This window comes from Hippopotamus amphibius, chromosome 12 (assembly GCF_030028045.1).
Source record: "Hippopotamus amphibius kiboko isolate mHipAmp2 chromosome 12, mHipAmp2.hap2, whole genome shotgun sequence".
Taxonomy (NCBI): domain Eukaryota; kingdom Metazoa; phylum Chordata; class Mammalia; order Artiodactyla; family Hippopotamidae; genus Hippopotamus; species Hippopotamus amphibius.
This window is the reverse complement of record NC_080197.1, coordinates 49,445,965-49,567,860: the sequence shown is the minus strand read 5'-3', so window position 1 is coordinate 49,567,860 and position 121,896 is coordinate 49,445,965. Positions and strand designations below refer to the sequence as shown.

The following is a 121,896-nucleotide window of genomic DNA, read 5'->3' as shown; positions in this document are numbered from 1 at the left end:
AACTAAGGCCGTGCACCACAGCTACTGAGCCCACGTGCTGCAATGACTGCAGCCTGCACTCCTAGAGCCTATGCTCCGCAACAAGAGAAGCCACCACACCGGGAAGCCTGCACACCACAACGAAGAGTAGCCCCTGCTCACCACAACTAGAGAAAGCTCGCACTCAGCAATGAAGACCCAACACACCCAAAAAAAAATTGATTAAAAAAAAAAGAGCAAGTAAGTAAGTACAGTCTGGAGATAAAACAAAGGTTAAAGCTGTGACCAATAAGACACATGGAAGATCTAATTGTATCAAGATAGACTTGGGAATTTCCTGGAGGTCCAGTGGTCAAGACCCCGTGCTTTCACTGCTGTGGTCCATGTTCAATCCCTGGTCGGGGAACTAAGATCCTGTAAGCTGCATGATGCAGCCAAAAATAAAAACAAAAACAAACCAAGATAGACCTGTTTTCAAAGCTCTACTTTTCTGGTTAATGCTTGAGTTGTTTTATTTTTTTTTTTATTAATTTATTTATTATTAATTTATTGGCTGCATTGGGTCTTTAAAAAATCTTTATATTTTATTTGTTTATCTATTTATTGGCTGCATTAGGTCTTTGTTACTGCACACGGGCTTTCTCTAGTTGTGGTGAGCAGGGGCTACTCTTCATTGTGGTGCATGGGCTCCTCAGAGTGGTGGCTTCTCTTGTTGCGAAGCACGGGCCTTAGGCGTGCAGGCTTCAGTAGTTGTGGCACATGGGCTCAGTACTTGTGGCTCATGGGCTCATGTTCAGAATGAGCAGGAGTCCTTGATCTGGGGCCAGCATCCTTCCATAGCTCTGTTGGTTTCCCTCTGGTTTCACTCTCCATTAAATGCGGAAAATACTTGGCATCTTCTGACATCCCCAAGAAGTGGAAATTTAGAGCTCTCAGCAAGTCTCCTGTCAGTAGCTCTTAAGTTAAAATGTTCAGATCACAGTCTAGGGGCAGAAGCTGGGAGTTATGTACAGAGACTGGACTCACCCCCAGCTCTGCAAGGTCATTCCTCCCATCCGGGATGAGTCATCTTCTCAACTCCGTCAGCCCACAAACTCTCCTAGGCTGTGCTGGTGATTCTGCTGCTGCCATCTTTTCAGTTGTAGGGGGGACAGAGGTCCTGTGGGTGGTGGTCTCAGAGCAAACTCAGTGGGCATCAGTCTGAGAGAAAATCCTTTCGAAGGATTAGCATCATGGCCAAGAACCTTTATCTCCCAGACTGGAGCATTTTCTAGTTGGCTCTTTCCAAGTCAGTGAGAGGAATCAAAGACTAGAAGCATCGGAGACCCACAGAGACAGGGTGGAAAGCCAACACCTCAGTGTTCAGGGTAAATTCCTGAGACACCAGGTCTGCCTCCCCCAGAAACCAAGACAAAACATCCTTCTCCTGGGGTCATAAGTCCACTGTCCCTTTCCCTGCCTGCAGGGCATCACAGTGTGCTTCCACTCCTGCCACAGACCTTCCCCATCTGTGGGACTTGCTCTGTTTTGGTTTCTCACTGCTCACAAAAACGGATCTTCACAAAGCTTTCTCAAGACGCTGGGGGTTACTGTTTTAGCTGGAGAATAATGGTGGATGGAGGAGGACTAACCTTCTGGAAGTCCCTTGCCCCTAGCCATTGGCGCCACCAAATGAGGTCCAGTCCTAAAGGGGGGAAATGGACTGAGGCCCAGGACACATCACATCAGTGCCTCTCAGACACTGACAGCAATGGTCCCGCAGAGGTCTTGCTGGAGTGCAGGTTCCGGCTCAGCAGCCTGGGTCAGGCCAGGATTCTGCGCACCCCACAAGCCCGCAATGCTGCTGATGCTGCTGGTCTGCAGACCACTCTTTGAAGAGCAAGCGGCAAGACTGGGAAGGGGACGTGCAGGAAGAGAAGTGGTGCAAACAGGGCTCATGGGAGAAAGCTGGGGGAGAACAGGCTCCAGGGAGAGGTGGTCTGACAGCGCTCTGGCCACATCACCGCGTCTGCACAGCCTTCCCTGCAGGCCCTCTGGTGGCCCACGGGTTGGCTACAGTGGGGTGCTTTGGTCCTCCCCTTCCCCTCTTGTTCAACCAGAGAAGGACCGGAGCAGCTGCACGCTGGAGCAGGGCGGGGCTGGAGCACCCCCCACCCCAGGCAGCTGTCAGGGAAGGAAGCCCTGCCTTGGCAGGGCCGGCTGCAGGGTGGCTCCGCTTGGAACAGCAGGTTCTTCAGGCTGGCCTCAGGGGGTCACAGATGGGCTCACTCCTCTCTTCAGCTGTACCCCAGGCACTACTCCCTGAAGCCGAAGGAGTGACCTTCTTCACTCTCTCGAACAGCAGCTTCTATTTGCTGCGAGCTAGGCTCTGGGTGAAGCACCCTACCACACTATTTTATTTAATCCTCACAATTACCCTATGCGGTAGGAACTGGTTTATCCCCATGTTACAAGCTAACTGAGGCTCCACAGGTAATTTGTGTGATACCTTGTAGCAAATAAGATGCAGTCTGTGCCCTTCCCACCCTGGCACAAAACCATAACTGAACTACACTGTGAGGCCAGGAGCCTGTGGGACTGAACCCAGGAGAAAAGCCTCAGGTGGGAACTTAAGATGCCAAAGCAAGGCAAGTAAGGCGAGTTGATTTGGTTTATGGCCCTTGGAAGGTCAGCAGAAAGTCAAAGCTATCCTTGTCCCTTGACCAGCTTCCCTCACTGCACGAGTAACGGAGGCTCTCTGTGCCGGCCAGCAGGGACACTGCATGACCCTGGAGGAAGGGACTGGCAAGTGGTTGCGAACTGGGCTCACTGGCCTGAGCAGAAGGTGCCACACAGAGACGTGACTCACCAGGTAGCACCAAATCTGTCTACAGAGTAGCTGGCCTCCCAGGAAGCTGACAGAGGGTCATTATGAAAGTCTGAATCAAATGGTACTAGCCCATCTATCTGTACCTCAAAGGAACACTGTGTCCCGGGGCAGAAATACACTCTTGACTTTGGTTCTTCATTCAATAAACCTAAATGCCCACAAGCACTGTGCTAGACTTTGTGGGACTGTAAGATAATCTTTGCCCTCAATGAAGAAAACTAGCAGGTTTGGTACGAAAGTAACCAAGCATTAGTGGGGACTGCAGTGAACTGGAGAATTCTGCTCAAAGCTGCTTCACTACTACTTTGCTCCAGCTGGTTGCCTCTCAGCAAGAAAAATCTATTTTTTCAAGGAAAGCCCCAAGTCAAGATCAGGTGAACTTTTCCATTTTTAAAACAATTTTGGCCAACACCTGTGTCCACTAGTTTGCAATCTCTGCTCCTCACTGACCCAGCCTTATCTTTTCCTATTGTACCCTCAGCACCTAAAATTCTTCAGGAAGGAAGTAATCAATGTTTCTGGCACACTGACCAGGTGAAGCTTATCCAGAGAGCATGGTTCTGAAACTGCTATCACATGTATCACAGCTGATGCAATCGGGGAGGATTTTTAGCCTTGGAAATGACTACTGAGAGGCATAATTGTTGCTGCAAATAAGAAAATCCTTATAATGCTAGGGCACATGGTTTGAACAACATTTTAGAAGCAGGGGGGAGGCTGCTTTTAGGCAAACTATACATTTGACAATTGATCTTGGTTCCCATTAATCCTATCCATCCCTCTGCCCTCCATTCCTTTACTTGCCCAGTCCCTAAAGGCATTTGGCTTTCATACTTGGCAAGGGAAATTTGGGCTTTGCTTAAATGTGAGTCCCAAATATCAACTTATTATCTAGAATCTTACCAGCTCAGGGTTCTTTCGTGTATTAAAATGAAATAGGGGGACCTCCCTGGTAGTCCAGTGGGTAAGACTCTGCTCCCAATGCAGGGGGCCTGGGTTCAATCCCTGGTCGGGAAACTAGATCCTGCATGCACGCCACAACAAAGAGTCGGTGTGCTGCAAGGAAGAGCCCTTGTGCTGCAACTAAGATCTGGAGCAGCCAAAATAAATAAATAAATAAATAAATATTAAACAATACTTCTGTAACAACCCCAACTAGAAGGAGATTATGAACCTAAATGTTCAAATAGAACAGCAGGGGCCATTCCTCAGGATACACCAAAGAGGCGATTCCTGCTCCAGAAATCTGACTTTCATGGCCTCTGTTCGTAGGATCCTGTGACTACATGACAACTTGGAAAACTACACATATGATGTGCATTTAAGAGAACGTGGCTGGGAGTGCCCAGTGGGCCAATGGTTAGGACTCCGTGCTTTCACTGCCCAGGGCCCAGGTTCAATCCCTGGTCAGGGAACTAAGATACTACAAGCAGCATGATGCAGCCCTCTCCTCTCCCACCCCTCATCCCCTCCACCCCCCCAAAAGAATGTGGCTGATTTCTGTGGATATGGCAAGATACACAAAACAGGGTAAGCAGGAAAAGAATTACAGAACTATACAATGGGAGTCCGAGTTTGTGTTTTTTGAGAAAAGGATATAGATACGTGCTTAGAACATTTCTAGAAGAGTATATAAGAAACTGAGACAACCTCGGGACGGGCTGTTCACTCACCCCACCACTCCATTTTGATTCCTTCCCCCTTACTAGCAGCATTGTTACCCCCATAAAAAGGACCAAATAATTCAGTTTGGCCAAAACCTTCTGGTCTTAGCTTTGCTTTGCAAACACTGCCCAGGATAAAGCTTTATATATTTCCTCACATTGTGACTGTCAAGGCCCAAAGAACTTTAACAAGGCTACTGGACTCTCCAGCCTACCCTCCCATTACCACAGGCACCTAACCTTGGAGGTTGCTTCAGGTAATCCTCTCTTTGTCCCTCACTTCCTGAGTCCTAGCCTAGTTTTTTTTCCCAATTGTACTCACTCCGTGGGTGATCTCATCCAGCCCCATGGCTCTTAGATATGGCCCAAACATTGACTCCCAAATTTCTAACTATAGCTTAGACTCCCTTCCTGAACTCCAAACCGCACACTGCAATTGCCTACTCAATGTCTCCACTTGGATGTCAAGGAGACATCTAAATTTAACACATCCAAAGTTGAACTCATCTTCCCCAATAACCCTGCTCTCCAAATCTTAGCTAATGGCACTTCCAGCCTTGTAATCATCCAAGTCCATAACTTCAGAGTAAAAGAATGACTGGAAAGTAGTCTAATACACAATGCCAGCTACCTAAAAATGAAAGTGGTCCTGGGTATTGGGATCAAAGATATCACATAATCACTAAAATGTTTTCTAAAATAGGTTTAAAGTTAACTTTTAAGTCTAGGATTTAATTTTGACATTTTAATTTCTTCTGAATACAAGTCACTTTTTGCAAGCTAGGAAACAGAATCAAATTAAGGCAGTCTTGTCCTCTAGAGATCTAGGCCAATTCTTACAATCTTCAGCAGAATGACATCATAATACTAGGTGCTCACAACAAGGTTATAAATTCTAAATAATAACCACTTATCTACATTTTTTCCTTAGGAAACAGCCAGAAGTCCAGTCCTTAATGGCATGATATACAGAATACCTAGATCTACAAAGGACAGAATGATCCAAATTATATGCTGGCCAACCTGTAAGTGAACCACATCAGAGCTGGCCAAGGACTGGTAAACAGAGAAAGTGTTTACATTTTGAAAATTTCCTCTGAGGTTTAAGAAATTCCTAGTTGCTGTTAGCAAGTAAAAAATATTATAGATGCACCACACTGATATTTGATTTTGCCAAGGACTTCTACTAGAACACAAAGTTAGAGTATGGATATAAGACAGATATTTTCAAAATAAATTACTTAGTAATAAGAAATCTGACATACTGCATTCTTCCATTTGCCACAAGAACATATTGACAATGAGGACTATTTAAGAGAATGCTCAACTCTAAAAAGGGTGGTGGCGGCAACACTTCACACTAGATTAACCTCCCATTTTCCTGTACAATGAACATTGCTACTCTTCCGTGATACATATTCATGTGGAAAAGCTTGTCAGGCGCTTTTGCCAGGGCTAGGAGATGAGAAATACAGAATGTCCTAATGACACGGTGAGCTGTAAGCTCAGTTAACATCTTTAGGATGGACTCATAAAATCTGGCCACTGTTTTGTTAAACATCTGCAAACTACAGACCTCCTTAGCCCCTAGCCATAATTTCTGCTCCAAGTCTTAAAGCTGGGCTCAGTCCCATCTGTGACTCTTTTCTTCAGGGCTGAGGTGGGTGCTAGTCATCAAAGTCTGGAATGTCATCGTAGGAGTATCCCCGGTAGCCTTTGGATGCATAGTAGGCGATGCGCAGGTGGTAAAATCCTGGCAGGAACACCAGGATGCCAATGATCAGGACAGGAACCGCCCGGTCTGCCCCCTGGTGGCAGAAGGAGGCAAACACATTAGTACCAAGCAAGTTATAAATTTTAAAATAAAATAAAGCCATGGGTCCTATCCACAGATCAGTTATTGCACACTTTTCAGAGCACTTTCTTTGCATAGTACACTATCAGGGAAAAAGGTTTACATCTCTTTGCCTGCTTATCAAATGCAGAAAAACTGCAAAGTACTAAAAGTTATAAAGAAATTATTCATGTTCATCCATAGATATCTACTTCCCATAAGGAAATCAGAGCTCCTTAGAGAAATGGCTGTTTACAGGTGGGGGTGGGGGGGTGGGAATGCACAGATGGACCTGGGATAACCTGCTGGGCCAGAAAGTGAGAAAGCTATCAAAGCATACCTGGGTCAGCTTTAAAAGACAGGAATAACCTGAAGAGGCTCCTACTGACCAAACATGGGGCAATTTATACGTTAAAAAGAATACTGACTACAGCTGACTGAAGCACAAATATGTAAAAAGATGATAAGCTTATAGTGATACTAATAATCCTTTGCTCACCTTCTGAGGTTACCAGGTGTATTTTTTTTTTTTTTTTGGCACACGGGCTTAGCTGCTCCGTGGCATGTGGGATCTTCCTGGAGCAGGGATCGAACCCATGTCCTCTGCATTGGCAGGCGGATTCTTAACCACTGCGCCACCTAGGAAGCCCACCAGGTGTATTTTTATAAAAGTTAATAATTAAAGAGAAACAAACATTTTTCCTACCTTCACTATACACACTGTATTTCAGAGTAACCAAATAGTGGATTTGAGAAAGTTCTAGAGGAATTTTCACTAATAAATGCAGAAAATGGTAGAACTGGATTCATTAGTGAAAAGGGCAATTCATTTTTATAATAAATAAAATTGGGCTGAAGATACTTGAACCCAGTAATCAATCTTAATATCAATTAAAAATTAGGACAACCGTCTTGCATCTCCTAATGTAATACTACAGCAATGGTTCTCAAAATGTGGTCCACAGAACACCAGCATCACCTGGGAACTTGTTAGAAATGCAAATTCTCACACCCCACCCTAGACCTACGAAATTGGAATCTATGGGAGTAGGGTCAAGGAACCTGTGTGTTAACAAGTCTGACAAGTGATTCTGATAGACACTGAAGTTTGAGAACCCAAACCCTTATTTTCAAAGTAGTCTTTCTTACACCACACAAGATGAAGTGATATTTGTTGCCTGTGGATCTCACCTCCACTCTCAATTTTTACGTCATTAATAGACTCCTGACTATACCCCTAGGATTAACAGCGCATGCTGCAATGGAAGTTAACTGAAAGCATAGTCCTTAAGTTCGATGTTCAAATTTAGATAGCATCAAGTATGACTCTTGTGGCTACATAACAGTTTTAAGTAGCAAGGACCTAAGGCAAGTCGGATACACGTCTCAAAAGCCATAGGCAGCCATTTTATTGTGACAGTGCTCCTATTTTCAATTCCAAGGATAATACCCACAGTTTTAGCTCTTGGCTGTGTTCCTTCTGCAAAGCAATGTGACCATCATCCCTTGGCCTGGTGTGTGTTGAACAACAGATGTGAACTATGGTCAGTATTAGTTCACAACAACTTAGATGCTGTGTATAAGCATCTGTATACAATCCAAGAGGAAGAACCACCAAAAACCACTTTAGTTTTCTAAGGTACCATACTGAAGCTCAATAGGAACACCAACAAAATCCAATCTAAGAAAGATCTGATCAGAGAAGATCAAGGTGGCAGAGTAGGAGGACGTGTGCTCACTCCCTCTTGCAAAAGCAACGGAATTACAACTAACTGCTGAACAATCATCGACAGAAAGACACTGGAACTCACCAAAAGACACCTCACATCCAGAGACAAAGGAGAAGCCAAAATGAGACGGTAGGAGGGGCGCAATCGCGTTAATATCAAATCCCATAAATGCTGGGTGGGTGACTCACAAGCTGGAGAATGGTTATACCGCAGAAGTCCACTCACTAAAGGGAGGGTTCTGGGCCCCCCATCAGGCTTCCTAACTTGGGGGTCCAGCAACAGGAGGAGGAATCCCTAGAGATTCAGACTTTGAAAGCCAGCAGGATTTGATTGCAGGACCTCCACAGGACTGGGGGAAAGAGACTCCACTCCTGGAGGGCACACAAAAAAGTATGCTCACCAGGACCCAGGGGGAAGGAGCAGTGACCCCATAGGAGACTCAACCAGACCTACCTGCTGGTGTTGGAGGGTGGCCTGCAGAGGTGCGGGGCAGCTGTGGCTCACCGAGGAGACAGGGGCACTGGCGGCAGGGGTTGTGAGAAGTGCTCATTGGCGTGAGCCCTCCCAGAGTCCACCATTAGCCCCACCAAAGAGCCTGTAAGCTCCAGTGCTGGGTCACCGCAGGCCAAACGACCACCAGGGTGGGAACACAGCCCCACCCATTGGCAGACAAGCAGATTAAAGTGTCACTGAGCCCCACCCACCAAACTGGATTAAAGTTTTACTGAGCTCCGCCCACCCAGACCAACCCACCATCAGTCCCTCCCATCAGGAAGCACCCAAGAGCATCCTAGATAGCTTCCTCCACAAGAGGGCAGACAGCAGTATCAAATAGTATCAGCAGTATTTCATCTTCTGGAACTGAAAACCACAGCCACAGAAAGATAGAGAAAATGAAAAGGCAAAAGACTTTGTACCACATGAAGGGACAGGATAAAACCCCAGAAAAAAATTAAAAGAAGAGGAGATAGGCACCCTTCCAGAAAAAGAATTCAGAATAATGATGGTGAAGATGATCCAGGACTTTGAAAAAAGACTGATGCAAAGATCGAAAAGTTTACCAAAGACCTAGAAGAATTAAAGAACAAACAAACAGAGATATGCAACACAATAACTGAAATGAAAAATACACTAGAAGGAAACAATAGCAGATTAACTGAGGCAGAAGGGCAAATAAGTGACCTGGAAGACAGAATGGTGATAATCACTAATACAGAAAAGAATAAAGAAAAAAGAATGAAAAGAACTGAAGACAGCCTAAGACACCTCTGGGACAATGTTAAACACACCAACATTCACATTATAGGGGTCCCAGAAGGAGAAGAGAGACAGAAAGGACCCAAAAAAATATTGGAAGAGATTACAGTTGAAAACTTCCCTAACATGGAAATGGAAATAGCTACCCAAGTCCAAGAAGCGCAGAGTCCCAGGCAGGATAAATCCAAGCAGAAACATGCCAAGACATATAGTAGTAAAGCTGACAAAAATGAAAGACAGAGAAATATTATTAAAAGCAACAACGGAAAAACGACAAATAACATACAAGGGAACTCCCATCAGGTTAACAGCTGATTTCTCAGCAGAAACTCTGCAAGCCAGAAGGGAGTGGCATGATATATTTCAAGTGATGAAAGGGAAGAACCTACAACCAAGAATACTCTACCCAGCAAGGATCTCATTCAGATTCGATGGAGAAATCAAAAGCTTTACAGACAAGCAACAGCTAAGAGAATTCAGCACCACCAAACCAGCCCTACAACATATGTTAAAGGAACTTCTCTAAGCGGGAAACATAAGAGAAGAAAAGGACCTACAGAAACAAAAACAAAACAATTAAGAAAATGGTAACAGGAACATACATATCAATAATTACCTTGAATGTAAATGGACTAAATGCACCAACCAAAAGACACAGACGGGCTGAATGGATACAAAAACAATATCCACATATATGCTGTCTACTAGAGACCCACTTCAGACCTAGGGACACATACAGATGGAAAGTGAGGGGATGGAAAAAGATATTCCATGCAAATGGAAATCAAAAGAAAGCTGGAGTAGCGATACTCATGTCAGATAAAATAGACTTTAAAATAAAAAATGTTACAAGAGACAAGAAAGGACACTACATGAAGATCGACGGATCCATCCAAGAAGAGGAGATAACAATTATAAATATATATGCACCCAATATAGGAGCACCTCAATACATAAGGCAAATGCTAACAACTATGAAAGAGGAAATCGACAGTAACACAATCATAGTGGGGGACTTTAAAACCTCACTTACACCAATGGACAGATCATCCACACAGAAAATTAATAAGGAAACACAAGCTTTAAATGAAACAATAAATCAGCTGGATTTAATAGATATCTATAGGACATTACATCCAAAAACAGCAGATTACACATTCTTCTCAAGTGCACATGGAACATTCTCCAGGATAGATCACATTTTGAGTCATAAATCAAGCCTTGGTAAATTCAAGAAAATTGAAATCATATCAAGCATCTTTTCTGACCACAATGCTATGAGATTAGAAATCAATTACAGGAAAAAAACTGTAAAAAACACAAACACATGGAGCCTAAACAATACGCTACTAAATAACCAAGAGATCACTGAAGAAATCAAAGAGGAAATCAAAAAATACCTAGAGAAAAATGACAATGAAAACACAACGATCGAAAACTATGGGATGCAGCAAAGGCAGTTTTAAGAGGGAAGTTTACAGCAATACAATCCTACCTCAAGAAACAAGAAAAATCCCAAATAAACAATCTAACTTTACACCTAAAGAAACCAGAGAAAGAGCAAACAAAACGCAAAGTCAGTAGATGGAGAGAAATCATAAAGATCAGAGCAGAAATAAATGAAATAGAAATAGAAACAAAGAAAACAATAGTAAAAGTCAATAAAACTAAAAGCTGGTTCTTTGAGAAGATAAATAAAATTGATAAACCTCTAACAAGACTCATCAAGAAAAAGAGGGAGAGGACTCAAATCAATAAAATTAGAAATGAAACAGGAGAAGTTACAACAGACACCACAGAAATAAAAAGCACCATAAGAGACTACTACAAGCAACTAGATGCCAATAAAATGGACAACCTGGATGAAATGGACAAATTCTTAGAAAGGTATATCCTTCCAAGACTGAATCAGGAAGACACAGAACATATGAACAGACCAATCACAAGTAATGAAATTGAAACTGTGATTAAAAATCTCCCAACAAACAAAAGTCCAGGACCAGATGGATTCACAGGTGAATTTTATCAAGCATTTAGAGAAGAGCTAACACCCATCCTTCTCAAACCCTTCCAAAACATTGCAGAGGAAGGAACATTCCCAAACTCATTTTATGAGGCCACCATCACCCTGATACCAAAACCAGACAAAGATACTACAAAAAAAGAAAATTACAGACCAATATCACTGATGAATTTAGATGCAAAAATCCTCAACAAAATACTAGCCAAAAGAATCCAGCAACACATTAAAAGGATCATACACCATGATCAAGTGGGGTTTATCCCTGGAATGCAAGGATTCTTCAATATATGCAAATCAATCAATGTGATACACCATATTAACAAACTGAAGGATAAAAAGCACATGATCATCTTGATAGATGCAGAAAAAGCTTCTGACAAAGTTCAACACCGATTTATGATAAAAACTCTCCAGAAGGTGGGCATAGAGGGAAACTACCTCAACATAATAAAGGCCATATATGAGAAACCCACAGCAAACATCATTCTCAATGGTGACAAATTGGAAGCATTCCCTCTGAGATCAGGAACAAGACAAGGATGTCCACTCTCGCCACTATTATTCAACATAGTTTTGGATTCCTTGCCACAGCAATCAGAGAAGAAAAAGAAATAAAAGGAATCCAAATTGGAAAAGAAGTAAAACTGTCACTGTTCACAGATAACATGATACCATACATAGAAAATCCTAAGGATGCCACCAGAAAATAACTTGAGCTAATCAATGAATTTGGTAAAGTTGCAGGATACAAAATTAACACACAGAAATCTCTTGCATTTCTATACACTGCCCATGAAAGATCAGAAAGAGACATTAAGGAAACAATCCCCTTCACCATTGCAACAAAAAAAAATAAAATACCCAGGAATAAAACTAACCAAGGAGGTAAAAGACCTATACTCAGAAAACTATAAGACACTGATGAAAGAAATCAAAGACGACACAGAGAGATGGAGGGACATATCATGTTCTTGGATTGGAAGAATCAACATTGTGAAAATGAGTATACTAGCCAAGGCAATTTACAGATTCAATGCAATCCCAATCAAATTACCAATGGCATTTTTCACAGAACTAGAACAAGAAATCTTACAATTTGTATGGAAACGCAAAAGACCCTGAATAGCCAAAGCAATCTTAAGAAGGAAAGACGGAGTTGGTGGAATCAGGCTTCCTGACTTCAGGCTATACTACGAAGCTACAGTGATCAAGACAGTATGGTACTGGCACAAAAACAGAAATATAGATCAATGGAACAGGATAGAAAGCCCAGAGATAAACTATGGTCAACTAATCTATGAGAAAGGAGGCAAGGATATACAATGGAGAAAAGGCAGCCTCTTCAATAAGTGGTGCTGGGAAAATTGGTCAGCTACATGTAAAAGAATGAAATTAGAACACTCTTTAACACCATACACAAAAATAAACTCAAAATGGATTAAACACCTAAATGTAAGGCCAGACACTATAAAACTCCTAGAGGAAAACATAGGAAGAACACTCTTCAATGTAAATAACAGCAAGAGCTTTTTTGATCCACCCCCTAGATTGAAATAAAAACAAAAATAAATAAGTGGGACCTAATGAAACTTCAAAGCTTCTGCACAGCAGAGGAAACTATAAGCAAGACAAAAAGACAACCCTCAGAATGGGAGAGAATATTTGCTAACGAGCCCACAGACAAAGGATTAATCTCCAAAATATATAAAGTGTGTCCAGCTCAAAATCAAAAAAACAAGCAACCCAATCAAAAAATGGGCAGAAGACCTAAATAGGCATTTCTACAACGAAGACATACGCATGGCCTACAGGCACATGAAAAGCTGCTCAACATCACTAATTATTAGAGAAATGCAAATCAAACCTACAAAGAGGTATCACCACACACTGGTTAGAATGGGCATCATCAGAAAATCTACAAACAGTAAATGCTGGAGAGGGTGTGGAGAAAAGGGAACGCTCTTGCACTGTTGGTGGGAATGTAAACTGATACAGCCACTATGGAGAACAGTATGGAGGTTCCTTGCAAAACTAAAACTAGAACTACCATATGATCCAGCAATCCCACCGCGGGGCAAATACTCAGAGAACACCATAACTCAAAAAGACACATGCACTCCAACGTTCACTGCAGCACTATTTACAATTGCCAGGACATGGAAACCACCTAAATGTCCATCAACAGATGAATGGATAAAAAAGATATGGTACGTATATACAATGGAATATTACTCAGCTGTAAAAGGCAATGAAACTGGGACATTTGTGGAGACATGGATGGCCCTAGAGACTGTCATACAGAGTGAAGTGAGTCAGAAAGAGAAAAACAAATATTGTATATTAACACATATATGTGGACTATGGAAAAATGGTACATATCAACCGGTTTGCAAGGCAGAAGTAGAGACACAGATGTAGAGAACAAACATATGGACACCAAATGGGGAAAGCAGGGAGGGTTGGGGGGGAATGAACTGGGAGACTGGGATACCAAATTGTACACTTTAAATATATGCAGTTTATTGCATGTTAAAAAAAAAAAATCTATGGTGATAGATTGGGCAATTGCAAAAAAGTGAAATGTTAAGAATTTAAAACTTCAGATAACTGTACCCAGAACTTCTACCTTATAGATTCAACCCTTTGTTGTTAAGCTTTATGTTTTTATAAGCTTCATAAGTTTGTGTTAAGTGAGTTTCAAGTTACAGATACATGAATATAGGATTTGATATTGAAGTAACTCCATTTTACTTAAGTATTCAGTGAATAAACTCCTTTCTCAAAAAAAAAAAAAAAAGATCTGATCCATGAGCCAAAAGTCCTGACTTGGTCAGTGGCCCCAGACCTAGACAAGCCTCGCTGTTCTCCCCAAACCCTAACTACAGCATACAGCAGTACGGCTACGGCACTGCAAAGTTACAGTAACAGCATTCCACCCCAGCTACAGCCTTTATCAGTCAGGGATTCTCAATGCTGGGCTCAACTCTGCTGTTCCAAACTATGATGGTGGGAAAACTGCCCAACACCACAGAGGGAAAATCTGCTTTCCTGCCATGCCCACCTCATAGGAACTGTGGGAGAAGCTTGTTGAAGCCCAAAGGAAGAAACGTCTTGTTATCTGAGAACAAAATCTAAAAAAAACCCAAAAAACAAAAAACATCTTTCTTCTTTTTGCTGGAATATGCTGTCCTAGATATGAACATAAAACAACAGAGTCCCTGGCTCACATTTTAAACATCTCACGGCAATCCCACAAGTCCCTCAGCTTACCCCTTTGCTGATGTAGCCTGCCAGCAGGAGGGAGCCTATGATAATGAGAAAGGCGCCAATCAAAAACAGCACTGTAGCAAGCGCAATGGCCTTATATGGAATCTTAGGAGGGCTTTTCTTAAACTGGAAGAGAAACAAACAAAAAAAGACACAGAAGAGCATTATGAATATACCAGGGCTCAGACACTTTAAAGCAGGGAGGATAAGAAGAACCAATCTTGGTGTGTCTTGAAGTAAGTCCTACTACCCAGTGCAGCTCTGGGAGAGAAAGGAAAAGGACTGGCAGGAGATGAAGCTCTAGTCATTGCTCTAACAACAACTCGAGGGAGGGAGTTCCAGCAGAATGTTATTCTTTCTAGTTCTAGTCTCCTTCCACAGACTATTCATCGTACTGTAAAAAATTATTTTCTTACAAAAAAAAAAAGACTTTATGGTCATTCATTGATTAGACATGTTTTTAATAAACATGTCTTGGCACGTGGAAGGCTGTACTAATCTACAGGGTTTAAGAGTGGACATCATGGTCTGGAAAATAAGAAAGAAAATAAGTGATTTTTGGCATTCAAAGTTAAGTTGGCATATAGTCAAAGGTTTTAAAAACAACTTTTTCTAAAGCATTAGTTGCCTGCTCCACAGGACAAATAACCTGCCTTATTAACAAGTTTAATAATTCAAGGTTAAGATTCAGAGACAAATCTCTAAGGTTTGGCTCATGGTTGTGTCTGACCTAACTGATGGGAAGCTTCCCCAAAAAGTACAAAGACTAATTGATTTGTTTATATTTAATAGGATAGGTTCCTGATACTTCCTCTTTGGTCCTAGTTCCACCTAAAATATTCTAAAGGGAAGTGGGCAAAAGGAGATGCTACATCACTAACTATTTTATAAACAATGATCAGGGTAGGACACAAACTTAATAAATATTCTCTGTTTTACTTACTGTTTGCCACAAAGAATACCTTTAATAAACTGGATCTCATGATATCAGGAAAGAAAGAAGATTCCCACAATCTGCTGGCTTTAGCAGTTAGTTTCTCCCTTAAAAGATGAACTAGTTTTGACTGAAGTGTAAACAAACTGATGACACTGTCTTTAAAAAATTCTACGTAACAAAAGACAATTTGATTATTTCCAGATAAAGTAAACAAAATTTGCAACTACTGGACTCTGATATTACAACTAAAATTTCTTAGAAATGGACAATATTTATATTGGTTCAAAACTGCTCTGCCAAGGTCCCTTCTTCTGCAGGCTGTGGCTAAAGTCTCAGGGCAGAGTTTCTTTCCTGCTGCTTCCTCTAATCCCTAGGGATAGTTAGCAAAACTTCCACTTGGAAGGTCTCTCTGCTAACTCAGCAGAAACAGAGCCAGCCAATCTCATCAGGTCCCTTCTGTATTTACCTGAAGGTCGATGTAGCCATCATCTGTACTGGAGAGCCTTGAATATTTCACTTTACTACTGGGGATTCCAGTAGCCAGGTTCGTTCGAGATGGCATCATAACACGCTGACACGGCTACAGTCTAAAAACAAAGAAAAGTCTTACTGTCTGCAAGCTACAACAATGTGTTTGTTACATGTATTGGAGTTCTGGGCTGCAATGTCATACTAGCAACTGGCAATTTAGGGTCAACTGCTCTTAGAACCAGATACTCCTTTGACAAAGTGAAAACATTCTCATTATGCATCTACTCTGGTTTGTCCTGGTAGAAGGAGAATCAAGACATTTGCCAAGAACCAGACCTCATGTTTATTTTGCCACCAATGTTTCTCTGACTCCTAATTTTTCCAAAGTCACACGGAGAGTAGGTGAAAGAGTGCTGACTTAAATCTAAGTCCATATGAAATTTCAACCATCCTGCTATAGTATAGTACTGCCTGTCCCCCGTCCCTGCCTCCAGAAGAAGCAAGAGGAGCATGTACTCAAGTGATTCTCTTACTCATCAGGTAGAGAGGAGAGGGGTGGGAAATGGAGTACATTAACATCAACTTGTCAAGGAGAGAGGAGAGGGGTGGGAAATAGAGTACATTCACATCAGCATTTCACCCATTTCCTTCTGATGAATGTCATCCTTTTTACGCAAAAGATCTGTAAACCTTCTGCTGTGACTGTGATAAGCTACTGGCTACCAGTATTGTACCAGTGTCCTCTGATCTGCCTGCCTCTCTGCTCCACCCCAAGCACTGAAAGTAGTGATTTCACCTTCCAGGTTACTTCCACAGCTACATTAAAAACAAACAGAAAAACAGAAAGCCTGTATAAATATCTGGTTTTTGTTCAAAACAGTCAAACCTGACTCCACTAATGAAATCATGGTTATTATGTCACCAGTTTAAACAACAGTAGTTTAAAATACAATGACATTTAAATTGAAAAACATTTGTAATTTGTGTACTTTTCTTCCAACAAATTACAAAGTTATGTGAATGAAACAAGTAAATCTATTTTGATCATGAAGCTACTTGATTCCTAAAAGTGAAACATATCTTTAAAAAAAGAAAAGTATTTCAGTAAGGGCAACATAAAAAAACATAAAGACTGGCCTTCCTCTGGTATGACATTTCGCAAATAATCATTATCATTATAACGGCAGTTAACTATTACCTAGTATTAAGCGATAGGTACTGTTTTAAGTGCTTTATATATACTTAATACTGAATATTGATGAGCTGTTTTAAGTGGCCTGCAGTCGACCTAAACTAACTAGCATTATAAAGCAATTGGTGCTAAATGCTCATGTCCCTTTTTAGTAATTGTATACTGGCGTCGAAACCAAGTACTGAGGGCTTCCTAGGTGGCGCAGTGGTTGAGAATCCGCCTACCAATGCAGGGTACACGGGTTGAAGCCCTGCTCCTGGAAGATCCCACATGCCGCGGAGGAACTAAGCCCACGCGCCACAAATATTGAGCCTGTGCTTTAGAGCCTGTGAGCCACAACTATTGAGCCCATGTGCTGCAACTACTGAAGCCCACGCACCTAGAGCCCACGCTCCACAACAAGAAAAGCCACGGCAAGGAAGAGCCCGCGCACCACAATGAAGAGTAGCCCCCACTCACCGCAACTAAAGAAAGCCCGCGCACAGCAAAAAAGACCCAACACAGCCAATAAAATAAATAAATAAATTTATTAAAAAAAAAAAAGAAATCAAGTCCTGAAAAAATAAGAGTATGCTTACATGCTTTTCTAAAAGGGTTAGGTCAAATTGCGTCAAATGCTATGTATTTAAGTGTTGCGATCCTGACTAAAAGGTAATCTAAATTTAATTCCATAAAACTTAAAAAGTCCAAACTACCGATAAGTGGGGGTTTTGAGAGCATTTAATCACCTCTGATTTGCATTAATCTTAAAAAAAAAAAAAAAGGTTTACATACTCTGACATTACTTATACACCGCAACAAAACATGAAAAAGCGCAGGGCGTGAGGTAGACGGGAGACGGAATGCTTATCTGTAGCAAAGAGTAAGAATTCTAAAAGAGAGAAAAGGAAAAAACGTAAATTAATGTTTTCTAAGTAGCAGCCCAAGTTCCCAAAAGGCTTTTTTTACTAGCCTCACTGCAACCCCCCAATTTCCTCAGCATTTGAATGTTGTAAGAATTTTAAAAGCACAGTGGCTCGCACTACGCGCCTCGACACGCTACTTCCCTGTCTGCCTCCAGACCCAGCCAGCAAAAGGAATAAGAACCGACGTGAATTCAGAAGGAAAAGAAAATCCGGTCTCCGGAAAGAGGCCAGCCATGTCCCGGGAGCGCGAACGCTCCACCCCGAGGCCTCGGGGCTTGTTTTCGGCGGGGAGCACCGTCAAGGCCGTGCCGCGAGACTGAGGCCAGCGCCCCCGCTCCCGCCCCGCCGCACGTACGCCTCACCGGAGCCCCAGCCCAACCGTCCGCGCGCCGACAGCTCGCTCCCGGTGGACAGCAGACGCGCAGGAGGCCTCATTAGCACGCCGCCCCCAACTGCCTCCCCGCCCCCGGCCAGCGGGGAGCCGGAAGTGGCGTAGTGGAAGGCGGCGCGCCGGACTTGGCGTCACCGGGAGCGACGCGTTCTCATGCCACGCTCTGGCCTGCTTCCGGCCTGCGGCCCGCGAAGGGGCTGGGGTTCTAGGACTCCGCAGACGGAGCGCCCGTGGGGTTGCAGGAAGTGCCCTGGCCTGGGCTGCCTGCCCCCCAACCTCCGCCGGGCGGGCGGATGCCTAGGCAGCCGGGCCGCCTGGGTCACGGTCAGGTCCGGGGCTAGCCGGCTACGTGTTTCTCTCCGGCCCGCCGGGCAGTGCAGCTCAGTGGCGCCGCGAGCGGCGGAGGCCAAGCCGGAGAAGCCCTGAAGGCCGGAGCTGTCGGGTCAGCCTTTTCCTCCGCCCCACCCCCCTCCCCGCTACTCTGAGTAGCCCCACATAACTGCGCTTGTTTCCCGCTCCTCGTCTTCAGGCCTTGCCCGGTAAGAGGCCTGCCCACAAGCGACATTTTGCATCACGTAAAACTTTTTAAAATGTCAAGCTTTATTAAAGTATAACTTACATATAGTAAAGTACAATTGGGTTAGTTTTGACAAATGCATTGTCTTGGAGCTATCACAAATGTAGATAAAATACTGTCATTACGCCAAAAACTTACGTCAGGCCCCACTGCAGTCAATCTCCTCCCCCAGCCCCAGGCACGCTTAAGGTAATGAACAGTTACCTGCCCAATACAGCGAGTTCTAGGTCCGATAACTAGAACTATGATAAAGGAATTCTCAATATGCACCATGCCAATTTGTGACCTTCTAGCACAATTACCACTGGGCCTTTTTCACTTTCTTGGTTGAATCCAACATTCATGGAATTTAAGCCATCTTCATCCTTTAAGGGAACGAGTCCCCCAAAAAGGCTACTTATGCTAGAGAAATTATTTTTGCACAAACACACACCTTGGGACCTATTACAGTTCTACTAAAACTTCCAAAACTCCTGTACAAGGCTCTATAGAAAAGAGCCCTATAACACTGCTAGTCTTATAATGATGACAGAACTTTGGGTACATTAAGCTTCTGGAAAGTGTTAGTTTCTGCTAACAAAAATGACAAAATATTCTATAAAAATAATCTACATTTGTTTTACTCTCCTCTTTTCATTTCTTGAGCTCAAGTCAAAATAAGATCCCCCAAAATACTGTCACTTGCTGTATTTGGAATACTTTTTATCACTGTCTATAATGTCATATCAACCTGCTCTAGACTGAAAAAACAAGTTCATTTACATGAAAGAGTTGCTTGAATTGTGAATTCTCTAGGATACTCGTAGTCCAAATGAAGGCACGGTCCTGTGATGCTTGAAATTCAAATGACTTTTATTCAAATTGAAAACAATACTTAAAACTGCACTTAGAGTCAAAACCCTTTTGTTTATAAAAATTATAAGGTAAGGCAGAAGTATTATTAGGTTAACAAGACCAGATTTGACTTTGGACTTTATCCTTTAAACAAATTGTAGAGAATAGAGAAAAAAAATTATTTACAGAAAACAATATCTACATATGTACTCAGAGGTACAAAGACAAAAGAGACTTAAGTATGTGCTGGCATCTCAGAAGCAGTTCTCAAAGAGCTTAGTTTTATTTCCTTGAATTTTAAGAATGTCTAAGATCCTTCTTCATCCTCGATCTTGGGAGCCAAATAGTACTTTAAATGTCCCATATCAGCAATTTTATACTCTACAACTGAAAGGAAACAGGAACATAGTTAATTACTGAGAAGTATCAAATACACTACCTACAAAACAAGATTCAACAAATTTATTATCTTACCAAGGGGTACATCTGCAGACATACTGAGTGTTACTGTAGGAGACAGTGGAGTGGCTTTTGTAAAGAAGTTCAGGTACCTCAGTGCAAAAGTTAGCTGAACTGGTTCATTCATCTCTATGGCAACCTTAAGAGGAAAACAAAAGATTCATCATATTGAAAAACATCAAGAAAGCTGCAACCCATTTGTTTATAATATACATTAAAAAAAAAAAAAAACCCAAAACCTTTATTGGTTACTCTGGAGGGTGCTATGAAGCTAATTTTGAAGACTGGTAAATAAGGCAAAAAAATAAAGTATTTAGCTTGCCTTTCCTATTTACACTGTATCTCAGGTAGCCAGGTTATGTGATAAGAGAAAGCTTCTTTTTACGGAAATATTTCTAATAAATAAATCAGCTAATAAAGGAATGAAATACATTAATATATTACAATTCTGCAAATCCTACTGACTTATTAGACAAAAAAAAAAATCACAAAAAGATATCAGATACCTCATGCCTCCTACTAGAGGTACACACCACTATCTATAAATATTCTTGTTCTCCAAACCCCAACACAAAAACACCATAAATATCTTCAAACCTCTAGAGCTGTATCTACCAGAAAATACGGGGTTGAGGAACATATTAATTGACATAAGGGACTCAATAGGCAAAATCCAGGCTCTGAGAAACTGGATGACAAATGACTTAGTTTCTTCAACAAATAAAACTGTAATAGAGAGAGGGAAAATGAAATTGAGGAGAGAACCAATGCATTGAAAGAAATTTAAGGAGCATATATCAATGAACTGTAATGTTAAGGACATTATTAAAATCTTGATTCAAAATCTTGATTCAAACAAACTGAAATAACCAAGGAAAACAGGAATGCTGAAAAAGTCCTTAATGTAATTTTCTTAGATGTCATAAAATGTTTATACTGTGTATAAAATATTAAAATATTTATATAAGTGAACTTTTTTCTTTTTTTAAAAATTTCTGGCCACACCACCCAGCTTTCGGGATCTTAGTTCCCTGACTAGGGATTGATCCCTCGCCCTTGTAAGTTAAAGTCTGGCATCCGAACCACTGGACAGCCAGGGACTTCCCTATGGGTGAAGTAACATTTGGGAGAAGAACAAAAATAGAGATTGGCAGGGGAGTGAAATGTAATTTAGGAGAAAAGAATAGCCCCTGGAGTTTTGTTACTTATATTTGCTACTAATATATATATATTTTAAACTCTTTATTTAAAAGTTAATATAAGGATTATATAAGAGATCATAACAGCTAGATTTTCCCCCCAACTAGATCCTCCTATTGAGTTGCTCAATTATTTGGTAAAAACACAGTAAATATCTCTAGAAAGCTAAAGCTAGCCTCCCAATCCTACGTGTGTGTTTGATACACAAACCCATTGTTCTGTAATTTATAAAGGTTGTACTGAATTTACATTCCCTTCTCACAAATTTTAGACGGCATCTATAAGATCACTTGCAGATTTCAAGTGTCTTTCAGTTCTCACAAATTAGTTACCTGGAAATGCAAATTTTGTCTGTTTTTCTTTACAGCTTTCTTTTAATGTTTGTGTCCGCCCCCACCCCCCAATTCATGTTAAAACCAAATTCCCAATATGATGGTACTGGAGGTGGGGCCTTTGGGAGGTGCTTAGGGTTAGGAAGGGAGAGCCCTCATGAATGGAATGTGTCCTTATAAAAGAGACCCCAGAGAACTCCCTTGCCCCTTCCACCAGGTAAGAAGGCTGCTGTCTGTGAACCAAGAAGCAGGAGCTCATCAGACACCCAATCTGCCAGCTTCCACAAATAATAAGCTGTGAATAATACACTTTCGTTGTTTATAAGCCACTCAGTCTATGGTATTTTGTCATAGCAGCCTTAGCAGACTAAGACATAACCTAATATTATTCTTCAAAGTATTTTGTTAACATAAAAACTACTTACAGCTTCCTCCTCTTTATCAACATTACTCGTTTGTGACAACTTAATATTTCCATTTCCAAGTTCTCCACTTGCAGAAAATTTCACTCCATCTTTTGCACAGGAAATTACAACAGCATCTCCAATATGACTGAGATCTCGGCATATACGTGCAAATTCACCAGAAGGCATCTTTACTACACAGCTATACTCTTGTTCCTATCAAACAAAGAAATTTAAAGGTCATGGAAATGAAAGATTTGGCATCCTCACTTTCTGAAGACTCAGCATTTAAACAAGAACTCAGAATTCAAGATTATCAGATTATTTTGAAATATGACTCATTTGTAATTTCTTAACACTTTAGTCCCTCAAAAAATAAATGCAGATATAAATAAGTATGTTACAAGAATAACCATACTGAGAAAACAAATTAGAACTTAAACCTTTAACAGTAAATGCACTATCCAGGGAACAAGAGCCTCCACCTAATCACCCTATAGTAAGGCTGAATCAAGAGCACATTAGGGTACTGCATACAAATGATGTGGCCCAAACAGGTTTGCTTTCCAAAACAAGAGAATATGATGTTAGGCATTTTAAACATCCGAACACCTCTGTTTTGATGTCGAGAAACCTAACCGTAATGAATTTCTGCTGAAATAGCTTTAAAATCGTCTCTCAATAAAAATCATGCACTCTAGGAATAGTAATTTAAAAAGAGATGCAGAGGTTAATGCAAATATTCACTTGGCAGCAATGAATTCAAACCAATGAGTCGTAGAATATCGTAATTTAATAAAATGGCAAATATGTCAGTCTAAATACCCCAGTCTGGAGCATGCATGAGCAAATACATAGAAAAAGTTCTGTTAGGAAGTAGGCTTTAAGTTATTATATTAATATATCTTATGTAACTATCATGACTGTGTACAGTATACTCAATCAGAAACTTTGATACTCACTGGAATTCCAAGTTGTTCAACATCTAAATCCATTAACTTCATTTCATAGTCTGAAACCTTTTCTTGATCTACCAAAAGAAAGCAAATGTTGAAGAAAAACATGTAAGTTTACAACTATGAGGTATATTTTACAATCATCACAAACATCTTAAATTTCTCAGCCTTGGGAAATACTGACACTGTATTTTAATTTCCTTTAGCATAACTCAGTAGAAGGGTGCGACTTACTTGGAGCTTCAAATACTAGTGCCAAGGTGTCGGCGTTATCTTCAGCCCTTAGTGTAATGATGTCTTCATTGCCAGCACATTTTAGTATTTTGGACATGCTAGAACACAGGAGGCAAAGGGTTCAAAATCGACACCATCTTCTCAAGATGGTTAGCTTTCTAACGCAATTAAAACCAGGAGTTACCACTTTTAACCATTAGACCATCTGCCAAATTGGTGAGTGAGGGAAACGCGCTGCAGGGGGATGTGTCAGCCGGCCCAGCCATTTTGGAAAGCAATCTGGCAGTATTTATACTTAAACTAACAAAGCCCACACCCCACCAAGAGCAATTTCACTTCTGGATATAAATAAAAGAACAGTATTTTATAAACTGCAAATCCCTTTGGCGGGTAAATTATTGGGCCGACGATCTTTACAAAACGACCTAATAAACCCATTAAAACACACTACACTTAGTACGGGTAAATATTTCTCACAAGTTTTAAGGTTTAAATGTGTATATGCTAGACAGGTAGTGGTCAAAAGTTGAAAGCTACTGCCCTGGAGAGAACTTTCCTCAATCTAGGATCCTGGGGTGCTCACCGCAACTTTGCGGTTATAAAAGAAATACTCTTGTCCCTAGATAGGGCGACAGAACTAGGACACATTGTAAAGCAGTTGAAGTCAGCCAGGACCAAGGTTTCTCATCCAAAGCCGCCTGCACTTAATGACCAAAGAGCTCTGCAACAGTCTTTCCTGGCACCGCAGAGAAGCCCATCATTTTCCCGCCACCACCCGCTTTGTGACTTTGGCGCGGAAAGAGCCTGTTCGCGCTGCACCCAGCGCGGGCTTTCCAACCGCGCACTCCGCCGGGTCCCGCCCCCGGCACCGCAAGCCAATGGAAAGGCGCAGATGACTCACGCCAGCCAATGAGGGCCCGACTCGGAGGCGCTCCCGCCAAGAGCCAGAGGCAGGGGTGGACTAGGGCCCTGCAGTCCGCCGCTTCGGGGCTCACCTGGTGAGGTTCACGCCCATGGCCAAGTTGCGGTCGCAGCGGTACGTGTCGAAGCCCTCGGAGCGCAGGGTGAGCTGCACCAAGGAGACATGGGACGAGTCCATGCTCTGCAGGTTGACGCCGCTCGAGCTGATGTCCCAGCAGGCCTCGTTGATGAGGTCCTTCAGCGCCTCCAGCACCTTCTTCAAGATGGAGCCCTGGACCAGGCGCGCCTCGAACATGGTGGCGGAGTCGCAACGACACGGCTACAGGCGGAGGGAAGGAGAAACGTGCGGCCGGCTTAGGCTTCAGAGGATGAAAGCGAGCGGAGTAACGCACCCACGAAAGCCTGAGACGCAGGAAGCCCACAACCAGTTCGCTGCGTCTGCAGCCGTTTAATAGTGCCGCGTCTGCGAGCGCGCGCTACGCCCTCGCGCCCCTCGTGCGGACGTCAGCACGCTGCCCCGCCCACTGTCTGGGCGGAGACACTGCACTGCCAATCGTGTCCCGGCTTCGCACGAAGCCCGCTCCACCCCGAGCACCCATTGGAGGATACGGGCGTGGGGGCGGGGCGGGGGCGCTGCGCCTTCTGAGGGCCGGCTGAGAGGCGTCTGGCAGGAGTCCCCGCCATTTTGTCACGTTCCGGAACCGGACGTTAGATAAGCCGGGGCAAGTGTGAAGGTTAGACCTAGCGTGGGGGTTGTTGAGCTGCGACAACCTCCCCCTTGAGGGGTAGGAGATTATAAGCAGTGAAAGTGAGACGCAAATCCAGCCTACTAGGAAGAAGAGCCGCCTGGTAGCCTAGAGTGGAGCTGCTTTAAGAGGTGTACAGTTATAATTTTAAAAAAAGTTGTCTTGGCTGCCACCACCAACTCTTAAACCTGCTCGGCCACATACACTCGTATCATTTACTCTATGCAACTTTATAAGCTTTCTTTTCCTACAAATATACTTTTAAAAAATGAGTTTATACCCTAAACACTTCTGCAAAGTACGTAATGAAGTATGTTTAATTTTATGTCAGGTACATGTTTTCTGTATCAGCGCCTCTTAAAAAGATGGCATAATATCTTACGTATGTAACCTACTTACCAAGGTCTTGTAATTTGGGCAACTCCTTGAAATAGTATTGCTGTATTGAAGAGTATACACATTAAAATTTTGATACATGTTACAAAATTGACTTCTAAAAAAATTGCAATTTACGTTTCAGCCAAGACTATGAGCATGCTCATTTTGCCTAATTTTTCTAACTATAGATAGTAGCAATCTTGTTTTTAAATCTGTACTCCTTTGTGTGGAAATTTCAATTTGCATATTAAAAGATTGGTACAAATTGGACATCTTTCATATGGCTCTTTTTTTTAAAAATTTTATTTATTTTTTTGGGGGGTACACCAAGTTCAATCATCTGTTTTTATATTTCATATAGTTCTTGACTATTGCATGTTTATATTTTTTCTGTTAAACTTCTTATTGATTAAAAGGAGCACTTCATATATTAATCATCTTATTATAAATATCCCCCCTTTGTTTCTTTTTTGCTTTGTTTACAGCATTTCTCTTTAGTTGTTTCTAATATTTTACCTCGGTCTGTAGAATTCTTTAGTTTTTCTACCATATATCTCGGTGTGGATTTAGTTTTATTTATTCTGTTCAGGGAATTTTGTATTCCTCAATTAGAAAATTCATGTATTTCATCAAGTTTAGAATATTGTCAACCATTATGGCTTCAAAAATTGCCTTTCCCTACTCTATTCTTTCCTTCTAGCATTTCTATTAAATTATCTATTTCATTGAATTTAAGATGGCTTCAATTGTAGGATGCCCTATTATTTTATGTAGCACAAGAAAATAAAGTATCAAACTATCATATGATTTATCATTTAGAATTTCTATTTTGTAATTATCAAAAGAACTTTTAGACTTTTAAAAATATTTGTAATACATTTAAACATAATATGCACACACACTATATATATTGGTTAAAGCGCTTGTAGTATTTCTTCACATTGTTTCTTACTCAGTTGCTGATACTGCTGTTTTACCATATATCATACTCTATTGTCAAGGGTGTGGATGATGCAGTATTCTTTTATTTGTTTGGTTGCACCGTATCTTAGTTGCATCAGGCAGGCTCCTTAGTTGTGGTATGCATACTCTTAGTTGCAGCATGCATGTGGGATCTAGTTCCCTGACTAGGTATCAAACCCAGGCCCCTTCCATTGGGAGTCTGGAGTCTTAACCACTGCACCACCAAGGAAGCTTCTTAGGCAGCTTTTTTTTTTTTTTTCCTTCAGCATCCTTAAGAGTGCTACTCTGTCATCTCTGAAATTTCTTCCAAGTCTCTGCTGCCCATTTGTAAATTTTGATACTAGCACTAACTTCCTTTATGTATGATCAACTATTCTTTTGCGTACATCTTTATATCAAAACACAACGGTGTTATTTATTTGTGGGTGTTTTCCTTTCTAGGTCCTTGAGTGTCTCAGTTCCTTTGCAAAATGTGGAATGTATTCATTCCTCCAGTGAGAAACATTTACTTCACTAAAAGCAGTGTATACTCTGCTGCTCCGTTTCTGTGCTTTCTGCTTACATGATAACATTTTGGTTTAATGCCAAATCAAAGGGTTAGTGATGTGAAGGTATTTTAAATGGCAGTTAAACTCCACCAATGGCTTAAGAATGGCTATGACCTGTGGTCAGAGAAGGCCTTTCTGAGGAGGTAGCATTTTACCAGAGAAACTAGCTGTTTGGAGAGTGGGAGAAAGAGTATTCTAGGCTGAAAGAATAACATGTTTTAAAAGGACAGCATACTTAGAAAGTGTTCAGATAGTAATTTGTTTTAAAATTCAAAGCTTTTTTAATAAGTATTTTCCCCCAGTTTTATTGAGATGTAATTGGCATGTAAGAGAGTTCAAAGATGGATGTGTCTGGAACACACTGAACAATGGGGAAAGTGGTGCAAGGTGAGGTTGCAAAGAGAGGCAGGGCTGAGATCTTGTAGCACTTTACAAGCCCTCTATAGGTGAAAAGGTAAGTTATCAAAAGAAGGTCTTTGAGGTACTTCCCTGGTGGTGCAGTGGTTAAGAATCTGCCTGCCAACGTAGGGATGTGGGTTTGATCCCTGGTGGGGGAACTGAGATCACACATGCCGTGGGCAACTAAGCCCGAGGGCTGCAACTTGAGCACCTGTGTACCACAACTACTGAGCCTGTGTGCTCTAAGAGCCCATGTGTCACAACTAGAGAGAAGCCAGCATGCCGCAACTAGAGAAGCCTGCACCACAATGGAAGATCCTATGTGCTGCAACTAAGACCCAATGCAGCCTAATAAATAATTTTTTTTAAAAGGTCTTTGACGTGAGACAATTTCTGTTTAAAAGAGGATTACTTTAACATCTAGTAATGGTGTTATTCCACTCAGTGAGAGAAAGAATGAATTTATGATCAAACAATTCATTAAACTTCTAGGAAAGAATAAAGCTATAGACTCTTCCTAATAACTGTTTACTGAAATAAATTCCAGGCAGATTAAATAATTAAAATTCAAATAAATGTAAACCCAATAAGAAATGGAAAAAATATTTTGGTAAATATTTAAGAGATCTTGCTGTGAGCTTCTAAACATGTAAGGAAAAAAACCCATAAAATATAAGTAATGACTACATAAGTTTTAAAACTTCAGTATGCCTAAAAACTTGTGTTGGTTATCATACTTTGTTTCCGCAACAGAGAACCCAATTCGAACTGAATAAAAGGGCACTTTATGTATCTAAACAAAAGCCAGAAGTCTCTGGCTTCGAGTGCCTAAGGGCCAGTCTTAGTAAATGTATGAAAAAAAAAAAGGTTAGCATATTAATAAGCAAAGAAACATAAAGGGAGATAGAATTTTAAGCTACCAAATTAATAAAAATTGTGTTAACACCCATTTCTTAGGAAGGATATAAGGAAGTGGGCACTTTCATGTCTTGAAGGTGGGAGTAGAAATTGGTATAATTCTTCCAGGGGGAATTTGGAAATGTGTATGAAAAGCCTTGAAATTTTATTTATTCTTAGACACAGAAACTCAATCTATAGGATTTTTTTTTTCCCAAAGAAGTAATCGGAGATACTTACCAAGATGAGGCATGCCTAAGAATGTTTCTTATAGAATTATTAACAATTCCCCTGAAATTGTAAATAATCTTGAGGTCTAACAATATGGTCTTTGTTAGGTAAATTATGGTAAATCTGTAAGATGGAATACTATACAGCTTTTCAAGAGCTGTTCTCAAAGGGCATTTAATATTAAAGAGAAAAGTCAGGTTATGAAACAGTATAAGCAATAGTATCCCAATTTTCTAAAATTATTATATCTGAATGTAAGTGCACAGAAAATAGAATAAAAAGGCAGTAATATGGATATTAACAGTAATTATCTGTGGCTGATGCTACCACAAATGATCTTAACATTTTTCATTATGCTTTTCTGCATTTCCCACAATTTCTTCATCAAACATGTATTGTTGGTCAGAAAATGTCAGTGCACACTGGGACAGAAAAATTATATTTAATATAATTTCTGGCAAATGTCTTTATAAATTTATTTTATTTTATTTATTTATTGGCTGTGTTTGGTCTTCGTTGCTGCACAAGGGCTTTCTCTAATTGCTGAGAGCGGGGGCTGCTCTTCATTGTGGTGTGCAGGCTCCTCATTGTAGTGGCTTCTCTTGTTGTGGAGCACAGGCTCTAGGTGCGTGGGCTTCAGTAGTTGCGGCACACGGGCTCAACAGTTATGGCTCATGGGCTCTAGAGCACAGGCTCGATAGTTGTGGCACATGGGCTTGGTTGCTCTGCGGCATGTGGGATCTTCCCAGAGCAGGGCTTGAACCCGTGTCTTCTGCATTGGCAGGCGGATTCTTAACCACTGTGCCACCTAGGAAGTCCCTAGCAAATGTCTTTACAATGTGATATCATGTATTTTTTTTTTTCCTTAAGAGCATAGGCTCAGTAGTTGTGGCGCACAGGCTTAGTTGCTCTGTGGCATGTGGGATCTTCCTGGAGCAGGGATCGAACCCATGTTCCCTGCAATGGCAGGCGGATTCTCAACCACTGCGCCACCTAGGAAGCCCTGATATCATGTATTAAACTGAGTCTCATTCCTGGCTGCACATTAGACTCACCTGGGGCTGAACAAATCAAAAGAAACAAGCCCTCCACTGGCATTTTTAGAAGCTCCCAGGTAATTCTAATAAATAATTTGGACTGAAAGGTACTGTTCCAGCATGTGTGACCCACTGATGAATATTTATGCATAAAGCCACCTGCACCTCCATAGAGACTATTGGTTTGAAAAAGTAAGACCTATGCTTTGTCAGAGAGAACACTGAAATTATAGTCTAGATGGACTGTCTAATAATCTAATAGGTCTACAAGTTTGTGGGAATGCAGGATTTGCATTTTTGAAACTTTAAGAAGTTAGACAACTTTGTATAGCCCATTCTCAATTCCATTTTGCATGTCATCTCATTAAACTGAATAAGAAGTTTTAGCTATCTGAGAACACTTGTCAAACTAAGAACTAGAAAGGCAACATGAAGGACAAGAAAGAGCAGATCAAATCTGTTTTTGTTTATGGATGACTTTTTTAAAAAATGTATTGTTTAAAGAATTCATTTATTGACAATTCTTCCCCTCTAAGAGAGGAAAAACACTATTAGGGGAACTGAAGAATTTTCTGGTCACTTGTACCAATGCAGTTTTCAAATTATAAAGAAGGTGGGAGATGTTTTTATTATAGAATGATAGTAATTATGGCAATAGCTGCCTACTTATGCTGAGCTTGCAGTCAGCCTGCACATTCCAGAGAACTAAAAGTCTCATGCTAGTTACCTATACTAATCTAAAAATAAGGGAAGGAGTGCAATGAAAATCACTGTATACAGAATGTGTCACAAGCCTGGGAGAAATGACCCTAGAGGAAAGAACTATTATGAGGTATTCTATTAGTATGAGGTATTTCTATTGAAGAGAAAAATCAGGGGTAAAGGAGGAGATATAAGACAATGTAAAAGAACAAAATTCTTCTTTGGGCTGGACGTGGGGGAAGTTTTTTACTTTTAATTTTTTACTACAATTGAGGGAGAGGCTCTAAAGCTGGCTTAAAGACCTGTTAGCATGACTTCTAGAGATCTGAATATCTGACCGCTGTTTGCCATAGTACTGACTTCAGAATTGTACCTGGTCTGAGCCCCATTAGCTTGGGAGGGCTGAGTATGATGGATAAAAGTTTGTTCAGGCCAAACTGTAGGGAGTTATCTACTCTAGTAACTATACTGTGCATTGTAAAACTGATCTGTGTGCAGTGGTTCTCCAGGTAGGCTGGGTTTCAAAGCGAACAGCTGAGCTTCCAGGAGGACTGACGTGACGCTTACTCAGATGTGACCTTTCACAATTATGGTTACTAACACTTCCACCTGTCTTAAAGGATGAACTTGTGGCTCTCTTTGTGTTGACATCCTTCTAGCTCCTTTAGATAATAAACCTTGTTTAATTTACCCAAGAAGTGTTTGGTCTTTAGTTCAGGAGGTGATCACTGACATTAGTCAAAATGGTGGTCACACAGTCTCCAACAGATTAAAAGTTTTAAAATTGCCATCAGCATGTTATTAAAAAAAATAACATTTATTTTTTAAATTGAAAAACAGTTATTTATTTTGGCTTTGCCGGATCTTAGTTACTGCATGTGGTATTTTTGTTGCAGTAGGTGGGATCTTTTAGTTGCAGCATGTGGGCATGCCTGGGAGATCTAGTTCCCCCACCAGGGTTCAAACCCGGGCCCCCTACATTGGAAGCTTGGAGTCTTACCCATCAGGGAAGTCCAATGTTATTTACTTTTACAAAGAAGATTAAAACTAAAGACAAAATAAAGCACAAGAGCAAAGCATTCTCTAAATAAATTATGGCCTGAAGGGAGTGGTCTGCTTCTCCAAAAAAACCAAGTATTTGTGCAATGTTGTTAATAGGGAACAAAGCATACCCTGAATACAATGTTCCTGCACACCTATTTTACTGTTACTTTGAGGCAGTGTTATAGGCACTTGAGAATTCTACTTTTATAGAAATCAAGAAAATATAACACCCTTTCCCCAAACCTCACAGCTCAGGTCAAAATTGCTAACAGATTTGCAACTCCTATGTGTGCAAATTTCTCTCCTTGTTAAATTACAATATGCTTAAGGGAAGGGGCCCCATTTTATATTTGTTTTACATCACTTACGAGGCGGTGAGCCACTGCCAAGCTTGTACAGATTAAATGAGATACATTAAAGAGATTACATAGTTCAGTGCCGAGCACATAATTAACGCTCAATAAATAGTAGAAGATAACTTGGCAAAGCACCGCAGACTGAAGATTGGCTTTCACTTCCTTTTCACGTAATCTCCTTTTATAACAAGCGTCTACTTAACCTGTGTGAGGGAAGAGCCCTGGCTGTTGAGGACAAGAAGCCGAGCGCAGCATTCCCCTAGGCCAGCGGGAGCCTCTGGGCTGTAGCCTATCACCCCCAGCAACCTGTTACCTCTAAGACGCGGGGCTCAGTGCCCGAGCTCCCATTGGCTAGGCTCCCCCAGAAAAGCACACTTTTCCCCGCCCCCTCATGCTGCTATCCAATGCACGCCTCTCCACTCCGCTCGCCTGTCCCGCCCCCGCCCCGCCTCCCTGACGGGTTCGCGCCATTGGTGGATCTCCGGGGCCGTGTTGGCGGCGGTGCGCGTGCGCGCTGGCTCCGGGGTCCTGTCGAGAGAAGGAGCTAGCGGGCCTGGGTTGGAGGAGGCTGGCCGCGCTCCGCCCGGGTGAAAGGGCGGCGGCTGCACCGGGAGGGGCCAAGCTGCAGGGCTGGCGGCCGGGTTGCGGTGGGGCCAGCGAGCCGCTGAGACGCTGCGCGCTGCTGAGGCGACGCGGGGCTGGCCGAGCAGAGTCCGCGTGCGTCCGCTCTGAGCTGCCGACCCCGGCGGCTCTGCACCTCGGCCGCGGCGGCGAAGCGCCGGTGTCCCCGGCATGACGGAGCTCAGGCAGAGGGTGGCCCGCGAGCCGGACGCACCGCCCGAGGAAAAGGTAGCGGGGCGCCGGGTGGGCGCGGCCGGCCGCGGCTTTTCCCGGAGGTTCGGGGAGCGGGGGGCGCGCGCAGGGGGCTCGTCTCGCCCTCTGACTCCCGCCTGGTTGCCGCGGAGGGTCTTCGGTGCGGGGCCCCGCGGCACTCGCGGCAGGGCTCAGCAGGTCGGGTCCCGGGACGCGGCTCTGGGCCCAGGTGGGGTGGGGCCCCGGGGCGCGGGAAGGAACGCGGGGGGCTGCGCATGTCCGCCTGCCTTGCAGGGCTGGTAGGGGGTCCCACGCCAGTCTCCCTCCCGAGGCCTTCCTGGGTGTGGAGCCGTCGCGGTCCCGCAAAGACTCCTCTGAACATGACGCTCATTAGCCTCTCGCGGCTCCTTTAAAATGTTATTTGGGGGGTGAAGGTGTATCAAGACAAGGCAATGGGATTTGCCTATTAGGAGAGTTCAATCTGATGGCTTTAAGCAGAGAGTCTCTCAGCTCATGCAGTCAGCAGGTGTTGGAAGGTATATTCCCCAAAGATGGGCTTGTTTCCTGCTTCATATGTGGGCGTTGATGGGGGAGAGGAGGAGGGTAGAGCAGAGGCCATCTTGGCGGGGACGTAGCTGGGTGGGGGGTGAGGAATGAGGGGAGTAGACTTACTAGGCTGAAGTGAAAGGTTTGTGTAGGGGAGCTGAGGAAGGTGAGGAGTGGTGATGTTCCTGTGGACGTTGAATGACAGCATAAACTTGGTAGTAAGTCGAGCCTGGGGGTAGCGGTGGTCAGGAGCAGTGTATTTGGTAAATTGATCCGACAGTGATGTATAGCCTGGACTGAGGGAGCCTGGACCAGAATGAAAGAGACTGGTTAACTCGCGGGTTGCCAGCCTGTGACCTGCAGCTGTTTTCTTCGGTCCCTATATTGCTTTAAAAACCAGACTATTTCTCCCAACAATCTGACTGTGTGGCCTGTTTTGGATCATTGGTAGATCTGCCACCACATTCCCACCTAATTAACGTTTGGCTGGAACTGAGGAACAGCTGTTCCCACCAATCCCTGTTGCCCTACACCAGGCCCACAGCACCCATCTATGTAGCTTTCCGTTTTTGATAACTGGAGGAAAGGAACATTAGGGAGATATCAGGAAGGAAGAAAGCACGAGATTTGGTGTCAGGGTGTCAACAGCAGTCATACTAGAAGGAATGTTTTGGCTGAAAGATAATGGGAGTTTTAAACAATTTTGTTGGTTATGACAGTGGATCATCCAAGGAGAACTCGCCATAGTGATTTTTAGAATATGTTTTGGAGAAAATTTAGGGCTTGGGTGCAAGTTTAGGAGTCGCTTACAGAAACAAGGTACTTTGAAGTTTCTAATCTTCCCATTAAATACCCTAGCTGGGCCTGGAAGAGCTCTGTTGCCACCCTGCATATGCCTGTTCGAGAGTTTCCAGATGTTTGGAGGCTGTGTAGCCCTGTTTAAGGGTGAGAGATCAGACTTGATGCTAATGGGACTTTGTGGTTTTAGAAGGTGTGAGAAGACGTAGGAAGAAAGAAGACATGATACCTAGTGGGCTGTATTTTTGAAAAGCTATTTGTAATAATTAGACTGACTTAGTGGCAAATCCATATACCCCAAAACGATGATGTTATGAGATGAAACAAAGTTTCTACCCTCCCCACCCAACCAGTTGGATCCATCTCCCAGACAAAAAGGCCAGTTGATTCTTAAGTACTTTCCCATCCCCTGTTGTAGGTAGGGGGGATATGAGGAACTATCCAGCTAAAGGTACCTTAATTTTTTACAACTGCATTTAAATTGCTTCTGTGATGACAGAATGCCTGGGGCTTTGAGGTTCACTAAGTGCTTGTTGCTCCACAAACACATCACCTACTTGCATTATGTTAAAAGCCTGATGTAGTCCATTAGCTTAGAACAAGGCTCCATTGCTCAATATTTCTAAATTATCATTCATGGGATTTTTAATAATAATGATACATTTTAAGAACTGTGAAATGCTTTATATGTCTTTGATGAATGTACATAAAGTTTTCAAATTAGATTTATTTCATAGTTTGAGAAACTTCCATGATTCTGTCTTTGCTGATATTCTTGGGTTAAAATTTAAGAAAATTAGAAATAATAAAACAAGCATATCTTTTTAGGGAAATGGTGAAATGGGAACTTTCTTATTTCATAGTAGAAGAATTCAGAAAACAGTATCAGGTCAATTCATGAAAAGAACTGGAACAAACTTGAAAGATTAAAAAATGTTACAGTTGCTTAACTTGTGGCAGAATGTCTTGTAAATAGGCAGACAATCTTTCAGAATAATCTGGGGAATGTGTTTATTATAAAAGTCGGAAGGTATTTTGTTATATTTAGCATCCTAGAATGGAATTGTCAAAGCCAATTGCTAATAAAGGAAATGTTTTCCTCTGGGAGCTGTGCTTATAATTTTAAAGTCCCAAAGCACAGTATTGTTGCCAAACTAAGAAACTTGGAATTTAAGCTTGGGAAATGGTCTTTCTCCCTCCAATCCATGTTTTTCAAGCAGAGCTTAGGAAAGAAAAGAATGAAATGTGGGCCAAAAGATTAGCATCTTAAAATTTATGATTCGGTTGGCAGTTCAGGAGACTTTGTTTTGGAGGTTAGAATGAAGGTTCTGGGGTTTTCTGCTGTACTTAGATGCTGGAGTGCTATTTAAACTAGAGCTTTACTCATTTCAAGTCTTTCTTTCCAGATCAATGAAACCAGTATAGAGAGGAAATGAAGACATCATTTAGAAAAGGGAGCTTAAATTTTAACTGAAGATTGATGGTCTTAAGAGCAGGGACTTAAGAGTCAGCTAGATATATCTTGAGCCTGGACTCCGCCACTTACCAGCTGTGTAGCTTTGATCAAATCACTTAACTTGTATAAAAGCCTCAGCTTGTCCATCTCTAAAACCAGGGTGATAAAAAGGGGCATGTGCTTCAGAGGATATTCATGTAGATTAAATGAGTATGCATGATACATATGCAGAACAGGAATTGTCACATTGTAAATAATATGTTAGCTATTGTAGTTTCTGGTTGAAATATAGTTTTATAGGAGAAAACCCTATGATATTCAACTTTCACTCTTGGAAGATGATTAAATCTTCAAGTTATAAGTGTTTAGTCTTTTCCTATTTATCACCTTTTAAAATGTTATAGACAGAGCTTGGCCTTCTGTGACCATCTTTTTAGTTCATTTTCTTACTGAATTTTTCAGTGTTTAGAATCACAGTCAGACTTTAGCTGTAGAAGGAACATTGCTGCATCCAGTTGTCTTCCCTTCATAGCATATTTTAGAACAGTGGTGAATAATTAAACATGGTTTTCTGATATACTTTAAGAGTGAATTACTGAAATAATAAAATCTTATTTTCAGAGCTATGATCACTTCAGATGTAGGAGAAATGCTTTATTCTTCAAAGCTTTTTTTTACATTGAGAAAAAATGTGGGTATTGAAAAACCAGCAAACCTTAACTATGGCTCCCAGACTTAAATAGGAAGAGAAGATGACAGATTGATTTGTCATATAATCCAGTATTTTCAGTTGCTTCTTTATGTTGATCAAATTTTTATTTTAAAAACTCACTTTCCAATGTATGACTACTTAAAATTAGCTTTTTGAATTATTTTGTGTTTCAGTAAATTTATATATTTCATTAGCATTTAACATTTTTTTAAAATATTAAATTGCTCTCATCAGATGTTAGAACTAGAAGGGATTTTAGGGTGTTGTTATTTTATAGCAGAGGATGCCAGTAGCCCAGAGAGTTTGTTACTTGCTCAAGGTCACACAGCTGGTAAGATGCAGAGTGGTTAATAATATGAAGGTTTTCTGATTCCTTTTTACTCATTATGTTGCATAATGTTGCCTTCTAGGATACGGAGTTGATTTACAGATTTAAAAGCTTCTGCATTGATTGACTTTGATTTAAAAAAAAAATGCCCACATATCACCTATTTTTCTTTATGTGGCTACAAAATCAGAAAAGCAGCAAAATCTTTCAAAATGTCAAATATACACACGTGCACACGTGTGTGTGCACGTGTGTATATATGAGTGAATGTTGAGAATCTTAGAAAACTTTTTTTTGGTAGGAAAAATTGATTAGGTCCGGTTTTCCTGGTTATTGGAAAAGTTGTGATTTATGTATTTTAAGCCCTGCCCTGGGAGCAGCCACTCAGGAATCCTTGAAAGGAACTCCCAGCATGGTGTCGGTTCCTCACCCTGAGCTGCACGTGAGGCTCCTGGGAATAAATGCTTTCCGGTTGATGGCTCTTGGTACTAGAACTGTTTGTTCTAGCAATGATCAGTCATTCAGTATTTAACACATTTTCTCTTTAGAACATTCGGTGAATCCAAGGTCTGCTTTATACAGTCTCAGTAGCTCTGAGGGAGGGCTGGTGTCTGTGCTCATCAGAAAAATGTCCAGGATTTTATATCAATTTTGGCTCCAAATAATCTATTCTTTCTCCACTGATTTCAAGAAATCATATAATTTTGAATGCATCTGGGAAACTCTTGAAATAACTCTTCTAACTAATTTCACAGTGCAAATAATCACCCTTTAAACTGTTTGAAAAAAATGTGCGTCACTTTCTGCTTTGTGCCTCTGCTGGCTATTCTAGGATCCGCACAGGTGGAGTGTACCGAGCTGGGCAGCGCTGCGCAGGGCCCGCGGAGTAACTGCCGCACGCAGCTTCTCAGCCTGCTCCCTGTGCTGGCGGTGATACAGCACAGCCTTTCACTTGCACACTGCCTCTGGTTTGGAAAGGAGACTACTGACGACTCATTTTCCCAGGCTCTCCTTGGACGAATACTGATTTGTCCCGGGGTTGGGCTGAGTTCCTGCCTTCCCAGCCTCGCGCGCAGTGGTTGCGGGTGGGGGCAGCGGTGTGGCGCCAGCTCGGCCTGCCAGCCCCCGATCTTTGTTCTTGTGCTGTTTGCCTCAGCAGCGGGGATGGCATAGGGCCCACTCAGTTGAGTGACCTTTTATTTTTTATTTTATTTTTTTGAGTGACCTTTTAAAAAAAGTTAAATTCTATTTCGACTAGGCAGTGTGTGCGGTTCCGAATGTGAAAGGTGCAGAGTGCGCACTGTGGACGTCGCCTTCCTGCCTGCCCCTCAGCAGCCCACCCCCTCGGGGAGCTCCTGAGCACCTGCTGCTGCTGCGCCAGGCCCTGAAGTGTCCTTTGGATTTGTTGTCTTTAGCTGCAGCTCTTTTGTATTAGAGTCACCACAGGGCCAGCCTGGGGCTTCTCTGTGAAGACTTTGCTGCGTTTTTCAAAGAGCCCTTGAGACCTGAGATGTAATGGCAACATTCTCTGCTCTTGGGTCTCTGACGGTGAGAGGATAGCTGTCACTGACCTGGATCCCTCAGTGGTGACTCTCAGAGCCTTGTCCCCACAGTTTGTGTCCTGCTAGTCCTGTGGTTTCAGTTATCTGCAGGAAATTCCTAGGTGTACCTGTCCCTCAGTCAACACAAACTTACTTTGTCTCAAATCTGACTTTTCTCGTTTTACATGTTGACCTTCCTCCTCCTGTCGGCTCTGCTCCAGCTTGAAATCATTAATCTCTGTGTCTCTGCTCCCTTATCCAGTCCAGGTCCCAGGTTCTCATCAGATAATACCTGGATTCCTTATCTGTTGCTTTTGTGTATTTCAGATAGTTCAGGATTGATGCCTGAACTGTTGTAAACCCTTCTGATTGAGCTCCCTCCCTTCAGGTTTGCTCTCAGCCCCTTCTAGTCCACCTGACCTTTCTTCGAACAGCTCTGAAACTACGCCATGAGTTACAGAAGGGAAAAAAAAAAATTCTGGCCCCTTTTTCAGATCTCTCGTATTTGGGCCTTTATGGCCTGTCTCTTAACCAGCCCTTCTTCCTGCTTGGAGCCTCTGTGACATGGATCTTGGCTCTTGCTATTTCCCTAGGAAATGTGCTCATTTTCTGTCACCCCTCTTTCCATCTCTTATCTGTTTAAGTCCTATATTCTCAAAATCCATCTTAGACAATCCCATCATTCGGAGAAACAACCATTGTTCAAATGCATATCCCTCCTGTGCGTATTGCTACATGTGGCTGCTATGCTTCCATGCATGGTCTGATAGCTTGCCTTTTTTTTTTTTTTTTTTAATTGAAGTATACTTGATTTACAATGTTGTGTTAGTTCCAGGTATACAACAGAGTGATTCATATATGTATATATATGTTTTTAGATTATTTTCCATTATAGGTTATTATAAGATATGGAATATAGCTCCTTGTGCTATACAGTAGGTCCTTGTTGTTTATTTTATATATGGTAGTGTGTATCTGTTAATTCCCAAATCCTAATTTATCCCTCCTCTCCCCTCTTCCCCTTTGGTAACAATAAGTTAGTTTTCTGTGTCTGTGAGTCTGTTTCTGTTTTGTAAATGTGTTCATTTATATAATTTTTTTAAGATTCCACATATAAGTGATATTATATATTTGTCTTTCTCTTTCTGATTTACTTCACTTAGCAGATAATCTCTAGCTCCATCCATGTTGTTGCAAATGCCATTATTTCTTTTATATGGCTGAGTAATATTCCATTGTGTGTGTGTGTGTGTGTGTGTGTTTGTGTGTGTGTACACACATACCACATCTTCTTTATCCATTCATCTGTTGATGGACATTTAGGTTGCTTGCACGCCTTTGCTATTATAAATGGTGCTGCTATGAACATTGGGGTGCATGTATCTTTTCAAGTTAGAAATTTTGTCTTTTCTGGATATATGCCCAGGAGTGGGATTGCTGAGTCATATGGTAACTCGGTTTTTAGTTTTTTAAGGAACTTCCATACTGTTCTCCATAGTGGCTGCACCAGTTTACATTCCCACCAACAGTGTAGGAGGGTTCACTTTTCTCCATACCCCTCCAGCATTTATTATTTTTAGACTTTTTAATGACAGCCATTCTGACTGGTATGAAGTGATGCCTCATTGTAGTTTTGATTTGCATTTCTCTAATAATTAGCGATGTTGAGCATCTTTTAATGTGTCTGTTGGCCATCTCCATGTGTTCTTTGGAGAAATGTCTATTTAGGTCTTCTGCCCATTTTTTGATTCAGTTTTTTTTTTTTTTTTGGTATTGAGCATTATGAGCTGTTTGTATATTTTGGAAATTAAGCCCTTGTCAGTTGCATCATTTGCAAATATTTGCAAATATTTTCTCCCATTCTGTAGATTGTCTTCATTTTGTTTGTGGTTCTTTTTGCTGTGCAAAAGCTTATAAGTTTGACTAGGTCCCATTTTTATTTTTGCTTTTATTTCTTTTGCCTTGAAAGACTGACCTAAGAAAGTTTTGCTATGATATTTACGTCAGAGAATTTTTACCTGTGTTCTCTATCAAATTACCGATGACATTTTTCACAGAACCAGAACAAAATAACCCTAAAATTTGTATGGAACCATAAAAGACCCAGAATTGCCAAAGCAATCCTGGAGAAAAAGAACGAAGTTGGAGGTATAACCCTCCTTGACTTCAGGCAATACTACAAAGCTACCGTAACCAAAACAGTGTGGTATTGGCACAAAAACAGACATTTAGGTCAGTGGAATGGAATAGAAAGCCCAGAAATAAACCCAAACACCTGCAGTCAATTAATCTTGGACAGAGGAGGCAAGAATATAAAATGGAGAAAAGACAGTCTCTTCAAGTGGTGTTGGGAAAGCTGGACAGCTACATGTAAATCAGTGAAATTAGAACACTCCCTCATACCATACACAGAAATAGACTCAAATGTCTTAAAGACTTAAATATAAGACATGACACCATAAAACTCCTAGATGATAGCTTGCCTTTTTATGCCGTCAGGAGCATTTTCCTACGTCGTTAAGGTTCATAAAGATTCTTTGCAAACAGTATTTCAAACTTTTTTTTAAATTATGAAAGACAGGTGAAAATAGAAGATATTCATTGTAAAAGCACCAAAAAGAAATCACCTTAATTGTGCCACTCAGAGATAACTGCTGTTAATGTGTACTACTGTAACTGACTTTAAAAAAATATATTTATTTTATTTTTTTAAATTTTATTTATTTATTTATTGGCTGCATGGGGTCTTCGTTGCTGCATGTGGGCTTTCTCTAGTTGTGGTGAGTGGGGGCCACTCTGTTGCAGTGTGCAGGCTTCTCACTGTGGCGTCTTCTCTTGTTGCAGAGCACGGGCTTTAGGCATGCTGCCTTCAGTAGTTGTGGCATGTGGCCTCAATAGTTGTGGCTAGCAGGCTCTAGAACGTAGGCTCACTAGTTGTGGCACACAGGCTTAGTTGCTCCATGCCATGTGGGATCTTCCTGGACGAGGGATTGAACCCTTGTCCCCTGCATTGGCAGGGAGATTCTTAACCGCTGCTCTACCAGGGAAGTCCCTGTAACTCACTTTTAACATAAGAATATGCCATAAACATAGTTCACATCTTTAAACATTTTAACCCATTATGATTTTTAGTGGCTGTGTGTCATTTTATTGAGGCTGTACCTTAACTTATTGAACCAGTCAGGCATTTAAGTTGTTTTTAAGTTTTCTGCTGTTGTAAGCAAGCTGTAGGAAAAACCCTCGATTTAAAACACACACACACACGCACACACAGACACCTTTCTGCACATGCATATCCTTAGATAAGTTCTATGTTTAGAACTGCCAACTCAGAAAGGATGTACATTGTTTAAGCTTTTGATACAAATAATATATTTTCTAAGGCAGTAAATTTGTAGTCACCATGACTGCTTGAGAGTATTTGACCTTGTGTCTCTCCCCAGAGAGGAATACGGAATATTTACTTATTTTTTGATTTTAGGAGAGGCATTTTGGCCTAGTGGTTACAAGCACAGATTCTCGAGTTGGACTCGAGATTCTGGTTTTATGACTTGGCTGTACCACTGATGTGCTGAAGCTTTCTCATCTGAACCGTAGGGTTTAGGATGGGGTTATTCTGAGGCATTGTCATGCCTTTCTTGCATGAACTGGACCTTAGAGTAACCAAATCGTTGATTAGAACTTTCTCTTTATAGACTAAGTGGAAAAGGAGTGATAGACTATTAAAATTTTCACACCCCATTGGATTAATTAGAATGAGACAATAACCATCAATGCTACTACCATCATAGGCAACCAGATATTGTGTGTTTCTTAATGGAAATATATGTACAATACTACTGATGGAGGAATCTTGTCAAAAAAATCATACCCAAGACTCGTTCTAACTGCTAGTTTACAGGAAATTAAAGGAACAAAGAGAAACAGCACTGGACAAGTGACCTGGTTGCTTTAGAAAATAAATGGCAAGGAGACCCACCTCCCCCAGTTAAAAAAAAAAAGAAAGAGGAGGGGGGGAAGCAATAGAGACAGATATGTGGAGCATAAAACCTACAAATTAAAAGACATGAGACATATTAATGATGTCTGGAACTTATGTGGATCCTGATTCAATCAAACTGCTATAAGTAGAAAAAATGAAATTATTGGGTAAATTTGAATATTGGATATTTAATATAAAGGAATTGTTAATTTTTCAGGTGTGATATAATGGTATAGTGATGTTTAGTCCCTATGAAAAAGCACTAACTATGAGGGAAACAATTGACAATTGGAGCTACATTAAAATTAAGAAATTCTGTTTATTGCGCTATTAAGAGAGTAAAAAGGAACGCCACAGACAATGAGAAGATATTTATTAAAAAAATATATCTGACACAGGACTCATATCCAGAATCTATAAATAATTCCTACAAAATGAATATAAGAAAGGCAACTCAGTAGAAAAATGGGTACTTCATATGGTCAGTAAATATATCCAATGTCATTAGTCATCAGGAAAATCAAAGCAAAACTCACAATAAGATACACCGACAGGGCTTCCCTGGTGGCACAATGGTTAAGAATCCACCTGCCAATGCAGGAGACACAGGTTCAAGCCCTGGTCTGGGACGATCCCACATGCCATGGAGCAACTAAGCCCGTGTGCCACAACCACTGAGCCTGTGTACCACAACTACTGAAGCCCGTGCACCTAGAACCCGTGCTCCACAAGAGAAGCCACCGCAATGAGAAGCTCACACACTGCAATGAAGAGTAGCCCCTGCTCTCTGCAACTAGAGAAAGCCTGCGTGCAGCAATGAAGATCCAACATAGCCAAAAATAAATAAATAAATAGTAAAATAAATCTTAAAAAAAAAAAATCTAAAAAATTTCTGGAAAAAGAAAAGATACGACTACATGTCCATCAGAATGGCTAAAATTAAAAAGAGTGAAAATATTAGGGGTTGGCAAGTGTGTGGGGCAAATGGAACTTTCCTATACTGTTTGTGGGCGTATAAATTGGTACAATCACCCTGGAAGATTGGCAATATTTTCTAAAGCTAACTATATACAAACCTTGCAATCCACTGCCAGGTGATTACCCAATAGAAATCTGAACATATGTTCACTAAAAGATGAATTCTAGAATATTAAAAACAGTGTTCTTTGTAGCAGCCCCAAACTGCAAACAACCCAAATTGTGAATATGCTGCTATAAACATGGATCTACAAATATCTGTTGGAGTCCCTGCTTTTAATTCTTGGCCAATATATCCTGAAGTGGAATTGCTGGGTCATAGGTACTTCTATGTTTAACTCTTTGAGGAACTGCCATATTTATGTATTCTTGTATTTTAGAAGTCTCAGTTTTCATTTCTAATAATGGCAAGTATTGATAGATATAAACTGCATAAACAACTATTGAAGTCCTCAATAACTGAGTGTAAAGTGGTCCTAAGATCAAAAAATTCAAGAACTGCTGCTTTAATGAACTGTATTACTCACCAAGGAAGGAAAGGGTTGAAACAGTCATTGTTGGTGGTGTATTTTTCTTTGTATGGTGCTATATGGTATATGTCAGGCCTTTTTTTTTTTTTTTTTTTTTAAGGAAGCTTCTCAGGAATTCCCTGGCAGTCCATGGGTTAGGACTCCACATTCTCACTGCTGAGGGCCCAGGTTCAATCCCTGGTCAGGGAATCCCACAAGCTGTGCAGCATGGCCAAAAAAAAATAAAATAAAAGGAAGCTTCTCATCGTATCTTCACAAGGCACATGTTGCCAGTATGACTCTCAAAATATCAGTACCTTTGGAGACCACACATCTCTTTTGAAATTTAATATACTATTCAAAATGTGTAATGATTCTGATCTTCTCCGAGTGTTGTTTGAAATGTAACTCAAAATTTTCCTAATGCGTTGTTTTTTTCCCATAAATTTAATTTTTATTTATTTTTTTATTGGCTTTGTTGGGTCTTCGTTGCTGTGCGTGGGCTTTCTCTAGTTTTGGCGAGCACAGGCTATTCTCTTTGCTGTGGTGCGCGGGCTTCTCATTGCAGTGGCTTCTCTTGTTGCAGAGCACGGGCTCTAGGCGCACAGGCCTCAGTATTGTGGCACACGGGTTCAGTAGTTGTGGTGCATGGGCTTAGTTGCTCTGTGGCATGTGGGATCTTCCCAGACCAGGACTCGAATCCGTGTCCCCTGCATTGGCAGGTGGATTCTTAACCCCTTTGCCACTAGGGAAGCCCCTGCATTGTTCTGTTAAAAATGCTGAATGGATCTTTGGGACATAAATACACATTTTTTTCCTTCTATAAACTTTGACTGAAAACATACTGAGGATCATGCGCAGTCTGTGTAGTGTGTATTAATCCATGTGTGTCTCCCCAGGAAAGCATTAGCTGGGGAGGACTGCAGGCGTGCTTGCTTGATCCAGTCTTCCCTTCCAGCTTGCAGGACTCATCACTTCCTCCCAAGGCAGGCAGCATAGAGCTCCATCCAGTCACTAGTCATTGTGTGTGGCTCACAGTTTGTCCAGCAGTCTCCTCGTTGGGTCTGACGACTGTATGTGAAAGGGTTATTATATATCTGCCATCTCTTGCCCCTTCAAGTACAGCTGTGGAAGAGGGGCAGGGTGAAGGTGGGCAGGACAACCCCATTCAGACAGGGAAAGAATGGGGGGACACACAGCAGTGTCTTGGCTCACCTCTGTCCTGAGTGGGAATTGGCCTGACCTCTGTGTGCTTAGATGGAGTCTGTTGCCTGATAGGCTTCATTTTAGGTTGAGTGGGCGGGGAACAGAGCCCCCTAAATCTCATCCACAATCTCATATGTCAGACCTCAGTCCAAAGCTCCTCCTGGGAGCTCCTCAGGGTTTCAGAGGGCTCCTGCTTTGCCTGGAGCCTTTCTTCTGTATGTACTCTTGGCGGCATTTTTTTTTTTTACCTGTTTTATTCCATCCATCTTAGCTCTTCAGTCTACTTTGTCATCCAGTAATTTGCTGAACTCTCATCCTTTGATGATCTCTCTCCCCTAGTGTTTCTGTCTAAGGCCATGTTTTTGTTACCTGCTGTACCTGTTGGCATTCATTTCAGTGGGATATTGAGGTCAAAGGGCATGGGCTCTGTCTATCCTCTTCAACAGGAAGTTTTGAGTTTTGAGAGAGACCAAGTTCATCTTACAACATTAGAAGCAGGTAGTTGCAACACTGTTTTTGTTGTTGTTTTGTTTTATGTGTGTGGCAAAAAGAAAAATAGTTCCTCTTCATTGGTGAAAACTGAATTCTGGCCTTCTGCTTTTGACAAGCAAGAAAGGCAAAGAGCTGATGACTGACCCTGGGAAGTGCTTGCGTTTGGTTGGAGTTGTCTGATGGAGGAGAGGAGACAGGGTAGCAGGCCAGTGAAGGAGAGTGTGGTGTGCTACCAAAGTCTGGGAGAACAAGTGCCACGGAGATGTCAAGTAGAATTAAGAGTAAACGTGGTTTATCTTCTGCTTCTGTATTTTCTCACAATGACCCAAAAATCATTTAATGGAAGATGGTATCTTAGAAGGTGATGAGACCTAAAAGTTTTTTTGAACAGCAAATCTTTATACACGTTTGCCATTTTATGGATTTTGCTAAGCTCTTTTTTATGATATTTTTTAGCCTCTATATAGCTTTTTGAAATAATTAGCACTGTGTGTTTATAACTTGTTTCTTTAAACATTATAGCAAAATCTCAGGCTTCCATGCCAAAAAGTAGCCCTTGCCCTGTTCAACTCCAAGTGACTGAAAACCCTAAATGACAGAAGATTAAGCAAGATGGAAGTATATTTCCCTCACATAAAAGAAGTCTAGATTCATGGTGGCAAGGATTCAGGTCCTTCTTGTGCTGTTCCACCATCCTGAGTATGACTTCTTCCTCTAGCACAGGATGGCTGCTGCAGTTCTAGCCATCACATCCATATTTTAGAAAGCAGAAGAGGCCTGCTCCTTTCCTGTAAGGGCATTTCCTAGAAAATGCACTCACTGTTTTTGCTTACAGCTCATTGGCCAGACTCTGTCACATATCTTGGCCTGGTTGCAAGGGAAGCTGGAAAATGGTCATGTACTTGGCTAAGCATTGGGGGTTCTATTACAATGGGAAAAAAAGGAGAATGGATGTTGGGGCAACCAGTGATCTCTGAGCACTTCCAAAGGCATGAAGATGCCTATTAAAAATTGGCAGGAATGGGGCTTCCCTGGTGGTGCAGTGGTTTAGAATCTGCGTGCTGTTGCAGGGGACACGGGTTCGAGCCCTGGGCCGGGAAGATCCCACATGCCGTGGAGCAACTAAGCCCGTGTGCCACAACTACTGAGCCTGTGCTCTAGAGCCCACGAGCCGCAACTACTGAAACCTGCGTGCCTAGAGCCCATGCTCTGCAACAAGAGAAGCCACCACCATGAGAAGCCTGCGCACCACAACGAAGAGTAGCCCCCACTCTCCACAACTAGAGAAAGCCTGCATGCAGCAACGAAGACCCAGTGTAGCCAATAAATAAATTTATAAAATAAAATGAGTAGGACTATTTAAAAAAAAATTGACAGGAATAGCATAGGGAGATCATCTCGATGCTTGGTGATGACCTAGAGGAGTGGGATAGGGAGGAGGAGAGGGAGGCTCAAGAGGGAGGGGATATGGGGATATATGTATATATGTGTAAATACAGCCGATTCACTTTGTTGTACAGTGGAAACTGCACATTGTAAAACAATTATACTCCAATAAAGATCTGAGGGAAAAAAATTGGCTGGAGATCTGCTAAGCAATGAAAAAGAAAAACTGGGGGAAGATGAGGGCAGAGAGTAAAGGAGACCAGTGGTAGCTGAGGGTCTCCTCCAAAGAAAAGGGGGAGTGTTTTGCAGGTTTGGCGATGGGAAGGAAGGGGCTGAGGGTCAAGCGCAGGCTGCTGCCTGCTCCTCAGTGGGAGAACCGTGCGCAGGCCTTGAGCATCTTTTGGATGGTGTAGTACTTAACTGTTTGGCAAACAAAGGAGTAATTAATATGTAGAAAAGTCACTGCATCCTAGTACCTCCCAAGATGGATTTCCAGCACCACTTTCCTGAAACTGGAGGAAGAACCAGGCCCTTGGTTCCCTATCATCATCTAATTTATACCTTTTGATCCCTGTATAGGATGGAGCAGTAATTGTTTAAAATAATGAATTCTTGAATTCTTACAAAATTGTGTGGAAATAGCCAGAAATGGTGCAGCTTTAAAAGATGCCTTTGGATAAAAGTTATCATTGCACATGCACCCCCTTCCTGCTGCTGCAGCAGAAATGTATATTTCCTAGGTGTTGGAGCAGTAACTTGTTGGAGGTGGCAGGGCCACTGGCAGGGCTGCTGCCTGAAGAGCCTAGCGGGATGTGGAATGCAGCAGTTACCTTTGGAGAAACAAATCAGATATTAACAAATGCAGTCTTCAAAATAATAATAGACAGTCTTTAAAGTAAGAGGTCCTTGGTGGAAAAATAACTAAAGGATAAGGTTGAGAAATAGTTACATGTGGAGACTGGCTAGCTGGAGTTCTCATTGCCTCTGGCCATTTTTTTTTTTTTTTTTTTTTTTGCTGTGGGCTTAACTCCAAAGTTATAAATCTCTGTTCCCTTCCATTGTAGGTTTATAGTGTCTCCTCCTGCTTTGATTGTGAAGGTGTTTGTAGAAGCCCCTTCATTGCTAATCTTTGGCTAGTTGGAATAGAATCTCCCACCATGGTCCTGTCTGTGCTGTGTTAGGGCTGATGTCTGTCCCCTCCTGTAGTTGTGGGAGAGCAAGGTCCACATGAGCTTTGTTTTCTCACCGGGATGTCAGCCAGACACCCAGTTTTCTCTTGACCAGTTGCCATTTCTGTCGCCTGTCTGTTCCACAGAGTTCTCTGTACAGAGACTTGTCAGTTTACACATAATGGTCTATTGAAAAGGTGCCCCTGGGGAGTAGCTTTTTTGAGAACTGACAAGACAGAACCATTTCTTCCACAACTATAGCCTCTCCTAGGGACTTTTTATCAGACAAGTGACATCTCATCATTCTGTAGGGTCCTGCATGAGTCCTGGGAGCTTTGGTTAGACATCTTGTTTCCTGATCTCAGGGAAGAGTTATCCTGTTTATTCAGTTTGGTGATCTAATGTGATTCTTACATTCCTCATTGGTCTTAAGATACCCAAAGCACTAGAATGAACCACCACTTGAAATTGAAGAAAGAAAAGATTTTTAGTGTCTTGAGGATCAAAAAGGGGATAGAAAACCAGAATGGTTTGAGATTTTTCAGGGTCCTCCCTTTTCAGGGAAATTGGCCGAGGATTTTCAGCCTTTGTTGTCCACTAATCTCTCTTGGTTTTGATGAGTTCAGCACAGGTAATGTGGTTGTGGAAGCTGATCTTAGGGCTGGTTCTTATGGTTGCTTTGAAGGATCTCAAATTGCCTCACGTGTTCATCTGTGTGTGACTCCAGGGCTCACTCACTCACCATTCTGAGGTGTTTAGCACCACCTGGGCAGGGACAGAGGAAAGGGCTTGGTGCAGAGGTGGTGACACTTGAGCTGCAGGAGCAGGAATATGCCGGGAAGGATGGACAGAAAATGAGTCAGGGGCCCCAAAGCACCATGGGGAGGCCTTGAGTGCCGTGCCAGAGAGTTTAGGGGAAGCCAGTAAAGCTGTCAGCACAGAGGAGTGAGAGGCTTAGATATATCCATTTTGTACTTTTTAAATTATGGAAGCAATGCTTGTTTTTTTGGAAAATGTGGAGGTGACAGGAAGGTATAAATGAATATAAGCTACCTTAATTTCACTACCCAGGCTGTAACTGCTGTTAAAACTTTCATCCTGTCCTGCTAATCTTTTTCCTTTGGTTTTAAAATGGCTGCTTGGCATTCCTCCCTGTCTGTTAAATAGATCGTGGCAGAATCTCCTGTTGTTTAACATATAGCTTGTTTCTTCCTATAAATAATGCCATGATGAACATCCTCATAAATCGTATTTCTCTAGAAATTCACTTAGGGAGTGTCTCAGTATGGAACAACTAGGTCCCAGGAGATGTGAACCATTTAAAGGCTCTTTGTACATATTTCCAAATTGCCTTTCAGAAAGGTGGTACATTTCATGGTAATTTACATTTCCATGAGTACTGTATGACTGCACTGGTTTTTGCCACCTCTGGTCCACAGTTAGTATTTTTTTTAATCTATTCATTCAATCTGATGTGAGAAAAATGGCTTCTTGTGGCCATTTTATTTTTACATCATTTACAGATACGGGTTATTTGTATTTGGCAAATTGTTTTCCTCTTTTGCTTATTTTTCTTTTGGTATATTCACATTTTTCTTACTGATTGTAAGGGTTTTTTTTAGTAAAGAAGTTGAAATATCTAAGCTGTGGTATTGTTCTTAAAGAATTTTTGGAAATGATTATTCATTTTCACAGACATGCCACTGTGTTAGCCTAGTGAGAATTGGGCAGCTGGGTGCTCAGTAGGGCTCTGATATTATTATAAGGCCTGACCATGCAGTGACCAGCTGGCCACTTGTATACATTTCTAGAAGTGGGCTTGCTGGATTTTCAGAAGCTTTGGCTCCTATTTTATAGGGATGAGCAAAAAGGCCTGAAATTCAAATTATAATCTGAACCCAGGTGGGTTGAAGCTGAATTCCACGCTCTTTACCTTAGGCTTCTGCCTTCTGGTTTCCCAGTCATTTTTCTTCCACCGTGTGCCAGAGAGTCTCTAACACAGGAGGACCTATGAGTGTCTCAGGGTTAGCCAACAGGGCCGTTGGGGGTGGGGGGGGGTGGGGAGGTGGGCAGTGGGGAAGCCTTTGCCTCACTCTGCACCAGTCTGTGAGAAAGGAGCTGGTGACAGTGGCCTTTGAGTTCTTTGGGGCCTGCAAACTGGAAGCAGGGACATCTCAGCCAGTGCAGGCCCTGCAGGATGCAAGCAGGCTAGAGGCTACACTGGTAGGAGATCTGTGTAGCATGGAGGCCTGGCTCAGCCCCAGCCTCCTCTGTGGAACCCTCTTGACTCCTGCACCCCATTTCTTCATCCTCCTCCCTTCTCCACTCTTCTGTGAAAATTGTCCAAATCCTGGGTAGGTACTATCTCCTCAGCAGATGAAGTCTCTGGAGTTGGGCTCCTGATCTTGGATTTCTGTAGTTCCCAGGAGCTGCAGTAAAGGCAGGTCGATCCGTCATGGGGGTTCCTGGCAGTCTGGCAAAAGGGGTAACAGAGTAAGCAGAGCCCGAAGGCCCAGCTTTCCTTTATGACTGCTTGGTCATAAACTCCCAGTTGCTGTCAGACTTGGCTGTTCCTAGGCATAAAGTGGTCGGGAGGTTGAGTGGTGTAAAGTCAGCTGTGAAGATAGCAGCTGGCTGGGCAGTCTGAACCAGGCCTCTGGTTTCAGGAGGAATTTGTTACTTAGTGATGCTTAGTGTTGCTTTTGAGCTTAGTGACTAGAATTGTGGTGCAAAAAGAGAACATGGGCAGGTCAATGTTCATTTTCAGTATTGAAGTACTGTGCTGCATTAACATATGATGTGCTTAGCATCAATCCCAACATTGGTTGAAAAGTATGTGGAATTTATGAAATTAAAAAGACAGTAAAACTAAATGGTTCAGATGCACAAAATTTGGACACGCTACAGAATATCGAGTAAAAACTTAAATGCATAAAAAAGCTAAACTTAAAAATTACTGTTGTCAGGGAGGAGGAAATTTTCCCCTCTACCCCTCTTAAGTTCTGGTGGCTGTACCAATAGTAAAATTGACACAAGGCAGATTAACAGGAGAAAAACAGATTTTAATTCATGCGCATGGAGGTCGCATAAGAATGGTACCTAAGAAGTGGCCACAGCAGGCAGCTTTTCAGACAGTTTGTGAAGAATTGACAGGACGAAGAAACTTAGGTTTTGGGTGCCCAATTAGTGAAGAGTGTAAATGGAGTTTGGGCTTGAGGTAGTAAATTAAAGAAGTAACAAGGTTTGTTTATAAAGGCTTCTTGGCTGAATTCCCTATCTCTTGGCTGTAAGGGTGTCCTTCGAAAGCTCCAGATGCAGGGAGTGCACTTTTCACATGAGAGATTTAGTTCCTGCTTTCAGGGAGACAGCAAGGAGGGTCTTGCATTGGCCATTTCTTAAATAACTAATTCAAAATAATCAATATACCATTGTGGTATATTGGGGTGGCCTGCCCTGTGTCTCAATAATGGCATGCAGGTGTGGCAGATGACTTGGACCGCATGAACACAGCTTCCACTCTAACCGTGCAGCAGAGCACTGTGGTGACTTGGATTTCCCTCCCTGCCTGTGGAAGCCTGTGGATAGATTTCTTCCCGCCCCATGTCTTTCTCAGGTTCCAGAATACCTACCTGTAAGGCCTAAGTACTGAGCTGTCTTGTCATTCTCAAGCCTTTCTGGTTAAGACATTGTTGCTACCAGCCAGGACCGCTTGGAGTAAATGCTCTGAGAACAGCTGGGGCTGATGTCCACAGTCTATGCCCAGAAGTCCTTGATTGGGCACTAAGCCTGAGGACTCTCTTAGGTTGTGAACAGTTCACTGGCTCTGTCCATTCTTAGCTCAGGCCTAGTTCTCAGAGCCTTGGATAGAAGCTCCACCCCTGACAGAGTTCTCTGGGAGAGTGGCAGCTTGGAAATGCTCTCAAGGCAAGCATGTCAGTAGCCTGATAGGGAGGATAGACTCTAGGATTCAAACCTGAGCACTAAAGCACAGGGTCTGTGTTACTGGGGAAGACAGCCTCTTCATGCATTAGCTTCTGAGGTCCACACAGGTGGAAGAACAGTGGGGATTCAAGGTGTTAAAAACAAAGACAACAGGCCCAAAATGGAGTCACTTATGCTAAGCTCCACGTCACCAAACCTAGACTTAGTTACTGTTTTGGCTCTCCCAGAAATGAAACCTTAGACCAGTCACTCAGGAGTTACCTAATCAGCACTATTTTGGGTAATCTGCCTAATAGACCCCTGCCATTCCCTGAAGGAAAGTAATATTGCAATAACCAATCTACTTTAAAAAATTTTTTAATTTTATTTTTATTTTGGCTGCACTGTGCACAGCATGCTTGATCTTAGTTCCCTGACCGGGAATTCAACCCATCCCTCTGCAGTAGAAGCACAGGGTCCTAACCACTGGACCATCAGGGAATTCCCCCAGTCTACTTGTGTGCTAGTATAATTTCCTTGTTCCCACTCCCTTCTGCCTGTAAAAGCCTTTCATTTTGTGTGGCTACTGGGAGCTTATTTCTTTCTGCTAGGTTGGGTGCTGCCTGATCATGATTGAATAAAGCCGAAGGTCTTTAAAATATACTTCGTTGAATTTTATTTTTTAACAAAGGAAAAGTAGAATAATAACAGGTTAAGCATCCTTGTTGCAGAGGTGCATAATCATTTTTGGGTAGAAGATTTGCTTTTAAATGGCTTTAAAAGAACACCATTTTTTATTGATGAAGCAGATATGTTTTGGTTATCTAGAAATTTTGCTACAGATTAGCAGGTTTTTCCTTAATACCAGGGAGCAGAGATGTTAGAGTTTATTCTCTTCATCAAACCTCAACCCTTAACTGAGATGGAGTTCGGTAGAGGTGAAAGCCTGCCTGTTCAATGTGAAGACTGAGTGGCCATCAGTCACTGTTGCCTCTATTATCAAGGTGGTGAGTACTTTCCTTTTTGGTTGGTGCATCTGTCTGTGCTTGGAGCAGAAACTAGCTTGGTGGAGAGCTCAGCTTCTGAAGCCCAAGCTGCAGGAGGCAGGTATTTCCTTTTTGCAAGAATGCATGGAGGGGAAAGCCTCAGCAGCTGCTTTAGATTGTCTTTTCAGTTCTGCTACCCACATCTGTTCTCCCGCTTGATGGAGAACGTCATCCTTATGACATTCTTAAGAATTTCACATTCCTTCCACATAGAATCTGCAAATCTGTGTAAACATGATGAGATGGGGACATTTTGTGCAAAGTGGTTGGCTATTGTGGTGTGATATTTATGCCTGCCATTTTAACCTATAGAGTCAGAAGTGGATAACTCCTTAGTCATTCCTTAAGCTGTCTTCTTTCTTCCCTTCCTTCCTTTGTACAGAGATATTTATTGAGGACCTTCTGTGTACCAGGCAGTGTTGTAGGCCATAGGGATACAGCAGTAAATACTCAAAGTCCTTTCTACATGGGGTTTATGTTCTAGTGGAGGAGACAGACAAATATATGATAATTTCAGGTGGTAATGATCTTACAAAGAAGAATAAAGCATGTGTTTCTTAGTATGAAGGTAGCATTTCAAAGTGTGAACATTGGAAGGGACCTTCCAGCATGCAGTCCAGTTGGCTTAAAGAACAGATATGTTGATTCTGCCTGGAGTATTTCCCATTATTTAAGGGAAATAAATAGACCTATACATTCTTTAGGGCAGCAATGAACCATTTTGGGCTTAAAAGTTTTCACTCTGCCAACTTATTCTTTATTCATGGCAACACGTTAGCTGCTGTCCAGAAATACAGCTCTTTGCCACCTGGGTTTTATGGGTTTCCCTTCCCAAGTAATTTTAATCTTTGGGAAGGGCTGAAAATGTAGTCCTTGTAGTCATTAGTTGCAGTTGTGTGACTGTAGCTCTAGAGTTGTCTTTCCTACCTAAATGGTTGCAGCCATTATTCTAGGTTTGGTAGATAAAAGATTGATTAATTTGACAAAAATTCAGTGAGTTTAAAAAAAACACTCATTGAGCTTTTACCAGCTTCTAGGCAAGGGGCACTCAAGGTAAAGAAAGAGGAATAGGGCAGTCCTTATTTTGATGAGCTTGAAATCTAAGTTAGATTATGGAAAGTGCCCTCTTAACGTAACTACAAAGTGCAAAAATGGTAGGACGAGGGATGCATAACGTGCTGTGGGAACTTTATTGGAAAAGAAAACTGGTGAGAAGGGTGGGGTATTAGTTTCCTGGAGCTGTTCTAACAAATTGCCACAAACCTGGTGGCTTAAAACAACAGGAAATTATTCTGTCACAATTTTTGGAGGCTGGAAGGCTGAAATCAAGGTATTGGCAGGACCATACTCCTTTCAGAGGCTCTAGGGGAGAATCCATGCCAGGTCCCTTTCCAGCTTCTGGTGACATCTTGGTGTGCCCTGACTTGTGGGATTCTCTCTCTCTCTGGTCTGCATGTTGTCTTCTCTGTTTCTGCATCAGACTTCCCTCTGCCTCGCTCTTATAAGGATACATGTGATTCCATTTAGGCCCCAACTGGATAATCAGTATAAACACCTCCTTTCAAGATCCTTAATGTAATCAACACACCTTTTGCCATATAAGGTAATATTTACTCTTTTGCCATGTAATGTAATATTCACAGATTTATAGGAAGTTAATTTACTTTGGGGAAGGGTGTTATTTTTTTTTTTTTTTTCCCTGTTTACTGTAGATGGAAATCAGGGAAGATGTTCTTTGAGGAGTCTTAATGCTCCTAAGGTGGGACTTGAAGGATGAGCAGGGAGGCAAAAAGCCTGGGAGCAAAGCTGGAGAAGAGAGCCGGGTGGGAGGTAATCGGGGCCAGTGAGAGCTGTGCTTGGTTGGAGCCTGTGGTTTGTGCAGGGTGTAGAGGATGGATGTCAGAGGACCTGAAGTGGGAGGCCATTTGTCATTAATTCACTAGACAAAAATGAGTGGAGGAGGGGTATGATCAGAGCTGTGCATTATGAAGAGTAATTTGGGAGTGTGTGGGGAATACGTTAGAGAAGGGAGGAATTAGTGGAGAAGTCAGTTGGGAGGCCAGTGTAGTAGAGCAGTGCTGAAATGTAGACTTTAGAGCAGGCGTACTAGGGGTGAGAATGGGAATAGAGAGAGGCCCTGGAGTGTTAGGATCACACCGTTTGAGGACTGATGAGGTGTAGGGAGGAGGATTTGGAGATGGTGATGAGGTCAGTGTTCCCTGTGGAGCACATCTCAGGTAGATTAGGTTCTTGATGAGAAACAGGAGAAAGCGCTAGTGTGGGTGGTAAAGGAGATGGTTCATTTTGGACCTGTTGAGTTTTGAGGTGCTGGTTGGACATGGAGGTGTCTTGTTGGCAGGTTGAAATATAGTGCTGTAGCTTGGGAGAGAGGATATAACTAGTGTTATGGAAGGTAGGTCCACTGAAGAGAGACTTATGGTACTAGGGGTGCAGTGTAGAAATACAAGCTTGGGGAAGACTGGCATTTAGGAAATACAGGGAGGAAGAACAGAGAAGATGTGAGGAGAGGAAGAAAATAAGACTGTTTCAGTTGTAAATGCAAGAAGATTCTCAAACTTGATTAAAAGGGAAGAAGGGCTCTATTATTAGCTCATGTAATTTAAAGACCAAGGAGGTTCTAGCTTCAGGCCTAGTTTAATCTAATTCCTCAAATGTCATCAAGCCCCAGTCTGCTTCCATTTCTTGGCTCTCCTTCATATTGGCTTCATTTATGGGTTTCACATAGTTACAGGATTTTCCAGCAGGTGGAAGGTCCCATTGACCAGGTCATGCCTTCCTCCTGGGGGCTCCAGAAGAAGCAGAAGGAATTGCTATGACTGGGTCATGTGTTCACCTCTGGCCTAGTGGTGGTGGTCTAGGCAGCACAGTGCTCTAATTAGGTGTAAATTTCCTGCTTACACCTGATTGGGGAGGAGAGAGGATTAACCCAAAACAAAATGAAAGAGTTATTACAAAAGGGAGAACCACAGATTAAAACACTAAATGTGCAGTATACCAGGGTTAATCCAAGCCCAGCAGTATCACCAAAGATCCAGTCCGAGAGGCAGTAGATTGATAACTGATACATATGTCAGCTATTCTCAAGCTTTATGTAGTTAAAACCCCATATAGATGTAATTTTGTATTCTGCCTTTTCCATATTGCTACATGGTGTTTATCGTTGTCTTGTTAATAGCTGCGTAGAAAGTTGATTTACCATAATTTACCTAATGATTTTCCCTCATTAAGGACATAGCACCTGTTTCTGCTTTTTTAGCAATGCAGTGATGCATGTTCATTTTGCAGTTGTCCCCAGGCTCAGGCTCTCTGGTTTGTTCATCTATTTCTATTATGGTCTTTTTCCTTTTGTATCTCCTTACTGTTTTAACCTCTGTACTGAGCATATTTACCCCTAGGTAAGGTCTGATCAACGCTGAGTAGAGCAGGACCATATCTCTGTTAATACAATGTAAGATTTGTTTTAAAAAAATTCAACTGAGTAAAGTTTAAATATCTTACTGGCTTTATTCAATGATCATGAATCAGGTAGCACCCAGTGTAGCAGACAGAAATGAGCCCCAGAGCAGTACAGGGTGAGAGACTTTCGTAGGCAGGAGAGCATGGGAACAAGGGACTTACACCCGGCAAACAGGTAGATTAGCTGTTGCAAAATTACTTTCCTTTAGGGCGTGGCAGGGGTCCATCAGCAGATTACCCTAAATAGTACTGGTTAGGTAGCTCCTGACTGACTGGTTTAAGATTCCATTTATAGAAGAGCCAGTGCTATCAGTTAAGTCTCAGTTTGGTGATGTGGAGCTTAGCATAAGTGACTCCATTTTGGGTCTGTTGTTTTGTTTTGAACCGATTGTGTTATTTCTATTTTTGTTTTTGTTTATTCGCTTTTATTATTCAAAGTGATACGTGATTCCCAACCAAGCCCTTAAGTTTTTGTGTGTATATGTCACTGTGTTACTGTTAAGCTATATCTCCCTCAATTCGTGCTTCTGAACTGGTGGTTGAAGGCTTGTGTTAATTGCTGTCTAATTTTATATTTGTGTAATTGGCCCATCTTTGTAGCACGTTGATATTTTTAAGTGTTTGTCTGTCCGAACTTTGTGTCACCTGCATGTTTTATCCGTCTGCCATCAGTGGTTTCATTTAAGTCACTGATGACAGAGGTGACTAGGACGCGAAACAGGAATTGGGTATGCAGTGTGATTAGCTGTATCCCCCACAAAACACGTATACATAGGAAAAGACTAGCATGAAATCCATCACAACAGTCATTATTTGAGGTAATTTGGAGGTTCTAAAGATGCATATCCCAGTTATCTTTAAGGAATATGTATTATTTTAAGAAAAATGTATATCAAGACCAGATGAAAGCTGAAGCGGTATGCTTTCCCTTGTGCCTTCAAAGTTGATATTGATAATAAATTTCACGTACTGGTAAGTGCTAAAAAAAAAAAAAAGAAAGAAAGCATTCTAAGGAGATAGAGAATAATGGAGGTGGAGTTGGGCCATTCTTCTAAGTAGAGTGATCAGCAAAGCCCTCTTTGAGGAGGAACTGTCTGAATGGAGACTGAGTTGGCTGAGCAGTGAGAACATTCCAGAGTCATTGTGAAGGCTCTGAGTCAGGAGGTAGCTCAGTGTATTGAGGGACAGCAAAAGGGCCACTGTGGCTGTGGGCCTGTCCTCCCTGGAGATCACTGTGTAGGGAAGGGGTAGGAGAGGTAGGCTGGGATCTAGTAAGTTAAGCTAAGGTAGTGAGAGGTCATTAAAGGGTTTTAAATGGGGGAGATGCATGCACTGATAGTGCTTTTAGGAAGATGATTGGCTGTTTGTGAGGAGAGTGGAGGATGGAAGGTGCAGTTAAGAGACCATTGCAGGTGACAGACTGGGATTAGCCTACTGACTGAGGAGATAGAAAGGATAGACTTGAGATATATTTTGGCCATAGAACCAACAGAACTTGAATTTTTTTTCAGTGGAGAATAATAGGCCATGCAGTTCATTGGCTTAAACCATTCTCTGTCCTCACTCCACTGTGCCTTTCAGGTGTTGGCGTCATCCGAAGACTCCCATGAAGTTGCAGGCTAGTGCCGGTAGTATCTGGGGCTCTGCCTCTCCGCCTGTTCCCTTCTTCCTCAGGCTGGTGGAGGAAAGAGAGCTCAAGTGTCTCTCCCCACAGTCATCTAACTGGATTCTGGAGTTCTAATTCGATTGTACCATCTTAGGCCAAGTGCCTACTCCAGAACAGTCATGGTCCCCATTGGGTTATGCTGGGGTTAAATGCCTGTTCTTGAACCTGTCACTGTGGAAAAGGGCATGGGATTAAAATGATTATTTTGCACGGGCTGCTACACACCATGCAAGGGGAGTGGAATGGATTTTAGGGAGTCAGCTGCAGTGTCCAGTACCTGGGGAAAGTTGAGGAGAGAGGAATTAAGCACACCTCCCGAATTTCTGGCTTATGCAGGGTACAGATGGTGGTGCCGTCAACTGGCTAGCCTGGCACTGGAGGGTCAGCAGTTTCATGAGCAATGTCAGTAGTTCCGTTTAGGTATGTTTGAGGTGCCTGTGAGAACTTTCTGGTGGAGATGTCAGTAAGTAGTTGTAAATATAGCAGTTGGGTCTGGCACTGCGGGAGAGGTTGGGGTTGGTGACACAATCATCAGAGTCACTGGCGTGGAGTTGGTAATTAATGCCGAGGAGCTGGATGGTAATACTCATGGGGGGAGAGTTTAGAGGACAGGTAGAGGGAAAATAGCACAGGAGACTGAGAGCAGCCAGTCAGGTAGAATGGGAACCTGGAAAGTATGTATCTCGGAAGCTGAGAGAAGAATATGGAAGTGGTCAACTAGGTTTAACATTGCCAAGAGGTACCATAAGATGAAGACTGGAATGTCCATTTGTTCTGGCATCTTCGAGTCTGTTTTATTTACTTTATGTGTTAGAAATTTTAGATTCAGAGCCTGGGATATCACACTGAGGCCACATTGGTTTTGGTCTGCGGAGGTGCTGGATGTTTGAACGTCACATGCAGTTCAGCTGACCAGGCACTCTTTTTTTTTTTTAATATTTATTTTTTGATTGATTTGGCTGCTCCGAGTCTCAGCTGCAGCATGTGGGATCTAGTTCCCCGACCAGGGATCAAACCTGGGCTCCCTGCATTGGGAGCGTGGAGTCTTAACCACTGGACCACCAGGGAGATCCCATCCACCTGCCACCGCCCCGCTTTTTTTAACCTTTGTATTAAAGGAACTTTTGAAACACAAAATACTTTAATCAGTTTCTTTGTACCCATTGTACAGAAGGGGGGTGATAAACACACTTTTCCTTTTAATGATTGGTTTTCAAAAGATGATCTGGTGTTCCAGTAACCTTCAGAGGGGGTCCCTGTGGCTTTGTACAGTATCATTATGAACTCAGATTTCCATATTCTTGTATTTAAATCACTTTCAGTTTATTATTTATTTTAATGCTCAAATTGTTCCATCTTTGATCATTAGGAGTATTATATTGCTTAAATAGCTTTCTCATTTTACTGTTTCATCTTTTCCCAGGGATCTTAGTGGTTTATCAAAAACTATTTTGCGTTGTTGCTCTCATAATTTCTTCTACAACTAATAGGAAAATTATGAGATGAGAACACTGTTAGTTTCATTTTCCTTGGAATAGACTTGATTGGTACTTGTTTCTATGACTGTTGGCTATGAACCAGAAATACCAAAAAAGTGACTCTGTACTGTTCCAATTCTGTAAACAGCTTAGGGTGCTGCCACCCATGGGGCGGGGAGCTTGAGGCACGAGACACGGGGATATTAGCTCTCTTGTCCACTTACCTTGTTTAGTAATCTTTGTAGTAAGAACTGTTGGAGATGCATGACACTGAGGCAGGTATCGGATGTCAGTTTATGATTTAGGGCTTCATCAGATGTGGAATCCAGCAGCTGGTCCTCGTTCCATTTTCTAGCTGAGGTCTAGGGAGAAAGCTTGAGCCCCATTTTGAGATTGCAAATATATTTTTCTTTCCCATCTTATTAGATCTTTTCATAATGCTTGGTAAACTTTCTTCTTTGCAAGAGCCTTATTCTAACAAAGAGGTAACTTTAAAAAAATTACTTTCTCCCCCAGTAAGGATGGACTCCTTTTTTCTTTAATGCGAATAGGGAAGCCTGACTAGGTAACTGATGATAAGAGGACCTATTGGACTGCAGCAGGGCTTCTACTTTTTGTGTCTCTGCTTTGACTCTGGAGGACAGTGGAAAACAAGTGGTATCATTAGAATAGAACTGTGGACAGAGCCTCCCAGGAGACAGAGGTGATTTTTCCAGCTCTGATAGTCTCTATCCTGAATTAAATACTGTTTTTTGATTATGACTGGTACTAGATTAGAGGTGTATGCTTGTTCTTTTAATAAACTAATGCATTTACTCCAGAGGGAGGCTTTAATGGGGAGGTGGGAGAGTGCTGGGAGAAAGGATAATTCCTGTTTGTTCTGTGTCATCCAGACTCTTGGTTTAATGTGTGAGAGTAGCAGTTTTGAGGAGGTTGGGACCTAATCTCCCGTGTCTGTCTGAATTAGGAAGCCTTGTTTTCAGGCAGGCTGCTTTTTCCCTTTTGAACTCTTTCTCAGACATACCTATATCACAAATCCTGTGCGTTTTTGAGTCCCCTATATCACTCATGATATATTTGGCCACAAATGACAGAAAACCCAGGATATCAGTAGCTTACCAAGATAGACGTACCCTTCTTTCTCATGTAATAAGCAGTCCAGGGCCCGTACCACTCCTGTCTTGCTACCTAGTTGTCCTCTGTAGGTAGTTTTTCCTCATGGTCTCTTCCTTTTATCCTGTTGCTTAGTCATTGGTCATGGGTGGTTTTCACCTCATAGGCCAAGATGGTTGCGGGAGCTTAAACTAGCCTTTCCATGTTCCAGTCGGCGTGGAGGAAAAATGGTAGAAGTGCACACAACACTTCTGCTAGCATCTCATTGACCAGAACTGGAAAATGTAGTCTTGATTCTAAGCCCAGCTAAAAATCAGGGTTTCTGTTCTGGGAAAGAAGAGGAGATGAGCAGTGGGACAGTGGGTTTCAACCCTGTAATGCCTCATATAGTGCTTGTAAGAGCTGGAAAATGGTGATCTGCCGTGTGTCGCCCAGCTGTCTGCCAGTGTAGGAAACCCTGGGTCCTTTCCAAATGATTGGCCTTTGCCACTTAGGGAGACGTGGTGAGACTTACTGTCTTCTCTGCAGGCACCATGGCAGGTGTTGGGGGTACTGTGGCGAGGAGGTCAACATTTCCCCCTTGCTTCCACCCAGATTATGGTCTACAGGAAGAGACCATACAGCATGGGGTGCATTCTTGAGGGAGGACAGGCCACGGGGACACACAGCAGCTGGGGAAGGTTTGGAGAGAAAGGGATCTCTTAGCTGAGATCTGAAGTAAATTGGCCAGAAGAGAGGTGAGTTTCTGAAGAGGGTGATTTGTGGAGACTGTTCTAGTTAGGAACACAATGAATAAAAGGCCTAAGGTTAGAAAGTACAGCCCGTTCTAAGAAGTGGTGGAGTTCAGAATGGCTGAGAGAGACAAGGCTGGAAGAGTAGATGAGACCCTGATCCCAAAGGGGCTTGTAGATCTTTAAAAAAGAGTTTAGATCCATTCTGTAGTTTATCTATCCTTTAGGCGGCGAGAGGTGGAAAAGTCACCTCTGTATAGCCTGGGAGCTCCAGGACAAGTGCTGGACAGGGAGTGACGTGGTCAGCTTTTCTCTCTAGCAGGTCCTTCTTGGTGCAGTGTGAAGAGCAGAGTGGAGGTGGGAATAGACTCAAGGCCGGAGATGAGGTGGCCGGTTGGGCTGTCACCGTTATCCAGTAGGGGACGATGTTGGCTTGAATTAAGGGAGTTCCAGAGGCAATGGAAACAAGTTAGAAGCTGTTTTGGAGGCCGTGATCACAGACCTGGTGATGGAACTGAGGGAGGAAACACCAAGGGTGATGGCCACCTTTCTCACTTGAGAATTCAGGGGAAAGGGAATGAATTTGGTTTTGAACACAGAGGATTTTAGATGTCTGTGGGACATCCAAGGGGGAACATCCAGTGTGTTTGGATGTGTGGGTCTGAAGCTCAGGAAGAGGCAGTGGAGGCATCAGAGTGAATGAGATTACTCAGGGAGAGTGGGCAGTAGAACAGGAGGAGCACCCAGCACAGAACCTCGTGGAGCCCCTCAGTGAAGGGACAGGCTGAGGAAGAGGAAGCTGCCAAGGAGGAGCCGGCTGAAGAAGGCGGCTAGAGAGGCAGGTGGGAAACCAGGAGGCTGTGCTGCTTGGAAGCCAGAGGAAGAGTGTTTCTCAGTAATAGCATCGAAAGCTGCTGCGAGGCTGTGTTGGGAGCAGAGGGCTGGGGGTGCCTGGGGGTGAAGGTGGCTTGAGGAATGGAGGTCAGTCCAGGTGAAGGTCAGTCACGGGAGGGGGATGGGGTGCCCATAACTCTTCCCAAAGATTCACCTGTGAAGTGGGGAAGAACGTGCCTTCCTTGGACGAGCCTGTGTAAATGAGGGCCTGGGGTGAGGGTGGGGGCAAGTGGGAGGACAGGGGAGGGAGGGGAGATCAGTGGAGCAAGGTCTCAGAGGAGGGGGAGGAAAGGGATGGCAGCACGTGGGAGGCTCCCAGGGCGGCTGTCCTGGGGACAGTGGTCCTCCCTCAGGAGCCCTGTCTGGGCCCAGGACTGGCAGTGGTGTGTTCTCTGCAAAGACCCCTGTGGCTCATTGTAAATAGTATTCTCTGGAGTGAAGTGGTTCAGAGCCAGAGTTAGGTTTTACAAAGCTGAACCTCCCACACGTGCATCTTTCTGTGTCCTCCCTCTAGAGCTCTTTGGTGTGGAGAGACTTTAAGGAAGCAGTCCATCTGGAGTAGTTGAATGCATTTTCTGTGGATCATACTATTGATGTGAGGCTTTTGAAGGCAGAGTAAGACCATTTGGGGATGATTCTAGACTTTGAGAGCAGGGCTCCTCCCCTTTGATCCTTTGTTCAGACAATTTAACTTGTCAAATGAAGTTAGCTTTAGAAAGAGCTAGAAATATATTCTTTGCTGTTCCAAAGACTCTACACACACACACACACACACACACACACACACTTTACTCCCCGCTAGAAACTCAGATACTTGGCTTTTTCAGTGAGAGGACACACAGGTCCCTTACACTCATATTAAGGATAAACCTATCTCTGGTAATTTCTTTCCTGGGGATGTGTCTGTAACTTGGGGAGTTGATTTCCTTGGCAGCTGGCCACAGGGAAGATGGCAGGCATGATACTTAGTGGAAAGATTAGGCTCAGCCTGATAATTTTCTTCCAGGACAAGGTTTGTAATTTGCATCTAAAGCTGTACAAAAAATAGTTTGTGTAAGTTGTAAAGTCATTCAGTAAATGAAACTTATGAATTTTCATACAGTTAGTATTCTCTAAATTACTAGAGTTTTCTCTCTTGGGTTTTCTACCTAGATTGTAACAGTGAAAATGAGTCCTACGGATGCTGTTCTGGACCAAGCCGCGTCCCTTCTCAGTCCAGGAAGCCAGACCTTGACCACAGGGACCTCCCTCCTCCCCCTCATTACTGCTCCTTCTGGCCCTCCCTGCTGTCTTCTTTTGCTTCTGTTGAAGGAAAGCTTCTGTGCTGTTTTGAGCCCTAGTTCATTGGTGTCTGCGCAGTTGTGGGAGGTAGAGGGGCCCTGGAAGGCTGGTAGGGGAAGCCTTTCAGGCATGGATTTCTCTAAAAATGTTGACAGGTCTTATCTGAGCTCTTGGTACCCAAGACTCTCCATGTGTCCATCACCCTAAGTGCTTCTGCCTTTCCCTGTAGAGTCTTAGTGAAGCAGAAGGAAGGAGGCCTCGGAGAACTTTTTTTTTACCTTTTAAAGCAATGCTCTTGTTTCCTGTTTACACCAGCACCACAACCCACTTGGGAAATGGCTGCTGGACGGTGGGAGGATGGGCGGTGATTGAGACAGAATCTGAGAGACAGGGTCTGCTCTGCTTAGCCTCTGATCCAGGCCCTTGGGTTGAAAAGAAAAAAAGGAAGGAGGAGGGATGCCTGGGAGTGGGGCTGAGACAGCTTGAAGCAGCAAGGCAGCCTTTCCCCGCCACTGTGTGCGGATCCCAGAGCTACTGAGCTGAGTCCTCAGACCCAGCAGCCAGCAGGGAGAGGGGATGAGAGTGGGCACTAGTCTGGTCCTGCTGCCAGGGCTGCTGAAGAGGCATGGGCTTGTCGGGCCTGCCACACATGCTGGAAACCCAAGCAGGTACTGTCATAGTTCAGTGCAGTCTGTACACTTTAGTTCATGTTAGGTTAAGTAGAATTAATTAGCTCATTAGTCCAGCAAGTCTTTGGGTACCTGCTATGTTCCAGTCATTGCTCAGTACAGTGGGAATCAAGAAACCCACTGACGCCACCGTGTCCAACATGTATGTGATGTTTTTACCATCTGCCCCAGCTTGCACAGACTCACTGAGTTATGTACATGTGCTGACAGGTCCCTTGTAAAGCATGCACAGGAAAGAAAAGATGAACCAGCTAAATAGAAGTAAGTCCTAATATATCCTCCCACACCTCAGTGGACTGTGCTATACACATCCCATGTAAGGGAGCACTGATATGTACTGCTGCCTGTGTCTCAGAGTTCCATCTTTCATGGCAGCTTTGAGAAGTGATTGGTTTTTTTAAAATTAATTAATTAATTAATTTTTTAAGCTCTTTATTGGAATATAATTGCTTTACACTCTTGTAGCAGTTTTTGAGGTACACTAAAGCGAATCAGCTGTATTTATACATATATATCCCCATATCCCCTCCCTCACGCGACTCCCTCCTACCCTCGGTGTCCTGGCCCTCTAAGGCATCACCCATCATGGAGTTGATCTCCCTTGGTTTTACAGCAACTTCCCACTAGCTATCTGTTTTACAGTTGGTAGTGTATATATGTCTATGCTACTCTCTCACTTCATCCCAGCTTCCCCTTCGCCCCCCACCTACTCCAAACCCGTGTCCTCAAGTCCATTCTCTGCATCTGTTTCTTTATTCTTGTCCTGGCACTGGGTTCATCAGTATCATTTTTTTAGATTCCATATATATGATTTACCATACGGTATTTGTTTTTCTCTTTCTGACTGACTTCGCTCTGTATGACAGTGCCTGGGTATATCCACCTCATTACATGTGGCTCCATTTCATTCCGGTTTTTTTTGGGTTTTTTTTTTAATACATTTACTTATTTATTGGCTGTGTTGGGTCTTTTTTGCTATGCACGGGCTTTCTTTGGTTGTGGTGTGTGGTGCGCAGGCTCCTCATTGCCGTGGCTTCTCTTGTTGCGGAGCATGGGCTCTAGGTGCGTGGGCTTCACTAGTTGCAGTACATGGGCTCAATAATTGTGGCTCACGGGCTCTAAAGCGCAGGCTCAACAGTTGTGGCGCACAGGCTTAGTTGCTCCGCAGCATGTGGGATCTTCCTGGAGCAGAGATCGAACCCGTGTCCCCTGCATTGGCAGGCAGATTCTTGACCACTGTGCCACCTAGGAAGCCCCATTTCATTCATTTTTATGGCTGAGAAATATTCCGTTGTATATATGTGCCACATCTTCTTTATCCATTCATCTTTTGATAGGCATTTAGATTGCTTCCACATCCTGGCTGTTGTAGATAGTGCTGCAATGAACATTATGGTACATGTTTCTTTTTGGATTATGGTTTTCTCTGGGTATATGCCCAGTAGTGGGATTACTGGGTCATATGGTAGTTCCATTTTTAGTTTTTTAAGGAATCTCCAAACTTTTCCATAGTGGCTGTACCAACTTGCATTCCCACCAACAGTGCAGGAGAGTTCCCTTTTCTCCACACCCGCTCAAGCATTTATTATTTCTAGATGTTTTGATGATGGCCATTCTGACCTGTGTGAGGTGATACCTCATTGTGGCTTTGACTTGCATTTCTCTAGTGATTAGTGATGTTGAGCATCTTTTCATGTGTTTGTTGGCCATCTGCATGTCTTCTTTGGAGAAATGTCTATTTAGGTCTTCTGCCCACTTGTGGATTGGGTTATTTGCCTTTTTTGGTATTAAGCTGCATGAGCTGCTTGTATATTTTGGAGATCAATCCTTTGTCCATTGCTTCGTTGGTGAGTATTTTCTCCCATTCTGAGGGTTGTCTTCTTTTCTTGTTTATGATTTCTTTCGCTGTGCAAAAGCTTTTAAATTTCATAAGGTCCATTTGTTTATTCTTGATTTTATTTCCTTTATTCTAGGAGGTGGGTCAAAAAGGATCTTGCTTTGATGGCTGTCATAGAGTGTTCTGCCTATGTTTTCCTCTAGGAGTTTTATAGTGTCTGGCCTTACATGTAGGTCTTTAATCCATTTGGAGTTTATTTTTGTGTATGGTGTTAGGAAGTGTTCTAATTTCATTCTTTTACATGTAGCTGTCCAATTTTCTCAGCACCACTTATTGAAGAGGCTGTCTTTTTCTCCATTGTATATTCTTGCCTCCTTTGTCAAAGATGAAGTGCCCATATGTGCTTGGGTTTACCTCTGGGTTCTCTATTCTGTTCCATTGATCTTCCTTTCTATTTTTGTGCCAGTACCATACTGTCTTGATCACTGTGGCCTTGTAGTATAGTTTGAAGTCAGGAAGCCTGATCCCACCAACTCCATTTTTCCTTCTCAAGATTGCTTTGGCTATTCGGGGTCTTTTGCGTTTCCACACAAATTGTAAGATTTCTTGTTCTAGTTCTGTGAAAAATGCTGTTGGTAATTTGATAGGGATTGCATTGAATCTGTAAATTGCTTTGGGTAGTATAGTCATTTTCACAATGTTGATTCTTCCAATCCAAGAGCATGGTATGTCCCTGCATCTGTTTGTGTTGTCTTTGATTTCTTTCATCAGTGTCTTATAGTTTTCTGGATACAGGTCTTTTGCCTCCTTAGGCAGGTTTATTCCTAGGTATTTTATTCTTTTTGTTGCAGTGGTGAATGGGAGTGTTTCCTTAATTTCTTTTTCTGCTCTTTCGTTGTTAGTGTTTAGGAATGCAAGATATTTCTGCGCATTAATTTTGTATCCTGCTACTTTACTATATTCATCGATTAGTGTTAGCAGTTTTCTGGTAGAATCTTTAGGGTTTTCTATGTATAATATCATGTCATCTGCATTGACAGTTTTACTTCTTCTTTTCCAATTTGGATTCCTTTTATTTCATTTTCTTCTCTGATTGCTGTGGCTAAACCTCCAAAACTATGTTGAATAATAATGGTGAGAGTGAGCACCCTTGTCTTGTTCCTGTTCCTAGAAGGAATGCTTTCAGTTTTTCACCATTTAGAACGATGTTGACTGTTGGTTTGTAATATACAGCTTTTATAAAGTTGAGGTAATCTCCTTCTATGGCCATTTTCTGGAGAGTTTTTATCATAAATGGATGTTGAATTTTCTCAAAAGCTTTTTCTGCGTCTAATGAGATGATCATATGGTTTTTATCCTTCACTTTGTTAATATGATGTATCACATTCATTGATTTGTATATATTGAAGAATCTTTGCATTCCAGGGATAAACCCCACTTGATCATGGTGTATGATCCTTTTAATGTGCTGTTGGATTCTGTTAGGTAGTATTTTGTAGAGGAGTTTTGCATCTATATTCATCAGTGATATTGGTCTGTAACTTTCTTTTTTTGTGACATCTTTGCCTGGTTTTGGTATGAGGGTGATGGTGGCCTTGTAGAACAAGTTTGGGAGTGTTCCTCCTTCTGCAATATTTTGGAAGAGGTTGAGAAGGATAGGTGTTAGCTCTTCTCTAAATGTTTGATAGAATTCGCCTGTGAATCCATCTAGCCCTGGGCTTTTGTTTGTTGGGAGATTTTTAATCACAGTCTCAATTTCCATACTTGTGATTGGTCTGTTCATATTTTCCATTTCTTCCTGGTTCAGTCTTGGAGGATTGTATTTTTCTAAGAATTTATCCATTTTTTCCAGGTTATCCAATTAATTGGCATATATTTGCTTGTAATAGTCTCTCATGATCTTCTGTATTTCTGTGGTGTCAGTTGTTACTTGTCCTTTTTCATTTCTAATTTTGTTGATTTGTGTCTTCTCTCTCTTTTTCCTGTTGAGTCTGCCTAATGATTTATCGATTTTGTTCATCCTCTCCAAGAACCAGCTTTTAGTTTTATTGATTTTTGCTGTTGTTTCCTTGCTTTCTTTTTCATTTATTTCTGCTCTGATCTTTATGATTTCTTTCCTTCTGCTCACTTTGGGGTTTTCTCTTTTGTTCTTTCTCTAATTGTTTTAGGTGTAAGTTTAGGTTGTTTATTTGAGATTTTTCTTGTTTCTTGGGCTAGGACTATATTGCTATAAACTTCCCTCTTAGAACTGCTTTTGCTGCATCCCATAGGTTTTGGGTTGTTGTGTTTTCATTGTCATTTGTTTCTAGGTATTTTATTATGTTTGATTTCCTCTTTGATTTCTTCAGTGATTTCTTGGTTGTTTAATTACGTATTGTGTAGTCTCCATGTGTTTGTATTTTTTACAGTTTTTTTCCTGTAATTGATATCTCGTCTCATGGCATTGTGGTCAGAGAAGGTGCTTGATATGATTTCAGTTTTCTTGAATTCACCAAGGCTTGGTTTGTGACCCAAGATGTGATCTGTCCTGGAGAATGTTCCGTGTGCACTTGAGAAGAAAGTGTATTCTGTAGTTTTTGGATGGAATGTCCTATAAATATCAATTAAGTCAAGATGGTCTAATGTGTCATTTAAAGCTTGTGTGTCCTTAAGTATTTTCTGTTTGGATGATCTGTCCACTGATGTAAGCAGGGTGTAAAAGTCTTCTACTACTATTGTGTTACTGTCTATTTCCCCTTTAATGGCTGTTAGCGTTTGCCTTATGTATTGAGGTGCTCCTATGTTGGGTGCATAGATATTTACAATGGTTATATCTTCTTCTTGGAGTAAACCCTTGATCATTATGTAGTGTCCTTCCTTGTCCCTTGTAATAGTCTTTACTTTAAAGTCTAATTTGTCTGATATGAGTATTGCTACTCCAGCTCTCTTTGGACTTCCATTCGCATGGAATATCTTTTTCCATCGCCTTACTTTCAGACTATATGTATCCCTTGGTCTGAAGTGGGTTTCTTATAGACAGCATATATAAGGGTCTTGTTTGTGTATCCATTCAGCCAATCTGTGTTTTGGTTGGAGCATTTAATCCATTTACATTTAAGGTGATTATTGACATGTATGTTCTAATTGTTTTGGCTGTGTTTTTGTAGGTCTTTTGCTTTTCTTGTGATTCCTGCTTAGCATAGTTCCTTTAGCAGTTGTGGTAAGGCTGGTTTGGTGGTGCTGAATTCTCTGAACTTTTGCTTGTCTGTAAAGCTTTTGATTTCTCCCTCGAATCTGAATGAGATTCTTGCTGTGTAGAGTATTCTTGGCTGTAGGTTTTTCTCTTTCAGGACTTTCAGTATATCCTGCCACTCCCTTCTGACCTGCAGAGTTTCTGCAGGACAATCAGCTGTTCTCCTTATCGGTTTTCCTTTATATATTATTTGTTACTTTTCTCTTGCTGCTTTTAATATTTTTTGTTTGTGTTTAATTTTCGTTAGTTTGATGAATATGTGCCTCAGTGTATTTCTCCTTGGATTTATTCTGTATGGGACTCTGTGCTTCTTGGACTTGATTAATTATTTCCTTTCCCATGTTGGGGAAGTTTTCCACTATAACCTCTTCAAGTATTTTCTCAGACCCTTTCTTTCTTTCTTCTTCTTCTGGGATGCCTATGATTTGAATGTTGTTGCACTTAATGTTGTCACCAAGGTCTCTGGGAATGTCTTCCATTCTTTTTATTCTTTTTCTCTTTCCTGCTCTGTGGCAGTTATTCCCACCATCCTATCTCCCAACTCACTTACTTGTTCTTCTGCCTCAATTATTCTGCTGTTTATAGCATCTAGAGTATTTTTAATTTTAGTTATTTTGTTGTCCATTACTGTTTGTTTGCTCTTTAGTCCTTCTAAGCCCTTATTAACTGTTTCTTGTATTTTCTCCTTTTTGTTTTTGAGATTTTGGATCATCTTTACTATCATTACTCTGAATTCTTTTTCAGGCAATTTGCCTGTATCCTCTTCATTTATTTCATCTTGTGGGGTTTCTTCTTGCTCCTTTGCCTGCAAGGTGTTTCTTTGTTTTCTTATTTTGAATGATTTATAGTATTTCCCTATGCTGCCTAGTAGTAATTCCTCTTGTTTCTGCTCTCTGCCCTCTGTGGTGGGGTTTGTCCAGTTTCTTGAGTTGGCTTCCTGGTAGGAGGGTCTGGTGCCTGCCTTCTGGTGTGTGGCTCTGAGTCTTTTCTCTCTGATGAGCAGGGCCGTGTCAGGTCGTGTGTTTTAGGGTATCTGTGAGGTTAATGTGGCCTTAGGTAGTCTGTGTGCTGTTGGGTGGGTTTGTGTTCCTGTCTTGTTTGTGTGAGGTGTCCAGCACTGGCAGTTGCAGACAGTTGGACGAAGCTGGGTCTTAGACTCTGATACAAGGCTCCGTGAAAATTCTCTGCAGTTAATCTTCCCTGTGGCTGAGGACTCACTAGTGGTCTAGCATCCTGGATGCGGTGCCTCCTCGCCAGAGCCTCCTGCTTGACTTCTCATCGAGTAGTCCAGACTTCAGAGGTTGCTTGTCCTGGCAATAAAGGGGATTAAAAAAGACTGTCCAAGCGCCAGAGTAATGCCAGAGTGTTGAGGCAAACAATACTAAATCAAGGAAACACATACATGCAGAAGACACAGAAATACTGAACCCAGTAGAACGTAAAGCAGTAGAAAAACCTGACAGAAGAACCCCAGTATGCAATCAGACAAAGAGAAAACCAACAAAAATTCAAAACCAAAAAACAAACAAAGAAACAAAGCACACACACACAAAAACAAATTCAGGGAAGTTTTGAAATCGAGGATCAAATATAATAAAGAGCAAGAGAACCCCCAGACAGACTGAAGGTTCTTAAAACAAAATCAAACAATTATAATTAGAACTAAGATAAAGACAAAACCTAATAAGAAAAACCAAAGCAGTGTGTCATTTGGAGAATAAAGCAAGGAAACAGAGCAGACTGATAATATTGATTAAAATTATATTAAAGTAAGATAAACAAAAAAGGATAGTAGACCAGGCAACAGAAGAGCGTAATATGACTGGAAATATGAAAAAAAAAAAAAAAAGAAATGTGTAAAAGATAGAGAAGGAAAGAAGATAGGAGGGGTTAAGTCAACACTACAAAAAAACTTAGCTAGAAATAGAACTATATAAAAAGGCTAAAAATAAAAATAGAAGAAAACATGTTATAAAATGTGTAGATCCCTTAAGACTAGGATTGAAATTTAAAAAAAAAAAAAAAAAAGCTTGAACGGACCCCAGAATGGACCATATCAATAGAATTAATAATAATATTTCTGTTTCCTTGGGGTCTCAGCTGTAAGCTGTAAGTGTCCTTCTACCCACCTTGGGCTTTTTGTATTGCTCTCTGACCAGCAGAGCTTCCTTTATTGTTCGTCTGTAAGCACTGGTGTGTGGGGAGAGAGAGGGTTCCTTCTTCTGGGAGTGAGTGAGCAGTAGCACCCTGCCTGGGTCATGGGAGCCCGGGCAGCAGTGGCGGTGCCTGTTGCAGAGGGAAACCGGAAGCTCAGGTGTAAACAGAATGTCTCCAGAGCTGGGCCACTCTATGGACTTTTCACTCTCAGCTGCAGGCACTCCCAGCCAGCCCTGCCAGGGGGCCTTTGTTATCCCTTGTCGAATGCAATAGCCAGGCCCGGGGCGGGGGGTGGGGGGGGTGGGGGGGGTCCTCCCTTTGTTTGTCGCAGGCGCAGAGAGAGGGACTACACCTGTGGCTCCTCCTGCCTGCTTGTGAGTCAGCAGTATCGAGCCACCACCATGGCCGCTCAGCTTTCTGCGGTAGGCACTCTCTGCTGTGGATTTCTTCCCTCCTGTCCCTTCAGTCCCTCTCCCCACTGCCAACAATGTTTCTCACCCTGAACCAGTTCTCCAGTTCCCACGTTCCAGCTCCCAGACCCCCCTGTACAGGTGTGAACCCACATCTCAGTCTGGATACGCTGAGCTGTGGTACGCACCTTCTGTGTGTTTCTCACTCTTTCCCGTCTGCCACAGAGCAGCCGCTTCACCCTCTTTGAACAGTCCCAAATGTCTCCCTTCTGACCCAATGAAATTCCCTGTTGGAAAAGGGGTTTCCCCATGAGATAAGAGACATTTCCCCAAATTTGGCAATCTCCCCTCTGTTCCAGCTCCCCCAGCCCCAGGGTGTGGGACCCGTCCCTTACCTTTCTTCTCCTCCTCTTTCTCTCTTTTTTTTCCCTCTGTCCTGCCCAGTTACGTTGGGATCTTTGCAGTCCTTTCTGTTGTCCAAGGTCTTCTGCTGGTGTTCAGCTGATTTTCTGTGGGAATTGTTGTGTCTTTTGGTGTATTCCTGACGCATCTGTGGAGAAGGATGCATTCCATGTCCTTCTACTTCTCCGCCATCTATTTCCTCTCCTGGATCATTTTTTGAGTTGGGGCCGCTTGTTAGATGAATGGAAGACAGGAAAGAGTAAGCGAGGCAGGCAGATGCTGAGCTTACAGAATTGATTAGCCCAGGGCCCCTGCAAAGCCTGGTAAGCACCATTCTTTCCCCACTCACCCTCCTTGGGAAGGGTGCCCAGGTTGCCTGGGGTGGGTTCTTGGGCTCCTGTCCTGTGTGCTGTGGTCAGCCTACTGGGGAGTGGGGGTGGGGTGGGTGCAGCAGGCGCCTGTTGCTATTTAGTCCCTTTATCATTTTAATAGACATTCACTGATGTTGCATTTGATCATCCCAGCAACCATGTGAGGTTGGGAGTCCTTTCCCCAGTGGGCAGACCAGAGACTGGAGGCCTGTGCTACTGGGACTGACTGGCTGCTGCCTCCTCCTGCAGAAGGTCTTCCTTAGCACCTGCCTGTCTCACCATCTCTAACTCTTGGTCCTGCATGCGCCACTTTCTCCTGGGTGAAAACTGGGCTCCAGGTTTCTGCCTCCTTCTGGGCCTACTATGGAAGCTGCCACCAGCATTCACCTCCTCACTCAGGCATGAGTGGCCCGAGGGGAAGGCCTGCCTGTGCACAGGGAGGAGCCAGAACACCGCAGGCTTCCAGGTTCTCCGAGGTTTCAGCTCTTTGCCCTGCTTCTCAACTTCCACACCTGGAGCCCAGAGAGCTGGCTGACTTGTCCCACCCTGATCCATGTCTTCCCAGGCTGTGCACTTTCCTCCGCCACAGGGATTTGCCCTTCTGCCTTTTTCGGCCCTGTTTCAGCTTGTGGAAGAGTGGTTGTCTGTGTAGGTGTTTTTCTCTTGCTCTAGGGAGACCTCCAGGTAAGGGCTCTGAGGATGCTTGTTCAGTGGCCTGCGGTGAGGCCCAGGACCCTGGAGTTACTTACTTGCTTGAAGGCAGGTGACACCTGTAAAGTTAATCTCTTTCAGGCTTGTTTCCTTAGGGCGTTTACTTCATTACTTAGTTGTTCATCCCAGGGCCCCTGATGTCTTGACAATAACAACAGTCACAGTGTCTTTGTAACATTTCTCTATGTCCTTTTACTACTTTCTGTTTCAGGGTACCTCTCTTCACTGCACCTCTTCCCAGCGAGGAAAGGAGAGGAGTTGCATGTGGGGATATCTGAGGTAACATTTGTAAAAAGGCCTGCAAGGTCCAGAGACTTAGTACCGAGCCAGAGCTCCCTGCTCCTCCCCTTCAGGGCCTCTGTCTGGGTTTCTTCCTGCCCTCTCTAGCCTGGGGAACCAGTGGCCTTTGTGAGTTTCCTTGACAACAGAAGGGATAAGTTAAAAATAACCTGTGCTAGAGCTTCTTTGTGTGCGTGCCTGTGTCCTCTTGCCTGCTGTTCTTGACTCAGTCCCTGTGGCTTCTAGATGCTCCTGGAGAACATCTGTGGGGGGCCTTGGTGAGGCGCTGGTACTTGCATTTTGAAGCCCCTTGGTTTAGGGGTCAGATCTAGATAATTTCACAGCATCATTACTGCATATTCCTGATGGTAGCTGATGGGGCGAGGATGATAAAGAATGGAAAGCTGTTCTGAATGCCTCAGTCTTCACGCAGTCTCACTGGAGAGGGATGATCCCGCAGTGTTGCTGCATTTCAGAATCTTGTGGGGCAGTGGAATAGGACCCAGCTCTGGGTGGGGGGTTGGTTATATTTTTCTAGGGACTCCCTACCAGATAAGGAGGGTGCTCTGGGCTCCTTCTATTAGGTGAGGAAGTGGATGGAGTACAGCAACCCTCGGTGACTTGTCCAGAGCCACTGGCTCAGCGTGGCAGAGGAAGGAGCATGACCACATCATCAGAAGCTGTGGCTCCCCTCAGATCCTACTGATGATAGAATAAGTACTGTTTTTTTTTTAATTGGAGAGTATAGTTGATTTACAGTGTTGTGTTAATCTCTGCTGTGCAGCAGATGCCTGCATAAGCTCTTTACCAACGCCTGCTGTCTCTCTATCAGCAATTCTGCAGTAGTTAAAGCCCCTGTTTTGTGTTATCACACTTGTAAGTTAATTTAGAAACAGCTGTCTCTGTGAGGTCAGGGGCAGCTTTACCACACCTGGAATTTTTTTTTTTAATTTTTATTGGAGTATAGTTGCTTTACAGTATTGTTAGTTTCTACTGTACAGCAGAGTAAATCAGCTATATGTATACATACATCACCTCTTTTTTGGATTTCCTTCTCATTTAGGTCACCACAGAGCATTGAGTAGAGTTCCCTGTGCTATACAGTAGGTTCTCATTAGTTATCTATTTTATGCATAGTATCAATAGTGTATATATGTCAACCCCAGTCTCCCAATTCATCCCATGCCTCCCCTTCCCTCTTGGTATCGGTATTTGTTCTCTATGTCTGCCACACCTGGAATTAATTCCTCTCTTCCTCCTACCATCCTTCCATATATTTGTAAGTATTTTATGTAAGTGTGTGCCAGACAGGATAGCATGAGAAAAATGTGTTATAATCCTTGTCTTTAGGGACCTTATGGTCAGTTGGGGCAACAGACAATTACAAAATCTCCCACCAAGTCTCTGTTGTGGCCAGTGCTGAGTGGGAAGGAGAAGGTCTGGTTGTAGGAGAGGGAAGGACTGAGGTGGGGCATGGAGGGTTAGAGAAGGCTGGGGGAACATGTTAGTGACACAAAGTGTTTAAATTTGGAACATATTTAAAAAAAAAACCTCGTACAAATCAATAAAAAGGAAAGCAAGAAAACTCACTAGAAGATTGGCTAATGACTTGACAGACAGTTCACGAAGAAGATATCCAAATGTCCAAGAAACATGTGAAGTGGTGCTCAATTTCATATATTTAATAGTCATCAGGGAAATTCAAATTGTCCAATTTGAAAAAAGATGTAACCGTTTTTGTGTTTGCACATGAATGTAATGAGATCTTTGACAATTTGGTGAAACATCCTTTTGCCATTTCCAGTTTACTTTGTTCTGAATCTCTTACTGAAGAATAAAATGGATTCCAAGATGCTTAAATAAGAGGAAATCTAGTGGAATGAACACACTGAAGTCTGAGACCTGGTTAATAAGAGATTTGGGGCCAGTCATTAAATTTCTGAGTCTCTGTTTCTTCATTTGTAAATAGGGATCTTTCTGTCTTCCTTCCCTCCCTCCCAGAACTGCTCAGATGTTCATAGGTGTGGCAAGTGCTCTCAGAACTCTGAAGGGCTATTCAGATACTATGTAGTATTGTTACTCTGATTCCAAGTGATTTGATTTCTCCTGCACCTCTTCTCACAGCAGCTATTCTAAATTCCCCTAAGAAGTAACAGCTCTGAGTAGAAGGATGGTCCCCAGGATGCAGAGCAGCCTGCTCCTGGGTACTTTGGATGGAGAGCCTGTTGCTGGCATGGCTCTGGTCCCTTCACAAGCTGGGGAGCAGGGTGAGTTGCTGCGCACTTTTCCATCTGTGGCTGGGGCCTGGTGGCGACTCCGAGGGTGACATCGAGGCCTGGTGGCAGGGAGAAGAGGGCAGGGGTGCACCGTCCTGGTGAGGCGTCAACTTGCGTTAGTGGTCCCATAGGGCTTCCACACTGATGGGGGCTGGCCTCCTCATGGGTGTTCTTGTGAGTCTGGAAGTAACACCATGGACTTTGGGGAGCCCCGTTGCGGGGGGCAATAGCTTGCATACCCAGCTTCCTCTGAGAGAGCCTGGCCAGAGCCACTGGTTGTCTTGAGGCTCCAGGAGCCCACAGCTTGTTGTGGCAGAGCAGGGGCTGCTCCCGGTGTGACTTAGGTGTTGGTGGAGACGGGTTTTCAATGGTGGATGGGTCTTTTTTGGATGTGTACACCCAGTAGCCTACTCAGAGCTTTTGACCTTCTCCTCTTCTGTTTTTCTGCTGTGTAGGAGTCGGAGTCAGAAGCAAAGGTAGATGGAGAGACTGCATCGGACAGTGAGAGCCGAGTAGAAGCTGTCACCCTACCAACCTCTGCAGATGATACCCCAGAGGTCCTCAACAGGGCCCTTTCCAACTTGTCTTCAAGGTAGCTTGGCTTAATGATGCAAGTGCTTGCTGGGAGCTCACACTGTCTCCAAGTGCCTTGGAAGACTCGAAGCCCTTAGAGAGCCCACAGTCTTGTAGCAGGAGCCCACATCTGTTAGAGTGTGAGGTGCAGGCGTGCCCACTTTCATTGGCCACAGTCTCCCCTGCCTTTGCCGAGGGCTCCGTTGAGTGTCATCTAGTGCTTAACAGTGACTATGAGCACAGCCTGGGTGGATCTGGCCTGTGAAGGGTGCTCTAGGCTGGCTGGGAGGTGCTCTCCCAGGAGGAGGAATGCGTGGACATAGGGTGGTTGCTGACCAGAACATGAAGGTAAATGGTCCTTGGGGTCTGTGACTAGTGGGCAGGCTGCTTGCCACTGTGGAACCCGAGAAGTTTCTAGGTCAGAGTTCAGTGTTCCCTCTCCCACACACATACATTGTGGACATTTCTGAAATTTTCCCATAAGAATTGAGAAATCTCAACTTGGGTGAATTCAGGGTTAAAATTTTGGCCCTTGAAATTCTAGTCCTTACACCAGCATTGTGGGCAGATTAAAAAGACAAACTGTGAGGCCCCAACACATGATCTAAAAGTGTTCCTGGGCATGCCCCCCACACTCCTGTCCCTTTTCAAGGCTGTGTTGTACAGTGGTTAAGGGCATGGATTCTGGAGCCAGACAGACTCCCAGGATTCAAATCCCAGCATAAGCACTTCACAGGTGTAGATCTGTGCATCCCTTTCCTCCTCTGTTGTAAAAGCTGGTAGAGTCGAGGGTAAAGTCCCAGTAGAAGTGCAGGGTGCATATGTGTGGTGGCTGTTATTACTGCTGTGGTTGACACTGTTGTCCCCATAGCAAGGTGGGGCAGAGCAGTGCAGGATTCTGCTGCAGGAAGAATTTTCATAGCTTTTCCCTCAGATAGAGACACCTGTAGAAGCCATCCACGTAGACACAGAAATCGAGGGCTTTACGTTTCCCTTGGGAGTTTTGCCTGATTCCTTCGTTAAGACACAGCTGGGTGTATTTTTATGCGGGCCTTGGAGCACTTGCTGAGTCTAGTGCAGATGAGGTGATGGCTCTGGTGGCCCTGCTCTGGCCAGCATGTGGCTGCTGGGCTACTGCCTCTGTCAAGGTGAAGGACATACTCCTGGAAAGGATTGACCTCAGGGCCCTCTCATCCCAGGAAGAACCACCCACCTTGGGTTTGTGTTTCAGTTCTTTCTGGGCTCCTAACATGTTTTCTCCTTCGCCTCCTCTGACATAGATGGAAGAACTGGTGGGTGAGAGGCATCCTGACTTTGGCCATGATTGCGTTTTTCTTCATCATCATTTACCTGGGACCAATGGTTTTAATGGTGATTGTAAGTGCCACCTGCATGCTGTTTTCGTTTTGTCTTCAGCTTTCCCTGCAGGACTGGTCATTTTAAGTGCCAGGTGTTGGGTTGGTTCTGGGAGTCACTTGGGGTCCAGGCTCCTCAGACCACATCTGCCTTAGAATAGCTATGATTTCTCACCTTTCAGCAGCCAACTGGAGGGCCATTGGCATGGGCCAGTTGTGTGTGATTAAAGATCACTTTAAAATTTGATTTTATTACTTCAGTTCTTTGATCAAACTGGAACCCTGGCTGTGATTCTGTGTGGCTCTTGGTTTTGTTTCTTGTTTTCCTGGGGCCCCTCATAGGCCTTAGGACGTTTGTTAAGAAATCCCAGTCCACAGTACTTTGCTATTAAAGTCTTCCCAGCATCATGGACAGGGTCAAATGACTAACAGCTGATGCTGAGCAGAGCAGTTGGGACTTTTCAAGTGTGTATTTCTATTCAAAGTCGAAAGTGGAAGACATTGAGTCCTGGGGGGGGGGTTCTATAATAAAAAATTAACTGAAGTTTCAGAAACATGTTTATTGTGAGAAATTGGCTCTACTCTGTGTGACCTAAAGGGCCGCACTGCCCTCTGGGGGCGGTGAGACAGGAAGGAGGAGAGCAGAATCACTGAAGGACTGGCCTTGTTCTTAACTATAGTGGTTTCTCAGTGAAGGCCCGCAACCTGTTGGTTTCTGTTTCCAAAGATCATAAAAATTGGGGAATTCTTATGTTCTAAATCTTTTGTGTCCTGCAGGTGATGTGTGTTCAGATTAAGTGTTTCCATGAGATTATCACTATTGGCTACAATGTCTACCACTCCTATGACCTGCCTTGGTTCAGAACCCTCAGCTGGTAAGCTCTCTAGCCCCACAGAGACCCTTAATAGGTTTGGACAGGTGATTTACAGTCCTGGTGGGAGGGAGGGGGTGATGGCCGTGGGCCTTCGCAGCACCTTTTTCTTTTCTTTTTAAAGATTGATTGATTGATTGATTGATTGGCTGCGTTGGGTCTTTGTTGCTGTGCACAGGCTTTCTCTCTCGTTGCAGAGACCAGGGATTACTCTTTGTTGCGGTTTGGGGGCTTTTAATTGCGGTGGCTTCTCTTGTTGCGGAGCATGGGCTCTAGGCACGCGGACTTCAGTAGTTGTGGCACGTGGGTTCAGTAGTTGTGGTACACGGGCTTAGGTACTCCACGGCATGTGGGATCTTCTCCGCCCAGGGCTCAAACTGGTGTCCCCTGCATTGGCAGGCGGATTCTTAACCACTGCGCCACCAGGGAAGTCCCCATAGCACTTTGAGACTCAAGTATTATGTAGGCTGGACTGTGTGGCTGGCCTGTGAGGAGTATTTGAGTAGTTAACTGTAGTCTGGACTCTTTCTCAGAAGAAACCAGACTGGCTGCATCTGTGACTGTGTTTGCATCAGTATTTGGGTTCCTTAGACCCTGCGCAGCAGCCCCCTTCTCTAGATCAGCATGTTTTTCGTGCTCTAGTATCACAGCATCCCACAAGAGTCACCTGGGAGCTGTCAGGGCTAGTGTTGCTGTCTCTGGAACTTGGCTTTCTCATCCTTAAAACAGGAGGTTGAGACCCAGTCAGTGCTTTTCAAACTGGTTTTGGAGCCCTAGTTCCTCGGAGGCTCCTTGGGTGCCCGTGGGCAGGGGTGAGACAATGCAGGAGATCTGGGCTCCTCACAGGACCTCTGCCTTCTCTCCTAGGAAAGGACTTGGCTGTCTTTTGTTTTGTTTTTTTTTGGCTGCGCCACACTGCATGAAGGATCCCAGTAATTCCCTGACCAGGAACTGAACCTGGGCCCTTGGCAGTGAGAGCACAGAGTCCTAGCCACAGGACCACCAGGGAATTCAGGGCTTGGCTGTCTTGAAGCAAAAACAAGAACAAAACCTGCAGCACAGATGATGTCCAAGACCCCTTCCTGATCTGAAACTCTCTGCTGTGTTGACCACACTCTTCTTAGCTGGTGACATGTGAGCAGAGCACTATGTAGTCCTGAGAAGACTTGGGGCAAATACAGACTCTTCTCACTCTGCTGTGCTGGGTCTTGGGCATTGATTTCATTACTTACCAGGCTGGAGAGTAGTGCTTTGGACCCTAGCAACTTGGTTATGGCCAAGGGAGTTGCCGTGCGTGGACTTGAGCTGGACACCTCCTTCTCAGAGATGCTTCCTCGTTGCCCAGCAGCACAGGCTGCCTCGCAGTCTCCATCGGGCCTGTGCTTGCCATCTGGGTTAAGATGTAGGTCTCTCTGGCTCTTCTATAGCTGGAAAACAATGATATGAATTTTGTTAACATACTCAGGATGTCTGACCTCTGACTGTGGTTAGTGTCCAAAGGAAGTGTTTTTCATGTAACAGAAAACAAACCCAGTAGGGGGGTTCTCTCCCCTCTCTTCTCTGTCTGGATCCTTACTGAGTGTTTAGAGTGAAGCTGCTTGTTCCCATACTCAGAAGCACCAGTGAGGCTGCAAAGATACATGAGCATGGCTTCTCCCTCTTCGGAGCTCCCTCCAGTTGAGGAGAGAGATTATAAACAAGTGAAAAGTTAATGCTAGTGAAAGATTTGTGTGTCAGAGCCAGGCATCAGAGAGGAAGACAGTCTGAGATGAATTGTAATTGATTGCTTAGAGAAAAGAGCAAATACTTTGTACTATAGAAATAAATGCAGGGGAGGCTGATACCATGTTAGGTTGTGCAAGGTTTTATGAAGAAAATGGTATTTGAGCAACGAGTGATAAACTGGGTCAGCGAAGAGGATATTCCAGGCAGCGAAGAGAAGGGAGCCAAGTGGACAGGTGGCAAAGCCAGAGAAATCCATTTTGATAGGCATGCAGGGTTCCTGTTAGGAAGAGTGGAAGGAAGGCAGGGGAAGCAGGATGAGGTGCCTTTCAGAGGGTTGTCTTACAGTTCGAGTGTTGTTAGGCCTGGTAACGCACAGAAGGGGCAAAAACGGAGTCCCAAGTTTGTGATAAATGGAGAGTGAATGAAAGCTACAAATTTCTAGATAAACGTCTCACCTACAAGTGCTTCCAGAGAACAGGGAACTGTGATCTGCTTGTCCCCCTGCGAGCTGCCCCAGGGGTCTCGGGGGTTGGGTGGACTGCTGCTCTGGTCCCCGAGGCTTCCTGACAGTTTTGCTGTAAGGGAGGGGCCACATGTGCTCCCCTTGGCAGTGACCTGTCTTCTTTTACAGGTACTTTCTACTGTGTGTAAATTATTTCTTCTATGGCGAAACAGTGACGGATTACTTCTTCACTCTGGTCCAGAGAGAGGAACCTTTGCGGATTCTCAGTAAATACCACCGGTTCATTTCCTTCACTCTTTATCTAACAGGTATGCATGAAGCGCCTCACCAGGTGTTGTGTATGTCTTGTTTTTGCATGTGTGCTGAGTTGGAGTCGGGGCATTGCTTGTTAATGTAAGGTTTTGATGACATTAATTCTGACCACGCAGGGGAGCAGAGCTAAGGATTCTGTCTTACATGAGCTGTAGCAGCTCTTTACTAAGAGAAATGAGACTGAAGGACTTGTGTGGTTTGGGGGCTGTAGTTTGTGTCACCTGTCCTTGTGTTCCAGCCTCTGTTGGAGGACTGCATAGCATGGTCACGTCCTGACTCCTGTTGGCAGAGACTCTGCAGTGTGACCAAAACAAAAACCACGCAGGAACTTGTGTATAAAAAGGGATGTTGCATTGACATATACCCACCACTATATATGAAATAGGTAGTTAATAAGAACCTGCTGTTCAGCACAGCGAACTCTATTCAGTACTCTGTAATGACCTATGTGGGAATAGAATCTTAAAAAAAGTGGATACATGTGTATGTATAACTGATTCACTTTACTGTACAGCAGAAACTAACACAACATAGTAAGTCAACTATACTCCAATAAAAATTAAAGAAAAAGACATTGCAGTGTATTGGAAATTTTATTGATTTGGGTTTAAACAGATGCGTGACTTCAAAGGAGCCAGGAACTTACTCTTTGAACATCAGTGAGCTCTTCTGTAGTCTAGAGCTAGAACAGCACAGTCACTGTGAGGATTTGATCAGATACATTGAAACTTGACAAACAGTAAAGTGCTCTGTCAATCTACACTCAGTTAAGACTGTACAGGAGTTCAAATAATGCTCCTATTTGTCATGGTTACCTTCAAAGTCAGTTTGAGGCATATGAGACATTTGTTCTGACCTAAATTTCAGTCTGACCTAGTTTTCATCATCTTGATAGCAGTACTTGGCTCTGTGAATGACACCTGGCTGTTAAAATATGAAGTCCACTGCCGAGAGGTCTGCTGTGTTGAGGATAGAGGGCATGCCTCAGAGCCTGGGAGCAGCCCCACAAAGCAGGGCCAGGGGTCGAGAACATTGATGTGTCTCTTCTGGACAGGGCTGCTTTTGAGGGACCCAGCAACTTGTGGAGAGTTTGGTCACATGGGTCAGTGGGAGAGAGCTATAAGGATGGCCTTGGCCCCATACCAGGTGGATCTCCCTTCTGCCTGTTCTTTAGGACAGAGGTTGGCGAAGTTTTTCTTCAAGGTCCAGATAATAAATATTATGGGCTTTGGGGGCTATAGGGTCTCTGTTGCAGCTCCTCAATTCTGCCGTTGTAGCACAAAAGGAACCCTGGACAATATATAAACAAAATAGGCCTGGCTGTGTTCTAATAAAAGTTTGTTTATAAAAACAGGCAGCTGGCCTGACCGTTGTTGGCCCCTGCTCTAGGATCAAAACATTTCTATCTGGTGAGCAGTGTCCTAAGTTGAGTGTAGTCTGCAAGATTTAAAAATATTGCCTTCCCTTGATTGTCTTGAAGGAGCCATTGTTTCCTTCTGACTGCTTATCTGAATGACTGGTTGTATTCCCTGGGGCTATGGATTTGTGCCCTGGTTAACTGCTGCCAGGCAGTTAGCAAAGGACTGCTGAAGACAGCTGCAGGAAACTAGGACAAAGATAAATGCAGATATGATTCATTTTGCCCTTTCTCCTCCTCCCTCCTCAAACTAGGATTCTGCATGTTTGTGTTGAGTCTGGTCAAGAAGCATTATCGACTGCAGTTCTACATGGTAAGGGAAATGTGTGTGTCAGTGTCAAAATTCTTGACATAAGTGAAATTCTGCAGAAACTCCACAGACCTCTCATCCTTTCCATGATAAATCACAACCCTGGAATGCAGTCTTTTTGTGCATCTGGAGCCTAGAAGATGAAGGCGGCATCCCCAGTGAAGTCTGGTGGCTCTTTATCCACCCAGACCCAGTCACTGTTGTGTAATGTATACTCTGAGCAGTCTTCCCCACTGGGCCTGAGGGTGGCCTCCACAAGGTGAAACTTTCAGCATTGCCCATAGGTATCCCTCCTGCCTTGCCACTCCCTCAACTTAAGAACATCCCCTCTCTGAGTGTCCTGAGCACTCAATAAATTCTAAGAAAACGAAAAGTACCCAGGCTTTTGGAGTCTAGAAGGGCCCGTCATTTGATGGGGACTGTAGCTGTTCTATGCCTTTTCACTTCCAATAAGACAGGTAACAGAAGCAGGTATCGTTCCTGTTCCTCAGCAGTTTTCTCTTTGGTGTTAACTGTTATTTGAAGTTCCTTTCAAGGTAAATCGGTAGATAAAGTTTATCCTTTATCTTCTTTTGCAGTTTGGCTGGACCCATGTAACATTACTGATTGTTGTAACCCAGTCACATCTTGTTATCCACAACCTGTTTGAAGGAATGATCTGGTGAGTGATGTCAGGGGGATTTTCCCTTTTATTCTGCAGGGTATCCTTGTGTGTAGGTGGGCTGAAAAGCCCTGATGACTGTCTCAGCCAGAGGTTCTCACTGGAGCCACATCAGGGTCCCCTACAGGCCTCGTTACGACACAGGTTGCTGGGCCCCACTTCTGAGTTTCTGCTTCAGTAGCTATGGGGCGGGGCCTGAGAACATCCCGGGTGATGCTGGTCTGGACCTGCATGTCATGAACCATGGTTCTAGACTAACAGGTGTAGGGATACTTAAAGAATCAAAAACAATGCAACTATGTGGCAACACATTTGAAAATCTAGAAGAAAAAAATCATGACTCCCTGGCAAGAGGTCACTGAGTAAAAATCATGAAGAAAACTTGAATAGATCAGTAACTATAAAAGAACTTTGAAAATTGTGCAAGAATCCACACCTGGAAAAAATGACCACTGATAGCAGCTGAGTTTTATCTAACCCTTAATATTAAAGCTGATAAAAGCATAGGGAGGGAGAAACAAGAATGATAAACTGATTTCTTTTGTGATTATAGATACACTATTCTAAATAAACTATTAGCAAATGGAATCTGGCGGTGTGTCAAAAGAATGCTATACTTAGTAGATTTTATTCCACAAATGCAATGGTTTCAGCAGGAAATCTATCACCATTGATAGAAGTCAGGAGGCTGACTGAAAAAGCTGTGTGTTTAGTGAAAATGTGAAGGCATAACCTCCCAGTGTATGTGAGGTTGTAAAGTACTGTGGTTAAGACCCCAGACTGTGCCTCTGTTTCCTGTTCTCAGGGTGAAGGTACAGCAACACCTGCTGCCTGAGGAATAAATTAGTACAAATATGTAAAGTGCTTAGAACAGAGACTAGCTCATCTAAATGTTCGCCTTAGGGCATTATTATGTATAAAACGATGATAATGGCCTGGGGAGGTGTACTTTCCCTCTCCTTCGGAGTTGTGGCTCACGAGCTCTGCTCAGTAGTTACGGCACATGGGGTAGTTGCTCCACAGCATGTGGGATCTTCCTGGAGCAGGGATTGAACCCGTGTCCTCTGCATTGGCAGGCAGATTCTTAAGCACTGCGCCACCTAGGAAGCCCTTGTTGAGTAATTCTAAAGAGGGGCTCATGCTAAATTCTCATCCTTAGGGCTAGGCATAGAGTGAGTCATATTAAACTCTAGTTACTGATTTTTAGACTGAACCTTCAAGACTTAGTTATAGTTGCAGAATAGAGAATATGTGCTTAGAAGCCTGAACAAAGGAAACAGTATGGGTGGTTGGGTGGTTACAGGTGCTTTAAATCCCTCCCTTCACAAACAGGAAGTCAGAAAATATGGCCTATAGTTGAGGGCCTAGGTTTTTTGTATATTGTGTTAAACTCTAATAGAGGAAATTTGAAAAAAGTGACTGTCAGAGAGTAGAGAGTGAGAAGAGAGATGGTACCAGTGTGGAAAACTTTCCCCTTTCTTTGTGGTGGGAATGACCAGACCAGCAGCAGAGGGAGGCAGAGAAGAAATCTGGCTGTGTGTATTTTATGGACTTGGTCCTGCTCTCAGGGTAGTCCTGGGGGAAAGTTGGGCTCACTAAAGTTAGTAATAAACAGTAAAAAAGAAAAAAAAAAGTAAATTATGAAATAGATAATAAATGTGTTACAATTATGGCAGTGACTACTAGAAGAAGAAAAGTCAGAAATGATTAAAAGTAGGTATTCGTATTTTAGAGAATGCAGATAGGGATGGGGAAACAAGGACACCTTTTTATTTTTTCCTTTCTTTACATTTTAAATTTTTTATTACTTTACAATGAAAAAAGAACAACTGGCCTTTTATAGAGTACCACCTCCACTTATTCAGTCGTCATTCAGTAAACATTTGAATGCTGCTGTGTGCCGGCTACTAGGTGTGGCTTATGTGGCATTTTATTTCTTTTAAACTTACTCTTTCATGGGTGGTAAGTACTATATGGGTTATTTTGGTGCTGACATTTCTTTCTTTTTTTTTTTAATTAATTTATTGATTTTATTGGCTGTGTTGGGTCTTTTTTTGCTGTGTGTAGGCTTTCTTTTTTTTAGTTGCGGTGAATGGGGGCTACTCTTTGTTGCAGTGTGCCGGCTCCTCATTGCTGTGGCTTCTCTTGTTGCAGAACACGGGCTCTAGGCGCGTGGGCTTCAGTAGTTGCAGCACATGGGCTCAATAGTTGTGGCTTACGGGTTCTAAAGCGCAGGCTCAGTAGTTGTGGCGCACAGGCTTAGTTGCTCCGTGGCATGTGGGATCTTCTCCGAGCAGGGATCGAACCCGTGTCCCCTGCATTGGCAGGCAGATTCTCAACCACTGCGCCACCTGGGAAGCCCCTGGTGCTGACATTTCTCAATGGCATTGTTTTGTGGACTTTGGAGGTATTACCATCTTGGTAGAGTTGATTCTCACTTTGGTTTATTTCCTAGGTTCATTGTCCCCATCTCTTGTGTGATCTGCAATGACATCATGGCCTACATGTTTGGCTTCTTCTTTGGTCGGACCCCACTCATCAAGGTACGTGGATAGCCCTGACATGGACCATCTCTGTGAGGAGAGGGTAGTGCTTTCAACACGAGTAGATCAGCGTGGGAGACAGCGAGATCTAGCTGGTGTGTGCATCTTCGTGTCCTCCTGGAGAAAGGCTAGTAATAAATTAGTTTCAAGAGAAAACCCAAAGGAAGACTTGACAACTACTCATAGGTTAAAAAAAAAAAGAGAGCTAATAGAGAAGATATTTTTGTAGACGGCGTAGGCACATTTTTGTGGCTTTGATCGGAATTTGAGTATTGTCATTAATTAGTTTACTGTTTTATAATATAATTAAATTATTTGGCCAATTGAAACAGAAAGGAAACTGAGGGCTATCAGACAGGGAACAAGGAAACAAATATGGGGTATTGTAGAAAGTGAGGTGGTTAATTAAATGAGGTTTTTTTAATAGTAGAAAGACTTTTAACAATTAATCATTATTCCCAAAGCTAGAGTTATCAAAATGCCTTTTGTTAATGACTTGTTCTCTGTCCACAGCTGTCCCCGAAGAAGACCTGGGAAGGCTTCATTGGGGGCTGCTTTGCTACTGTGGTATTTGGCCTTCTGGTAGGTAGTAGATCCTAGCTGGGTGGGGGATGGGCAGAGGCCTCCCACCCACCTTCAGAGTCCATCCAGGGCTAGTGAACATGTCTCCCAAGGCCAAGGACGCTGTCCTGCTGAACATGGTAACCTTGCCCTGTAGCGGGGCATGAATAGGACATGGGCAGTGCCAGCTGTCCTTTATCTGCCAGTCTTCAAGCAGGGTCTTGGCAGTAGAGGAGCAGGGGCCGTGCACACCTCGTACTCCTCTCATGCTGAGGCCTGGCAACACTCAGGAGATGGCATTCTTGTCCAGGCATTTGATACTTTGAGAGTAAGAGGTGAGGTAGGATGTGCCATTCCAACCCAGATTTTCTCCTGTGTGCACCTTGCCTGGAGAGGAGTGATCTCCCAGCCCTTTCTAGGGCACCATTCGCTGCTTCTGGCCCCAGGCTGGTCCCTCCCCTTTTCAGAGTTGTCCAGCTGTGCTTCAGGGCCAACTGCCCTGCTCATTGTTCTTCACCTTCTTCCCTCCTGGTTGCCTCCCCTCACCACCTGCCATTTCAAATTAAGAGATCCTGAGAAAAATGGACCATAGCTCCTCCAAATGGGGTGAAACTTCTTTGCCCACATTCCTTCAGGTCTTTCCTGGATTTATTCAGGACCTGGTTGTTGGAGCAAGTACATGTGAGGCCTCAGTGGGCCATGAGCCTCTTCTTCATTTTTTTTTTCCCAAGTTCATGTAAAATACACATATGGTGAAATACGAACCTCTGATTTAGTGCATAACTTGCATTCAGGGTGCTAGGCACCATGAGGAGTGTGACTGAGCCAGGTGCCTGCTGCCCAGGCAAGATGGCTGGAGCTTGTCTCCTCTGTCCGTCTGTTCTCATCCTCAGCTGTCCTATGTGATGTCCGGATACAGATGCTTTGTCTGCCCTGTGGAGTACAACAACGATACCAACAGCTTCACTGTGGACTGCGAGCCCTCGGACCTGTTTCGCCTGCAGGAGTACAACATTCCTGGGGTAGTCCAGTCGGTCCTTGGCTGGGTATGTGCCACTTACACGGGTGAATCACCTTTGGCTGGATAGTGACTACGAAGAGAGAGCCCCCTCTCCACTACTGCCTTCCCTCAAAAAAACTAGCTTTCTCCCTCCACAAAGCTGTATGCCCCAGGTTGGAGGAGAGTTGCTCAAGTCAGTTCAGGGTGAGGTAGGAGGAGACGTTACCTCCCACTTCAGATCATTAAGACCAGGGCCCTGAAAGCAAGCTTTTGGATCCTGGGGCTCCTTGAGATCCTGTCAGCGGTCTGTGAGATCACAGTTACTTTCTTCGTAACATAATGACATCATTTGCCTTTTTCACTTTGTTGACATTTGCCATGATGGTGCAGAAGCAGTGGTGGGTAAGCCTGCTGGCACCTTAGCATGAGTGAAGGCAGTGGCACCAGACTGGATGGTCACTGAGTTTATTATGCCACACACTCACAGGGAGACTCAGCCAGCTCACCTTAAGAGTGTTTTTGATGAAACAGTATAACTATTAATTTTATTAAATCTTGACCCTTGCACACATACTTTTCTAATGCTCTGGTACCAAAATGGAAAGTATACATAAAGTGCTTCTGCTAAATGCTGCGGGACAGTGCTTACCTGAGGAAGAGTGCGTGTGCACCTGTTTGAGTTACAAGCTGAACTAGAGGCTTTTTAATGGGGACATAATTTGTACTCTAAAAGAACTGACAAACTATAGTTTTTCAGATTTGGATTTTTGGTAGACTTTCTTTCCCCTTCCTTCCTCCCTTCCTTCCTTCCTTCCTCCCTTCCTTCCTCCCTTCCTTCCTTCCTTCCTTCCTTCTTTCTTTCCTCAGAGATACAAATCTGTCCCCTTCTCTCTTTTCTTTTTTTTTTTTTTTACGTTTTTCTCGAAAAGAAACAAAGTGAGTCTCTCACTTCAAGAAAACAACTGACAGTAGTTGTTACCAATGATAAAATTTGGCTTTCAAGTGAAAATTAGAATTTTGGAAAGTGTGTACCTGCTAGTGTAAGTTTGACAGCTTCTTAATACTTAAAAGCCTCTTCTGATGGGATCTGTGGTGATTTTAGCATATGATGTTTTGACATTGTATGGTAAAATGTGTCTACATTTGGAAGATTTGTGTAACTCAGTGAGCCATTATTTTTGAAACTGCCATTGCATGGGTAAACAATGCGTTCCAAATGCAAGACAGACCAGTGGATTTTACTGTAAGAGTGAAGAGTGGCCACTGCTAGGATTTCACATTCCACATTGCACGAGAGTTTTAGAAAGCTACCACTTATCAAGTTCTCGTGTAGTATCAGAGCAGAATACCCATAATTATTTGAAAAGACAGTGCTAAAATACTCTTCCTTTTTTCAACAACGTATCCTTGTGGGGCTAGATTTTCTTCATACACTTCAACCTAAACATCATATTGCTGTAGACTGAATGCATAATATCTTAATGTTAATATTAAGCCACATGTCAGAGATTTACCAAAAACAAACAAAAACCCTGAACGCAGTCTTTTTTCCTAATTTTTTTTTTTTTTTTTTTGGTGAGGGAGAAAAATATAGTTTCATAAAGAGGTGTTTTTTGGTTGTTGTTGTTTGGTTGGTTTTTAATGTTAACAAGTAATAAGCCTGGGCTTGCAGGCATCTTGACTGACTTCGTTTATTCTTCTCAGAAAACAGTCCGGATGTACCCCTTCCAGATTCACAGTATTGCCCTCTCCACTTTTGCCTCGCTCATCGGCCCCTTTGGAGGGTTCTTCGCTAGTGGATTCAAGCGGGCCTTTAAAATCAAAGTAGGAAAACCCTTTTCTGTTCGTCTTGTTGTCTCCCAGCCAGGCCTCTTTTCACCCATCTCTGCCTTCCTCCTCCTGTCCCACCTCTTCAGCCACAACCCCCTTAGGATACCAGGCTGTGAACCCTGACTGTTAATGTGTTCTTCTTCACCCACGCATGGAATTTAAGTAGGTTAAAGGAAGATACATTGTTTCCAAGAAAATTCAGTGGTTGGATTTTCAGTTTATTTGTTAATATATTTTTTCTTCAAAAGAAACATGTAATTTAATAAGATTGTGTACTGTTATAGCTTCAGCATTTGAATCAGTATTTACTTTTCCCTTTCTGTCGCTCTCAGCCATTCAGTACACTAGCTGGACTTCGAGGTGGGGCCATGGGCTAGGCTTGGCCTTGGCCGGGGCCAGCCTCAGTAATCCTTCTGCTCCTCTAACAGGACTTTGCCAACACCATTCCTGGCCACGGAGGCATCATGGACCGCTTTGACTGCCAGTATCTGATGGCCACCTTTGTCAATGTGTATATTGCCAGTTTTATCAGGTATAATACCTTTCCATTTGAACCAAGTTGGTAGATTTTTAAGTGTGGTGAATTTCTAGCTATTTCTCAGTTTGAAAAAAATCCAAATTTGAGTGCAGTTTTCAGTTGCCGTTAGTTATGGATTCTCTGAGAACCCATGCCCTCCACTCGTAGAAAAGCCAGAGAGGGAGTAGATAGTTGAAACAGCAGGCTTCTGAAGCTGCATAGCCGCCACTTTGCTCAGTGCTGTTTCTTTGTCCTCTTCCAGAGGCCCGAACCCAAGTAAGCTGGTCCAGCAGTTCCTGACCTTGAGGCCAGATCAGCAGCTCCACATCTTCAACACGCTCAAGTCTCACCTGACTGACAAGGGGATGCTAACAGCTGCCCTGGAAGATGAGTAGGGGCCACCCAGGGCCAGGAGAGCGGGACCGGGGCTGAGTGAGGGGCAGGCTCCAGGGCAAACCCAGCTGAACAAAGACAAGACTTCAACTCACTGTCTTTTTTTTTTTTTAAACAGTTTTTTATTTGTGGATTTAAAAAAAAAATCTGTGTATACGGTGTACATGTGCTTATGATTTGGGTCGTGAGTAACCTACAGCTTTGAGTTGGAAAGAAGTCATGGGAGTAAAACCATTTGGGTTTTTAAAACCAAGGTTTGTAACAATCTGGAAGACAGTGTTGCCCAGCTCTAGAGTACCTGCTTGGTGCTTCTAGCTTGCAAGCTGGAGCTTCCATTTCTGGGCTTGATCAGAGTGGACATTCATCTGTGTTTGTCCAGTTTAGACCCCACCCGCCCTACCCCCCAGCTGCCTTTGTAGCTGACCCCCAGCAGGGAAGAGGTGCACAGCTTGGATGTCTTTACTACTGGGGTGCTTTCCCTGGGCTTCTCAGTAATCCCTGCCTTGCAGCCACAGGAGGGTTGCTGTCTGAGGCTGGAGGGGTGAAACCTTACTCACCAGATTGAGCATTCTGTCCATGAAATGCTGCAGCATGTGAGCTCTGTTCTAGGACACGGGTTCACCTCGCGCATCACAGACCCAAAGAAGGTTTCAGTTTCTATTTTTTTCAGAAAGCATGAAAAATTTTAATAGTCTGGAAAAAAGCCACACTGTATTATTTCAAGTGTATGCAGTAGGATGTACTGTAACTGGGCCCTTTCCCACACGGTTTAGGCTCAAGTGGCTCCTATAGGGCAGTTGGCTAACCGGGTCTTTTCAGGGATGATGCCATTCACATTTGTGCTGTAGACTTGTTGCTGCTGAATCCTTTCTGGGGGCTTCCCCATGAGGCAGGGAGCAGAGCGCTTCTCTTTCCCATGCCCGTGCCCTCAGCCTGGCTGACCACCCATGTAGCTGCTGTGTTGTGTGTGTGTGTGTGTGTGTGTGTGTGTGTGTGTGTGTGTGTCTTAAAACAAGTGTGTATCTGTGTGTGTGTTTTAAAAATCACTTATTTCTTACAGTGATTTCAATTGTACCATGACTTCTTCACTGAAACCACAAAGTCCTGCTTACAGATCTGCGTAACCCAACCCAATTAGAGGTTTGAAGCTTCTGAAGATTAAATGCACACTTGTATAATGTGACCAGTTTAAATGTAGTTTGTATTTTACAGGGGGACCTTTTTTCTTTTAAACTGTGGTTTATTTATTTTTTCCTTTTAATTAGAGGGGTGAGGTTGACTTTTGGAATATACGTTCTCTGTCAGGACAGTAAGCAAGGGGGTGTATCAGCAAGGGCCTGGAGCCCAAGTGTGACTCAGCGTTCTATGCACCGTTGGCTCTCGTTGCTAAGTGGGGTGCCACAGCTTGCCTGGGCACCTTGGCTGCTGCTGTTTTCTTTGTTTCTGCTTATCTCAGCCTCCCTGCAGCAGTCAAGGTCTCTGAAGTGTCCAGGGTCACTCGACATCTCAGCTCACAGTTGCTGTCTGAGCTTCCACGTGCAGCAGCTTCTTTCTTCTGAGCTTGTATTTTTGTTTCAGTACATGGCTTTTCTTTTTCAGGTCCAAGGCTCCCTTAAAAACAAAATGTGTTTTGCCTGGGGTTTCAGTGCTGGCTGTGTGACACTAGGCAGGACACATCACTCCGTGGGTCCTCATTTCCTGAGCTGTCTTCTGATTCCCAGGGTCCATGTTTCTGGCTGCACAAGTACATGTACAGAAGCTTCTGCGGGGATTGAGTCATGTCCTGGGCACCCAAAAAGCAAGTGCTTACAGGCCTTTCCTAAATGCTTGTCCTTAAAAATGCTTGTCCTCAGCAGTAAATCTTAGAGTGGACATGATTAGTAGCGAATCTAGTTTTCTGATTGAAAAATGAACTTGGTTCCCCAAACCAGAGGTAGATTGACACCTCATTTGTCTCATGATGCCCGCTGTGGGCACATGGTGGGACCCAGCAGCGCAGAGCCGCCCTTGAATGGTCTGCCTTTGGGATCAGGGAGCCTGGCACGTTCCTGTGGATGTGGCCACTGACGGGGTCCTGGGAGCTCAGCAGAGCTGCCATCCAGCAGGCCCGAGGCTCCACGGGGGTTTTGTTTTCTTTTGATTCCTCACCTGCTTCCTGGTGAAATGGGAGATTCGTGGTCAGTAGCCAGGAAAGCAATGCCACCTTGTGTCTCTGCAGCACGTTGTTTTTCTCTCTCCCATTTATTGAAAATCTTTCAGCGAATAGACAAGTTTCCAGACTATTGTAACACACAGCTGTGCGGATCTTAATGAGCCATATAACTTGCTTCAGATTTTTTTTTTTCATTTTGTGAGAAATAAAACGTGACAAATTGTGTGCCTGCCCTTGTTGTGGATTCAGTTTCTCACTCCTGTGCACGGTTTTATGTTTCCCACTTGATTTTGTGTTCATACATGTCGTGCAGTCCTGATTTAGAGACTTTTGTTTTCCAGTTTGAATCCTGTACATTCTCACAGCAGCGTTCTCAGGTACCTCAGGCGAGAGGCTTGAGTGCTTTGCCGATGAGGAAGCCGCGGGCTGGGGGGTACTTCCCCAGTGTCACGTGGTGGCAGTGCTTGCCAGCAGGACAAGAACTCCGTGTCCCCAGGCCCCCTCGCCTTTGGGAAAGCTTAGGAGGCCCCACGTGTGTGCCAGGTTTGGCGCCTAAGTTGCTGTTAGCTCCTACCTGGTGACATAAGGAGCTGATGAAAAAAGAAACCAGGGAGCATGTGCAGGGGCTGGGCCGGGGCATCCTCCCTGGCGAGTTCTCGTGACTGTGCGCAGGACACGCGCACCTTTTCCCTTTGCGTGCACATGCCGTCCTCTCAGCTGCTCTCGGCATTGAAGGAGTCCACATTTATGTTTTGCTCCTGAAAGTGAAACCCTGTGAGGCAGCATGGGCCTTATTGACATTCATTACTTTTGCCTGTTTCATATTCTGGGCATTTAATAGGTATAGTTTCACTGTATTTAAGATGTATTTCCTTCTAGTGTTGTACAATTCTGTAATGCTTGTTTGAAATTAGTGTCTCTTTCAGAAGGGGCAAAATGTAACTTTTAACCTTACACAGGTAGACTTTGAAACCATTTTATGGTATTTATTTTTCCCCTACTGGACTTTTTATCCTGTAACTTGTATAAGAAGACTCCAAAAATATATTTTAATGGAGACTAAACTGAGCCTTTGATTTGAGTGAGCTAGTTGCTAAGTTAGCTGGAGGCTGATTCAAATGGATCCTAAAGTTCAGACCTTCAGACTGTTCGTGAGCCCCTAGCAGGCTCAGGAGCATCCCTGACACACCGGGGGCGGGGAGGGGGTGACTGACTCAGGGCAAAGAGCACCATTGCTTGGAAAACTGGACAGCAGTGGCCTTACTCCATAAGAAGCCTGCCCAAGGTCAGTTTCCAAGGAAGTAGATTTGCATTGCTCTACTAGAGGTGGCACCTCGGAAACCTCTTCTTGTGTCACTGATATCTTGTCTTTGGGAGTAACTCTTGTCTGTGCCCACCTTTCTTATGCACTGTGATTATGTGCTGAGGAAAAGGTGGAGTGGGGAGGGGGCAGCTACCCTTAGGCCCAGGGTCCTGTCCTGCACAGTAGGATGTCCAGGTGACTGTCATACACACGTCACAAGACAGCAAACCATGGCCGACGCTCACTGTGCTTGTCAGCGGCAGGGGCTCCGAGACAGCGGCTGGAACAAACCGTCACCTCCCTGAAGGGAGGGTCTAGCTCATGGGAAGAGCCTCGTTATCCTGTCCTCATCTTGATCAAAACTTCCTTTTCCCCATCACCCTCCACGCACTTGCCCAGCTTTCACTTTTTGAAGAGATTACCCACTCCCACTTCCTGACTTGTTTTCCCTTGTCGGTTGGCAGCTTGTGCCGCAACCAACACGGCTGGGCTTGGACCGAGTGGTGATGAGTGAGCCTGCTCTAAGGGCTCTTCCAGGCCCACCTCCCCTTGGACCCGGACTCTGCTCACCGACATTTGCTGCTCACCCACATTCTCAGTGAGGAGTGGCGTCCCCACTGCTGACAGCCTGTTCCCATTTGAAGGGGGCCCTGTCTTTCTGTTCCTCCTAGCGCTGCCCCCCCCCCCCCCCCCCGCCTTCAGGTAGACCAGCAGCAACCTTATTCACCTGGGCTCTCAGGTGGGTAGAGGCTGTCATTCTTACCTGAGGCTGCCTCTTGATAGAGTAGGATTTTCACCTGTCTGTACGTGTGCCGTGTTTTCAAAGGCAAAGAGATTGCTGGGAGGGTGGTTTGGGAGGAGCACTTTGGGTGTTGAAGTGTTGAGGTGTTAGAACATGTAGATGATTTATGGGACTAGAAGGCCAGGATGTGTGAAGCCTGGGATTGTATGGCCAGTGGCTTTCAAATCCATTGGCTCCTTGAAAACCCTGTCCCTCTTCCCCTCTTCTACAAAATGCCTATTTGTTGAGGCTCCTTTTTAATCTTGAGTCATTAAGTTACCAGCAGTGTGTTTATTAATAACATTTACAATGACAATTGTAGTGATTAATGTGTGCCAGGCACAGTGCTAAGGACACATTATCCCTTTTAATCCAGAAAGTAACCTTTTTTTCCCCAGATCTTTATTGGAGTATAATTGCTTTACACTGTTGTGCCACTTTCTGCTGTACAACAAAGTGAATCAGCTGTATTTATACATATATCCCCATATCCCCTCCCTCCCAGCACTCCCTCCCACCCTTCCTTATCCCACCCCCTAGGTCATGACCCATTATTGAGTTGATCTCCCTGTGCTATGCAGCAGCTTCCCACTAGCCATCTGTTTTACATTTGGTGGTGTATATATGTCAGTTATGTCCACTTTATACACAAGGAGAATGAGGCACCATGACAGGCTAAGTGCAGTGTTAGGGAGATAGACTTTGGGCTCAAATAGCCCTCGGTTTGGGCTGGTTACTAGGTACAATTCCAACCCAGCTGGCTCCATAACAGCACCTCCCTTTTGGGCTTGTGAGGATTTGGCACAGTGCCTCGCTCATAGTAAGCTCTCAATAAATGGTAGTTGTTTTTATTGAACTCAGAGTTGTGTAATGTTGGAGACTGGTTGTCAGCCACTACGCTGCCCCTGCCTGCGCACAGCCTGGGTGTTCAGTGTCTAGAGAGTGACTACACTCTCCTGAGAGATGCAATCCAACCTTAACACTCACCTCCAGCGTCTGGGTACTTCCCGCCTCATTTAGAAAGCCAGCCTGATGAAAGGAAAGAGGATGTGGACATGTTCCGGAATTCTCTGTTCCTAGTAGGAGTGTTTGCCCTAGGTCTTGCTTACCTCCTGCTGCCCCTGGTCTGGACTTTCCATGGGGAAGGAGGCCCTTTCCTCTTGCCTGGTGGTGCCTCCACTCCCTGGGCAGTGAGGGCCAATCTGTGACTTGCTCTGGACCCCATGTCCCCGTCTGCCAAGAACTGTGCTCTGTGCACACAGCTCAGGAACCAGCGAGCAGACATCTCAGGGGCCAAGAGGAGTGGGAGAGAGACAGCTTCTCTGTAGCAGACAATGATATGGGGAGAAGGCCTCAAAGCTCTCGCTCATGTCCTTACACAGAACAAGTCAGGGGCTTTGTGTTTCTTGCTTTCTTAAAAGTGTTAACAGGGTAGGTGCAGGTGACCACTTGGGGAAAGATGATGGGGGGGTGGTTTCTGTTGGATTCTAGGTTAGCAAAGGATCACAGGGCTGATTTATGAATGAAGGGAGAACAAGCGCTGGATTGAGTGAAAACTCTCTCTTAGTTTTCCAAGTGCAGATGGAGGGGTTGGGGAGGATGTGTGTGAGGCGGCGCGTTCTTCACTTTGAAGGAATGGTGTTGCCAGGGCGTCCACGAAGTTCTCAAGCCAATGTAGTAACAATGACCTAGAACCACTGGCCTGACTGTGGACTGTTTGTTGAGTGTTAGTGGGGAAGGAAGATCAGACCCAAAGGCCCATTGTGTTTAAGTGATAGTCTCTCCCCTTCAGTTAGTTGATGAAGTGATGACTGTGGCAGGAACCAGGAACACGGTTGGGGGTTAGTGAGCAGCTGCTGAGACGGATGGGTCCGGAGCCTGCCTCCCGTCTTCTGGACCTGTGCTTGCCAGGCACTTCCTCCCTCCTCGCTGCATCTGATGGACCCAGGCAGCTTTTCGTCTGTAGAGAAAATGGCTACAAACCCAGGTAGGGGCCCTCTGCGCTTCGGGCTGAAGATGCTCCTGCAGTGGTCTCCCAGGTATCGGGCAGGGCCGCACTCTTCGCAGCCTCCTGAGGGCTTCCCTTATGTAGCGCTCAGAGGCTGCAGTTGGGTTCAGCCACCTGTCCCAGATGAGATTCTTTGCTGACATCATCCACAGAGCATTCCCTGTCCTTGGCTTCTGGAGCACCCATTTCTCACCTCCGTTAGGTTCGTGTGCTGGTTTTGCTGGCTTTGTGCCAGGGAATGCCAGAATAGAAAGGGGGTTGAGAATGTACCTACGTGTCCTTATCAGGATGTCCTTTGTGTTCGGTTGCATATAAACCCTCCACACACACAGCACCGTGTGGCTGCCTTATGTCACAGTGGCTGGGTGTCTGGGAGCTGATTACAAAGGGAAAGAGCTGAGCAGACATAGGGTCAATATAACCAAAGGACTTGGAGCCAAGAGAACAAGAGGCAGTGGCAGCAATCAGCAGGTTATTGTTCAGCCAGAGGACTGTTGCGGAGCCAAGGGGGCGGCAGCAGAAGGCGCAGGGGCAGAGGAGAGGCCGGGAGTCCGGCAGCCGCAGGGCAGCCCGGCGTGTCTCGTGGGTGTGGGAGACTGGGCTCAGAAGCCCACCCAGGGAGATTCCATGCTCATGGATTGTGGATCCTCTTCTGGAGTTGATACTGATACCACGTTTTAATTTTCACTGATGTTTAATACTTTCCAAAACAGGAGGGGAAGACCAAAGTGTCAGAGACAAGAGGCCCCTGTGTTGAAGATTGTTGGGAAGCCTGGTGGTGTTGGTTGAGTCAGGCACTTCCTCAGTTCTGTTCACTCTGACGATCTGTTTAGTGAGAAAATTCCTCAGAACGTAGCAATGGCCCGCCGGCCCTGTTGGGAGTGCTGGGTGGTCACACGTAGCCCCCCGCGGTGTCTGCTGCCCACAGTGGCCCTGAGTTTGTCCTGGTCCTGCCTCTGGCATTTCAGTAAATCCATGTGTTTTTGCCACGCTGACCTGTCTCTGCACTGTCTCATCAGGTTTGAACTGGTTCCTCTTCAGTGCGGCGTTAGATGGTAATACACTGTACATTGGAAAGTCTTCACCTTACTTATGTACCTGAGCCTATGTATGACGCCCATGAACACCTGTAAAATTCTGGATGTCTGTGGTGTCTGATGGGGGGAGTGCTAACTCGGCATGAGATGGGGGGGTGGTTTGTATGGAACCAGTGTCACTTCCCAGCACGCTGCTGACCGCTCCCTGCTTCTGGAGGTGACCTCTGACCTTGGCTTTCACCACCTGTTCTCTGGCTTTCTGCCTTTCCTCCTTTTCCTTGGCTGCTCCTGCCTTTCTGGGCACCTCTCCTCCTGCCGGCCATGCCCTTAGGGGGCAGCATCCTGGCCGAGAATCTCTTCCCAGCGAATGCCCTCCTCTGTGTCCTTGTCCCTTCTCAGGGCTACGGTCACCACAGTCCTGCGACTCCCAAGTCCACATCCCTGACCCTCACGGACCCGCGAGGCCCCATCATGTGGGCTTTGCATGGCCAGACGCAGGCCCTCCTCATACCTGCCCCAATGCAGTGTTCTCCCACCACCGTCGGTTCTGTACTGGGAGTGATCTCGTCAGTAACCAAGGGCTGCCCATTGTGCCTTCTGAATATATTCAGATACATCCTGGCTGCCAGTGGCTGTGTGCAGCCCGGTGGCCTCTGCTCTTTCGTCCCTTACACAACAGCTGGGGGAGATCTCCCCGCTTGGCACCTCCTCGTGGCTTTAGTGGAGGCTTGTTGCTGTGGTTTGACCCGTGCTCAGGCCCTGCCCTCTGGCAGCCACACTCCTGGTGTCCCCTCTTTGTCTCAGGTGCTCTCGTCTCCTAGCCTTTGCCCGTGCTGTTTCCTCTGCCTGGTTCCTCCTCTCTCCCTGCCTGGCTGCCTGACTCCTGCTCATCTTACTGTCCCACCATCAGCAGCACCTGCCCCGGGGACCTATGTGCTCCTCACCCCAGGACTGTTTTCCTGGTGAGAATGTGGGCCCCCGTGGGAGGGTGGGGGCTGCCCTAGGGTGAGTGTCTCGGGCCAGCGGGACCTCTAGACGCTTGCCATTTGGACAGGGGCCTCTGCCTTTTTCGCCTGCAGGGACCCTAAAGGGCGGGCCTTCTGGAATGAATTGCTTCCCAACACTCAGGGTGTAAAAGATACTGCATTTACTTTCCTAAATCCAACAAAATCTGACTCCGAGCCAGCAGTTTCCACGGTGGATGAGAACCCCAGCGTTAGCTGTCTTCCCTTACTGCCTGTGCTAGAGCCCAGGGGGCCCCTGGTCTTCAGTCCATCTACTGAAGGTTCTCCTGGTCCCGGCTGGGGGGTCCGTCTGCTCACTCCCCAGTCAGTGGCGTCAGCACCCAGCTCCCTGGGCACCCCCGCAGCTGTCTGCATCTGGCATCCTGCCCTCCAGGGCCTCTGCACTCAGGCCTTGAGGCTCTCCATGCATTCGACAGACCCTCACGGAGCACCTGCCCTGTGCTAGGCCCTGGCTGGACACTGGGGTGCAGCAAAAAACAAAGCTGACACAGGCCCTGTTCTCAAGGGGCTCATTTTGTAGAGGGTGGCAAACATGCGAGAAAGGCATGTTTGATGGAGAAAATGTAGCCAGGAGAGGGGAAAGGGGAAGCTGGTGAGGAGAGACTGCAGTTGTAAACAGGGCCCTCAGGGAGCGCCTTGCTACCACAACGATGTGTGGGCAAATGGACACACACCTGAGGGAGGAGGGGGCGGGTGTTCCAGGTGGGTGCAGAGCAAGCGCAGACACCCGTGCCCTGGAGGAGCGGCAGTGGAGGATGAAGAGTGGGGAGGCAGCCGGGGCGGGGGGTGAGGTCCCACAGGCCAAGGCCACGCACTGGCTTTCACTCTGAGCAGCGAGGTAAGCTGTTGGGGATTATGAGCCAAGGAGCGACTTGATCTGATGTTTGTTTTCAAAGGGTCCCGGGGCTGCTGCGCTCAGACCAGATTTCACAGGGGCAAGGGCGGGAGCAGGGAGCAGCAGCAGCCTGGGCAGGAGAGGACGGTGGCGGAGCTCTGAAGACGCGGTGAGACGTGGTCAGGTCGTCTGACCACAGGCTGAAGGATTCCACGTGGCCTGGGAGAGAAGAGGAGTCGCGGGTGGCGGTGACGTTCTTGGCCTTGGCAACTGCAGGAACAGCATTGCTGCTTTTCCGGCCGAAGAAGGCTGTGGTGGGAAGGCAGAATGCAGGTAGCAGGTGGAGCAGAGAGGGAAGAGCAGGGTTTCGGTTTTGGATGCAGTAGGTCTGACATCCTGTGAAATATCCATTTGGGGGTGTCCAGTCCAGCGGGTGGTCACAGCGTGGATATTATTCTGTAAGAGCTGGGTACTGGATGAGATCATTGGTGGAGCTGAGGTCCACAGCTGGCCCCCCACCCCCCCGCCACCCTTTCTTGACTTGGGGATTCAATTCTCTTCAGCTAGGGCCACTGAAGAGAGACTTTCTCTTTACCCCTTCAGAGAGACTTTCCTCAGGGAGCCTCAGACAACGCAGCTCTCAGGCTGGGACAAGGGCCTGGATGGAGCTTGTCTTCAGGTGGCCCCACTCCTGTCTGACAGCAGACCAGCTTCCTCCTGGGGAAGAGGCTGCAGTTCTGGGGGAGGACGTGCACCATTACCTTTTTGATCTCTTGCAGGGAAGGTGGGAGTGGGAAACAGAGCAAGAGTGGCTTCTGTGTTTGGTTATTCAGGGGACATGCGGCTGGGTGGAAAGCCCCAGAGAATGGACTTTGCCAGTTCCCAAATCAACCAAACCCAGGGAGCTGCACATGAAGCGAAACCACGCTGCCACTTCCCTTTATGTCTCTTCTCAATTTTAACAGGAAATCTCAGCACATTTTTAGGGTCAAAATTTCATCCATCAGGCTAAGGCTACTTTCAGGGTAAATTCTGATCACTGTTTGACCAGGGTAATTGCAGTTGTTCATTCCTATCACAAAGACGGGCCCTCTGGTCTTGTCCACATGGTCCCAATTTCTCTGAGATTCGTAGAGCCTTAGAGCATCCCAAGCCAATGACTCTCAAACTTAGCTGTACATCAGACCCACCTGAGGAACTTTAAAAAATCTTGATGCCCAGGCAGCAACCCAGGCCAATTATGTCAGAACCTTTGGCATCGGTATTTTAAAAACATTCCCTGGGAGATTCCAACAGGCAGCCAAGGTTGGGAACCAGTGGTTGAAACTCCCTTCAGTGAGTCCACCCCACCTGGGACACCCCCTCCCCACGCACACGCGGTGGTTGGCACCTCCGCCCGCATGTCCTCAGGGGAGAGCCTTGGGGTGTCCTGAGGCGAGCCTTCTGGTGTTTTTGGAGTGATGCACAGCGCTAGCCACATGTTAGAGAGCTGTGTGCTGCCCAGTAGCACCACCCAGTGTCCATTCTGCCTCACATCTCACAGTCTGCTTTCTTTTTGTTTGACAAACGTTTAGACTGTGTCTCGTGTGCCCCCAGCTGGCTATCCCCTCACCACGCAGCCTTCTCATCTTACTCTCTTCACTCTTCCACACGAGAAGTGCCTTCCAGCCCCTTTCCTATGCTAACCGGTGTCTGGACTCACACGAGCTTCTCCGTTTTGGGAGTCCTCCATCGTTGCCTGTGGTTGTGAATACGAATCTGCGTGTGTGCCTTGGGAGGTGCATCTGGGGTCCCGTGGGCACCGAAGACCCAGAGTAGCTACTGCCCAAGGTGGCTTCTTCCTCCTGTCATCTCAGGGGTCCCGGTGCTCCCTCCCTGCCAAGGGTGTCATGATTGTCATCCTCAAGAGGAGCCAGGGACGGAGCCCTGTGGATAATACATTCGTAAACTGACCCTCTCAGTTACCAGAGAAAGTCCCAGGAACCTGGGGAGCTATGACGGGTGGCTTCCTGAAGGTACAATTATTCACCTTTTTATTTGAAGTAATTTCAGACTTATGAAAAAATTATAAGACAGTATAAAGGATTCCCTACATACTTCACCCAAATTCCCCAAATGTTAACATTTTGCTATATTGGTTTAGTCTCTCTTTTTCTCTTTCTCTCCCCATGCACACACACATGCACTTTTGAAAACTGAAAGTTGTAGACATCATGCCCCTTTAAGTTTGTGTAACCTTATTCAGAGTTCACCAATTATTCCAGTAGTGTTCTTCATAGCAAAAGAATACATATAGTTTTGGCTGATGCAATTTGAGGGGCTCAGCAGTGGCTCTGAGAACCAGAACTACCCTCCCTGTTTACTCCCTCCCCACCCCTAGCCTATCCCTCCCTCATCAAACAGAACCACTCAGCACCCTGTGTGCTGTAGGTAAAACTTAGTATCCAGCACAGAGGGCTGTGCTGTCCCACGCCAAGCAGAGGGCAGCAGTGGGTCACAAGAGGTGCAGGCTTTGGAGTGAGACATATTTGGGTGGAATCCTGGCTCAGCAGTCACTGACTTTGTGACCTTGAACAGAATACTCAACCATTCAGCCTTCTCCTCTATAAAGTGGAGATAACTGAGAAAATATGCAGAGCCCTTGTCCAGCACCAAGCACCTGCTCACCACTCATCAGATACTTTTACTGGGGACTTCCCTGGTGGCGCAGTGGTTAAGAATCCGCCTGCCACTGCAGGGGATCCAGGTTTGAGCCCTGCCCCAGGAAGATACCACATGCTGCAGAGCAACTAAGCCTGTGCACCACAACTACTGAGCCTGCACTCTAGAGCCCATGAGCCACAACTATTGAGCCCATGTGCTGCCGCTAACTGAAGCCCGCGTGCCTAGAGCCCATGCTTAGCAACAAGAGAAGCCACCACAATGAGGAGCCCGTGCTCTCCACAACTAGAGAAAGCCTGTGTGCAGCAGTGAAGATCCAATGCAGCCAATAAATAAATTTATATATATATAAAAGAAACTTTTACTTGTGATATTGCCACCTGGGGCTGAGCAGTGAATTTCTGGGGGATGCAGGGGGAGGAACTGGCACCAACACTCCAGCGAAGGCAGGGGCACAGGGAAGAGAGTACCCTTGGGAAGGAAGGGGATGGGAACTGAGTCTACTGACCTCAGGTACCCCAAAGCCAGTTGGAACAAAATTTCACCCTGGAATGCTGGTTGGACATTTCACAGCATCGTCCAGACTCCTGCCTTGTGCTGGAGCCCTATCCACAGCCATTCTTACCAAACCCCTGAAGGAAAAGTGGTTTGTCTTCTTTGCTGTCTTGGTCAGGAGAGCACCCGAGCTCGGCTGCTGATTCCATTGTTTACTGGCCGTGTGAACTTGTGGCTTCAGGCAAGTTACTTAACTGCGCTTCAGTTTGCTCATCTGTGAAGTGCCCACCCCATGCTACTGTGAGGATAAAGAGAGTTACACTTGTAAAGAGCTTAGGTTAGCTTCTGGCACATGGTAAATTTTCATAAATATTAGCTCTTATTTCAGTGTTCCCTCCCTCTTTCCCTTCTGATCTGTGTGCTCGGCCTTTTCATATCACCCACGAGATGGTCCCATGGTGGGTGGGGAGATACTCTTGGGTCTGGACCTCACTGTTGCTCACACTGAACTCTCTAGAGCCACCAGTCAACTTCGGGGAATTTTCAGCCAGCCAAGGCTCTCTACCTGTCCATTATCTATTGCTGCAAACATGCCAGAGAGCAAGGGAGCTACTAAAAAACAACAGGGCTGGGAGTTCCCCGATGGTTAGGATTCCAGGGTTTCACTGCCATGGTCCAGGTTCAGTCGTTGGTCAGGGAAGTAAGAACCCCGGAAGCCACGTGGTGTGGCCAAAACAAACAAACAAACAAAACAAAAACAAACAAAAAAACGCCACAACAGGGTCGTATCAAAATGCCTCAAAGCCAACAAGAAGATGCTCCCAAAGGCAGGACATTTTGAACATCAGTGAGGGTAACTGCCGTGGACTGAAACATACAATTACATTTTAAACACATGAGTTCATAACGTGCTCAAAAATGCAGTTCATCCCCACTGGAGGATGCTAGTAAGCCAAATCTGTTTCTAAGACTAGTAAACAAAGAGGAAGAATCAAGAATTTATCCCACCTTTTAAAAATAAACTGCACCATTGGTATCAAGCACCCGCTGCATGAAGATGAACCAACTAGCAACATAGGTAGTAATTTTTAAATTGGCAAATAAAGTGAAAGAATTAAAAGCTGGGAAACAGACTTGCACATATATGGTCACTATTTATGACACAGGTAGTACAGTGGGAAAGGGTGGTTTTTCAACAAATAGGCTGCATCAATTGGATATCCATGTGAAGAAATTACCTCACATTATACTAAAAATATCAGTTCCACGTGGATTGTAGGTCTAAATGCAAAAGGTAGACAATAAAGCTTTTAAAGAAAACATAGGAGACGACCTCATGACTTCGAGTAGGAAAAGATTTCTTGAACAGAATACAGAAGGTCTAACTATAAAAGAAAAAAAAAGGGAAATTAGACTAAAATACTACTGTGTTAGGAATCTTTTTTTTAATTTTATTTATTTATTTACTATTTTTGGGGGTACACCAAGTTCAATCATCTGTTTTTTTTTTACTTTTGTTATTTTTTTTAAATTTTATTTATTTATTTATTTATTTATTTATTTATTTATTTATTTATTTATTTATTTTTGGGGGGTACACCAAGTTCAATCAACTGTTTTTATACACATATCCCCGTATTCCCTCCCTCCCTCGACTCCCCCCCCACTCTCCCTCGATTCCCCCCCACTCTCCCTCGAGTCCCCCCCACCCTCCCCATGCCAGTCCTCTAAGGCATCTTCCATCCTCGAGTTGAACTCCCTTTGTTATACAACAACTTCCCACTGGCTATCTATTTTACAGTTGGTAGTATATATATGTCTGTGCTACTCTCTCGCTTCGTCTCAGCTTCTCCTTCAGCCCCCGCCCCCCCCAAACTTCGAGTTCTCCAGTCCATTCTCTGCATCTGCGTCCTTGTTCTTGTCTTGTCACTGAGTTCATCAGTACCATTTTTAGATTCCGTATGTGTGAGTTAGCATACAATTGTGGTAGGAATCTTGAGGGATGCAATGACAGCAAGACCTGGTTCTAGTTCTAGCGAAGTTTATGATTAAGCCCATCTGTGGTTTTATTGTTCTTTCTTCCTTTTCTTTTTTTCTTTCTCTCTTTCTCTTTCTTTCTCTTTTTCCTTCTTCCTCTATCCCTCCCTCCCTTCCTTCCTCTTTCTTTCATAGCTGTCTGTCAGGCTCTTCCTGGGTTGTGGGCGACCTTCCTCATTTGCCCTGCTATTATCTTACTGAGGGTCCCCAGAAAGACTGTCTCCTCATGAGTAACTGATATTTCTATTTGCCTTGCTTGTATCACCTGGATTAGGAGAGGAGGTGTGGTGGTTGCAGAATAGGGATGGATGGGAGAGGAAAACAGGTCTCCTCTGCATCACTGACAGCTGATTTCTGTTCTCAAAGTGTTAAGATTGTGAAATTGGCAATTGGTGATGAATAAGATTCTGATGAGACATTGTAGGGGGGAGGTGTGGTAGCCCCTGAGAACATAATCAGGAGGCATTTAGGAAAATGGAAAAGTTGCTGTAGAGAGCCTTCATCTGATCATTTACTGGGCTCAGAGATAGTTCCTTCCCTTTTTCCCGTCCTCTTCCTTTCCATTCCTTATCCTGTGGGCTTTGGGCCTCAAGTACTTAAAGAAGTAAGAAAAAACTCAGTTGTTTGAAATTATCCTTTTATTTATTCACCAAAAAAATGTGCGAAGGCAAGTAAATCATTCCCTACCCTTGTTAGTATGAGAGACGGACATTTAAAATGGACCGTTACAACACTGTGGGGAGGGTTATTAGTAGCTGATCATCAATTGACAGTTGTAAAAGTTTTCCATGACCAAGTACTGTGCCTCACCCTTTATTTACACCATTTTATTTAACCCGTATGATATCCCTATAAGCTAAGTAATATTCTACCTACTTCACAAATTATGAAGTTGAGTCTCATAAGGTTTTGGTCAAGTGTATTGTCAAGGATCCCAAGGCAATCCTCTACAGGTACTAGCCTCTCAATCCAGATGCTGCTTGGCAATCATTCTTTCTTTGTTATCAAACTGTCTCCCAAATTATTTGAAGCCTGAGGACTTAATGAAAAATCTGGCTAGTGGCACTTGCCTACAGGGTGGCAGGGTGCTGATGCCAAGCGTAAAAGTCAGAGTATGCTTCATGTTTTAGCTATAGGTTTAAAACGGATTGGTGGTGGCTACCTATACCTCAGGGAAGCACCCCTTTGGTGCCCAGCCACTCCAGGAAGGGTTTAGGGCTATAACTGGCTGGCCCCAAATAGAGAAAATGTAATTGTTATCTTACTGCAGTGGCCTGAGTCACAGCGTACAAACCTGTCTCAGTCACAACTATTGCACCTGCTGAGACACACCAGGTGAAGTGCTGTCTTCCCATGACAAGTGATGGAAATGAAACCACACAAATTGTGACTTGAACCCAGCCAAACCCAGACTGGGACTCGAACCCACATTCTTTTAACTGAGATCACACACCTGGTCTCAGGACTTAATGAAGCTCAGGTTCTTGATGTCGCATCACAGAAAGAATTCAGTGAGAGACAAAGTGATAGGTAAGAAGTGGATTTATTTAGAGAGAAACACACTCCACAGACCGAGTGTGGCCATCTCAGAAGGCCAGAGGCCCCAAAACATGGCGTGGTTAGTTTTTACGGGCTGGGTAATTTCCTAGGCTAATGAGTAGGAGGAATATTCCAACTATTTCAAGGGAAAGGGTGGGGATTTCCAGAAATTGGGCCATCATCCACTTTTTGGCCTTTTATGGTTAGCTCTGAACTGTCATGGTGCTGGTGGGTGTGTCACTTAGCTAATGTATTTTTTTTTGTAATTTAATTTATTTATTGGCTGTGTTGGGTTTCTCTAGTTGCTGAGAGCAGGGGCTATTCTTCATTGTGGTGTGAGAGCCCCTCATTGCAGTGACATCTTGTTGCAGAGCACAGGCTCTAGGTGTGTGGGCTTCAGCAGTTGCAGCACACAGACTCAATAGTTGTGGCTCATGTGCTTAGTTGCTCCATGGCATGTGGGATCTTCCCAGAGTAGGAATTGAACCCGTGTCCCCTGCATTGGCAGGCGGATTCTTAACCATTGCAATACCTAGGAAGTCCTAGCTAATGTATTACGAGTACATAATAAGGCTCAAGCTCTACTGGAAGTCAAATATTCCTCCATCTTAGATCTAGTTAGTTCTAACCAGTTTTTGTCATGTCCTATGCCTGGGTCATTCTTTTAAATATTGTGCTCTGCCGTCTTCCCACCTGTTTCAGAAGGACCCAGTTTCTTCGGGTATGTTCAGGATGTCAGAACAACTCTGCCTCCTTTCTCAGGGTTTAACATGTGCTGCGCCCTGCCTGGAGTGGGAAAAAATAGAAACTCCTTTCTTTTTTACTTTCTCTTTCTTTCCCATTAGTTCTCAGGAGTTTGAGAGCATTAACCCTGCTCAAGCTGAACCTTTCATCTTAGTTTGAGTTTCCCCTAAGTTCTAGGGGGATTTGAATGTATGCAGTTTATTTGGGAGGTGGTCTTTGGAAACTAAAAGAGGATGAGGAAATTTGTGACAAGAAGTAAAGAGACGCAATGCACGGTGTGCTAAAGTGTGAGTACCTCTGACAAGTTAAGATGTATGTTGTAAGCCCTAGAGCAACTGCTATGAAAATAATTCAAAATATAGTGAAAAAAATCAATAAAAGAATTATGATGTTACATTAAAAATATTTACATAATATAAAAGAGCAGGAAAGTAGGAACAGAGGACGAAAGATATGAGACAGAAAATGAAAAGTAAAATGGCAAATGTAAATCTATCTATATCAATAATATTAATGTGGATAGATTACCAAATGGAATGAAAAAGGCAGTGATTGTCAAACTGGATAAAAAAAACATGATCCTACTCTATGCTGTCTATAGGAGACAAACTTTAGATTCAGAGATACAAATAGGTTAAAAATGAAAGGAGGGAAAAATATATCATGCAAACAACAATCCTAAGAAAACTGGAGTGGTGATACTAGTACCACTCAAAATAGAGTTTAAAGTAAAAAATGTTAGATAAAGGGTACCATTTTATAATGATAAAAGAGTCAATGCATCAGGAAATTAAAACAATTATTATATTCACCTAACAACAGAGCCCCAAAATGCATGAAGCAAAACCTTCAGCATTGAAGGGAGAAATAGACAATTGAACAGTAATAGCTGGAGACTTCAACACTTCACTTTCAATAATGGATATAACAACTAGACAGAATATCAACAAGGAAATAGAAGACTTGAGCAGCATTATAAACCAACGAGACCTAACAGACATGTGTAATCAACCCAGCAATAGCAGAATACACCCTCTTCTCAGGCAAACATGCAACATGCTCCAGGACAGACCATATGCTGGGGATAAAACAAGCCTCAATAGATGTAAAACAATGGAAATCACATAAAGTATATTCTCCAACTGTAGCTGAAATTCAGCCTCTGAACACTGGTACCGAATTGAATCTTGGAGACAGTTTTGGGTGAAGTAGAAAAGAATAGCATTATTGCTTTGCCAGGCAAAGGGGGCCACAGTGGGCTAATGCCGTCAGAAGTGTGTGTCCCAACCTGCAGGGAGTAGTGAGGAGTTTTATAGCAATGGTTCATAGAGGAGGGCATGATCAGCTCATGGACATTCTTCCGATTGGTTGGTGGTGAGGTAAGTAGGAGTCAGCATCAACCTTCTGTTCCAGCTGGTCTGGGGTTTGCGTGCTTGTGGGCAGCAAAGAGTTAACTTCTCCCAACTGGTAGGGGCTTCAGCATCTGCAAAACAGCTCAAAGATATTGTTATGTACTCCCTTGAGGGGAAACCAGGACTCTGCCCCAAGGCTGCACTATTGTTTCTTTCTTTTTTAAAAAAAATATTTATTAATTTTTAGCTGTGTTTGGTCTTTGTTGCTGCAGGTGGGCTTTCTCTAGTTGTGGTGAGTGGGGGTTACTTTTTGTTGCAGTGTGAAGGCTTCTCATTGTGGTGGCTTCTCTTGTTGTGGAGCACAGGCTCTAGGCACTCTGGCTTCAGTAGTTGTGGCACATGGGCTCAATAGTTGTGGTTCTCATGGGCTTTAGAGTGCAGGATCAGTAATTGTGGCACATGGACTTAGTTGCTCTGTGCCATGTGGCATCTTCCTGGCCCAGGAATCGAACCTGTGTCCCCTGCATTGGCAGGCAGATTCTTAACCACAAGAGAAGTCCTGGAAGTGCAGCATCTTAACCGCTGGACTGCCAGGGAAGTCCCTGTACTATTGTTTCTTTCTTTCTTTTTTTTTTTTAATGTATTTATTTTTTTGGCTGTGTTGGGTCTTTTTTGCTGTGCACGGGCTTTCTTTTTAGTTGCGGTGAGTGGGGGCTACTCTTCGTTGTGGTGCGTGGGCTCCTCATTGTTGTGGCTTCTCTTGTTGTGATGCACGGGCTCTAGGTGTGTGGACTTCAGTAGTGGCAGCACATGGGCTCAATAGTTGTGGCTCATGGGCTCTAAAGTGCAGGCTTAATAGTTGTGGCGCATGGGCTTAGTTGCTCCGCAGCATGTGGGATCTTCCTGGAGCAGGGATCAAACCCGTGTCCCCTGCATTAGCAGGTGGATTCTCAACCACTGCGCCACCTAGGAAGCCCTGTACTATTGTTTCTTGACTGCTCCTCCATTGTCTTCACATCCCCCCTTTCCCTAATTAGCAAATGTTTGAACCTGCCCTTTGGAACTCAGGGAAGGTCATGGAGGCTGAATGAAGCCTATTTCCTGCAAACAAGAAACGGGAGACAGAAAGGCTTTTGGGCTCAGTAGCCCCATAGGTCCTGCTCAGTTTCACAGCTACAATGTAACAGAAGGAAATTTAGGAAGTTCGCAAATATATGGAAATTAAACAATCACTCCTAAATAACCAATGTGTTATTTAGAGAAGAAATCACAAAGGAAATTAGAAAATACTTTGAGATGAATGAAAATGAAAATATAACATACCAAAATGTATGCAGGGAAGCTAAAGCAGTGCTTAGAGGAAAATGTATAGCTCTAAATGCCTACACTAAAAAATAGTTCCACCTTAAGATACTAGAAAAAGAAGAGCAAACTAAAGCTAAAGCAAATAGAAGGGAAAGAAATAATAAAGATTAGAGAGGAAGTTAATGAAATAGAGAATAGAACAATGGAGAAAATCAATAAACCCAAATCAACAAAATTGACAAAACTTTAGGTAGACCGATTAAGAAAAAGAAGACCCAAATTACTAAAATCAGGAATGAAGAGGGGGCATCACTATCAACTTTATAGAAATGAAAAAGACAATAAGAGAAGATTATAAATAACTGTATGCTAGCAAATGGACAAGTTCCTAGAAAGCCACCAACTACTGAAACTGACTTCTGAAGCAGACATGGCCAGGTAAGAGGCTAATGCAATAATCAAGGTAGGGGTGCTGATGGTGGCTTGGACTTGTGTGGTAAGGCTGAAAAGTGACAGGCATGGGACCCTTGGGATATATTGTAGAGGTAGGACTAGTGGGGCTTGCTGGTGAGTTTGATGCAGGGTGGTGCGGGATAGAGGAATCAGGAATGAGTCTTAGATATGAGCCTTGCGCAACAATAGGTGGACAGCGTGTCATTGTTTCTTTGTAAGAATCTCACTACTTAGTATAGGACAGAGGTTGTTATGGAGATGGAGAGCAACTTGAGGGAGTGGGAACATAACTAGGCGAAGGTGGTGGACAGTTTTTCAGAGGAGAGACACTTTCTCCCCATTTTGGAAATCAGAGCTCCTCTTTTATTCATCTAGGAGTTGATTACACTGATCAGGGCTGATTGCTCTGCAGTGTTTGTTTCTATTATCTTTGTTTTGACAGCATCTCTTTTTCTGGCATTTGGTGGGCATCGGCATAATTAGGTTTGCAGAAATAACAGTACTGCTTATTCTGCCCACAAGAGTGGGATTGATTTGAATGTCATTTGCATATTAGATTCCTCTGTGAAAGTTATGAATACTTCCTATCTACACTGGAGTCTGAAGAACTAGATTTGAAGACTTGAAGAATCACCTTAACTAATCCATTTGTAACAGGGAAGAGCTAAATGCGACTCCATGTTGGATCTGTTTCTTTGACTTTAAACTTTGCTTGTCATTGCTTTTGTTACTATAGTCATACATGATGGCCTGCCTCAGGGAACCCTGACCTTCTGCCTGAATGTTAAACTAAAGTGCTCACAGGGAGACAATCTACCCTGCCCACCTGTGAATAGTTGCAAGAAAGAAGAAATTAACACATCCCCTCACCTAGGCTGGTCATTCCAGGAGATGTTTTGCAAGACTGATGGCCCTTTTACTTTACTTCCCCACCATCTCTCCCTCTCTGATTCTGTAAAAGAAACTGGCATCCAGATACCAATAAGATGGTTTTTGGGGACCCTAGCCCACCATCTTCTCTGTCTGCCAGCTTTCTGAATAAGTCATCTTCCTTGTCTCAACACCTCGTCTCCAATTTCTTGGCCTGTTGTGCAGTGAGCAGAGAGAGCTTGGATTCGGTAACACGTTAAGCTGCTGCCTTGGTTGGGCTTCTCCAGAAGCAGACCCTGAGACAAGGGGTTTTTTGGAAGTGAGCTCAGGACAAATCTGCAGTGGCACAGTGAGGCAAGACAGAAAAGTGTGTATTAATGACCGGTTGCTCCTGGGGCTATTGGAGCTTAATCCCCCTGCAGAAACTCGGGAGACTATGGAGGGCACATTCCTCAGAGTTGTCACTACTGAGAGGTGAGGAAGTTCCTCCAACCTGCTTTGTTACTGGCTGAGGATTGCTTCTGGGGGCATCACATCTTCCAGCACATCCTACCAGCTGTGCCAATGGACTGAGAATATTCCTGCAGCCAGAGGTAGCTCTCAGGCAACGGGTCACAAGTGCTTGCTCTAGGAAGCCATTGTGTGCACAGGAAGAGTGAGCACCAGGGACGGATGGGTAGGGCACTGATGTCACCTGCTACAATAACTTTTAGGGAAGATGTGGGTTGCTGGGCCCAAGGCATGGGAGGGCATGCAGATGATTTTTCCAAGCATGACACAAAGCGTGCCATTTTCACCTGTGCCGGTTTCGTGGTTTGAGAGTCTGACAGCAATTTATAAGCAGTAGCAAAATAATTTCCATGATAGTTCTAGCTCTAAAATAGTCCACTAATTCCTGATATTTCATCCAACTGTTCTGTCCTTTTTAATGGTCAGCTTGTACGTAGCCCACACAAGATGTGCAGAAGGTGTGGACTGGGATGGCAGGTATTTTCCAGGAATTTAATGCATAAGGTATCAAGATAATTGGCTGGCTTTAATTTATTGATTCTGTTACTGAGTCAGTTTGTTTTGCCTAATGCACAGCAAGGCAAGCCCTTAGGTGCTGAGGTTTGCAGCAGAACAAGGCAGCCAAGCAGGGTGGTCTTAGGGTGGGAAAATGTGGTGGAAGGTAAGGAATAGGTGAGGTCATCTATGTTCCACTCTGGCTTATCTAGGCTACATGCTTCTTCACGCGATGCAGATTAAAACATTGAGGCACTTTGGATGATCTGAGGGTGGAGTTTCTGGCCCTCTGACATCAAAAGGTCATTCACCGGACACCTGTGCAGGCCCAGTTTTAGGGTCAGTGGTCCTAACAAGTTTTAGCCGGCTTGAATTGAACAGGGACTGATTCCAAGTTCCTGGAAAACAACTTAAGCCTTTTGTTACTATAGTGACCCATACATCAAAGGTGTTATCTATAGGGGTGATTAAGGGGTCTTGAGATATATGAGGATAAGTCAAAAATTATCCACACTCTGGCTGTAGAATTTATTTTAATTAATTTTAGAAAAGACACATCATTTTTCAACATAATCTCCTTGCTTTTCAATACACTTTGTCCATCTGTCACCAAGCTTTCGTATTCCCTCATTAAAAAATGTTTTAGGCTGAACTGTGAGCCACGAATGCACCAGTGTCTTCACTTCTTCATCAGAAGTGAATCTTCATCCTCATAGGGCTGCTTTCGGGGACCAAACAGGTGAAAGTCCAATGCAGCAAGATCAGGACTATAGGGAGGATGCTTTAACACCTCAAAATGAGAGAGTCAACAGCATGGACAGAAGTGTGCAGACGTACATTGTCATGCAAGATCACAAGCCCTTGGATAGCAGTCCTCTGCATTTAATCCGAAGTTTAAGCTTCAGCTCTTCAATAAGCCCCTCACTGTAACGAGCACTGTTAAGTGTCGAACATTTTTCCTGATAATATTCCAATACTGGCCCTTGAGAATCCCAGAAAACTGTAAGCATCAATTTTTCAGCTGATGGTTGACTTTTGAACTTTTTCTTGGTTGGTGATTGAGGATGTTTCCATTCCATACTCAGCTGTTTACTCTCAGGTTCATAGTGATGAAGCCATGTCTCATCACCAGTAATGATTGTCTTTAAGAAACTTTCACCTTCCTTAGAGTGTTGATTCATATTTTGTTTTCAGATATCCAAACGCTTCTGTTTATGCTCATCTGTGAGTTGTTTCTGTACCCATCTCACAAATTTTTTGAAACCTAAATTTGTCGTGGATTACTTTGCTTTGAGGTGTTCAAGCATCCTCCCTATTGTCCTGATCTTGCTGCATTGGACTTTCACCTGTTTGGTCCCCTGAAAGCAGCCCTTGAGGATGAAGATTCACTTCTGATGAAGAAGGGAAGACAAGTACATTGGTGGCTCACAGCTCAGCCTAAAACATTTTTTAATGAGGGAATACGAAAGCTTGGTGACAGATGGACAAAGTGTATTGAAAAGCAAGGAGATTATGTTGAAAAATGATGTATTTGCCTTTTCTAAAATTAATTAAAATAAATTCTACAGCCAGAGTGTGGATAATTTTTGACTCACACTCATATTACCTAAACTATATGAAGTTTGGAGGGTTGCAGTTAAAGGAAAAAACAAAATAATGGCAGGTTATAAGCAGAGGTTTATTTGTTTGTTTTAACAAGATGTTCCCTTATCTGCTATTCTATAAGACAATCTCAAGGATTTCGGTTAGTCACCCGTTTCTGTTAATGCTATGGGGCACAGTTTCAATACCTGGCTCATTTGGGCTCTGCTTGCTGGGTATGGGTCAGATTGCAAATTACTGTGAAATGAAAAATGTTATCAGTAAACAAAGGATGTTGCAGCCGTCAAGTCACTGCAGCCACCCTGGACAGTGAGCCCTGAGGAAACTCAGGATGGAGGCAGAGGCTGCCCACTGCCAAGCCCTCAGCCACTACAGTCACCCCCAACTGTGGGATGGAGGAAAGCAGGATACTGGCCCCGGATAGTCAAGGTGCATATCACAGGGATGATTTCAGTGAGCCCAGACTCTTGTATCTTCCCATATGTAGAAAAGTGCTAAATTTCTTAACTTGAGATATCCGGTTTTTTTTAATTAACAGTGATCTTTTGAAGTTCTGACTACCTGGTTTTTGTTGCAAAAACATCTATATATCCTGGCTCCTCCCTTACCTCTTTGGAACAGTCCCTCAGAGCTATGTGAGAGGCTGTGACCCAGATTTAAGCCCTCAGTTTTGTCTGCCAAATAAAATATAATTCTCAACTTGTAGGTTGTGCGTGTGTGTGTATGTGTGTGCATGTTCATGTGCACACATGTGTGTGCGTGTGCATGTGCGTGTGTGCGTGTGTGTGTATGTGTGTGTCTTTTCAGCTGACATCACATAGGAGTGCAGGTGACAGGGCCCAAATCACAGAACAGCTACATTCACCTAGTCCTACATCCAGCAAGGAGCTGTATCCAATCTGGATATATCTGGACACAAGGAGTCTACATCCAGTCTGAAGGATGTATCTTTTTCTAATTTACACCATGTTGCCACATGAGTTAATGGGAGCACCAAATAGAAAAGTGAGTTTAGAAAACAAGGATTTATAGCCATGGTATGTCTTTAGAGCAACTGTTGCTTATAATAAAGGCACTGCATTGGCGTTCAGTGTGGACATGAAGATGAGTTGTAATTACTTCTGGGAGCTGCCATATATCTTCCCACATCTGCCCAAATACACACTGACCCTTTTGAGGATATTTAGCTGTTAACTTGAGAAGGACTAAATGCGAATTCATGTCAGTTGTCTTTAAGAAAACCTTCTACTCCAAAAGAACAGTAATAGCAAATACCAAATAACCAGTCACACCATTCTGCACATAAGAGCAGAAGGATCTGAAGGTATATGGAAATAGTAAGACCCTGCTGCCTTCAGAGCCCCCTGCAATCCAATATCCTGTGACAAGAGTGATTTGGTGACCTGAAATAATGTAATAGGAAAGTTGCCATCTGAACTCCAACTTTGGGCACATTATGGGAATGGACCCTCCATGGACAAAACACTGAAAGTGCAGGAGGGTCTTTGCCATGAGAAAAGGAAGTAGGAGGAAGGAATTGACACTACCCCTCATCTCTCCAAGCCCACACTTCACACAGGCAGTGTCCATGGCTGATTCTTTTATTGCCATTTAGGCTTTTATGGTATGAATATCTAGAATATCATTTCTGGCACAAATGCATACTTTAGTCACACTTTCTCTTAAAAATGATGCATTTTTCATCTGACCTCTTCTTATCACTTGCTATCACTTTGGGACATGCCACTCTCATCTCACATCTAGATTAGCCATCCTCCTAACTGTCTCCCTTCTCTGTCCCCTGTCCCTATCTTCACTCTGTTATCTACGTAGCTGCCAGAGTGACCCAGCTCACTCTGATCTTGTCTCTCTTCTGCCCAGAGCCCTACAGGGGCTCTCTTTCCACTCAGTACATGCCAGAGCTCTTACAATGCCTGTGTGACCCACTCCATTTCCTTTTCATGACCCCTTCATTCACTCTGTACCAACCGGGCTGGCTATTCCAGGCTCATCCCAGCTCAGGGTCTGCATTTGCTGTTCCCTCTGCCTGGATCGCCCTTACCCCAGGTATCCATATGGTCACTCCCTCACCTCCTCCAGGTCTGTATTCAGATGTCTTCTTACTGGACTTCATCAGGCCACCCGTCAAACAGTGTGCACACCTACACCCCTTTCCTCATTGATTTTTCCCCTTAGTTCTTGTCACTGTCTAACACACTTCGAATGTTTCTTACTTCTTTGTTTGCTGTCCATCTCTCCCTCTGGAAGCTAAGATTTCTGAGAGCAAGGATTTTGCCTGCTTTGCTCCCTGTTGTGTCCTCATCCCCTTGGCAGTGTCTGGGCCTGCAAACACAGATTAGATGTGGAGAGTGGGGAGCCTAGACGGGCTCACTCTATGAATTTTTCAGCCGCCATCTCTCCTGGCCTCTGAAATCACTTCCCTCATAGATTTCCAGGTGTGTGTTTTGGCCTCCTCTCCTAATCTCTTGCTGTATGTATAATCTGATATCATGAAATCCTCTGGGCTATGGTTTCCTGTAAAAAACAGTTTTGAATTAGATGATCTGGGGCTCCTTAATCTTGAATTTAATCTCCTAAATCTTAGTGTTTTTTTTTCCATTTTGCTTTCGTGTGACCAATCTTCAATCAAATTATTTTACCAACGTAATTAATGATTGAGTTCCTTTGGCAAGTCCCAGGCTCAGCCGCGTGCAGCAGACACCAGCAGTGGCCAGCCCAACCTGGCGCTCCTCATTCCAGGATGTGCTTGCTGCATTCCACTGCAAGTTCTTGAACCCTTATGCCTGCAGCTTTTCTTTCTTTCTTTCTTTCTTTCTTTCTTTCTTTCTTTCTTTCTTTCTTTCTTTCTTTCTTTCTTTCTTTCTTTCTTTCTTTCTTTCTTTCTCTTTCTTTCTTTCTTTCTTTCTTTCTTTCTTTCTTTCTTCATGGATTGGAAGAATTTGTTTATTTATTTATTTAATTGAGGTATAGTTGATTTACAATGTTGTGTTGATTTTTGCTGTACAGCAAAGTGATTCAGTTATACATATATAATTTTTTTAAACTATCTTTTTCCATTATGGTTTATTACAGGATATTGCATATAGTTCCCTGTGCTATACTGTACAACCTTCTTGTTATCCATTCTGTATATAATAGTTTACATCTGCTGACCCCAAACTGCAACTCCATTCCACATCCTCCCTTGGCAACCACAAGTTTTTCCTCTATGTCTGTGAGTCCATTTCTGTTTCATAGATAAGTTCATTTGTGTTATATTTTAGATTCCACATATAAGTGATACCATATGGTATTTGCCTTTCTCTTTCTGACTTAATTCACTTAGTATGTTAATCTCTTAATTCCATCCATGTTGCTGCAAATGGCATTATTTTGTTCCTTTTTATGGCTGAGTAGTATTCCATTATAGATATGTACCACGTCATCTTTATCCATTCAACTGGATGGCCCTTTAGGCTGCTTCCATGTCTTGGCTATTGTGAATAGTGCTTCTGTGAACATAGGGGTGCATGTATCTTTTTGAATTAGAGTTTTGTCTGGATACATGCCCAGGAGTGGGATTGCTTGATCATACGCATGTCTGGAGGTTTCTCTCCACAGTGGTGGAGACTGGAAGTTCTGGGGATTAAGTGTTCCTAGTAGTGGCCTCCCGCTGATGATGTATAAGAGTTGGTGGATGAATAATCAAGCCCATCTGCCCCTCTGGTGGGTTAACCCTGAGGTGTGTTCAGTGCTGTCTCCCAGCAAGATTGAGCCCCAGTTGCCGAGTGGTGTCCCACTCAATACCACTCTCTGCCATCCTTACATCACTTACTCTTCTCCCCTTACCAGTGTTTCCTGGGATCACCTCCCTAAAAATCTACTTGCACTCAATTTTTTAAATTGAATTGCAATTGACATATTATGTTGGTTTTAGATGTATGCATAGGTTTTTTTTTTAAATCTCTTTATTGGCATATAATCGCTTTACACTCATACCAGTTTTTGAGGTACACCAAAGTGAATCAGCTGTATTTATACATATATCCCCATACCCCCTCCCTCTCTGACTCCCTCCTACCCTCCTTGTCCTGGCTCTCTAAAGCATCACCCATCATAGAGTTGATCTCCCTTTGTTATACAGCAACTTCCCACTAGCTATGTATTTTACATTTGGCAGTGTATCTATGTCTATGCTACTCTCTCACTTCATCCCAGCTTCCCCTTTGCCCCCCACCCCAGCCCCGTGTTCTCAAGTCCATCCTCTACATCTGCATCTCCACTCTTGCCCTGTCACTGGCTTCATCGGTACCATTTCTTCAGATTCCATATATATGAGTTAGCATATGGTATTCGTTTTTCTCTTTCTGGCTTACTTCACTCTGTGTGACAGACTCTAGGTCATTACATATAACTCCATTTCATTCCTTTTTATGGCTGAGTAATATTCCATTGCATATGCATGCCACATCTTCTTTATCCATTCATCTTTTAATGGGCATTTAGGTTGCTTCCATATCCTGGCTATTGTAAATGGTGCTGCAATGAACATTATGGTACATGTTTCTCTTTGGATTATGGTTTTCTCTGGGTATATGCCCAGTAGTGGGATTGCAGGGTCATATGGTAGTTCTATTTTTAGTTTTTTAAGGAACCTCCATACTGTTTTCCATAGTGGCTGTACCAGCTTACATTCCCACCAACAGTGCAGGAGAGTTCCCTTTTCTCTACACCCTCTCCAACATTTATTGGTTCTAGATTTTTTGATGATGGTCATTCTGACCGGTGTGAGGTGATACCTCATTGTGGCTTTGACTTGCATTTCTCTAGTGATTAGTGATGTTGAACATCTTTTCATGTGTTTGTTGGCCATCTGTATGTTTTCTTTGGAGAAATGTCTATTTAGGTCTTCCGCCCACTTGTGGATTGGGTTATTTGCCTTTTTGGTATTAAGCTGCATGAGCTGCTTGTGTATTTTGGAGATCAATCCTTTGTCCATTGCTTCGTTGGCAAGTATTTTCTCCCATTCTGAAGATTGCCTTCTTGTCTTGTTTATGGTTTCTTTCACTGTACAAAAGCTTTTAAGTTTCATGAGTTCCCATTTGTTTATTCTTGATTTTATTTCCATTATTCTAGGAGGTGGGTCAAAAAGGATCTTGCTTTAATGCATGTCATAGAGTGTTCTGCCTGTTTTCCTCTAAGAGTTTTATAGTGTCTGGCCTTACATTTAGGTCTTTAATCCATTTGGAGTTTATTTTTGTGTATGGTGTTAGGAAGTGTTCTAATTTCATTCTTTTACATGTTGCTGTCCAATTTTCCCAGCACCACTTATTGAAGAGGCTGTCTTTTTTCCATTGTATATTCTTGCCTCCTTTGTCAAAGATAAGTTGCCCATATGTGCTTGAGTTTACCTCTGAGTTCTCTATTCTGTACCATTGATCTTCCTTTCTATTTTTGTGCCAGTACCATACTGTCTTGATCACTGTGGCCTTGTAGTATAGTTTGAAGTCAGGGAGCCTAATTCCACCAACTCCGTCTTTCCTTCTCAAGATTGCTTTGGCTATTCGGGGTCTTTTGCATTTCCATACAAATTGTAAGATTTCTTGTTCTAGTTCTGTGAAAAATGCCATTGGTAATCTGATAGGGATTGCATTGAAACTGTAAATTGCTTTGGGTAAGATAGTCATTTTCACATTGATTCTTCAAATCCAAGAACATGATACGTCTCTCCATCTGTTTGTGTTGTCTTTGATTTCTTTCATCACTGTCTTATAGTTTTCTGCGTACAGGTCTTTTGCCTCCTTAGGCAGGTTTATTCCTAGGTATTTTATTCTTTTTGTTGCAATGGTAAATGGGAGAGTTTCCTTAATTTCTCTTTTTGCTCTTTCATTGTTAGTGTATAGGAATGCAAGAGATTTCTATGCATTAATTTTATAACCTGCTACTTTACTAAATTCGTCAACTAGTGCTAGCAGTTTGCTGGTAGAATCTTTAGGGTTTTCTATGTATAATACCATGTCATCTGCGAAGAGTGACAGTTTTACTTCTTCTTTTCCAGTTTGGATTCCTTTTATTTCTTTCTCTTCTCTGATTGCTGTGGCTAAAACTTCCAAAACTATGTTGAATAATAATGCTGAGAGTGGGCACCCTTGTCTTGCTCCTGTTCTTGGAGGGAATGCTTTCAGTTTTTCACCATTTAGAATGATGTTGACTGTTGGTTTGTCATATATGGCTTTTATAAAGTTGAGGTAATCTCCTTCTATGCCCATTTTCTGTAGAGTTTTTATCTTTTTTTTAAAGACATTTATTTAGCTTCATGATCAGACTATTACATTTAGCAATCAACAGCATAGCTGCAAAAAAAAACAAAAAACAAAATCTACATTAAAACCCTTTGTTGGAATGCTTTACGCTTTACACAGAACAGAAAATAAAATAACTTGTTATACAATTAGTCACAAATACAGTCCTCGAGGGTTTTTTTGCCCATACACATGAGTATTGTCTAAAACATGTCTTCTTTGTAGCAGCTAGGCCCTGCCACCACTGTGCTTGGCTGAGTTCACAAATCCATTGTAACCTGTAGCTTTCCTGTCACTTCTCTGGCTCTCCTCTCCTGCTAAGCTTTGTTTTCTGGCAGTAATTAAAACCTTCTGCCACCGCCATAGCTACTGCTGCTGCTGGAACTGTCATAGCCACCTTGGTTTCGTGGTTTGGCAAAATATTGCCCTCCACTACCATAGGGGCCAGAACTTCTGACTCCAAAGTTTCCTCCTTTCGTGGGTCCAAAATTTGAAGATTGATTGTTGTAATTGCCAAAATCATTGTAGCTTCCACCACCTCCAAAATTGCTTCCATCATTACCAAATCCATTATAGCCATCCCCACTGCCACCATATCCACCACCACTGTGGCTACCACCAAAGCCACCTCGACCACTGAACTTTCCTCCACGACCAAAGTTGTCATTCCCACCAAAACCACCACCGTGACCACCACCAAAATTTCCAGAACCACTTTGACCTCTTTGACTCAATGAAGCACTAGCCATCTCTTGCTTAGATAAGGCTTTCCTTACTTCACAGTTGTGGCCATTCACAGTGTGCTATTTCTGAATGGCAGTCTTATCTACAGAGTCATGGTCATCAATGGTTACGAAAGCAAAGCCTCTCTTTTTGCCACTGCCTCGGTCAATCATGATTTCAATCACTTCAAATTTCCCATACTGTTCAAAATAATCTCTTAGGTGATGTTCCTCAGTGTTTTCTTTAATGCCACCAACAAAAATCTTCTTCACAGTTAAGTGGGCACCAGGTCTTTGGGAATCTTCTCTTGAGATGGCCCTCTTTGGTTCCACAACTCTTCCATCCACCTTGTGTGGCTTTGCATTCATGGCCGCATCCACCTCCTCCACAGTGGCATAGGTGGCAAACCCGAAGCCTCTGGAGCACTTGGTGTTTGGATCCCTCATTACCACACGTCTGTGAGCATTCCCCATTGCTCAAAATGGCTCCTCAGGCTCTCATCAGTTGTTTCAAAGCTCAAACCTCTGATGAAGTGCTTCTGCAGCTGTTTGGGCTCTTTGGGAGACTCTGACTTAGATATGATGGCATTGGAGGGGGGAGATGTCAACAATGCTTACTCGGCAGTGTCCACGGGACTGGAGAGTTTTTATCTTAAATGGATGTTGAATTTTGTCAAAAGTTTTTTCTGCATCTATTGAGATGATCATATGGTTTTTATCCTTTACTTTGCTAATATGTTGTATCACATTGATTGATTTGTGTATGTTGAAGAATCCTTGCATTCCAAGGATAAACCCCATTTAATCATGCTGTATGATCTTTTTAATGCGCTGTTGGATTCTGTTTAGCTAGTATTTTGTTGAGGATTTTTGCATCTGTATTCATCAGTGATATTGGCCTGTAATTTTCTTTTTTTGTGTGACATCTTTCCCTGGTTTTGGTATCAGGGTGATGGTGGCCTCATAGAATGAGTTTGGGAGAGTTCCCCCTGCTATATTTTGGAAGAGGTTGAGAAGGATAAGTGTTAGCTCTTCTCTAAATATTTGATAGAATTCTCCTGTGAATCCATCCAGCCCTTGGCTTTTGTTTGTTGGGAGATTTTTAATCACAGTCTCAATTTCCATGCTTGTGATTGGTCTGTTCATATTTTCCATTTCTTCCTGGTTCAGTCTTGGAGGATTGTATTTTTCTAAGAAGTTATTCATTTCTTCCAGGTTATCCAATTTATTGGCATAGTGTTGCTTGTAGTAGTCTCTCATGATCTTTTGTATTTCTGTGGTGTCAGTTGTTACTTCTCCTTTTTCATTTCTAATTCTGTTGATTTGCATCTTCTCCCCTTTTTTACTGATAAGTTTGGCTAGTGGTTTCTCAATTTTGTTTATCTTCTCAAATAACTAGCTTTTAGTTTTATTGATCTTTGCTATTGTTTCCTTCATTTCTTTTTCCTTTATTTCTGATCTGATCTTTATGATTTCTTTCCTCCTGCTCATTTTGGGGTTTTTTTTGTTCTG

General features: G+C 43.7%; 3 protein-coding genes and 1 pseudogene across 11 annotated transcripts; 1 reads left to right on the top strand and 3 right to left on the bottom strand.

The window, feature by feature from the left end:
• Window positions 1-5,246: 5,246 nt before the first annotated feature.
• On the bottom strand, window positions 5,247-18,613 carry TMEM230 (transmembrane protein 230). Of its 5 annotated transcripts, none has more exons than XM_057703806.1 (5): window positions 18,491-18,601; window positions 17,998-18,094; window positions 16,027-16,147; window positions 14,627-14,749; window positions 5,247-6,320 (listed from the first exon to the last, which is right to left on the bottom strand). In XM_057703806.1, the coding sequence occupies exons 3-5, from the start codon at window positions 16,123-16,125 to the stop codon at window positions 6,180-6,182; spliced, it is 363 nt and encodes a 120-aa protein (XP_057559789.1). In that variant the 5' UTR covers window positions 16,126-16,147; window positions 17,998-18,094; window positions 18,491-18,601; the 3' UTR covers window positions 5,247-6,179. The 5 variants fall into 5 exon arrangements, with proteins under 5 accessions (XP_057559789.1, XP_057559790.1, XP_057559788.1 ...); XM_057703807.1 differs by having other exon boundaries at window positions 18,484-18,593; XM_057703805.1 differs by lacking the exon at window positions 17,998-18,094 and having other exon boundaries at window positions 18,491-18,613.
• A 1,317-nt stretch (window positions 18,614-19,930) lies between these two features.
• Window positions 19,931-24,936, bottom strand: PCNA (proliferating cell nuclear antigen). Its single transcript, XM_057703749.1, has 6 exons — window positions 24,511-24,936; window positions 23,516-23,613; window positions 23,288-23,355; window positions 22,347-22,541; window positions 20,405-20,528; window positions 19,931-20,317 (listed from the first exon to the last, which is right to left on the bottom strand). The coding sequence occupies exons 1-6, from the start codon at window positions 24,729-24,731 to the stop codon at window positions 20,238-20,240; spliced, it is 786 nt and encodes a 261-aa protein (XP_057559732.1). The 5' UTR covers window positions 24,732-24,936; the 3' UTR covers window positions 19,931-20,237.
• Window positions 24,937-32,275: 7,339 nt separating this feature from the next.
• On the top strand, window positions 32,276-90,326 carry CDS2 (CDP-diacylglycerol synthase 2). 5 transcript variants are annotated; one of them, XM_057701954.1, is made up of 15 exons: window positions 32,276-32,586; window positions 73,281-73,348; window positions 75,473-75,615; window positions 76,080-76,216; window positions 77,478-77,574; window positions 78,330-78,427; window positions 80,781-80,920; window positions 82,596-82,654; window positions 83,230-83,312; window positions 85,768-85,855; window positions 86,369-86,437; window positions 87,310-87,462; window positions 89,121-89,240; window positions 89,675-89,778; window positions 90,026-90,326. In XM_057701954.1, exons 3-15 carry the CDS (start codon window positions 75,562-75,564, stop codon window positions 90,156-90,158), a joined length of 1,335 nt encoding a protein of 444 aa, XP_057557937.1. In that variant the 5' UTR covers window positions 32,276-32,586; window positions 73,281-73,348; window positions 75,473-75,561; the 3' UTR covers window positions 90,159-90,326. The 5 variants fall into 5 exon arrangements, with proteins under 5 accessions (XP_057557937.1, XP_057557938.1, XP_057557935.1 ...); XM_057701953.1 differs by lacking the exon at window positions 32,276-32,586 and adding an exon at window positions 71,487-71,597; XM_057701955.1 differs by lacking the exon at window positions 73,281-73,348 and having other exon boundaries at window positions 75,476-75,615.
• Window positions 90,327-120,003: 29,677 nt separating this feature from the next.
• LOC130833986 (heterogeneous nuclear ribonucleoprotein A1-like) overlaps window positions 120,004-121,896 on the bottom strand; it is a 4,681-nt pseudogene continuing 2,788 nt past the window's right edge.

Coding starts and splice junctions, on each gene's coding strand:
- TMEM230 (XM_057703805.1), bottom strand. CDS start 16,125: ATGATGCCATCTCGAACGAACCTGGCTACTGGAATCCCCAGTAGTAAA. Junction 14,750..16,026: donor ATGGCTACATCGACCTTCAG/GTAAATACAGAA, acceptor TTTCTCTTCCAG/TTTAAGAAAAGCCCTCCTAA. Junction 6,321..14,626: donor CAGGCTACATCAGCAAAGGG/GTAAGCTGAGGG, acceptor TTCTGCCACCAG/GGGGCAGACCGGGCGGTTCC.
- PCNA (XM_057703749.1), bottom strand. CDS start 24,731: ATGTTCGAGGCGCGCCTGGTCCAGGGCTCCATCTTGAAGAAGGTGCTG. Junction 22,542..23,287: donor TTGAACAACTTGGAATTCCA/GTGAGTATCAAA, acceptor TTTGTTTGATAG/GAACAAGAGTATAGCTGTGT. Junction 20,529..22,346: donor TTGATAAAGAGGAGGAAGCT/GTAAGTAGTTTT, acceptor TTTCCTCTTAAG/GTTGCCATAGAGATGAATGA.
- CDS2 (XM_057701951.1), top strand. CDS start 32,530: ATGACGGAGCTCAGGCAGAGGGTGGCCCGCGAGCCGGACGCACCGCCC. Junction 83,313..85,767: donor CTGTTTGAAGGAATGATCTG/GTGAGTGATGTC, acceptor TTTATTTCCTAG/GTTCATTGTCCCCATCTCTT. Junction 89,779..90,025: donor TATATTGCCAGTTTTATCAG/GTATAATACCTT, acceptor GTCCTCTTCCAG/AGGCCCGAACCCAAGTAAGC.